A 122,119-nucleotide genomic window follows, 5' to 3' on the forward strand; every position below is an offset into this window, starting at 1 on the left:
TGACAGCTGTCTGTTGGAATGTAACACCTGCTGGGCTGCTTGCAGTTCATCCAGCCCATAAAAACATAAATCACTTAATCTCTGGGCTGCACTTAAAGGAAGTCACTAGTTCAGGCTCATTTTGATTGTCATTTAAACTATTACTCCTGCTTGGAGGAGCAGGCAGCGAAGAGGGAAAGCACGGAAACCCTCTTCTCTCCATGGTTGCTGCTCCACCTCCAACCCTACAAGGGTGACAGATGCATTTAGTACAGCGCAACACTGCTCTGCAAGAGCACAGCACTGCCCAGACACAGCACTGCTAGCTCATAAGGGCAAATTTGCCCTCTTTGAGGGCAGTTCTTGCAGTGCTTGGTATTCTGCTTGCCCGGCAACTTCTGAAATCAAGGTAGCAGAAGTGTACCAGAGGTATTCTGTTTCGTGAGCCCAGCTTTTGTGATCTCAGAGGAAACCTTGTTAGAGAAAAATGCTCCAACTCAAGAATGGAAATGAAGAGAACTCTAAGTTTGCTGTTTAAAGAAATGATTAATTGATACGACTGTCTTTGGGGCGAGAAGTGTAGTGTCACACTTCGTGACTTTGTGTGAGTTGCAGTAATTAAACAGCACACTGTAAGGCTAAGGGCTAGCTGAACTCATCTCTTTCAAACCTCTCTTCTAAATAAAGTCAATATCTCCTATGTGCTTGTTACCTCCTTGTCCAGGAATGGATTCTTATCCCTGACAAAAATATTCATCTTGAATGACCCAACACCTTTTCTTGGATCCATGAAGACACAAATCCTGGGCTTAAGTGGGAAATTTCTTGAATGCAAAACAAGTATTTCATGATCTGATCCTGCAAATGCCCATGAGTCAACAAATCTATGGAAGTTGGTCATGCACATAAGTGTTTGCAGAACGGGGCCCTCAAAAAGGACCTTTTTAAGCAATGATCAGCAAAATCCCTGATGGTTAAGGATCCAATGCAGAGATTTGGATGCTCATTAGACTTACATAAACCTGGATCAGTAACGCTTGGCTGCAAATACAAGGAGTAAGACAGTGGAAAAAACTGTAGCACTTCTACTATTAGTCAGACTCCTGAAGAGCAGAAGAGCATAGCAGAGAAGAAAAAACACTGGAAATGAAATAAACCAAACTTTGCTGAAATGGCAATAAAATCTTGTTGCAGATGGAAAGAATGTGACACACTACCAGCAACGCTAGCCTTTCCAGGTCTGTTCCAGTCAATCTTCAGCAGATTTGTAACTTTCGCCTTCTTGTTTTCTGAAATGCAACATCACCAGTCCAGGCTGGTCTCAGTAATGTTGCTATTGGTGTCCTGCTGGCTGGTGGCACCTGTCCTCCCAGGCCTCCAGGATGCTGTGGGCAGCCTACCTCAAGCTGATGCAGATGTTTCACAGTCAGTACTATGACCATAAGTGCAAATTATGTGAAGAAGGAATCACAGATCTAAACAAGCAGCTCAGCTTGATGAGAGAATACAAACATTTTGGCTCTCACTGACTTCGTAAAGGCAGCATTTCACCACATCTCTGAATTTCCATATCAGTTTCACTTTTTTGTGGATACAGCTCCAGTATCACCAGGAATTCTGTACAGTCAGGCATCTGGGGGCCCCACAGGGCAGCGCTTTCAAGGAAACTTAAAGGGGTGATACAGGTCCCTTAAGCCCCAGCAAACTCATGGCTGGTGTTGTGTCTATTGGTCATATGGGTGTAGGAAAATGGATGAGCAGTTAAAGATTCAGGTCTGAGAGCACCATGGACTGTGGTCTGGTGCTAGGTGGGAGGAGGTGCCTACCCAGCAATGTATGGCTGGGAGCTGGACTTAGCTGTATGGATCAGATAAATAGCAGCTTCCTCTGCTTTCATCCCTTGAAGTTTTAGTAATTAGCAGTTAAAAAATTCATTGGTTTTTGTGGTTCAATGTATTTTAGTTATTTTCTAAATTGATTTCTGTATCTGTCTGTTGCTCTCCTCTTCCATTCGTTATGGGAGACAAAGCTCAAGTACTGAGGCTGAAAGCTGTTTATCTGGTCCAAATTCTGCTCTTAGGTCCACTGGGATACAATTTGTGACTAATTTAAATGTGTCACAGTCCAGACCTCGATGTGAGTGAGGTCTGGACTGTTCTCTCTGCTCTTTCTGTTCAAACACAGCAGCTCCCTGAGCTGCACGAGTAGAAGCCCACCCAGCAGATTAAGGAAAGTGAGTGCTCCTTCTATTCAGCACTTGATAGACCACATCCAGAATACTGTGTCCATTTTTGGGTGCCCCAGTACTAGGAAGACATCAATAAACTGGAGAATTTTCAGCAGAGGGCCAGTGGTATGGTCAGAGCTGGAGCACTTGCCTTGTGAGGAGAGGCTGAAGGAGATGGGCCTGCTCAGCTTGAAGAAGAGATGGTTTCAGTGAGACCTGACAGCAGCCCCTGGTATCTACAGGGAGGGCATCCTCATCGAGGATGGAGCCAGGTTCTTCACAGTGGTACACAGTGGGAGGGTGAGAGACAATGGGCCTAAGGGGAAAAATGATAGCAGAATCTTCTGGTGTAATGCTATTTTGAAGGAGGGCATGGGTGACTAGGTTGGCAGGGAACAGCTATGACCTGTGATGTGATTCTTACGGTCCCCAGCCACGTGACTTCCCTCCATGCTCAGGTCATTACATTACTGGATATCGTTAAGGGACCTGACCTGCCAAATTGCTTGGGCATATTTGGCTCTCAGCAAGGAAGATGCTCCTCACCCTTGCTCTGAAGGAAACATCACATTTCAAAATGCGTTCAGATAGCTCAGTATTTCCCTGTTAGAAGATGCTGCCCTCAGATCATGTCTTTTGTAACCAGTGGATTCCTAGTGAGAATTAACAGAGATGGAAGAGCTGGGGCTTTGCTGGTGGTCGCTGTACTCCACAAAGATCTAAAGGGCTTATTACAGTACCTCAAAGTGCCAAATGGGGTATTTAATGTGGGTCTATGTTTCAATGGCATTCTAGTTTCTGCATTGTATTTGTAAAGTGGAATATTAGCTACAATATTAGAAACTACTTAGTTTAGAAAACTTACCTATGGCTTCCAGGAGGTAAGGGAGACTTGAACCTGGAATAGGATGTCTCAGTCACAAACGGAAGTGATTTGGCTTGAAGAGCACGGGGTTAGAGATGCCCCATACCAGTCTGTGTTGTACTGGCAGGATAGAGGAGACAAACTCATCCTGGCCAGCCATGGTCTGGATGCGAGATGTAGGTGCCTGCCTCAGAAATGTCTTGGCTCTGTTAGGTCTTCAGGCTTTCCACTCTTCTTCTACTTCATTGAAGTAGAAACCCTTTCTCCTACTTTATATGTTTAAGAAGGCTCTTCAGAATGTGGGTGAGGGAGCAGTGCTCTGGCAGTGGCGTTAGCAGGAGCTGTGTGTTTTGGAATGCCTTCTCAGCACAGGCCAAACAGTGAAACCGCTGAAACCCCAAACTGAGCTGATGACTTTTCATTTCTTGAGGGATTTCTGTCCCTGTACCCAACCTCTTGGAAATGGCAGGGCTTAGGAATGTAACATTTTTTTTTCAGTTTAAAATTTCCAGGGAGTTTTGCAGTGTTCCTTAGAAAAAATTGTTCTGACACTTCAGTACTTTGAAAGCTTGATTGGTTGGGGAGGTGAGGGGAGAGAGCAAATATTGGCATACGAATAATGTGTGGATTACAAAAAGGGTAGATATAAAAGAGGTTAAGTATTTTTCTTATCTCCAGCTCACTGTCCTCTTTCCAGCTCAGCAGAACTTTTAGCCAGCTCAGATGTTTCCTCAGAGACCTATAAAAGCTCTACAGCCCAGAGCAAGCCCCATAAAATAAGTAAAACCTCCCAGTGTGAAGTTCTGCCTCCCGCCCACTCAGCAATTAACTCTTCTTCCTCCCGCTTACATACAAATCGGCTTCCCACACATTGAATGCCAAGTTTTCTGCTACTCTTCTTTCACACCAACCTCAAGAGAAGGGAAAGGGATTTTTAACCATTCTGTCCTTGGGCTCTGCTGGGTCCTTCTCATCTCCAGGTCTCTCCTGGGACAGCTCCAGTCTGCTATGAGCCTGTCTCAATTTTCTTGGCCATCAAAGGACATTCAAATCTACTTACTTTCAACTGTTTCTTATATGGGAACATGACTTACGCATATCTATATGCCCTCATCTCTCTTACTACCATCTATGCTACTGACTTAGAAAGAAACAAACACTTTGGCTCCTGAAAGCAAAGCTCTGGTGAAAGTCTTGGCATTTGGCAGCTCTTTTACCTTGCTCCAGGAGTGCAGAGAGGTTACAGTGAAACAAAGCCCCATGTTCTCAGGTAACTAACTCCCACATTTCCCTGTGACATTTTCCGAGCTCACATCCCTCCTTCTCTGTTGATGGCAGAACTGCTAGATTATAATTACTTACTTTCTGAGCCTGTTTGCTCAGAAACTGGACCATTTGCAAGAGCAAAATATCAGATGTTGGTAACCATGCCAATATTTATTATATGGAGTTCCCCCTGTAGCTTGTTCATATGCAGTGTTCAACATACGACATTGAAAAAAGCATGTGACTGACTGACTGACTGTTTTCAGAAACAGCAATCTCTTCTATAGCTGGCTTCCAGCCCCTCTACAACTGTCTAACTCCTGCTAGTTTCATAGGGACAAACTGGATAAACAAATACATGTGTCTAAATGTGGCCTATTTAAGCTCTATATAAAAAGCTGGAAGCTCTGGAAGACAAGTCTAAGCAAGCAAGACATGTTCAGATGGGGACATACCATTCCTTGAGACACTTTTTGGAGTTCAAGAGTGGGTTAAGTTGTCTATGTCAACACAGCTAACAACTGCAGCATCCACACAGCAAGGGAGCCAAATGTAAAACCTGGCACTGCTCTTCTGGCTTGTCTGTGGTTATTCTAGGTATGCCTATTTCCTACCTAAGTGGAAGAATTTCAATTCATCTGGGGTTTGACTGTCTCTGTTGAACCATGTCTGCATGTTCTGGCATGTATTATTTCCCGTTAGATCTACTCAGATCTTGGAGGAGAACCACCTCCCAGTTCAACATCATGAAACACAAAGCAACATGACAGTAGCCAAATAAACATTTCTCATAAAATAGGGAAATAGTATTATAATATGCATATAAAGAAAGCTGCATTTGCCGTGCGACTGGAACAGACTCCTAGAATCAGTCAGGAATGGGGGAAATAAAAAACAAGCCCTTGTATGGCACTGTTCACTCTTTCTAAAATACTAAATTTTCTACAGTGACTTCCAACCCCAAAAGTAATGAGCCTCGTAGGTAGAGGCACAACAGAGACATCTCTGCTAACACACCCTGTGGGTATATTGTCACAGCTGCTCTGCCCTTTTGGCAGCACACAGAGGCAGAAACTGCAATGGGAGCCCAAACACAAGTATTTAGTTTATTGCATCTGTAAACAGTTAGTCATCCAATTTTATATACCAATTCAAATTCAAGACCACTAAATGTTCTTCTCCTGAGGCTGACAACTGATGTGAAACTATCACGTGTCCCCAACCCAGTACTGAGCCAACCAGCTACTGCTAATTAATGCCATTTTTTAATAAGAAACCTCAGCTTTCAGAAGGCAGATTTTGCATTTTCAAGAAGTGAAAAGGTTTTGTACTGCAATCTAGGGAAGGAGGTGGGGATTAATCAGCTGCTCTGGAGCCTCCAGCTCCAGCCTGTTTCCTTGCAGCTGTTAGTAGTTGGCTAATCCATACCTTGGGTATCCAAATGACAGAGGAATCTGTGATTCTGGCTGTTAGCCGAGGCCCTGAAAAAGGACTACAGACCCATGTGTGTGAAAAGCGTGGATCCTGTACCAAAGTGGCTTTTCACAAACCTTTTCAGGCTTAGTGACAACAACAGAAAGAAAAGGTGGTGGAAGACACAAGATTGAAAGCAAGGCCCCATACTGAGGAGCTTTCCCTATAACTGGGCTTCCTAAACAATACACAAGTCTCCCAGGAGCCGTGAAACTTGGAGAAACCCATAGCCAGATTTTGACCCATGCTGAGAAATCCCCAAGATATCTAAGTCCAGCCCTGTGAAGCATCAGGAGTCAGTGGGGATTTCAGAAGGTTCCTTTTATACCTCTGGAATTGCATAAAGCAACATTAAGACAAGGATCGTATTTATCGGGGGATTCTCTTACACAGGAAAACCCGCAGAGATGGTTCTCTTGACACTCTTGCAATCTCCTTTCCTGTTACTCCTTGGCATGGTGAGATCCAAGAGGACCAAAGCAGCCTTCGTTTGGTGTACTGCTATTGAATGAAATGCCAGGTGTTGAACATAAGAAGATCTCAGGTTTAGTTGCATACCAAAGACATAAATTATCATCATAAAGGGACGAATGAGGGAGACATGGCAAAGTCAGCAAAAACTCAGAAGACAATTGGCTATCATAGTGATTCTTGCCTTTTTTTTCTGTTTGGAAAACAAATGTGTTGTGTTTGATGTGGCCTGACAGCAGCTGATAGAAAAATGAACACATACTGCTCAGAAGCACACTCCTCTTCAAAATAACAGAGCCAACAAATAAAGTCTTGAATGGAGAGAGGCGAATTAGACAATCTTGCTTGTTTTACGCAACAGCTATAAAAATCTCAATACTCTATATGCTGCAGAGATTAACCCATATTACAATATTTTAACCTCCCAACAGATATTTTACATGATTATTTCAAGAAAATATTTTTCACAAGCCAGAAGCGCTTCTTTGGGGCTGTGACCTCTCAGGTGCACAGAATGTTTATATAAATGAAAATTTGGATGACCAGAATGGAAAACTGCAATTAGGCACCAAGATGATAGGAATGCCCCTCAGCATGGAGAAACGAGGCACCTGTCTTCAGCAGCTTGTTTTACTGACGACAGAGCAAAGATCCCTGAAGCAAACATGCTTGCATTGGCAGACCATGCTTCAGCCCTCCCTTTTTGCAAAGGAAGCCAAGGCCTGGGAATCTCAGAAGTCTGAAAGATCACAAGAAGTGCATCACATTTGGATCACTCAGCTGAACTGAGCCCAAGCTGTTTGGGATCACTGGCAGTAGCAAGGGACATTGTGCAGCCTCTCGAGAGTGCTGTGGCAGGTGGACCAGCAAAAGACTTCCAAATGATTTCAGAATTTTCCAAGTTCTTGCAACTTGCATGTGGGTTTTACAAGCACTAAGTCGCTCTCCTGCTGTTGACACTGAGCATTTCTTTCCCTTGTTTAAGAAGGATATTTTTCCTCCTGTTGCTGTTCTGCAAAGTCTGCAGAAGTTCCTTGTGGTGGGTCTTCAGCATGACAGCAAGTCTAGGCCCTCACGCTGTCCTCGGACATAAACTCCGTCTTGGGCAAAATGTGTAAGCATCATAACTCTTCTAATATCTACTTAATCCCCTTGTTAGACACATTAGCATATCACTGGGACTCACTAAGAATTTGCTATACAGTACCATGTGTTATACATCTGCTATATTCCATGCCATACATTTTTCTCCTCAGATGCAACCCAAACCGTCCTTACAAAGCTTTTTGTCTCTATATCTTATTGATGGCTCTTTCAAGCAACTCTGTTTTCAATGAAAGTTAACCAAATGTGATGTGATATATTGATTGAGGTATACAATGTTACAATACGCTCCAGATACACACAAGAATTTACTAACTGCATGAATAGATGGCATTTCAGTTACTCTGAGCAACATGGTTTTTCTTGTTTCTGAACCTTTGAACTTTTAAAGAAAAACAGTCCAAGCAAATTTCTCAGCACACAATCCCAGAATAATTTTCAAAAGAAAATTTCAGAAGGAAGAAACCAAAGCAGATTATTCTTTGGAACAAAATATCCCAAAGCATATTTTTAGCAGGAGATCTGAAAATCCAGAAATGTAGTATAATCTTAAAATGTAAAATAAGAGCTGCAGCAGTAGTAAAGGCAACTGCGAAATGGCTGGTCAGTTTTAAGAAGCTCTGACCTAACCTAGACCATTTCTGTGCAAAAAGCAAGGAGGAAAGCTGAGAATCACCAGATTTCCCACCAGAGGAAGATTCCCCACCACCTTGAAAGCCAAGCCAAGTTTGTTGGAAAGATCAGTTTTGAGCCTTTGCAGGCTGAGGACTAGTAGAGTACCTGGCAGGAGAGACGATGGGCTGCTGCATGACCCTGGATGCTCTGTGCAGGAGCCCAGGCTGATATAGTACAGTGGACAAGCTTATCAGCGTGCACTTTTGAAAGGTAAACATTCAGAGCAGGAGAGTGCCCAAAAATGAACAGCAGAGGTAATAGTAACAACCCATAGCGCTACTTGAAATTAACGCATGAGTCCTCATTCTGGTTAGTTACTTTTCTGTTTTGCTTAGGTTACGCTGCCTAAAGCCAGTGATGGCAACACCATTCATTTTGCAGGTCTTGTTTTTTCTCACATTCAGGGAGAGGAAGTGGTAACACACTCACAGCTTGGAACCATTTTCTCTTGTTTGTTCACTGCTGATTAGCAGCATAAACTAAACACAACCCCAGCTGACTTCTATTTACATACTCTGTCTGCTCTTTTAGTAGAGAACACAAAAATACATAGTGTATCTGCTCGTTACAGCCTCTCACTTGTACGCTCATAACTTTAGGCAGCTCCACCTGTATGGGTCACCATGTCACACAGGTTTGAACTCTCACTCTGCCATTCCCTGTGGGATGGGACTCCCAGCATTTGCTCAAAGACGTTTAGCAGGATGAGGGGTGCAGTTCTGCAGATAGCCTCTGCCTTTCTCAAGGCTGTAGGGCAGCCAGGACACTCTGAGGAGCCTTTTGGAGCAAGCCCATCCTTCCTCTCCACAGCTGATCTATGTACACCAGCCTTCCAAGGTTGGCCAAAATGTTCCTCACCACCCAGTGTGACGGCACGCGTGGCCTGGGGGAAGGAGATGACTCACTAGTGCCTGAGTACAGCCCATGAGCTTGCCACAAGCAAGAGACAACGCTATGCCAGCACTCCTGCTCGGTAGGGACACCCATGGGCAGCATAAGAAGGGCTCATACAGGAGAAGTTTTGCAGCCTGAGCCAGGCAGGACAGGGGCCAGCATGAAGACAGAGAGAGTGGGTGAGCTGGAAGAGTGGAGAAGATTTGATCTTTTGTTGCCTCCTTCTCATTCCCTCACGATGCTGCTGACCATAGGGAAGGGAGAAATGTTGCTACTGGGTGTTTTGGGCAGACTCACAGAGTTGTAGTATTAACATCTCCTCTGTTTATGCAGGAGAGAAACGTGTGGGCAAGACCAGTTAAACATCTGCTATAAGATACCAAGTGGGACAAGACAGACCATGCCCACGGATGCCAGGGAGGAAAATCAACAACTGAGTGCTCCGTTGTGAAGCATTTTTCAACATATCTTAGACTGTACTTTCAGGATACTGAAAGTCTCTGTGCTTCACTCAGCTCCAAGAAATAATCTCCAATTATAGAAGGGAAAAGGTCAATGAAGGGAAAAAAAAAGGAAGTTAATGATGGAAAGTCAGTGAAAGCTTATGGGGATTTTATTAACAGTTTAAATAAACACAGCTTCTATTTATAATGGATGAAGAGGACCTGAAGCTCACAGAACAAAAAGACCTTCAGAAGGATGAAGTGTAGAAAGCAATTAGGTGGGCAATACTTACAATTACATTCAAGAAGAGTTTGAAAGCCTCCAGGAAAGAGCCTGTAATGGTTTCACTCCTACTGAAAGATAAACTGGTTCTTGCTGCCCACAGTACTCTGGGGAAACTCACAGTGCCTGCAATTTTAGGAGAAGTATCTCCTGAGAAAGCACAGCAGGAGGACATCGTGTGTTCGCACTTTGTCTGTTTCTACTTACAACCTTCCAAAGCTTTAGACATAACAAATTGCAAGTTTTGCCATGCGAGGGACAGACTCCTTCTTAGACGTTCTCTCTAAGACCTGGGAATGGACTTTGCTGCTCCTGAACCAAAACTGTGCTCTCGTTCAAACAATTTTCTCATGATGTGTGTGCTGAATGTATGTGCCATCTGCACTCCTGCCGCTCAGGCCCTGCTGTAGGGCCCTGCTGCAAGGTTTGGCCAAACAGCATCTCCTGCCATCTAGAGGCTTTTTGCATAAACATGAGGGTATCATCAACCCTCATGTGGGACCTGATCTCCAGACGCAGCTGTGAGCTTGCACCGATCATGTTTGGAAAGCATGTGCAGGAACTACTCGTAGTAAGAAACCAAGGTCAGAAATACTTCACGGGAGTCTATGAGACTATACTCCTTCCCTCTCTTGTCCTCACAGCCTCCCTCACTTCCTCACAAATGGTCATGCTTTCATCTGGGAGTCAGCTTGGAACTTCCATATTTTCATTTAGAGAAAAAAAAACCCAAAACCCACACCTTTTTTTTTTTAATGAAGGTGTTCCTTTCCAAAAAGGTGATCCTTCCCCTTTCTTCAGCACTGATGAGGCCATACCTGGAGTACTCTGTGTTCAGTTCTGTGCTCTCCAGTGCAAAAGAGATATGGACACAATGGAGAGGGTCCAACAAAGGGCCACAAAGATGATGAAGAGACTGGAGCATCTCTGATATAAGTAAAGGCTGAGATTTTTCAGTCTGGAGAAGTGAAGGCTCAGTGGGATATTATCCCTGATGTGGGGAATAAAGCAGATGGAGCCAGACTCTTCTCAGTGGTGTCCAGTGATAGGACAGACGTCAATGGCCACAAACTGAAATACAGGAAATCCCATTTAAACAAGAGAAAAATATTTTTTATTGTGGTTAAACACTGGCCCAGGTTGCTGAGAGAGACTGTTTAGTTTCCATCCTTGGAGATATTTAAAACAAGAGAAGACATGGTCCTGAGTAACCTGCTGTAGCTGACCCTGCTTTCAGCAGAGAGAATTGGACTAGATGATCCTCAGAGGTCACTTCCCACCTAAGCCATTCTGTGAGTCTATGATCATTTTTGTCTAACAAATAAATCCACTGTGAAAATTTCCTGGCATTCCTGCTTTTCTTCTGTGAAATTTGGCTTCTGGTTTTGTCTGGCTGCATGATGCAGTGGTTGATATTATTTATAGACTTATACACTTCTTCAGGTTGGAAGGAACATTTGGGAGTCGGGTTCAACACACTGCTCAAAGCGAGGCCAACATCAAAGCTAGATCAGGTTACCCATGGCCCTCTCCAGGCCAGTTATGAGCGTCTTCAGGGTGGTCACGCACTCCTTGATCCACTCCAGTTTGCCTTGTACTGGAGGGCCAATGGTATTCCATGTACAGGCTCACATGTGCTGAAGAGAGAAGTACATCACTGTGTCCTTGCTAACACAGGTTGGTCTGTGGCTGACCTTTGATTGCTGAAAGTATGTGCTTCCTTGGCATGTGCTGTGTGGAGGTTCCCCCAGCTCTTCTTCTGCTGGTCAGGTTGTGTTTGGAGCTGGGTGACACAATGGGCACTGAGGAACCACACAACTATCACTGAGGAGTTATGGCCACTGTTAGCACAGCCCCCAGGCTGTTGCCTTTGACACTTGGTTTCTCCATGTTGACACCATGACTATCCCACTCAGCTGCCATTCTGGCACTGTTCTGCTCCGGGTGCTCATTCCCACCAGGGCTGTACTTTTCACCGGCTGTAGTGGTGCAGCTGGCACAGTGAGGTGGCACAATTCCTGTGGGAGTGCTGCTGTCCTACGGGACACAGAAGCATGATGAGAAAGGGAGCAGCAATACAAGAGATGGCTTTGTTTTCAAATGTTACCAGCTAAGGGCCCTCAGGCAGTCTGGCAGCACTCTAGGGGTGGGATTTTTTAGTCATCCAGGGATGCCAGCTTTGCCTTGGGAAGCAGAGCTGGGCTGCTGCAGCATTGACCTCATTCCTTTCTGCATTTACCTCATTCTCTTCCACCAGAGGAAGGCAGCTCTTCACATGAATAACATCTCTCTGCCTAGTGAGAAAAAAGGACATGGGTTTTAGGGACAGAAAACCATACAGTTTCTTGTAGGGAGGAACCACAAGGAGCATTTCACATTGTTCAGTGGGTTGGGTTGCCTCCCGCAAAGGCCTTCAATTATCTTTCCAAGTGACGCCCAATGCTTCCTTCATCACCAAAGAGCTCTTCTGTTCGCATCCTGGGTCCACATGCTGGGCTTTGGCTGCCCCCGAGAGCCCTTGGCACTTCTCACATGCTAGTGATTGTTCCTGCTGCCTTTGAGGCAGAAATCCCAGTTCTCAAAAAAATATGGTACAGTGATCACAGATTAGCATCTGGAACTGACCAGGGCCAGACAATGCTTCAAGCAACTTTTTCGCCTGTCTTCTCCTCCCCACCCCTTCACTCGTTGTCTTTTTCTCCCTTTCTTTTCCAGCTCTGTACAATTCTCCACCAGGCAGGGCCCTGGTGTCCTCCACCCTGGAGAGACTTGGACCAGAGGCGATGCAGACACAAGATGTGTGGATTTTCTCTCTGTGGGGATTCTCTCTCTACTCCATCCTGTTCCCTCAAGGATCACTCCAACAAGAAGGCAGAGTTCGTGCAACACCCCTCAGAGCCTCTGAAGGGACACAGCATTCTCCGAGCTGGCGCCAAGGGGTTGGAGACCAGATGCAGACACTGCTTTGCCAGCTAGGGGGTCATGGGAGGAGAGCTGACAGAAGGAAAGACCCATCCCTCTCCCATTAGCACCATCCAGAGCTGTACGATGTCCCCTGGTACGCAGCACAGTCACAAAGCTGTATGGAGAGGGGATATACCTCCATGTGGGAATGCTGCTTCTCCTAGAGTGGCACAGCAGGACCAGTGTGTCATGGGGACAGCAGGGAAGTAGGGAAGGAAAGGGATAGGTGGCTTACTGGTGAAGGGCCTTGGAGAGAAGACCTGCGTGGGAAGTGGCTTTCCTGACCCTCTTTAGTTGCTTCTTCAATCCCACCACCTCTTAGGTAAACAAAGAGCAAAAATAGTACCAACTCCTCAAAAACTACCCACTACCACAATAATATGTTACCCTGCGCACCGGGCAAAGGACGCAAATGTGTCAATCAGATCACAGAGGACTTACCCAGACCTCAGAATGAAGGGAACAGACTGCACACCATTGGATTTCATGTGTTTCCCTTTTATGTCCTACTGCTGACTCTGCCCTGGCTGGTTTAGCCTCAGAGAAGATTTACACAGGAAGGGAACAGTGCACAGTGCCCTCCCCCAGCACCCCTCAGTTCCTCCCCGGCTGAGGCTGCAGATAAAACGATGGCCTCAGCTCTTCACCCATGACAGCATCCCTGAATGGGACCGTCCCACCACAAGGGTATTTCCAACAGGGAATGAAGGAATCACATCTCTTCAGAAGAACAAATCAAAACCTGCCTGTGGTCTCTGAAGGTGAAAATGCAGAATGCATTTGCTATGGAGAGGGAACATCCATCTTTAAGCAGTAGGCCAAATCACAACTGGTGAAACCAGGCCCTGCTCTTTAGAGTCAGTGGCACAAGTCCCACTCACACGTGCTGAAGACTGAGCTCTGGACCAAGGCATGACTTTGAATAGAAGAAAAAAGTACATTTTATTATTGGATGCCTCCTCTAGAATCATAAAAAGTCACTGAATAATTTAGGTTGGAATGGATCTGTCGAGTGCTCACAAGGACTGCCAAGCCCTCTTCTGCAAATCTACTCTCTGGACAGTCACTCCAGCCTGTATTGCTGCAAGGGGCTATTCCATCCCATGTGTGGGACATCTCACTTCCCTTTGCTGAACTGCATGAGGATCCTGACAGCTTTTTTTCTCCAGCCCATAAAAGTCCCTCTGATGAGCAGCTCTGCCCTCCAGCACATCAGCTATTCCCCAGCCCTAATTTAGTATCAGCCACAAGCCTGCTGATGATGCACTTCATCTGTGCACTTTGTCCATGAACTCCTTCCCATTGACCAGGTCATTAGACAGTACTGGCCCCAGTACTGGTCCCTGGGGGTGACACTTGCAATGAGCTGTCATTTGGATTTTGCACTATTTTTGATCACAACCCTTTGAGTCTCATGACACAGCTAATTTTATGTTTATGTTTAAGTTCAACTATCCAAATTATACCCTACCAGTATGGCTACAAGCACACAGTGGGAGATCATGCCAAGCGCCTTATACAAGCCAAAGTCAATGACATCCACCTTTCTTCTCTTGTGCACAGAGTCAGCCACCTCAACAAAGAATATGATCAGGCTGGTCAGGTATGACTTGCCCTTGGTAACTCCACACTAGCTGCTAACCATCTTTGAATGGGAACAGCACACTCACATGCTTCCAGTCCCTTAGAAAAGTTGACACCTACTCCTCCTGCAAGGAAGACTTTTTAAAATCTACTTTGTCAGATTACTTGACACAGATGACCAGAAAGGATGAAATAGAAATTGAACCATGTATCATAGGTTTATTAGGGAAAGAAGTTATACTTCAAGACCATATATTTGGCACTGTACTGAAGCAAAAGTATGTGAGAACAATTAAAATGTTAAACCCCAAATCACCAAGAAAAATAAAATGCTCTTTTAATCACTTTAGTTCCATTTTTGCCCCCATACAATTTACAAGAACTACAGGACGCAACTGAAAGGGTATTAGACGTACACTACATGTAAGCTGGAATGAGAGTGAGAGATGGACCAGAGACCGGATCCGTCCCCCAGGGATGCTGCTCCCCTCTCAGGCTGTCAGAATGGGGGAGTAATACTAACATAAGCAAAGGCTGTTGAGATGTTACCACGAAACTGTAAGACCATGATAGTTACTGAGTAAACAATTAATGCTAGATTGCCCAGAAGGACTACTAAAATCCTATGTTATTGCAAGCTTTAAATGGTTGCTAAAAAAAATCATCATTATACCTTTAATCCATGTCAGCTTTTGCTTTCTGGTCTGGATGGAAGAGATTTCAGTAGTCTATTAAAGGAAGTGTATCTCGATTTATCCCCAGGACGGATCAAAGTCAAATGAGTTTCCTGCTACTTGACTCTTGTATCGGTGACTTGGGCTTCTTTTTGGAGGGCAAATAAGTTAAAAGCAGTTTCTAATTTGCAAGTTACTCATCCCATGCCTCTGCACAGTGAAGTGAAAGATACTGACCAGGAATAAATAACATACCAAGTAAGATGAGAATGGATTGAAGAAAAGTTGCACTAAAACTTTTGAATAGTAAAAGACAGAAAGTTTAACTGATGCTGATAAACTGCTGAATATGTGGGGTTTTTTTGCTGGACTATACAGTGCCACTCTAACATGGATAGAGGGGTAGATTCCCATTGAATGTCCAGTCCAAAGACTGCCAAGGAAGTGGGACACAGGTCTTTGACCAATAATTGAAATGTTAGATTAACAGTACTCACAAGAAGAATAGAGCTCTTTCCTTGGTTAATATATTGTGCATAGCAATCTCGAAGAATTAACAGCACCTTTTACATAAAAATTCCAAACATATTTATCTGGTGAACAAGAAAATCTCAGCATCTCTAAGCAGTACTTCTGCAGATGTACAGTATTGTATTTATATAGATATAGATATACATATATCTCAAAGTGAATTTACACTGTGACCTGGTGATTAGTCCAGCAGTGGGTGAACCCACAGGGTAAGTCTTCAGGAGAATATATAGCCTTTGGTGGGCACAATTGCATAGGGGAGCCCCAGCGGGCAGCAAAGGACAGTTTAGCATCCCATTAAGCAAGCACAGCATGCTTAGGTCGTTCCTGCAAGATATAAGAAACTTCCAAATTTTCATGGCTAATACAGTTCTAGTTTTCACAGGTTGCACACATTGCAACCACCTCTCCGTGCCTTAAAGACCCAGAGGAGGAAGGCAGGACACCAGACTCATATCCCATCCCTGCTTCCAAGCAGAAATCAAGCAGCACCACAGATTTAGGCTGGTAAAGTGAGGACCATGTTGGGCTTCGCGAGGGTTTCTTGAGCAGCTGGTCTTCACTGGTTTGTCTCATTTATCTTTTTTTTTTCTTTTCCAAATCAGTTCCTCACAGTCCTCCGGTAGAAATAATTTGAAAAGCATGGTCTGCCTAAGACAGGAAAGTAGACTGCTACCATTTCCCTGGGATGGGCACGCCGCACTCATACCAGCCCACGTAGTAGTAGGGTGTTGTGTGTCCAATGCGTCCAAATGATACAGGCTCTTGGCGGTACTGGCGGTAATACCCTGTCGGGAGAAAAAAAGCCCATTTGCATTTCAAAACAAAGACACAGTAGTTTAACAAAAGTAACAGATGCAGCAAGAGCCAATCCCACAGCCCCGATGAAAACTTAGAAGCTGTCTGGTAGGGAGTTTTGTCAAAAGAGTTTTTGCTAGCCCTGGTATTTGGCCTAGATCTTTTTTGAACGATTTAACCCTGGTCCTTTAAATTTCTTGTAGTTTTGATTGGTTTTACTGTTCAAAATCTCACGGACTATTGTGTAATGCTGTGGTCTGCCAAAGAGCTTCTGCATTTCCCTCCAAAAAGTGGCTATATTTCACTTGTGTTTATGAAGTTCATAAGTCACTTTAAATACACGAAGGACTCTAGGGGAAAAAAATGCCATCAAATCGTATTATCTCATAGCGCTCAAGAGATTATCAACAAACATCAGCTTTTCACAAAACAAAAAGATACCATTTCACGCAGTAAATATGGAATTAAGCCCTTTCTCCTCCTTTTTCTTCATCTGCAGAAAGAATGTGACTGCTTAAAGCATTAGGAGAGGTGCAGCATTCTTCTCTGCATAGCTCGTGCACTGGAACATCTGAACACTCATGTCTTATGCCAATAATATAATTTCTGTGTGCTCTCTGTCTCTGTCTCCTAGATCTACTAGTACACATCTGGATTAACCATCCCTCTTTTGAACTGAGAAACTTAGTACATCCCAGTGATATATAAATACCAGTGACTATTTCAGTTCCTTCCTGGTAACGCCGCCATGAAAAGAATATCAACAAATAATTTAACATGGAAACCATTAAAGCCAAGTGAATAATTTAGATCAACAGACTTATTGAAAAGATTGGCTGAGCTTCACGATTGGGTTCACTTTGTGAAGCAAGCTGTCATCCTCTTGGCTATGTGAGCTGATGGGTTTACTCAGAGGAACTCCTTCAAGGTGAGAATTTTCACTCAGAGGGAGATAACTACCAGGCGAGAATAAAAGTCCTGCAGTCTGACCTTAAGTCACTAGACATACTCCTATGTGTTTTGCACTGAATGAAGAGGTCAGAAACCATTTGCAAAGGCCATATTTGCAAAGATGTAACTGGTCCTTTGTGTATCTCAATTCAATGAGGCAGGTCTCATAATTAGGAGAAAGGTTTTGTAGACCCATAAATTTTTTTCTTTCCGTCTTTGCATTTTGTTTCTGTAAATTATTTGCATTATATGCCCCTCTCTTTCTGTCCACCTGTCTCTCTCAACACCCACAAGTCCTTCTGGGACTTTCATAACCCGTCCAGCTAGGCCTGAGTACTACATCACCCCATTGCCTGCTGCATCAGCCAGACTCCTCAGAGAGCTGCCAGCAGTCATGGACAAAGAGCTCCACTCTGCACTCTGCTCCCTACCCCTCAGTCCTACAGACAGGACCACAGGCACCCAGCCAGCATCCTGCTCCCCCACTGCCATACCTCGGATGGTGGGCAGGGCTTCAACATAAGACTGAGGTCCCGTTCTTCCATCCAGGTGTGAATCCACAAACTGGCAGTGGTCCTCGCCCCTTCCCCAGCTATCCCCAATGCTGTAGAAGGTGTCTGAAGGGTGACACAGACAGATTATTTGACTCAGCATTACTTTTCTTTGGGATGCTCTTTACTACCAGGAAAACAGATGTGGGAGAAAGCATGAGAAACATTACAGTGACACAGTATTACCAACGAAGTATTACCAATGAACAAACAGTGGCTGGAAAGAGGGAGAATGCTACCTTCACAGTGTGGAAGGAGAAATCATGGAAAAGAGAAACGGGTTACAGCTCAGTAAAGAACAGTCCCCATTTTGCAAGTCCATGGAGACCGCAGCACAGGTGACAGCTGGAGGGAATTTCAATTGGACCGGTCATTTCAACATAGCATGAGAAAGTGAAACGTGTTCTATATGTCAACACCATTAGTTTGATTGCATCTCAAATGAAAACTAAAAACTGTGGAGCTCTCTTTCTCTAACAGATGGTGCGGGTCCTGCTGCTCTTTTTGTTTCTTATTGCATATTCAAACACTGTCTTTAAACTATATCATTGCACTGCAATAAGAATAACATATTAGCATAATCTGAAAAACCACTGAGATGATCCTAGCAACCCAGATCAACAATATGGAAAGTTTTCTTCATTATCTCTCAGCAAATACACCCATATAAGAGCTACTGTTAACTCCTAGGAGTACTGCTCCCCTAGTCACTGCAATACCAGTCTTTCCTTCACTGTTCCCCACTACGATCTGTCCTGGGGATCTTTTGGGATTATCGCTCTGTTTGACCGCATGCAGCTGGGGCTCACCTGCCCACGGAGCAAGCCTGGGACTTCCCAGGGAGATGTGTGGGAAGCAGGACTTTGTTTTCACAGTACAAAGCGCATTGCTTTCTCAAGATACAAACACACACAGGCTTTTCAAGGAAAACCTCCTCCTGTCCTCTGTCTAAAGAGCTCTGCTTGAAAGCTAATCCCAGCAAATGCATGAGCATAACGCAAAAAGCAGGGTAGCTCGGCTATCACATCAGACCTTCGTGAGGACTCCCAGAGAGCCGTCATACAATTCTTTCACAGATTAAGTGAAGAAAGCAAGAAGATGGAGATGATAAGTAATCACATATCAGGAAATTAAGCAAATTAATCTTGGTGCCTACCTTTCAGGTCATCACTGAGGTAAATCTTGTACCTTAAGGAGTTGCAGAGAACCACTCCTACAAACTTGCGGTACCAAGTTCGTTTCACGTACTGCTTGCCACTGCAGTCTGAGTAGGTGGGGTCGTATTTAAAAGTGAATGGGATCCAGATAGGCTCACCACCTTGGAGAAAAAAAAATAAAAATTCAACATTAAGGAGAGACTTTAGCATTTCAGTCTGAGTTTTACTGAGGTTAACATCTGATAATATGTTTTACAAGAGATGTTGCAGCAGATAAATGCATGACTTTTCCATATCCCAAAATACTACTTCAAGAAAAAAATATTATTAAAAAAACTAAAAAGTAAGTGACTTAGTTTGCACGTCCCTTCCAGGCAGTAGACAATGGCAACTATTAAAATGATGACTACTGCAACCACACAAAAATATTTCCTCTTTGTCCTGTCAAAGCAGAATCTACAAGTGTAAAACCCTCCAACAACTCCTTCCCATGAACAGACCCACCAAATAACTGACAGCAAAAAACTTGACGGTGACTGGGGACACGGGAAGGCCACTGCTCTCAGAGGCCTCCCACACAGTCTGCAAAAGACAATATCCGTGCATCATCAGAGACATCTGAGAGGACGTGGAAAAAACAGACTAGCAAGCGTAATAAAACATAGAAGGGAGGGATACACTGGACATTGTTTTCATGAACAATGTAGTCAAAAAGCCCCAGAACCAACCATTTGAACTGCTTAGGAAAGCTGACAGAGTGTAATAACCACGAGGTCTTTTTTTCTGCATCTCTTCTGAGAGCACGTGCTGCCTGTGGTTACCCTCCAGATGTATATGTCAGCATGGCTGGTCCTAGCACCAGGAAATCAGCTCTTCTGACTAGGGGCTGAACTGGCTTATTGCAATTTTGGAAATGCAAAGCAAGCTCAACAGCTTCATGGCATATCATTCTTGTCACTAACAAATCCTTGAATTTTTTTAGTATTTATAAGAGCATGATGACCATAGAATCATAGAATGGTTAGGGTTGGAAGGGACCTTCAAAGGTCATCTAGTCCAACCCCCTTGCAAGGAGCAGGGACATCTCCAACCACATCAGGTTGCTCAGAGCCTCATCCAACCTGGCCTTGAATGTTTCCTGGGATGGGGTATCAACCATGCTCTGGGCAACCTGTGCCATCTACATATAGATGAGCATAACAGCTAGAGATAGAAAAAACCGATCCCACTGGTCAAGCGATGCTCAGGCAACTGAAGGACACAGATACAGAAACAATACAGTTTTGTGCTTATTAATAAACAATTAAAGTTGTTGTACCAGGCAAAAGATGGGACGAAATCAAGTGCCAATTCTAACATATCTTTACAAGATTTCTTTTCAAAGACCAGAATAAGGAATCCTAAGACAAAAAATGTTTTGTGAATCAGCATAATGAATTACTACCTGTTCCTACTTAAAACTGTAACTCAGACTGTGCGTTAATATGCTTCTAATAACTATATTTTAACTGTTTTGCACGGGTTTTATGCACTTCATGGAAGAAACAGCAGAATTAGACTTACCAGGTGGTCTGACAATGAGGAGGGGATTGTCTAGAAGAATGAAACAAATTAAAAAAAATTAATATTTTGTTCTAAACCTTGTTTTATAACAACATATAACATATATGTGTGATATAACATATATGTATGAAACATACAGTGTCACTCAAGAGAATGTCAGTTGCAAAGTAACTGCCTTTAGCTACATTATGAATGTGGGATTTACATGTCTCACCAATTTGCAGAGCTAATCAATGTTTGTTATACCACTGTTTTTCTCAGTTGATGAAACTCGCCACAGGATTGTACATTTATTCTGATACTGTAAAAACTCCACTGAGATTGGTACCAAAGTTCAAAGACAACTCTGAAACAGATTTCCTCTTCTCGGAAGCTCCTCAGAGCAGGAGGACAGTTTCACCGTACACTTCTGAATATAAAGTGTAAGTCACACCTGCAGTCACCTTACCTTCCAAAGGGAAACATAACCTACGGCTTGTATGCAAATATTGGTCTCAGACATCCATCACGTTTAGCACAGCTGTTTAGTGGTACTGACTAATATGTGAAATGCACCATTTTAACTCCGTTATCATAGTGGCAGAATTTTTGCAGGAGTGTCCTGGGCAGTGCAAGGAGCACTGTCCACCACTTCAGGGGCTTCTGCTCACTTGAAATACTCACTTTTTTTAAATAAAGAAGGATGGAATAGGCGTAGAGTAAGGATGAAAAAACAACATGATCTAAGGCATTAGCTTGTCTGTATTTATTGTGGTTTCTATCATCTTTAACTTGCCCTTATTGTATAAAAAATATCTGAAAAAAAAAGCACGGTGCTTATCTACTGATGGAGAGGAAAAAATCCAGGGAGTTTTTAAAGTCTGATGAAAGAGAGCAACAGTTTTCTGTTCTCTTCAGTGTTATGAGGGGTGAGATTGAACATCTTCAGTAAGCTGTTTGATTCTACAATAGCATTCTTTATTGAATATTCCCATCAACTCAAACCTTTCCGTTGCACTCTGAAATAGCAATTTCTATCTCTTCTGACATATTTCATCATTGTAACGATACCATCTGGCTTTACATTTAGCAACTGCTTTTGTACTTTTGCTAGCTGGAAAGCCACCTTTGGCCACATGACAAACGAAAGATCAGTACTGCAAATAAAACTTTAAACTTGGTGGATTTAACCTGTTAAATAAAGCTCAGAAGGTAGTGGATTTTGGATGGGAAAACAAGGCATTCAGGCCCATATACTGGCAGCCAGCTAACCAGCAAAACTCCCTGCAAGATACAGCACAGAATCATAGAATTGTAGAATTATTTAGGTTGGAAAAGACCTTTAAGATCATCAAGTCCAACTGTTAGCCTAACACTGACAACTCCACCACTACACCATGTCCCTAAACACCACATCTACACATCTTTTAAAACCTGCAGGGATGGGGACTCCACCACCTCCCCGGGCAGCCTCTTCCAATGCTTGACAACCCTTTTGGTGAAGAAATTTTTCCTAACATCCAATCTAAACCTCCTCTGACGCAATGAGGCTGTTTCCTCTTGTCCTAGTGCTTGTTACTTGGGAGAAGAGACCAACACCCACCTCACTACAACCTCCTTTCAGGTAGCTGTAGAGAGTAATAAGGTCTCCCCTCAGCCTAAACAGCCCCAGTTCCCTCAGCTGCTCCTCCTACGACTTGTGCTCCAGACCCTTCACCAGCTTCATTACTCTTCTCTGGACAGATTCCAGCACTTCAATGTCTTTCTTGTAGTGAGGGGCCCAAAACTGAACACAGTATTCATGGTGCAGCCTCACCAGTGTCGAGTACAAGGGGATGATCACTTCCCTACTCCTGCTGGCCAAGCTATTTCTGATACAAGCCAGGATGCCGTTGGCCTTCTTGGCCACCTGGGCACAGTGTCATATTTGTCCAATGTTAAATATTATGCTTGGATTTATACTTGAGCTTCTTACTCCTTTAAAAAAAAATTGAATGTGTTATGCGGGACCATTTACTTATCCGGCATTTTTGTCTCCCTTCTGTGAAGGCTTACTTCCATGGTTCTTAATGGAGCTTCTGAAGAGAGCACTACATGATGAAGTCAAATGAGCAATGACTTCATAAACACCACATTGTCAAAATGGCAAAATTTGCAAAAAACAACAGACCTTTCACTCAGTAAAGACTGAAAAATTTGTCCTTTATTATTCAGTGGGGTCACTGGCCTCTGTCTCAATGGAAGAAGAAGAAGTAATGGGTAAAAATAGCTCATTTAACTTACTATTTCTAGAAGGGGGTGTTGCTCTTGAATGCACTATTAGCCCTCTGAAAGAGCAGCATGTCTTGTCAAAAAAAAAGAATGGAGAACTTTGCCCATCTGATGAAACAATTGTTTTCTTCCAGAGAAAACTGCTTCCAACTGTACAGCTGTTCACAGTTAAGAAGCTAATTTACTAAATGTTTGGTCACTCTATCAAAGACATTAAACTTCCTATTGCTTCTGTATTGTTGAACATTAGTAGTCTTTTGTATTTTAAATTCAACTCCCTCTTCCCCTGAAGCTCACTTCAACGTCACTTATATTTTCATAGCGGCATTAGGAGTGCATTTGATTTACTGAAAACAAATAATTAACCTAAAAAAAAAAAAAAAAGAAAATCTCAAAGCAGCAAGTTCAGGATAATCAATATTATTGTTGTGCTGGTTTCAGTCACTGCCCTCCCACATCTGTTATTACGAATTCAGTTCTGAGATGAAAATAAAAAGCAAAGCATACCAGATTCTGTGATAAATGAGACTGAAGAGCTAACAGGTCCATAACCAAAGGGATTCTTTGCTTGGACTTTAAAATAATACCTGAAACAAAAAGAGAGGGAAAAAAAGATTAAATCATTGATTCCACTGCAATGGCTAAATTGTAAATAATACTAAATCAGGGAGAGAATCAAACCAGCAGATTTCCACTGAGTTCAGGTGTCCTTTGTATTTGAGTTGGATATTGAGCCAGGGTACGAGCTGTCTATTACAGACAAATTTGTCCTTTTTGCAATTGCTCCCATGTATATTTTTGGATCATTTATTTATATCATCCCCCTTCCAAAAACCACACACAACTACATCCACTTTACACTAAATGACCAATAGCAATAGACTAAAAGAAGAAGTTGCAAGGAAATTAAATTCTCATTTCAGGAACAGTTTTAAACTAGATTGACTCCTATCAAAGCAGTGATGTAAACTGCAAACGAAAACTGGATCAAATTTATATGAGATCAGAAGCTAAATTTTTGACCTTTCTGTAAAAACTCTAGCAGCATTAAGATCACAATACTTGAGTAATATGAGAAAGCTTCATATGTTGCCTTATTGATCCCCCAAAGTATTTAAATCACATGTTTAACTCAAAGCACATGACTCGCAGCTAGAACGCCATTCCTTGCTCAACAGAAGCAAAATTATCCTCATTCTTAGAGGAAAATACCTGTAAACACATTTTAGTACATTTCAAATACAATTATTTTTTACTTGATGCCTACTCTGACTTTTTTTCCCCTCAGATTAATGTTTTCTTCTTTCCCTTTTATCTTTATATCCAGTCCAGCAGAAAGCAATTAGAATGGAAGATTACTGTGAAAATTTCCAGCACAGCATTTTTCAAGTGCCTGAGTTTAGGTTTTCCTTTCTTGCCTGCTCGCTCAATTTCATTCTTGTAAAGAAGTTAAAAATAATAAAAAATTATTGTGCCTCTGTAATATCCACATAGCACTTGGATCTTGATTTAGCCTCTCATCCAAAAGCAGACATCTCCAAAAGCTCCATCCGTGACCCACATAGCAGGGCAAGTGCTTACTTGCGGTGACAATTGCCACCAAACGCTGGATTGCCTCCCATGGCAATGTCCCATCCGAGCGGCAGGCCTGATGCTCCTTAGCTGGAGAAGGTGAGCCTGGCCATTAAAAACATCAGTCTGCTCTGGGTGGCAAAGTTCTCCCTATCCTGTGGAGAAACCTGCCAGTGCTGCTCTGCGTGCATGGCCCACACTGGGTGGAGATAGCGTGGTTCATAGCGAAGGCGGTCTGACATCCCTGGAAGCTGTTGCCACCTGGCACAGTTTATGCATCAAGCATGGACACCATCCACCTTAAAAACTTCACTCCCCTTTCTTCTTTTCTGTCCACAAGAGATGACAGTAGCCCTTGCAACATAAGAGTGTAACGTGGTTTAATGCCACATAAGATGCTCATGCTTTACAGTCTACCAGGCAGCAGGAAAATTCCACACAATCTTGTTGCAGGAACTTTGCTGGTTTTAGCTTGCCGCTCAATTTTTACCATGTGGGCTTTCCTGTACCATCAAGCGGATCTGTTCCTCAAGGACTTAGCCAGAGAGCAGAGCCTGGAGGTCACTCTCTGACCTAAGCATCAGCTAAGCACAAACGAAACTATTCGCAATGATAAACCAGAGGGGACCCAGTTGAATCAGCCCTTTGTCAAAGGTGAACATCTTTTTTCATTAAAAGGAAATCATGCATAGTGAACTGTTTTGCCTCAAACAACCTGATCTCTATGAAAAGGCTGAAAAGATGTGCAAATAACATCCACTTCTTCAGCAGAAGGGTGGCAAATGTGAACATCAGGTTTTGCCATGAAGCACACCTGTTATCTCCAGGGTACATGCCAGGGCATCTTGTTCACTCTGTAAAAATTATCTCACCCTCTAGGTGGATCAATGTGGAAGTCACAGGAATTGAAATATTCTGGGCTTCATCCACGGCATGAGCTTCACCTCATATCCATGCCAGAACCAGAGCACATGCATGGTCAGGCCATCTGCGGGACACATTCTGCATGTCCCACCCCTGTGCAGGGGACATGCACCCTGTCCCTGCTATGTCCCACAGCCAACACCACAAACCAGCTTCACTCCTGCTTTCTGCAACCAGTTCTGCCTGTAATTAATGACTATATGACACTCACAAATGACTAACAGCTTTCGTTTAAAAGACACACACACTGTGGCAAAAAGACACCATGCTAAATAGCAAAATTTAGCTAGCCTGTGCTTCTTGCTTGTGCCTAACACAATCTTTTTGCTGGCAGAAATATTTCCTAATGGTTTTAACTATTGACCTTTATTTCTTGACCAGAGCTTATGAGTGTTCAGCATGGCTGGAGAAAGAGGAAAGGGGAGGCAGAAAGTCTCCAGTGTGCTCCTCTACTTCTGGCCTCCCGAGCAGAGCATGGCAGCCTGAGCACTGCTTTAATCCCCTGAGCTGCCAATGCTCTCATGGGACACCTGCATCTACCCACACCTCCTTCCCCCGCTCACACCTTCTCCACCTGGACTAGGGCAGAGGCTGGTGGCACAGGCTGACCACAAGGATGGGACACAGGGCAACGCTTCCTCAACGCTGGCTCCTAAAATGGCCGCAACACAGCACCAAGCTGCACTGACTGAGCCGAGTGCTTGGTGTGACTACTTCAGAAGAGTAGGAGAAAAACGTTTTCCAGCCTACATCTTTTCCATAATGCTTCAAAGCATAGTGAAAACATCTGTATGGATGCCTGGCTTCCCAGTGCTTCCAAAGAGGTATAATTAGATACCACCTTCGCAACACAGTGGCACCTCCTGAGCAAGCCTGTCAATGCACTTAATAGGAGTGTATTAGTGCTAGCTTCAAAACATTCCCATGAGATACCTAAGCGTGATGATCCACATCTGAAATAGGAGAGAGCAGCCCAAGAACCTCATGCACCTATTTAGGTGGGGAAAAACATGCCATTTTGTACCTGACGCGTAATCCAGGAACCTATTACCTACACGACCCGGGCAACTGTGCATTCAGGTGTCCTGTGATCTACAGAGAAGCCTGTCTGGGACACATGATTGCTCAAGTTGCCTGCCTGACTGTCTGGAAAAAACAGGGATGAAGTTATGAGTACATTTTTCTTTGCTAAATTGGAAAATTAGTTCCTAAGCCTCTATATACACAAGAAGCCTCTATCTGTGCCAGAAAGAGAGCCAGGTCTCATGACTTGCTGACCTGTGATTTAAACATAGATGATGCTATGATTGCTGTATTAAGAATGTCAATAAAATAATCCAGTCAGGATATAGTTCCTTCTCAGACAAGACAAAAAAAAAAGAAACTACCAAAGCCTTTCTAGGTCCAGGCATCTGACATTTTCATAAGTCAGAATCCTTAAGCTGATGAATTTGCCAGGAAATCTCAAATCGGTATAACTCAACTGTTCTTCATCACATAAATACATGAACAAAATTTGCAATATATAAGTTGATTGTGCTTTGATTACACTTTGCTTAGGTAGAATTGCAATGAATTGTTACCAATAGACACAGAAGAATCACACCTGCCACAGATGCAATACCATTTGCTTTTCATTTTCAATACAGACAAGAAAAAAGCTTTTCCTCCTAAGAATAAAGCTCCTTTGATTTTTTTCTATACCGCTTCTATTGACATTTCAAGAAAGGATATAGGCAACTGTAATGGGGCAATGAATATGTAATATTTTTATTCACTTAGACTATATGGACTTGTGCAAAGCTTTTGACACTGTCCCGCACGACACCCTTCTCTCTAAACTAGAGAGACATGGGTTTGACGGACAGACCACTCGGTGGATAAGGAGTTGGCTGGATGGCCGCACTCAGAGAGTGGTGGTCAACGTCTGAATGTCCACGTGGAGACCGGCCACGAGTGGTGTCCCTCAGGGGTCCGTGTTGGGCCCAGCCCTTTTCAACATCTTTGTCAGCGACATGGACACTGGGATAGAGTGCACCCTCAGCAAGTTCGCCGATGACACCAAGCTGTGTGGTGCCGTCGACACGCTGGAAGGGAGGGATGCCATCCAGAAGGACCTTGACAGGCTGGAGAGGTGGGCCCGTGCCAACCTCATGAAGTTCAACCAGGCCAAGTGCAAGGTCCTGCACCTGGGTCGTGGCAATCCCAGGCACAAATACAGGCTGGGCGGGGAATGGATCAAGGGCAGCCCTGAGGAGAAGGACTTGGGAGTGCTGGTGGACGAGAAGCTCAACATGAGCCGGCAATGCGCCCTTGCGGCCCAGAAGGCCAACCGCATCCTGGGCTGCATCAAGAGAAGCGTAGCCAGCAGGTCAAGGGAGGTGTTTCTGCCCCTCTACTCTGCTCTCGTGAGACCCCACCTGGAGTACTGTGTCCAGTTCTGGAGCCCCCAGCACAAGAAGGACACGGGCCAGTTGGAGAAGGTCCAGAGGAGGGCCACGAAGATGATAAAAGGGCTGGAGCACCTTTCCTATGAGGACAGGCTAAGAGAGTTGGGGCTGTTCAGCCTGGAGAAGAGGAGGCTCTGGGGAGACCTGATAGCAGTCTTCCAGTACCTCAAGGGGGCCCACAAGAAAGATGGGGAGAGGCTGTTCAGTCGGGCCTGTTGTGATAGGACAAGGGGTAATGGTTTTAAAATAGAGGGGGATAGATTTAGATTGGACATTAGGAAAAATTTTTTTACAATGAGGGTTGTAGAACACTGGAACAGGTTGCCCAGAGAGGTGGTGGATGCCCCATCCCTGGAAACGTTCAAGGCCAGGCTGGATGAGGCTCTGAGCAACCTGATCTAGTCGGGGATGTCCCTGCTCCTTGCAGGGGGGTTGGACTAGATGACCTTTAAAAGTCCCTTCCAACTCTAACCATTCTATGATTCCATGATTCTATGATATGACTAATCGTATCACCATACCTGTGAGTTGGAGCAAAATTATTTTATGGCTTAATTCAAGGTGTCTCCCTTCTGTTGGAATTAAATAGCTGGCACTCACAGTCACAAAATGAGATAACCACTCAGCACGCTAATTCAGGAAGCAGCTGTTTTTAAAAAAATTAGTTGGCAGTAAAATCCTTTTTCCAGCCTCTCTGAAGGCACGCATGCATGGACCCCCAGCCCCGCGCTGCGTCCAGTGGCAGGCTGAGACAGCAGGATGCCAGCCAGTGGTGGGACGCACCGCGTGACCGCTGCATGTGCTCCAGGCGGCAGGGCAGGAGCCATAGCATGGTGACTGTATGCCAGACACGGGGATGGTGGGATGGCTGCTGCTGGACCTCGTTCAGCCCTGGGTGAGAGCCGGGGGGATGCGCAGAGGGTACATGCAGAGCACGCAGAGCACACAGCGGCTGCCTGTGGGAGGGGAACTGGTGTGCTTGACCCGGTGTCTGGGATGGAGAGACACTCGCTGCTCAGGAAGGGGAGAGAATGAGTCAACATGAGAGCACTCCACGGACCCACTGCTCAGCAGGATCGGTGGATGAGGGGAAAAAGAGGCGAGGAGCGGGTCAGCAAGGACAGGCAGGCTTCCTCCCACAGGCATGTGGAGAGGGCAGCAGGGGCTGAAACCCTCCTCCTCCAACTGCACCACCCCTCCAGAAGAAAAACATATAAATCAGCTGCCTGCAGGTTCACAGGCTAGTGCAAAGTGTCTCCCTCCATTAAAAATGGCCTACCACTACATCCGTCACGAACATTTACAACAAATATTACAGTAAGACTCTAGAGCAGAGTTGGAAGAGGAGCTTCCTACCCAGCTGGTGTGAGGTAGCTATGTGCCACATGGGTCTACTGCTTGCACAGGACAAGGGTTTCATTAACATCTTACCTCTTTTTTGCTGCTCTGGTGATACACAGCAGCCAGCTGTGGCTGATGCTGCTTGTTGGACATACCGTGTGTGGTTTTGCCTTAATGGAGATACAGAAAGGAAACACATTTTTAAGTGCATCTGGCCTCTAGAGCCAGAAGATCCAGGCTCTGTTTGCAGTTGTGAGCCCTGAGTAAATGTTTGAGAGCCTCTTATGAAACGCTCTGTACAACACTGGAATTGGTAGCCAGCACTGTGGGATCAAAATGTCCCTGGAGGGAACAAAAAACAAGTGGACAGGGAAGAAGATTTGATGAGACATGGAGATATGGTGATAAAGGATGATGTTTTAAATCATGAGACTATCTAGGCACTCCTGTTGGGCACTGATACAGCTTTTCTGCAAAAAGGCAGAAAAAAGCCTAATCATGCTCAAGAAGGAGATTGAAATGTTTATGACGAGGATTATACTGTTTGTGACTGCAGAAGACTGTATTTGGTGATTGAGTGGATGCTGTCCAGCCCTTTGCATCAGTCTTCTGTGATGGCTGAGAATTAAGGTTAGGGAAGGGACATTGTCAAGACTGTTGTTTTTAAGATTTAATAAGGTTTAAAGTCATTTTAGTGTTTACATTCACATGTCACAAGGAAGCAGCTCCTGTGCCCACTGAAGCTGACCAGAGTTTTGCTAATGGAAAAACTTCCACTTCTCAAATGGAGGTTAGACCAGGCCTTGGAAGAAAACTTACGACACGAGCTAAACACAGACTTCCATTTTGTTTGTAAAATCGAAATATCAGGCAGATGTTTTCCAGAATATGTTGACAGCTTCAAATCTTCTCTGGGGCTGACTTCTGCCAAGATACCAACCCGTTTCTGATATGCTGCGAACGCTGCAAGTTTGCACCAGCAATAGTCCCTTATAGGACACCCGACAGTCAACAGCATCTGCATACGGTAAATCTGACTTAATCAGAGATTTCTCACAAAACGCACTAACAATGTAAGCACAAAATTTTTAGACTAACTTCAGATTTCACACCGTATTTTCTTAGGCATAGGGTCTTTCCCCAGTGGTTAGGCAGCTATTTTTAAGACAAAAAATATGCAATCAATTCAGCCTGTGGATTAGGAGAATGTAAATGAGATTGGTCAATACACACAATTTCTCTGCTGTAAGGAACCCTCCTTCTCCACCAGAGACCCCACATAAAGCTTTTATTCCCTCCACAGAGGCCAGTGGATTATACCGTTCTTCAGTAAGACACTGGGGAAATAATATGCTTAAAACAAAAAGCACTTGCTCGAACCTCCCTACTTTGAAACAGAACCTTAATATTCGACCTGGGAATTACTAGGTTGATGGAGATGCATGAACCTATAACCTTGCTGTTGCTATAAAACTTCATTCAAATACAGCCAAATTGTCACCTTCTGAAGCCTGCCTTAACGTACATCTCAGCAGATGTATCGCAGGTTGGCAGCTCGATTCCCACCAATTCCCCTGGGAACAGCAGCTGCAGGGCTCCTAGAGGCTTTCACTGCAACCTCTTTTTCTGGTGATCTGGAGCCCTTGAGATGTTGGGCACCAGAAGCAGAGAGCTATCGCTGGCCTTCAACAGTGTCCTCGGGGCAGCAGGAGAGGGAGACTTGACTGGAAGGCAGCGAAGAGGTGAGGAGCTGTGGCTGGAAAGTGGAAATGGCAGAGAAGCAAGAGATGGAGAAGCCCTGCTAGAGGAAGCTGGGGCATACAGGCAATGCTTCCTCGCCTGCGAGAGGGACAGGGTGAGAGGGGAGGAGTGAAAACTGGTGAAGGGGAAAAGGGTTGGGCATGTACAGCAGTCTGGGACTAGGGGCAGAAGGAAAGAGATTTAGGGAAAGCGTATCTTCGAGTCACAAGGATGTGGATGTACAAATGCAGGAGGGTCTGCACCCGCTTCCCTCACTATCTAGGAACAGAGTTTTGGAGATCTCAGATGTCTTCCATCTTGTTGTAACAGGTGAAACCCATAGATAACCTGTGCCCCACACCTTCCTCCATGTATTTGTAACAATGATATTTTACAACAAGGGCATTAGCAGAGACAGGACATACAATTGCAGCTCTACTGTGCAAGCAATATTGCCTTAACGCACCATGAACCACTCTAAAGGACTTGCACTGAGGTCTAAATTATTAATCTTCACAATAGGTTGCCATGCTCAAACAATTCTCTTTTTCTAGGTTGAGATTCTCAATCACCTGCTTTTAACCTGCAGAACCTTCCCTTCGTCTATAAATCATCTTGGAAAGAAAAGATACTTTAGGTGACACCGTTTCTCTCTTCATTGTTGCCCTGGCACAAACCCTATGTGCCTGTCCTAGGAGTGGATGCTCTATCTGTAGCTCACCATCAAGTGAGTCATGCTAGTTGCAGCCCAAAATCCCAGGGTATCTCCCACGTTGTCAAATACGTGAGCAACATCTGCCACCAGTGTTTAAGAGACTGTAGTCATCAGCACGTGAAGAGCCATCCCTAGCCCAAGGCAGCGTCAAAGGTATTTCAGACTCAGAATTTGAGCGAAAAGAACCTGATCTAGTTTAAGATGTCCCTGCTCCTTGCAGGAGGTTTGGACTAGATGGACTTGAAAGGTCCCTTCCAACCCAAACTATTCTATGATTCTATGACTGTACATATGAGAGACACTGAGAATCTGTCAAAAGTGGTAATTTTAATGTAGTCCTTTTGTGGCCATTTACTTCCCACCCAATCATGATGAATTATTCCACTATTACACAAAGTATGCATTCTTGTTATGCCATTTCAGTGAGATTTTTTGCAAGATAAAGACCTAAAGTTCCTGCCAAACTGACTTCTGAGCAACTGCCATGGCCTCATTATATATCATCAAGCCTTCTCCTCCAGTACCACTTGTGTGAACAGACAGAGAAAACAGACCAGAGAATGGCACCTCTCCTCACCAGCCCTTAGGTATGAAATCTTGGCCACACCAGTATGTGGGAATGGCCACATCACATCACACCAAGGGCATGCTTTAGACTACTCTTCCCCCCAAAATTTGATTCAGTTATACACAAGACTGAAAAATGCATTTTTAAAATAAGATTTTATCTGATACTGATATGTGTTTTTATACACACAAATATATACATGCAGGTACACACAGTCAGCTGCTCCAGGGTTAATAAGGTAAAGATAATTAAAGTAGCTGTGCAGTTTATAAAACAATTTGCTGTCAAACAGAATGAGTAAAATCTAGATCAGATGTAAACATTTATACCAAAGCCAAGAAAAATCTTTGACAATTCTCAAAATTTGTTTTACTTCCCTAACAGAACTGAAAAAGAGTGGATCAAATGCTTACCGTGTGTTGGGTTTCAGGTTCTCAATTGGCAAATGAGTAGCCCCTGCAGTCCTGGTTGACCACTTATTCTTTAAAAAGTCATCATAAGACGCACTGTAAACCAGATAGCCTGTAAACAGGAAAGACAAATAGTTGTGAGGATTCTAAATAAATTTTAAATAAATTATATCCCTAGTCATCGTGGTAGATTTTATGGGTTAAAAGGAGTGGAAGCATCTTTGAATACGAAAGTGATTCAGTGCCTGGAAAATCCCAGGCTACAAGAATTTCCTGTCATTAGCTAATAATGATGGAGCATTGCATCAGCGGATGGTACCCAGGTGTGAATTCTGATTTAAAACACAGTGAAGGCAAAAAGATGACAGAGGTAACCCATTCACTGCTTTAACTGATACACTGACTGTGGAAAAATACCTGGGGTAGGGGCAGAGTTTGAAAAAAAATGAAAAAAAAAAAGTTATGCAAACATCACATAGCCTGTTCAAGTGCCACCTTCTCCCTTTCCAGCCATTACTGCTGCCTCGGCTCCGCCAGCTCCCACCCCTCCGCTGTGGCTGTCAGCCGCAGAGCTGGGCAAGGCTCCTCAAAAACTGGATGTTAGCACCAAAGCAGTGGCCTTTTCCAATGCTTACTTCAGATCTTTTGGGTTCACTGACAAACAGGAGTTGATTAATTTTTAAAATATTTTGGCTATTTACTCTAGTGTTTTTCCAGCAACTTTTGAGATTCATTCTTGAAGTCAGTTAGGCTTCTCTCTGGCTCTCAAAAGGTCTAAAGACATTAAAGGAGATCTAATTTAATACATTTGTTTAGTATATTCCCCATCCCTGAACTTTGTTTCTCAGACTGGTATTTGAGCAAAATTTCAGTAAAACAAGGTAAGCATAGCCTGGGCCAGAGACTCCACTGGAGATAATCAACTCTGATACATTATTTTCCTATAAAAAAAAAGCAGACTAGAAGACCACCAAGCCAGAAGCCCCTCCCCAGGCAGATCGCTCCTGTAGCCACGCTTACAGCCAGACAGGACCCACACTGGGTCCTGCCAAGCAGTCACCTTTGCTCATAGCGGACCAAAGCCGAGTGCGAAAGATGCTCCAGAGGCAGGCTTAGGAGGTGTCTGTGGAGCTGAGGGCACTACCTGGGGGCAGAAGTGCTCAGTCAAAGTGCTATCAGAGCCACCATACAGGCGACAAGCAGTGGCTTCAGAACCACTGGCACAAAATTAGTGCCAAAATCCTGAGATATCTGGACCAACATGAGCTGGTCAGTCTGGCACTGAGGGATGACAGAGGGACCTTTCTCGCGCCTCAGAAAGTAGATCACCTCCCTCAGAAAATTGCAGAGGAAAGAGAACTTCAAGAGCTGTTGGCTCAGTTTAAGATAAAAATGGTCATTTAAGAAAACATTCCCCTTTTCCACTACCCCATCAGGAAAGCAACCCTCAGGAGAGTACCTGTTACCATGTCTCCTTGAGCAGGTTTGTCCCAGTCCACGATGACAAAGGAGTGACAGCCTTCGACTGCCACAACAGTGATGTTGTGAGGGGCTTTCAGGGGACGCAGATCTTTCTCTCTGAGGTCATTAGGGATGATTTCATTGAGGCTTTCCACTTGGAAGTGCTCCAGGGCCTCTGTCAAGGAGCAGGGGGCTGCTGGATCTTTATTGAGATAGGTCACATAAGGAGCTGGAAGAGACAGGGAGGAGTGGCATTTAGTTAGCAGTTTGTAGATAACACAGAGAAGCACACAGGCTGGCAACTTCCTGAAAATAAGGGAGTCAACTTGTCTCATGAGTTCTAAAATTCCTCCTTTTCCAGCCCAGTTCACTGCTGCCAACAAAGCATGGCTTGCACTCAACTTGATGACGAGCAGGAGGAACGGGATGCCAATATTCAGGTCTACCCCCACACTCACAGCTGTACCCAATTATGCAGAGACAGAAGGATCATCTTTGCTACGAGAGGCAGAAGAGAGCGGTCTGACCGCAGGACCCTCCGCACGCTACCTCCAGCTGCTCTGGAAGGTGAAAATGTCACCCAAACTCTCTGCCTTTCCACACGTGGGAACAGATCCCTGCCAGGGCCTTAGATCGTCTAAGTGGCTGGTTCCTACACAAACATCCTGAAGCTGGAGTGAAATAACAGAGGGAACAGGAAGAGTAATTCCAAGGTGAAGTCCAACCAGGTTAAATGAAGGGATTATTACTGTGGTCCCCTGGGTATTAAGGGACCAGGAGTCATGAGTCCCTGCCTTCCAGGCATGTGCTCCCAACCTGTAACTTCTATTTTTAAAAGCTTTATACTGACTGGAATTGCACTTCAGTTCAGGAAAAGATTAAACCATCTTTTTATTGCCTTAAAAGTCATTGTAACATTCAAAGTAAGGACTATAAAACTTGCTTTGGAAATGTTTATTCAGTTGCAATAATACAATTCATTGAAATGGTAATATTATTTCCCTAGTGCCTTGAAATGTTCATAAACCAACATTTCTTGGTTTATCTTATTGGATTTCATGCCCTAAAGGGATTTTTTCCAGATCTTGCAATGGAGTTAATTTTAGCCTCTCCAGCTAAATGAATCAAGCAGCACTGTCAGTGAGAGAGCTGAATAGAAACATCATGAAATTGTTTGGACAGGGAAACTGAAGATGCACTGGAAAAAGTCTTGGCATACATAAAAACAAATCTTTTACTCCAGCAGCAAAGCTCCACTCTAAGCCACATGAAGCTTGTGGATATTGGACGGGAAGGCAAGACATTAGTCAAAGCTGACTCTCCATGCCCTGAACTCCCATCTGAAATGTCAGGTGAGCCAGCAGCTGACCTGACCTCAGTTCAAATGCCTGAGGTCTGCCAAGGGCTAAGAGGGGGTCATCAGTCTGGCTGGAATGCAAGGCCGTACCACCTCCAAATCCCTCTGGTCTGGTCCCTAGCTGCTCCTCTGACAAAGAGGCAGAGCAGCTCTGAAGTCAGGGCTGCAGCACCTACCTACACACTTGAATGGCTCACGTACACAGGAGCCAGTCTCATGGCTCATGTCAATGTATTCGGGGTTCCTTCACCAGGTTCCTTCTACCAATCAAAGATACAAATAGCAAAGTCAAATTTATCTCTATGGGTTTTGGTTTTTGGAAAGTTCATATCCAAAATACCATTCATTCCTTGACTCTGAAGCACACCTTTGGCATACATACTTGTGAAAGGTGGGTGAAATCACTGGGGTTGCACAGGTCAGTGAGGAAGACTCACACCTACATGGAAACTTACAGTGAGTGAACTACTGGTGTGAATTTAAAATGATGTGGCTGAGCTAAACTGAGCACCCACGTAGACACTCTTGCTTTCTTACTGACTTCATCTAAACCAAACATGATGCAGAATACAAAGCAGAGCACTTACGCTGAAAAAGTACAAAGAGGTTTGCAGTGCTTCAACAAAATCAATGTGGGTCCACATGTGGACATGCAAGCATCAAAGCTATGAATAAAGTACTGCTGATTGGGCTTCCCAAGTGGTAGTCCTTACACAGACCACACACTAGTCTGTTGGATGTATGTGCGCAATGGTGTCAGCTTAAGGGCTGACCTTGCTAGAAAAAGAGTTCTTTGCAGCACAAGTAGTAAGCTACATAAACCAAAGGACATCCTTACCAGTGAACCGCTTCTTCCCAGCAATATCATATTCCGACACAGGGCCAGTGCCAACAACGCTAGTCTCCGGATAGACAACTTCTAATTCTGTCGTCGTAGAAGCAGTGGTGGTGGTGACAGTGGTGGTGGTTGGTGGCAAAGTGCTCTCAAAAAACTCGTAGTCTTCAGAGGAAACATAAGACAAAAATGTTAGCTTGCTTCATATTATTTTGGTTTAACTATGAGACAGAAAACATTTCTGCCACCAGTTACAGCCCCAAAGGAGTGCCACACACCCTGCCCTCACTGCCACACACTCCTTGTGGGCGTCTAAGTCAGGGTTGGTCACACCTCAGCCTTGCAAGGGTTTCTACCAAACTGATGGACGGTGAGCACAAAGTCTTTGCCTTAGAATATTAGTGCCATTTCAGATTTAGACCTTGCTCACATAGGTAAAAAAGCATGACAATAAACGAATGTATTCATACAGCAATATCCTGAATGTGCTCCATCTGCCACCTTCCCTCACAACCCTCAAGAGAAGACAGCACAGTAATCAATTCCCTGGCCACAGCCCTAAGATGCAAAAGGAAGAAGATAAGGGAGTGAAAAAATGACTTTTAAAGAAAACTCTATGTTATTATTCTAAAATGCTAGGGCTTATTCATGCTGCTCTTAAACCTTCCTGCAACCTAAGAGGAATAGAGTCTTGTACTTGCCATGGTCCCATTAGGGCCATGAGGGAAGGCAAACTGGCCCACATGAACCTCCTGATATTCAGTTCTGCTTGATATCCAGTGTTATTAAAGACAGTGTTCTTTGAAAAGCTACTGCGCTACCAGATTGACACACAAAATGAAGGTAATTAAGCATCTGGCATCCCTGCTGTGTCCTCATACAGGCTGTGGGACTCAGCTCATGACTTTGAGTGTTTTCTGCTTAAACTGCTAAAGCATTCGCTTTCTTGCAGGTGATCTGCACCTAAAGGAAGTCCTTGCGAAAGACCTTTGCACTGAAGATATTCCTATTTCATGGGGATGTAAGGAACACGGGATGTAGGACTTGTGCAGTTTTTAGTTCATCTTCTCCTCCCCACATTCTAAATGTTGGCTTCAGTATGAAATTATCAGAATAAAAAGCATTAAAGTCTATGGTATTTTCCTCTCAGTTTCTGCTTTCTCTTTTAAAATGTTTTTCTGTTGCTATTGTTGGTTTGACTTAAGATCCCAGCACTGCATCCAAAAAGAAAAAAAACACATTTTTTTTTAATTCTAAAGTCATAAATTCTACTATAAAGCTTTGAGTTTAACAGAGGTCTGTACCTGTCCACTTTAGTATGTGGGGGTAGGAGCAGGAATCTGAGGATTAAAAGGGGCAGAACACCAGAAGTCACTAATGGCAGAAAGTGAATGCTAGTTCCAGTAACTGAGAATTTGCATTCCCTATGCAAAATTATAATTAAATGCTGGGACTTCAGGCTTCCTCTTCAGTTAACTTTTGTGTGTCCTGGATTATAACATCAAGACGTCATGAAAATAACTCTGCAAAAATCTTTCCCTCTTCTCCTTCTATCTGATTTCAAATCTCTTTGATTTGAATTCCACAGGAATTCAGCAGATTAATTATTTTATATGTAGGTGATCTCATTCAGTACAAGCATGTTTTATAATCCAAATGCTGACTACACATCAAAAAAAAAAGACAAGAAATATTCACCATCCTGTAGAGTGCTAAGAACTCACGAAGGTTTTTCAAGTTTCTATGGCTCAGATGTTATTTGGATTTTCTATTTTAGAAAAGTGTATTGACTTCGACTGGGCTGGAGTTAGAAGTCACACCGGAGGAAGTAAATCTAGGATTGAAGAGGTGACTGCATGACCCAGCTCTGAACGCAATTTATTTCCACAATAGGTTCCTGGTAGATTGCAAGACCGATAGAAAGAGACTTTCACATCCAGAAACAGTTGCCTTCACATGTGATGCAGGACTCTGGAAAGCTTTTCCAGCTCACCACTGCTTGTTTAATCTCCCAATCACCAACCTGGCCCCTCGAACCCAATTCCAAAGAAAGAAGACAGGGAAAAAAACAACCCCAAACATGCCATTTGCAATAAACTTTCACAGTTAAACAGTACCATCATCATATATCACATATGCCTCTGGAGTTGCTGTTACATCTGAATCCAGTCCTGAGAATGTATCTGTTGAAGGAGAAAGAAAAAAGTGCTGTAAGAATTCAACGATCTCATTCCTATCCCCCTAATAAAATACTTCCTGCAATAAAGTTTTAAAAAATCTTTAGCCGGTTGATTTGTAAAGAAATAAGATAACCACTTAGTTTTCTAAATATGCTCTGCATATTTAGAGTAACAGATGAGTAGCTAACTGCAGCAGCCAGGAGTTTTGCTGGGGGAAAATGGGTTCAGGGCTGCTGCTCAAAATCAAGAGTAACGCACGTTCCAGGAGCTCTGCCCTGGGCCCCAGCAGCTCTGGCGTGAAGGCAGGCTGCCAGCAACCACATAACACTCAGGTCAGGATTTGACCACACATTATACTCTCAGGAGCAGCAAACATGATAAATTCATACGCAAAAAAACCAATCAAGCAATTAAAATAAACTGAAAACTTGAGCCAGCATCAACCAACATCTATAGTGTATGCACTTACCTTGGACTACATCTAAGTAAACAAGAGACTCAGATATGCAGAAATTTGAAGTCCTTCACAGGCAGATTTCAACTTACTCACATCTATGAGCTAGTCACTCTTTGGCCTACATACATCCAGTAAAACACAAATTTTATTTTCTATTTTTAGAATCATAGAATACTTTGGGTTGGAAGGGACCTTTAAATGCCAACTAGTCCAACCTCCCTGCAAGGAGCAGGGACATCTCCAACCAGATCAGGTTGCTCAGAGCTCCATCCAACCTGGCCTTGAATGTTTCCAGGGATGGGGCATCCACCATCTCTCTGGGCAACCTGTTCCAGTGTTCCACCACCCTCATTGTAATAAATGTGTTACTTCTGTCCACTCTGAATCTGCTTCCTCCTATATTAAAACCATTGCCCCTTGTCCTATCACAATAGGCCCCGCTAAAGAGTTTCTCCTCATCTTTCCTATAAGCTCTCTTTAGGTACTGGAAGACCGCTATAAGGTCTCCCCGGAGCCTCTTCTTCTCCAGGCTGAACAGCCCCAACTCTCTCAGCCTGGCCTCACAGGAGAGGTGCTCCAGCCCTTTTATCATCTGTGGCCCTCCTCTGGACTCACTCCAACAGGTCCATGTTCTTCTTATACTGAGGGCTCCAGAGCTGAAAGCCGTACTCCAGGTGGGGTCTCACGAGAGCAGAGTAGAGGGGCAGAAACACCTCCCTCAACCTGCTGACCATTCTTCTTTTGATGCAGCCCAGGATGCGGCTGGTTTGCTGAGCTGCAAGTGTGCATTGTCACCTCATGTTGAGCTTCTTGTCCAACAGCACACCCAAGTCCTTCTCCTCAGAGCTGCCCTTGATCCATTCTCTGCCCAGTCTGTATTTGTGCTTGGGATTGCCCCAACCCAGGTGCAGGACCTTGCACTTGGCCTTGTTGAACTTCCTGAGATACTCATGGGCCCACCTCTCCGGCCTGTCAAGGTCCCTCTGGATGGCATCCCTCCCCTCCAGCATGTTGACCGCACCACACAGCTTGGTGTTGTCCATGTACTGGCTGAGGGTGCACTCTATTCCACTGTCCATGTCGCCAACAAAGACGTTGAACAGGGCTGGTCCCAACACTGACCCCTGAGGAATTCCACTCATCACTGGTCTCCACTATGACATTGAGTCAATGACCAAAACTCTTTGAGTGTGGCCATTCAGCCAATACCTTATCCACCAAGTGGTCCATCAATTAAATCCACGCCTCTCCAGGTTAGAGAGAAGGACGTTGTGCAAGACAGTGTCAAATGCCTTGCAGAAGTCCAGGTAGATGATGTCTGTTTCTCGTCTCTTGTCCACTGAAGCTGTAATCTCACCATAGAAGGCCACCACGTTGGTCAGGCACGATTCGCGCTCAGTGAAGCCATGCTGGCTGTCACCAATCACCTCCTTATTTCCCATGTGCCTTAGCATGGTTTCCAGGAGAATGTGCTCCATGACCTTGCCAGGTACAGATGTGAGATTGACTAACCTGTAGTTCCCTGTGTCTTCTTTGTTTCTCTTTTTAAAAATGGGATAATGTTACCCCTTTTCCAGTCGGCGGGAACCTCACCAGACTGCAATGACTTCTCAAATATGATGGACAGCGGCTTGGCAACTTCATCTGCCAGTTACTTCAGGACCCTCGGACGCATCTCATCGGGTCCCATGGACTTGTGCAACTTCAGGTTCCTTAGATGGTCCCAAATATGCTCTTCTGCTACAGTGGGCAGTTCTTCACTCTCCCAGTCTCTGCTTTTGCCTTTTGCAACTTGGGTGATGTGGCTAGAGCCCTCACTGGTGAAGACTGAGGCAAAAAAGTCATTGAGAGGTCATTTTTGTACTTGTTCAGCCTCTTCTACTTCGTTGTCTGTGCTTCTTTAGGATTAGCTGTGGCATGGAGACAACAGCGGTACTTCCCAAAAGACCTCTCATTTTGTAATTTTCTGTATATATATATATATCTCAATCAGCTGCAGTTCTCCAGCTTGCTCCATTACTCTTCGCGGCAGCTCTTCAGTGAACCCTGTCTGTACCAAATGAGGCTAATCTTGCTGTGATTGCTTGCCATAGTCTTTTGGCACCTGTAAGGACAGTGGACTGCGCAACCATCGCTTGATTTTATCATACCTAACACGTGGCTAAGACTTTACCATTTTTCTCCTTGTGAGTTCATGAAAAAAGTTTAGCTGATTTCACCAACAAAACATGCTCGTGTGGTCAAACTCCTTCTTGAAAGTTGAAGACTGCTGAATCCAGTGAAATGTTGACAATAAATTCTGCTGGACTGAGCAAAAAATCCTGCCAGAGAGTAAGCAAATTTGCCAAAGCTTAAGTAGAATGTTTGGCAGTGGGTTTTGGCACTTGCAGCCCTCGGCTGTTTGTGAGTAAAGCACTTACTTAGCAACAAATATCAAGCTTTGGCAGAAAAAGTACTTCATCAAACAATCTAGAGTATTTTCCAGACTCAGATTAAAGGGAAAGACAACATAAAAGTATGATTTGGAAATGGTCAAGGGAAAAAGACACTAAATGTTTTGTTAGTTTAAGTAGTAGTTGTTTATCCCTCTTGAAATAGACACTGCACTTGTTAAACAAAATCAGCCATCATTAAATAAATACCACAAAGATGCTTTCTTTTCAAGCGAGTTCCTTTGTGGAACAGGCAGTTTGTTTTCCTGAGTTTGTCAAATGTTGAGGCAGGTCACCAGGATGCAAAAAAAAAAAACAAACACCAAAACAAAACAAAAAACCCTAACTATTACTCTTGAGAAAAACTTTCATAATTGCCAGGTAGGGACTATATAGCTCAGGCTATACAGGAGGTAAGAAGTAGAAATCCAGCATCATCTTCTCCTTTCAGTCTTCCACTGTGATGCATTTGCAGACATACTGTCAAAATGCCAGACAGCTGAGGAGTGACTTAAGGGCCATTCTCACTGAACGTGCAGCCTGTGTAAAAAACTAGTTCAAAACAAAATTCAAGGATTCAGGAAGCCCATCTGGTAGAAGGCATAAACTCCAAGTAGAATGTTTTTAAATGTTCATAAAATCAGATGAAAATTCCCCAGCCTGCAACTCTGCTGAAAATAATACTGCAAAGCTTTTTGTTGTTCAGCTTCTGGAGCCTACACTCAGATTAACTCCAGTCATATTTCATGAACTCTTACTGTTCTTACAATATGTATTCTCAGAAGAGGTCCTTCAGGTATCAAATCAAATACAGGACCTAAGCAACATTTAAGGTAAGCAAAAGAAGCCAATGGGAGTGGGAGGGACTCTAACTCTACTAAAAATCATGGTCCCCTTTAGGCAACTTTGAAAATACCAGAGTGACCATATATAACAATATTTATAACACCTTTGTAAATACAATTAAGAACAACGAAAGCATCAAAGGGAAAACCAAAACTCTTCAGAGAAATATCTAACAATGATTGTCTTTTTTATATGCATATGTTTATGTGTGTACACATCCATGCATATGTACATCTGCAAGCACCCCCATATGTACATCTACAAATACACCCTTCAAACACGGGGCTAATTGTTAAATAAATCACTGTAATTCCACCTGTACAAGGCACTGACATATCTGACTTATTACTTACCCTCAGTAGCCAGTAAGAGAATTTTCAGTCTTCTGCTTCTGAGATCCTTCCCAAAGATGCCATCCTTAGACTCACTGTGAGTTGCTGAAGCCACATCTTTCCATACCTCTGCACTCTTCAAAGCGATAGCTCAGCTTCCTAGGCCACGGTTACACGACCTACTTGTAAATCTACTCTGGCTTCAGAGACATAGGTGAACGGGGGAAATCTAAGGGGGTTTCATTTCCCATTAAAACTGGCTACTGCGGTTGGCAGATATCTGCCTGCCAACCTGTTGTTCAGGTCATGGCCATGCTGCTACTGCCCATTTCTAGACTGAGTTGGGGATTACCTACAAATGGAAAGTACAAGGACTAGCATGGTGCTCCCTGATCTGATTTTGCAAAATAAGCAGCTAACTGGTTTGCAATGCAACATTCAGGTGACGAAAGGGTAAAACGTGGTAGGAACAGGCTCAACGCCCAAAGATTCCAGTGCATTTATATTTGTTTACTTTGGATTTCAGCTTGGCACCACATCCTAAGCTTGTATAACTGCAACAGGGAAATAATGACATGCACCAACATTGTTTTAGATTTTCAGATGAGAAAGAAATTAGTGTACAACTCTCTGCCTTATCTGTGCAGAGCCAGGGCTGTCCTTCACCAGCTTCATCGTGCTGTGCTACATTCCTGCTAGATAATCTCTATCTCTGAGGGCTGGCAAGAGAACAAGAATCTCGTTTTGAAAAAGCTAGTCCCACTATGGCTCAAAAGAGAGACTTTTCAGAATTTATTGTGAGAAATTAACACAAAATAGTCAAAATGTACAGTGCCTTCAGGTCCTATCCTGCCCTGAACTGGAGTGAGGACTTCCTTATATGTGAGTGCTTTGACCCCAAAACTACTGCCTATGCTTGTGCCAAAACTGGATTCAACACAACGTAAGAATTTTGCTGAAATCAACATATTTCCATGAGAAACTTCAGCCTTCAGGAAAGTTGATGTTTTCCAATGAAAACCTTTTAACAGCCAGACCCTTCTTCAGCTGCTCTGATCTCGGCTCCTACCTGATGACAGAGACCAAAATCTTCAGAGGCAGATTCTTTCCCGCTTTACATTTGTGTAACTGCGCTGTACAAACAGCACAACCAAGTAAGCTCAAACAGTAGAAAATTAAGTTACCTTCTGCATTGCACTCTGGCAGGCCATCGAATCCCAACAGCAAGTTGCCCTCGTCATCATACTCCCCATAGGTGCCTGGAGGACAGGTTGGGGGTGGTTTCTCAGTGGGTGGTTCAGTGGTGGTCGGTTCAGGAGTGGTGGTGGTAGTTGTAGCAACAGTTGTTGTAGTGGTTGTAGTTGTTGTTGTGGTAGTTGTTGGGGGCCTTGTTGTAGTAGTAGTAGAGGGAGTGGTTGTTTTCTTAATCATTTCAAGACCAATCAGAGGTTTCCCTCCAAGACTTATTATTGGTTTATCTTGTGCACTTGCTACAGGTTTACTGAATCTGCCGTGTCCAAACAAAGGTAATCCATCAGGACTCACCATTGGGGCACCCTTTTCATCTAGGAGAGAAAAATAAAACAAAAAAATCTCACTATTAATCCATTTCAGGCTTATAGCATGGTATTTATCAACAGTAGACACCACAAGAACATTGAGAGTGTGATTAGAGCCTCCTGTGACTAAGTTGAGAGAGAAGGTGGTTGTTATCTAGCAGTCATGACTAAGGAAACTGGAAAATGGTTCAGAAGAACCTCAGATAACCTACAGTGGTGTTCACTTTTATCAGCTGTCTGATAAACACTTCTTGGGAAGACTGCAGGGAGGTTTCACTTCAGAATCACAACATGGAGACAGTGCCTGCATTTAATCTGTCGGTCTCATAACTGTTGATGAACGGACCATATTCTGCTCCCTAATCTCAAACATGTGCAAGGAAAAACCGGGGTGACCTGGTGAGATGCTGTCACTACGGATAAAATTTTGTGCTAAATTCGGGATATGGCCAATATTAATGGTAACCAGTTTAACAGCAGGCACTGAACTTGCATTCAAGAGATCTATGCAGGTGGGCTGGTATGCAAACAGCAGTGTTTCCACAGACCACACACAGAGTTTTTTGCTATTTGTGGTCAGTTTCAGAAGAAAAAATAAAATAATCACATACATATGGCTGGCACACTGCTAGTGGTGGGGAATAATTATTTCTATGTATACAAAGATATAAACAAGCATCAATCCTTATTCTTGCTCAGTTCTTCAGTCCTTTCTAATGATGATACAAATGAGATGAGCTTGGGTGATTCCTGCTGCCTCATACTCTAGAGTTGCATAGGATGTCCTAAAGCCTCCCTGGGTCCTGCAATGTGCTGACTGTCTGATGGAGACCCAAGGTACAAGCAACTCCAAATGGTTTGCATGGGACTTGAGGATGCCTGAAGCATTCAACAGCTCAAAGACTTGTACCATGTACACAAAAACTACATTTTCCTTTTCTGTAAGAAGGAAGCTGTTACTTACCAACTATTGTACGTCCATCCCCTCCTAATTTCACTCGGAGAGGGTTGCCTTGGGAGTCTTGGAGGTATTTTCCTTCAACATTTAACACTAGCCCTCGGTCAAGATCTACAATCTAAAAGCAACAGATGGACAAGTTTAGCTAACACAAGAGGAAATGAAATGAAATTTCACAGCAACAGAAATCCTGAGGAAATTCAGATGCTAAGTGGGATGTTCAGGAACGGCTACAACAACACCCTCAGACTTTTAAAAGTAAGTTACTGATTGTATAGTAATCACTGAAAAATCACAGCTGAAGAAAGCAAATCCTGAGTAGTGGGGATCCAGAGCTGCACAACAACAATATTGGTGTCACCCACTGTAGCTCTCACGTATAAAGGAGCAACTCCCTTGATGTTCTTGGGCTGCACAACTCCTAAGTTAAATTCCTGTAATATTGAGTATGACCCTGAATCCTTTTCAAGATGGGCTTTCAAAATACGTCTACTAACTTAAAAAAAAAGGAAAAAATAAACTAGTTAATTTAGTTTGAAATGGCAGTGCAAACAAAGTAGCTGCGATTTTAATTGGAGTAGGAGACTGAAGAAAAACCTGTGTCTCATAAAACAAATCTGTCTGAGAGCTTGGATTGAATTCAGGAGGTAACTGCAGTTAAAATCCAGTCCTTGTTGCTATTTCAACCCAAAATATCTGAATTGTATGCTGTTTTAACCTGAGGTAACAGACACTGAGCCACAGAACACAAAAATGCAAAAGATGTTAAGTCCTGGGAGGAAACTGGGAAGAGGACATGAGCAGCATTTCCAGGTTGGCAAGACAGACTTATCTTTGATGCCGGGGAAACGACTGGAACAGGAGGGATAGTAGACCATGAGATCAGTCTCTGAAGCCCTCCAGGCCCCAGATGTTTACATAGATCCTCTTGCTTTACAAGGTGTTTGTCCTGCTTGCAACAATGCCCTCTTCTCACAGTGTAGAGGGAGATGCCCCAAAGCCTCGCAATGACCTTTTTAGTCCACTTTCTGGGATGTATTTAAAGGGCTTTGGGCATGCTTTTCAAAATGCCTCCCTTGACTGTGAAACACTTGATGCACCTTTTTATGTTAGTCTAAAACAAATGGTAACATTGAAGTTGGCCATAACATAGAAGTCTTTATGTGTCATGCCGTGTGTGAGCAGCTCTACTGATGTCAGGGATGTTGGTCACAGTCTCCTCCTGCTCAGCATATGGGCAAGTACACAGGAAACATCAGCTCCTTCCATGCATCCGTTGGTTATAAACTCACTGGAAAGGATTTTAAAAGACAAGGTCTGGGCATGCAGGCTTTCCTATCAATGGCATCTGAGCTCTTCTGGAAATATGTCTGTACGAATGGCAAAATGCTTAAAGATATCTACATATGTGCACTTAAAGCATTGTGACACTTATGGAGTAACTTTACACTTCGATACTCGTGCTCACGAGCTTCTTCCCAGAGGGTGAGTCTGGGAGAAGCATTGCTGAACGCATCTTTCACAGCAGCTATCCCATGCAGTCCCCACTCATGTCACACAGAAGGCAAGCCCTGAGTCACTGGGGAGCATAAGTCCCACTTACTTTGAGGAATAAATATTTCACTAAATTTACAGAGTAACGCTATAGCTGAAAATTCAAGTCATCAGGCTTTAAATCAGACATTTAAAATGTTCACATTATGAAATGCAGAATTTGTCATTAGATTTCAATGGAACAGTAGAAACTAGATCACTAAGTATAACCTCACTTTACACCTTCATTGCTGAGGGCACTGTTCTCCTTTCTTTTCTTAATGAAAATGTAAGTACAATAAAAGTCCAAAGCATCTTGAATTTGGAGAGAAGGTCACCCTACCCACTTTGTTCCTTGAGGGCCATTGATTACTCTCTGTCCACTTGGTTTTCCATTATTACCAGGTATTACTTTTCCATTTCCATTTCCATTTTTTGTTGTAAGATTAGGTTTGCCATTGTAGCCTGAAACAGAGCAGAAAACACACTATTCTGAATAAAGCTGTGCAACCTACAAAACACATTTTAAAATGCAAAGAAATGCATTTTCTGACCACTCTGGACATAAACAAGAGCAGAAAGAGCCCTCACCACATTTGGCAAACCAGGCATTTCATTTCTGCTTGGAGCAACTGTTGTGACAATGTCAGATCCCTGCAGCTGACATAAGTATCTGAAACGGTTTCTTCTGAAGAGGTTAAACACTTATGGTTTGTTTCTACCACATTTATTTGGTCTCTTTATTCTCTCTTGCTTTCTTAAGAAAGCAGGGCAACATTTCTAGATGGCACTACAGCCATTAAATTGTGATCTTTGTAAACATTTGAAGAGCGGAGTGAAGGAAGAAACCACCATTACACACAACCACTTGTTCAATCCTATCCTTATACAAAGCTCTACTGACAAACTGAAACGAGAGGGGATGGGAATTACCTCCATTTTTTTTTTAACCTGTAAAACAAAGGGCTCTCCTCTAATTGAAAAAACACTGCTACTCAGAGGCACACTCAGCTCAGAAGCGGAGAAGCAGTGGCACTGAGCTGCAGGCCCCCAGCTCAGAAATGGCAGTAATTTTCACATCCTAGCTCAGGGACTTGCCTCCAGAAAAATATATATGAAAAAAACCCACATATATTAACCGAAAGAAAAAAAATTATATATAGAAACTGAATGCTCCTTGGCTATTAACTTCCCAATTGCAAGGCTAGCAGTAAGCTGGCCATGCATCTCATCCTCCATTTAAGGTCCACTCCCATCTTAAAGCTCTGCAAGCTGGTGGACCTCTACACAACAGTGAGTCTGACCAAAGTATAGCCCAGCTGCATATGGTCCTCCCTGTATAACAGTGAGGTCACCTGAACAAAACATTGTTATCTACATATAGCATAGAAGGTATTTACTAAAACACTCAGGTCACTCAATACTACTTTGGATGTCCATGTACTGAAGGGAGAAAAAATATTTCTACCTAGCAAAGTCACTGAGATTGTCTGGGATTCTCCATAGGTGACATAAGGAATCAAGAGATGACACACCTTGACGTGTAGTGCATTCTCTGTTCCACTACTCAGGGTCAGTAGATATTCTGCCAGGAGGCAAGCCTCTATCATTTCGGGGTAAACCACAGTCAATAAAAGTATTAGAGGGCCTGATCGTGATGAGAGCAGTCCTCAATAGGAATGTGCAACCCTGAGCTGTCACTTAGAAAAAAGAGGAAAGTGGCTTAAAAATTAATTAACTAGAATGCCAGGACAGCATGAGGAAACACCTCACTGCCTAGGCGTGGGCAAGGTAGCACTATATAACCTACAATAGCCTTTTAGTAATCCATGTGTTGAAGAGCAATACACCTGAGAGGCTGTCATATTCCAAGTACAAATGTGCCTTCAGCAAGCATTCAGTGAAGTCATTGCTCAATAAGAAACACAGACTTTTTTCCAATTTAGTACCCAACTCTGTCATCTCCTCTGTGGACCATTGGATTCTGTGCAGATCAAACCACAGGACTGAAGGCCTGGGGCACCACATTACACCGAATAGGCAATGACCTCAAAAACTGGGCTCACTGAGAACCGCCAAAATAAAAAGTAACATATTATACTAAATAACTGAACCTGCATTCTGGTGGAGGACTTTTCATCTAATGGCTGATCTTAGGAAAAACACAATTCAATGAAATTACTACAGTAAAGACAAGATACCTTGTCTATAAGGAGGTCTAACAAATTGCCGTTGAGAAGGGCTCCGTAGCCTGGAGTTCAATAGCCGCTGGCGAGGGGACAAAGTAGAAGAAGAAACTGTTGGAGAAACAGTGTGTGTGGTGGTAGATGGAGAAGAACGTGGCCAGACAAAGCTTGGTTTAGATGGGGTATGCTTGTTAGAGGACTGAGTAATCCGTGAGGCTATGGCAGAGTTTCCTGGTGATTCAGGAGAAGATATTTTTAATGTTGGAGTTTTTTCCTTCTCTTCCTCTTCAGAGCTTACTTTGTGAGGTAGAAGAGTGTCCATAGATTTCTTTCTATTGTTAGTAGTGTCATCATATATGTTTTTGTTAGCTCTAGAAACAGAAGGAGACCATTTCACTGCCAAAGATGTAGGTTTCTCTTCCACTTCCTTCTGATCATGTTCACTGTAATAATCGTCCTCTTCATTAGAAACTGACTGACGAGATTTAGATGAAGAGGAGGAAGGAACTTTTCGAGGAAGTTCAGCCTTGGACATTTTTGAGGGCAACAGTCCGTACTTTTTCTCTGTTTGGGACACTGTTCTTGCAGTGACTCTTGAGCGAGTAGGTAATGAAGGACGAGTTTGTCTCGAAGAAGTGGATGTCAACCTTGGATTATACTCATTGTCTTTTGCTGTATCACTGGCAGAACTGGAGTCTGGCTGAACAAGTTTTGCTTTGTAGGAAGGTACCTGAGAACCTGGCTGCTGTTGCTTTGATAGAGATGAACTTGAGCTTCCCTGAGACAAAGATGCAGGTAATCCTCTAGAAGAGGACACCTCTTTATGAAATACAGAGTGGCTGCTTGCTCTGTCACTGCCTTCTGTTACATCCTCATCATCATCTTCCTGCAATCCTTCATTACTCTGGGATGAGACGTGAGATGGGAGGCGTCGTCCCCGTGAATGCAGTAAGGAAGGATTGGTGTGCGCCCTCTGTGGAGGCTCTGAGTGGGAGGTCTTCTCTAACGGAAGATCAGAGGGGAATGTCTTTTTAGGCAAAGATACACTTGGTTTTGATCGAGTAAGCATTTCTTTTACCTCTTGACTATCCTGCTCTTCAGGCTTATGTTTGGAAAGAGAAGACTGCAAAAGAGAATGTTTTTCTGGAGCAGACGCTCGACTTTGTTGTTCTGAGTCAGAGTGGGGTGACTTTTCAGTGCGTGCCTCAGAATCAACCTGAGGATTTCTTCTCTTGGAATAGATGATTGCTGAAGAAGAGTGCCTGGAAGAGGGTAGAGAAGGAAATAAGGGGTTTGCATCTTGTGAGTCCTCCCTATAATTCTTATCAACATCCTTTCCATCAGATTTGGCACTCGTGGAAGAGCGAGAGAGAGGTGAAGTGTGACCAGCAACAGGAGACCTTGATGAGACTGCCACTGCAGCTAATTTTGAATCCTTCCACGTGTGAGAATGGGAGCCTGAGGGAAGCCTTGTTTGCTGTGATCTAGAACTGGGCTGTGCTGCTCTGTCCTCTGCTTCTTCACTGTCAAACTCATTATGGCTATCATGAGCCTGGGAATCTGCTGATTTGGAAGAGGGTTGATGTGAACGACCTAGAGAGCCAGACCTACTAGGATGGCTTGGGACAACCTCATGAGAGACAGCAGACTGTCGATTTGATGGCAAAGCCAGGCCACTAGGCTCTGAAGTTTTAGAAGACACTTTCATCAGCATGGGGTCTGGCTTTCCTTCCACACGACCCGCAAGCACATTATTTTTGGCAGGCAGAGGATGAGAAGAAGTTTTAGAAGGCATATTAGTATTGCTTTGCCTCAGCTGCTTTGTTTCATTATCTGTGTATTTAGGAACAGATGAGGCCAAAGAGTGCTGTGCTGATGATGGTAACAGTGCTGGTGGCTCACGTTTCTCTGTGCTCATCTGCTGTGACATCTCTGACGTGTGAGTTCGAACAGAGGTCCTCCCTGAGGCAAGGACAGGGTGGACTGGTCGACTAGGGGACAAGGGTCTAACATTCCTCTTCTGATCCTGGGCTTTTGGTGGCATTGTTGGAGCTTCTTGGGAGGAATCGCTATCATCTGTCTCCTCGGTGGACTGGAGATCAGGTTCCATCCCTTCTGTCTTTCTAGAAGGCAACTGAGACTTACTTAGGACCCCTCGAGTCAATATTTTATTCTTATATTCAGAAAGAAGACTCTTTTTATCACTAACATTAGGTGAACGAGCAGACGACTGCTTAGAGGAAAGCGATGGCTGGACTATTGAAGAAACAGAGGTTTGAGAAGACGAGCCAGCACTCCCAGTTTTCTTAGCTTTTGAATTATCTTGAATATTTGTTTGTTGCTGAGCAACCGAATCTTCATGAGCAGCTGGGGGAAAAAAAAAAGTGTTTATTCACAACAATAGAAGCACAAAAAACTGACAAAGAGAAGAAACCAGCCAGGTAGCAAGAACAAAACAACTTATGAGAATATGAGAAAATAATTATTTCTGTATTAAATAGCCTGTGAAGTCCACTGAGTAGGTTTTCGTTTGTAGGAAGGTACCTATGTGGAATTACTGTAGCTTAGGTCAAACTTAGAGCAATTAAAATCAAATATCTAAAACCAAGGACTGCAACATCCTATCAGTGGAACCAAATCTTCAGCAGAGCTTAGTCATGTTGATGGCATGGTGCTGCACTGTACTGTCACAGGCTGTGGCCCTCATTTTTAGTTAACTCAGCAAATTTTCTGTCCCCACCCCAGCATCTTTTTGGTAAGAAGCAAATCCAAGGAGCAGTATCTGAGTAAGCCACTCTAAGTGACTTTCAAGAGTGAGAGTTGTCAGGAATAATGCAACCAAAGACCCAAAGCATTATATTCTTTGGCCTTTGGATAATAAGAACACATAGTGTTTTCATGCAGGAAACAGAGTATGGTATGCATTTATTTAAGATGTTAAAATGTCCATAAAATGTCCTTTTACATGCTGCAGAGTGACAAACACTTATCTACAAGCATCTCTTTGGACAATATAGTGATGAAAAAAGCTAACAGAAACAGTATTAAGGAAGTAAAATCCCATGGGTTAGATGGAGTGCAAAGGCAGCGAAGTTAGTAAGAATTAACATAACTGGGATCAAGGCAAGGATGGGCGGATCATGCAATCAGTGCATGGCTCGGTGCTTACCTCCTGGGATGGCAACACTGAAGGCTTTAGACTGAGGACCTGGTCCCCTTCTGTTTGCTGCACGAATTTTGAAAATATAGCGCTCCCCGGCCTGCAGACCATCTATTATGGCTGATGTTGTAGCTCCAGAGTAGGTGATGGACTTTGCTCCAAATGGCTTGAGAGCCGGGGCGTATGAAAGAATGTATTCTGAAATGATTTGGCAGACGGTTGGAAGGAGGAAACTGAAAACAGTCCTGTTTCCAGCGGACAGACTGTATGGGTAGGATGAATTAGAACGTGCATTACTAAAATTAATACACTAGCAATGCACGTCAAGTCAACAGCTGGAGTATAAAGACATGAAAGAAAGAGACATACATATATATGTAGGTAAATTGAACATTTGTTCATCTTAACAGACAAAACCAAATCTCATCAACGACCTAGTGACTGAGACAGAAAATGTTAGCTATATCTTTGTAAAAATACATAAGCAACCATGCCCATAAGAGTGAAGTGTCAACAAAAGGAGCCGGAAAACAGCCGTGTACACTTCCAGAGAAGGTGTTGGGGACATAAAAAAGTTACAGCCTCAACTACGGCATGGTTTGGCGTGCTGCGTAAGGAAACCTTCTTTTGTTTCTGCACACCAACTGATAAAGGGAAAAAAATGAGTCCTCTGAAAAAAATTAACTGTCCTAAATCAGAAATAACAGAGGAAACCTACAAAGAGAAAATGTACTGGAAGCAGAAAACAGGTATGAACATTGCCAGAAAAACACACACTGTCCTACTACTTACGGAAATCTAGTCTGAAAGACTGTGCAAATGTTAAGCAGTGAGGATCGCTACGATCAGAATACCTGTGTTGTTACAGCTGATGAACCACAAGCAGATTTCAGACTTCCCAAGAGAAAGAGAAATTTTTAACCTACTTGATTAGCTACTAAGATATCTGCAATCAACAATACACGATCCAGAGAATATTCTTCCAAAACCTAACTTGCTCAAAATGGTGGACAACACACTATTGTGTTGCTGACTATGTCCACAGCAAATCAGAATAATATAAAGTTTTCTTTCCCACAAAAATTATTTGGAAGAAGAAAAAAATGATGTATTCACGTAATTATCGTTCCAGACATCAGTATTAAAATCAGGTGACATTATTCATTACTGTTAATTATTTTATTATCTTACATTTCCAACAGAGCCGTGACACAGCTATAATTGCACTGCACTTTAAAACCCTAGTCACACAAAAGCGGCTCTGGCAGGCCACTGCGGTGAAACTCCACCAACTCCAAAGGCTGTACACTCATTCCCCAGCAGTGCTGAAGCCTGAGGGGCATCCCCTTGACAACTCCAAAGCACTTTCTGTAATCTTGGAATCAATATTACTGCAGTCAAATGTGTTTCCAGCTGCGTCTTTGCTTAGAGGGGTTTTAGCTGTAATGTACAGGCCAGTAGATAAAATTCATGCCTGGACAATTGAGGCTCTTATTCAGAAAATACACTTCTACCAGGAAATAACAGCACTACATATTGCCAAATGCATGCTCGTCCAAAAAAATAAAAATCTGACACACCGTGCTTAACTATAGCCAGGGCCAAACTCCACTGCGGAGAGAGCAAAGCAAGGTCTTGCTGCCACTTAAGAAGCTCACCCTGCTCTCACCTTTCAGTTCAGGATTGCTGCACTACCTGCGCTCTGCATTAGCTTTCTGTACTGAGAGAAATTTCCTTATATCAATTGTTTCCCTATAGGAACAACTGTAGGCATGAAGAGGGGTCTTCCCATTACACTCCCAAGGAGTGCAAGTAAGATCTCAGCCATGTGCAGGCTTCCTTTTTTTTTTTTCCAATCCTCTGTAAAAGGCATGGGCATCAGACCAAAACAGGATTTTGAAAGTAAATTTCAAGGGCTGCCAGTGGTCTCTCCCTACACAAAGAAACACTTGAGGAGTCACAGTGCCGTGATGGGAAAAATCTAAAACATAATAACACCTTTAAAAACAGGAAATTTAATGGTTTTTGTTGAAAATGAGCCCATATTCATTGTGTGAAGAAATAAGCCATGCACAGATCATCAAAATCAAGGAAAAAAATCATCAATATTTTACATGCAAATGCATTTAATGCTCTGTTGGGAGCATTGTATTAGAAGGCATGGAAATCTTTGGATTGTTGGGGTTTTTTTTGGTTTAAGATATACAGGAGCTGCTTTAATTGCAGAGGCACTGGTGTAACTTCTGGTAACACTCAGCTGGCTACTGGAGAGCTTTCTTTTCGCTCTACTTTAATACATGGTAAAAACATATAAAAGGACAGGGTTGAAAAACAGAAGGATCAAAAGACAAAAACTCCTGATTAACATATGCTATAAAAATAACTATGAAGTGCTAATTTAGTGATTTCATTTAGAGAGTATAAATACCATTGTTGTCATTTATTTAATTTTAAAATAAACCTCTTCTGTAATAGGTCACACTCAAGAAAAAATAATTATATATTAGACATGTATAAGAGTTGAGCCCTTGAATATCAGGTATCTTTAAAATTATTGCCTTAGATTAATCATCTAAAGATCAGCAGACAAAAATGGACAAAGGGCTATAGACTGCTCAAAATTAGGAGCAGCTCTGAAATTTCAGATAATGTCCCTGTATGACCCTACTTTAAGAAATAATAATTCTTGGACACAATCGCAGCTCCATTGAAGCAATTGGCAAGACTCCTACTGACTTCAAAGAGGAAGGAATTCCACCACAGCCCTGAAGAACACATAAAGAAGTTGGTCTTGTATGCAGACACGGTACACTTCCCTCCAGGCCAAAGGTTTTTTAAATCCTGAGATGCTACAGCGCTGATAAGGCACCTCCAGAAACTTGCGTAACTCGAGAACACAATCCCATCTACCACTGGAGAACGGGTGTGGCAAAAAAATACGCATGTTCATTTTCAAAGGGAAAAAGGAAAAAAAAACAATCCCAGGCAGCTTTTATTTTTAAATCCTACGCAAGTAAATAGCCATGGACAAATTAGCTTTATGACCATGTACAACAATGCTACAGTACACAAGGCTTACGCATGGTATCTGTTGAAATCACTATTTGCGCTTGCTTCTTAAGCTGCGGCTTTCCTCCTGCAATAAACTGGAAATAAAACACAACATAAACCCACTGATTTTCTTGGTAACTACTCAACTTTTCCTTCTTCACCTAACTGTTACAAATCCTTTGGGAAACTTCCTTCTTGAGCTCTTTTTCGACCTGCTTGTTAATGGAAGAAGAGGTAAATGTGCATGCGTGACAGCCCGGGAAGCTCTGTGATATCCCAGGCATGTGGTGATGATGGCTTCCCAGTGGTGGTGTGGAGATGTGGGGCTGAAAACAGGAAAATCTTGCTCAGGTACAAGCCATTAGCAAGTGAAAAAATCCTGGCACAGTCAGCGGTTCCAGCTTGCTGTGGAGCGGCAGCCTGGCTTCGAGAAGACCAGCTCCTTGAGGGGGTTAAAAATCGACATGATTACTTACCTTTGACTTTTCCTTCACTCTCTGGGAGAGCATCCCAGGATGCCGCTACCGAGGTTGGTTTCCCCTTTAGTGGCCAAACATCCAAATTCTCAGGTGCGCTGGCAGGAGCTGTGAAACAGCCATGCCCAGAAGAGGCAAGTAAGAAAAGTTGACCGTCACAGCACACACCTCTTCCTCCTTCTTCTCACAGCAGAAATTCATATACAGCCATTTCAAAGATAAATATGAAGATCACACATGGCTCAGGTCCACACATGCCTGTATTACATCTCTGTATCAGACTCCTGTTGTGAAATTTTATTCCATACTTTTAGAAACAGGCTGTCTGCACAAGACTGCTACTGTAGCATAGCCGGAATGATGTGGTAATTCGGCTGTTATGGACCACTGCCCTGTAACAAAGAGGCCCCACAGCTTCTCCATGGTGGAGGCAGGATTTAAATCTGCAGCCCACAGAAAGAGACAGCAGCCAGGCCGCTCCTCCCAAAGGAATGGACACTGCAGGGGTCGAAGGTGCTGACCTGTCTCCCAGAAATATCCAAATCATCTCCCCCTGTTCTCGCCTGGTGTGCTCTCCAGGGCATGGCTGCAGGGATGCAGGCAGCAGCACCGAGGCTTTTCCCACCTTCCCAACCCTCTGCTGCCCCAGGCAACCACTTACTCTGGCTTTCTTTCAAGTCAGCCCTATTTCACAGCTCAGACTCTAAGACTTGTGTTACCTCACGGATTTTTTGAACACATACCTGCCTCCGGGGTCCGCTGGTAAACCGACACGCTCCATTTGCCTTCCTTTTCTCCCTCCAAGATCTGGACAGCAAACTCGTACATGGTGTCCGGCACCAGATTCTCCACCAGGGCCCGCCGGTTGGACACCTGCTTGTAATCCCACCTTGCTGATTCCCCCTTTTCCCGATAGCGAATGCTGTATTGCCTGGAATCAGAAATACATGAAAATAAATATTCACATGATGAAACCTAGCATTAGCAGAACCAGAGACGGACAGGGCTGCTTTCCCCTCAGCTAGGGCTAACTGGGGAACCTACCAAAATGCACACACCACCACACGTACCACCACCACGAGACAGCATCTTTTAAGCAAACATTTGTGCCTTCCTCTAACAGTGTCTGATTGCTTTCCCCTCAAGGGATGGACCACTTTTTCGAGTCTTTTACTCAGAACACCTCCTGCCCCAGGTGGGAAGCTGCAGGGCTTTCTGAATCAAGCCATGCGTCCTGGGGGGATTTGCACCATCATCTCACTGTTCCATGGCCATGAGCATGGCCAGACAGCTGGGAGCCCCTTGCTCCCAGAGCAGTGCCAGTGGGTCAGTTCCTACGTGTCTGCCCAGATAACCGCTTCCACAAGGAAACTGAGAACCTCTAAAATTACCACTTCTCCTGCTGTGCCCTTTGGGATGTTTCAGCACTGGGTTGCACAGCCCTTCGGTGTTCGCAGGCTGAGCAACACGATGCAGTGCATTCAGACCTTTGGTAATTTCCAGCCCGTTTCTCCATTTATTTTGGTCTCCAACTGCTGCGACATGCTAGTGCAAATCAAGCTCTCCCGCTCATGGAAGCCCCCAACCTGCACAGCCTCAGCTACAAGGGGTTCCTGGAAGGTCAGTGGATGCAGGAGGCACTGACGGGCATCTTTCCCATTGCAGTGATGCTTCCTTCACCTGCCGTACGGTCATCTCAAAGCTGTAGTCTGTTCTGACAATCCAACTCAACACCTCGCCTCTGTGGGCTGTGTCCTATCCCCCACCCCTTCTTCCCCCTTGCACACATGGGGATTTGCTGACCATGGTGATACACCAGTATTGAACAGCAAAATATCCCCTGACAACATTTCAGAGGGAATCTAAATCCCTGTAGTCCAGCACTTACACAGACCTCTAAAGATGAGAGACCAAGGTGCAGGGAGTCAAGGAGGGTACATCACCCCACATCCACCCACACTCTGAAGCATCCCCAGCAATTGTCATAGGTATGGATATGCAAATTCCTGTGCCCTAAGCTAATTTATTCTCATAACCAAGTGTAATTAAATACATGCAAAAGCAATCAGTAGTGCATTGGTGGCGGTTCACCTTCAGTATGCATTCAGAAAAGAAAACACAGGGCTAACTACCTATTTGCTGCAGTCTTCTGTTTCTCATACAGTGGGTCTGTCCAAGCAACAAGCACAGACTGAGAGGACATAACTCTAACAGTTATGTCTTGTGCCACCTCCACCTCCTCCTCCTCTGAAACAGCAAAACAAAATAGTGTATCAATACAACATTGGAGTTCTCATAAAAAACAGTAACTGTCTTCAACTGATGTTACAGTACGCACTCAGCACAGATGAATAATAAATACAGCGGTAGTGGAAAACCAAGTGTCTTGATTACTAATGGAACCCCATGGAAACAACATTTCTTCTGCTAGTTGTTTGCTTAGAATACCAGAGTACTAATATATTCCACAGTCCGTCAAGATGCTGTCAGTCCCCAAACTGTTACTTACAGCAAATGTCTTTGAACACACTGACATTCATCGTCTCTGGCAAACTCTCTGCCACAGCTGCCTGGAGAGCAGAAATTTTGCCTTCTGAAAAAATTTGAGATTTTAAAATTTGTTTCCATTTTGAAGGGCAATAAAACCATGGACTGTCAGACATTCTTCACAAAGGAGAATTCCTGCATATTTTACATTTTAAAGTGCTTCAAACAGGTTGTTTGAGTTCAGCTTTTCATTTTTATATATATATATATATATATAAGGTAAAAACAAATAATTGAAAGAAAAAACTAAAATCATTAAAGTGGGCTGTTTTGACATATCAGAATATCTTTTCCAAATAATGTATAAAACTTCAAAATTAAGTGAAACTAATTTGATTTTTTTGAGGTTTTTGATGTTGATGAGGCTCCTTTTCTATCTGTCCATCAGAGTTTTTCCAGTCTAATCTACCTACCACCCCATAGAAGATTTATTACTCTTCCTATTAGTGTCACAGCGACTACTCCTGTCTGCCAGAGGCACAGAATGTACAAGGCGTAACTTCTGAGTCCAAGTTTTACAGAAGAATAACACTGGAAAAATACTGATGTCTCAGGAAAAGAAAGGAGCCAGTAAACTAAGGACTATATTTTCATTCTCTAGGAACCTTACTCATGTATGACTGAAGTCCAGGGAAAGACTGCCCTTCTCTTCGGCCAGTGGCACGTTACCCCGAAACCTAGCACTCCCGCATAGAAGATAGACAGCAAGGAATAATATTTCACTTATTCCAATAAGGCTTTTAATGCAGAGGGTTCTCATACAATTCCAGTTTTTCCAAGCCAAACAGCTACTACACAAAAGCGCCTGAGAGGACCATCTACTACTCACAAGAGGCTTCAGGGACCTACTCACTAAGTTTTGCGATGGGAGCACATGAAGAGAGAAAGTGAGCATGAGAAGTGGATGGCATCACCTCCCCAGAAAAGGTGTGAGGTGGGATTTTAATATACCAACCAGATCAGGTTGCTCAGAGCCCCGTCCAACCTGGCCTTGAATGTTTCCAGGGATGGGGCATCCACTACCTCTCTGGGCAACCTGTTCCTAATGTCTAATCTGAATCTACCTCCTTTTATTTAAAAAAGAAAAATTATCCTTCATCCTATCACAACAGACCCTGCTGAAGAGTTTCTCCCCATCTTTCTTGTAGGCCCCCTTGAGGTACTGGAAGACCGCTATAAGGTCTTCCTGGAGCCTCCTCTTCTCCAGGCTGAACAGCCCCAACTCTCTCAGTCTGTCCTCACAGGAGAGGTGCTCCAGCCCTCTGATCCTCTTTGTGTCCCTCCTCTGGACTCGGTCTAACAGGTCCATGTCCTTCTTATGTTGAGGCCTCCAGAGCTGAACACAGTACTCCAGGTGGGGTCTCACAAGAGCGGAGTAGAGGGGCATAATCCCCTCCCTCGACCTGCTGGCCATGCTTTTTAATGCAGCCCAGGATGCAGTTGGCTTTAATCAAGTCTTCTCATGCAGTTATTGCAGTGCATAACAGTTGCCAATAGCTAAAGAGGAGGAGATTAAAAAAAAACAAACAAAAACCCCAACAACAGAAACCCAACCAAGCATGTTTCAGAGTTGTATCATTTTATTAATCCTGCTTGAATTTGAAAAGCAATCCAAGACATCCATCAAGCTCTTTAACACACACAGAAAAACCTAGCAGTTTGAGCTTCAAAAGACTTGCAGTCTAAAAATCACAAAGCTAGCTCATTGGATTCAAATGTCTCCATGAATTGACAGCAGATGTGAAAGAAACATACCTGTGACTTTTCTTTTAGTTAAAGATGACCTATAGACAGGTTGACTCCGTCCTTGCGAGTTCCTCGATGGCAGCGAAACCACATGAACTGACTCAGAGGCTGCACATGCAGGGAGAAAAGAGGCTTTTCTGTAACTTTTTTTCATTGAAAAACTCTGAGATTTTTGTATTTTTCCTTTAAGACCATTTTACAATATGCAATTACAGCAAGCATTTTCATTTATAGGAATAAGTCATTTTGATGGCTACAACACCACCTGACCTGTGATCACCCAGCAGCCACAGGGGATGACAGAAGTGTGCTAGCTCAGCTAGATGCTGTCAGGGAACTCTGACTCACCTAGTTTTCTTGCTTCCTGGTTTTGTCGCTCTTGCAGCAGCGGAGCATAGCTCATCCTTCGGTTGCTCTCCCCGAACCCACGGAGGTAACCTTGAGATCTGCTGCGTGGACCCCTGAAGCCTGCTCCATAGGGTGGCTTCCACCGAAAAGATAACTTGCCATCTGGAGACTGAGCGCGCACTCTCAGAGGTCTGTTTGGCATGTCCTTCTCTTCAAAAAACAAACAAACACACCAACCAGTTATTACGAAGTACATGATGTATAGTAGTCCATACGTCTGTTGCAAGCACATGAATTAAATTACATCAGAATAAAGGGCACAATTTCATAGTTTTTGAATTTTGCTATAAAACCCAACTGCAGTAACAAGTGTTCCAAGAGGGATGTAATATAGTCAGTCTTTTCCCAGGCTCTTCAGACAGACTGGTGCAAGACAAGGAAAGTGAAAACATATCGTAATACAAGGACTCCTGCCAGAAGCTGGAGATGTCTTGTAGCTTTCCTGTTTAATCTTTTCCTTTTTTTAAAAAATCCCTAGTTCAGGCACATCAATATATTATTTTTTGGCAAGTGCTACAGGTCAGCGTAAAATGAAGCACAGAACTGTTTCACGATTTTTAAACTTTCTTTTAGAAAATAATCTACGTTAAAAGCAGGTTCTCTTCTCCTAAACCCACCACTAATAGCTCTGCTCTCTGACAGCCTCATATTTAACAGGTCTGCACATGCTTCAACTCTTGACTTCCCAGACTCCCATTATATGATCCCTTGAGCATCCAGCACTGTAACAGGTACGTTATGCGAGTCATTTATTTTTACACTTGCTGGCAAGTTAGCAGCACTCTTTGAAGAAATGACATTGATGCAAGGATTACTTGAGCAACCAGTATGGTTGCTCTGAATGGCATCTCCAGTTTTGGCGGTGTTCTCCATTATATATGACCTGCACCACGCTACTGCACAGGCTGCAAGCAGAGCAGCCAGAAACAGCAAGAAGAAGGGTGCTGGCAGCACCAGCCGGGACTGAGGTCTCCAACACCTGCAGCAATTTTTTGCCTCTTATCTTTTACATCTCACACTCAAAGCAGGACTCTCTCAGTCTCTTCTCGCAATGCCATTCCACCAAGAGCAAGGTTGCGTGAGCCTGCCAGCACAGAGGTTACACACCGTATTCAAGGTTTCATGAGGCTCCTTGACCGCTTTTCAAGGAATATTCTCAGTCATGCACTCTACTAAAGAAAACATCTGCTCCCAGTTTCTTGTCTGTTTTGCTTTCCTGAGCAGTCACTCAACACAGATTTCCAAAGCCCATTAGTCACTGATCATGTAGGCACAGAGGCTTCATTCACAGCACCACCCTGGAGAGCTGAAAGAGGGCAAAATTCAAGTTGGAAGGGATCCCTGGAGGTTTCTTGTCAACCTCTTGACCAAAGACAAACTACCCCCAACACTGTGACGCCAGCCCTGGTTTTCCCTATCTCAGTCTTCAAAATCTCCCAGGATGGAGATGGCACAGCCTCCCTGTGGACTTGCTCCAGTGCTGCACTAGTTGCCTAGGGTGAAAGCTTTTACCATAGAATCATAGACTTGTTTAGGTTGGAAAAGACCTTTAAGATCATCAAGTCTAACTGTTAACCTAACACTGCCAACTCCACCACTACACCACATCCCTAAGCATTACGTCTACACATCTTTTAAATACCTCCAGGGATGGTGACTCCACCACGTCCCTGCGCAGCCTGTTCCAATGCTTGACAACCCTTTTGCTGAAGAAATTTTTCCTAATATCCAATCTAAACCTCCCCTGACACAACTTGAGGCTGTTTCCTCTTGTCCTACTGCTTTTTACTCAGGAGAAGAGATCAACACTCACCTCCCTACAACCCCTACTACCTTTCAGGTAGTTGTAGAGAGCCTCCTTTTCTCCAGGCTGAACAACTCTAGTTCCCTCAGATGCTCCTCATAAGACTTGTGCTCTAGATCCTTCATTGCTCTTCTTTGGGTGTGCTCCAGCACCTTAATGTCTTTCTTGTAATGAGGGGCCCAAAACATAACACAGTATTTCAGATGCAGCCTCACCAATGCCAGGTACAGGAAGAGAAACACTTCCCCACTCCTGCTGGCCACACTATTTCTGATACATTTTCCTAATGTCCAACCTGAACCCCCCAAACAGCAACTTGTGTCTGCTGCCCAGCATTACAAAATTAGATGTGGCCTGCCACCACCAAGAAGTGGCTTCCTCACAGCCCCCAGTCAAGGAGCAGTTGGCTGATGTGGGATGTCATCCTGTCCTCCTGTTTGTTTTCTGGGCCAGTCCCGCTTCCACGGTGCCTCCTTGTAGGCCATGTGCCCTAGGCAACTACCACCTCCCCAGATTTCTACATCTCTCCTGAGCAGCCCAGCCCTGCCAGAGAGGAGTAACACCTCTGCTCAACCAGCCATGCTCTCCTGAGCACGTGAGGCTTGCTCTGCTGCAGTACAAGCATACTGTTTGGGTTTCCTCTTGGTGGCCCCATATGTCATGGAGCGCCAAAAGCCCGCTGGCCGAGGGTGGCCAGGAGGGACACTGCAGCCCATCAGCTCTGCTCCTCTAGTCAAAGCCGCTGCTTCCAATTGGAACTAAAATAAAGAGTTGTAAGGGACAAAGGATACAAAAGGAACTAACCCAGCTGGAGAGCCATATGGAAAGTATTCAATCTAAAACAAATGAGGCTTTAGGCAAAGAGAAGTTTATCGACCCTAATGCTGAATGCAGGATATCAGCTGAGATTTTAATACCAGGCCTTGATTACTTTCCTCATGGTACCACTACACTTTACTGCCCATTGTTCCCATTTCACTAGTTAGCTCCAGTTTTTATATATCTTTCCTCATCACATTTTGACAGGCAGGAATCAGAAGGCATCTAAGATGGAGCTCTGAGCTCTCAGAGAATGGTTTAAATGGCTTTGCTTGTAACTGCTGATCCATCAAAACCAGTATTTTTGTGTGAAAAACTTGCATTTTCTGTGCCAGGCTTGACAAGAAAGGGATTTCTCATTAAAAACAAAGAGCAGCCCACTCTGCTGTAGACCACAGTCCAGGCCTGGGATAAGGCTGGAGGCCCTGACTTCAGCCACACAGAGGAAGAAGATGAAGCTGATCTCACGCCACCTCGTATGAGCACCTGCAGGGCTGCTGCCTCACCGAGCTCAGCTGTGGCATACGGCCAGCACTCCTGAATCAGGACACTTCCCACTTCTTAAGTCCTCCATGGGACAGCAAGTCACTGCCTCCTGCTGTCACAGCCCCTGCACCCGAGCACTGTCCTGTCCTGGTCTCCTCTTCTTGTCTTGGCTCCAGGAAATAGCCTGGATTTCCACGGGGAGGATAACCCTGGGACTGTGGAGGGTGAGCAACAAAAAAAGCTCACTGAGACCTAAGGACCAGAGTTTGGTCCTGCTGGCGAGGTTCATCAATCTTAAAAAAAAAAAAAAATCAACAAGAAAACAAAAAACGTTGTCCTAAACAAGCTACACCCATTAGAGAAAGAGTGGGAGGAGGAGGAAATAAATCCCATGCATGGTTTAAGTCATTCAGTTCCAAAAGTAGCCCCTTCCTGTGGGGACACTGACACTGAAATCCCCAGGAACAATAGTCTTGAACATCTCACAGCTAACGAAAAAATAATTAGATGATGCTGTCACCACAGGTCAAGCACTATGAGGACACATCCCATCACCTTCCTGCATCACTAGGATCCCATTCACTACATATCTAGGTGCTGGATGTGAACCTGGAGATGGCAAAATCTGAACTTGCTCAAGAGACTACGCAGTGGATTTTTTTGCCATGCTGGGCTAAAGAAAGCAAAACCTCTTGAAAAATCAAGATATCATTTCAATCCTAGACCAAGTGAGACAAGAATAGGTTCAAGAAAAAGGGGTGTGGAGAGGAGGAGTTGAAACAAGGGAGCTCAAAGTCAGTGAATGAACTACTATAATAAGGTTAATGGTGACATGGAAAAACGAACACGCATGGAAATCTGACACAGACAGGGAAGAAACGTAGTGCTGAAACTGAGAAAAGGCTAAGAGTGAAGCAGCATGGGCGGAAATAAGGGAAGGACTAGACAGAGCTGTAGCCACTGGGTGCTGGACCTTCAACAGAACCTTGCAGAAATCCTCCAGCTTCCTCTGAACAGATTAATGTGACAATAAAAATTGCCTCACTTAAGGACAAATATCCACTAAGTATACAAGTACACCAATCTCAGCAACAGTGGTGTGGAGATCTGTAAATAAAATCTCATCCTCCCAAAGGGAGAAAAGACACATCACATTATACCCAGGAGTTCACACTCCCAGTGACGCAGGAAGTGGCAGATTTACCAACAGGAGGACCAAGCACAAACAGAAGCCTCAATGTCTTGCTCATTACCTGGCGTAACACTTCCCCATGTCACAGGACGGGCACATTGCACTGCTGCTCACTCCCAGCATCAATATCACGGCTCCATCCAGGCCAGCTGAGTCCAACCCAGACAAATGGGCATCCAGAAATGGCCCAGGACACCGGACACTCTTAGTGCCCCTGAGCAGCGGGGAACATTTCCACCACACGCCTGGGCTGCAGGTTGATCCTGCCAGGCATCTCTTCCTGTCTTTTGTAATGGTCTAAACTTGGGCAGGTTGTTTGAACCCTCAGCAGAAGATGGTCCTAACAGGTCCCAAGACAAGATTTTGGATCAGCATGAAAGTTGCACAGCTGACAGCTACCACAGTGCCTGTGGTTTCTCCTGTGAAAGACAGTAGATATGACCTTTATGAGAGCATACAGGACTGCGGCTGCCTGTTCCACATTTTACACTTACTCTGGCACACCAGGAACTCAATCAGATTTCAGCAAACTCTGGATCAAAATCACTAGCAATGAAAAAGCTAAGTCTTCAGATGCATTCACTCCCATTTCCTTTTTTTTTCTAACAAATTTTGAGAATGGCTACCAAGTACTTGATTGAGCTGAGGGTTGATTCTTCCCCATCTCCCCACTATTTGGCCCTGTAAATATCACTAGGGTTTCTTTCACTTTTGGTTCCAAAACTGATTTAACAGTTTTCTGGACCTCTGCTCTGGTCAAACTAAATCAACTGGTAAACATCTTCAAATCTCATCTAAAGAGCAACCTGCAATTAAAATAAAATCAAATCCTTTTATATGTTCTGGAAAATGAGAAAGAGTCACTCCCTTGTGTAGAACTTCAGTGTAGAACTCCAACATTACCTATAGCTCTACTCCTTCAGTGTAGAACTCCAACATTACCTATAGCTGCAGGAATTTGTGTATAGTATCTTGGCCCCAAAAATGCAGGGCTGATTAATGCCTTGGTATTGACTTTTCGCAGTTGGAACGTCCACTAGGATTGCCAAAGTTTCTGTGCATGTCAGGACTGTGGGAGAACATTTTACAAATGATGTAAGCCCAGAGCATGAGGTCTAAGCTGAGGGTAAAACATCCTCTGAACAACCACACAAGGAGGAAGCCTGCACTTGCCAAATCACACAGATTCTTCAGAGGGCCTCATCAATTATCTAGCAAAGGAAAACACAAAATAGTTCCAGAAGGAAAGGGAAGTACTGACCCCTAGTAATCAATCTGTGACTATGGGGAAAAATATCCCAACCAACTCAAACCTATTAAGATATAAGTGCAAAAAAGTAGTTGAAATATGATGTCACAAAAAAATTAGGCACTTCAATTTACCACCACAAGTCTAGGTACAAAATGTTTGCTTTTGCCTTCCCTAGTCAGCTAAAACTTTTCTACATTTTCCTTCTATGTGTCATTACTTCAGGACTGGAAAACTGGACCTATAAAATGTGATCTGCTGCAGCGAGGACACATATTTGGCACAGTCAGTAAACAACACTCATATAGCCGATAAACATCTACCAACCTCTCTTTTCACTTCAGGCAGAAGTTTGGGAAGCTAAGCACAATGACCCACCTATGGGCAATGTGACAGCTTGAAGAGAGAAGTTGTAGCTGCTTAGAGATAACAAACTCATCAGAAAGTGATCAAATGTCTTCATTAGGAAAGGCAAAAAATGCCACCTGGCACATGAAATCCTATCACGGGCACCTTGACCAAAAATCATCATAGTCTACATTGCAATAGCAAACTGGTGGGATTTTTTTCTTATTTTGTTTGGGGGGGTGGGCAGGGGGTGGGCAGGGGGTGTTGTGTTATTTATTATTACTTTTATGATTAAAATTAAGTTCTAAGTATCAAATGAGGCTGGTTGACTTTGTACCCTGGATTTGAGACTACTGCTACTTCACCAAACAAAACAGTATGGAAGATGAAATAAAATGTGTCAAACTGCTCAGTTTCTTCACCTTCCTCAAAGAGTAGATCCCTGTCTGCAGAAGTCCTTAACAGCTCCCTAAGCACAACCAATCATCCTCTGAGGTAATGACCTTGCACCACTGCCAATCTGCAAGAACAATCCCGGTTCAGAGCTGAGCAACTCAGTTTATGAATGCCCTGCAGTCTCCCACCACCAGGCCTAGAAATGTACCTCTGCCAGCTGCGGTTCCTAGATCTCTGAGCTATTTATTTGGCATATAACACTACTGTATACCGTGCACTCTCATGTCTAATTCCTACCACCATCAAGATATCAGCTGTACTTGTAGCAAAAACTGATAGTGAACAAGTGAACAGAAAGAAAGAGGCACTACATTTTGATTCTTCAGCTGGCAACTCTAAAATTAATTCAATTTAGAATCATAGGATCATAGAATAGTTTGGGTTGGAAGGGACCTTTAAAGGTCATCTAGTCCAACCCCCCTGCAATGAGCAGGGACATCTCCAACCAGATCAGGTTACTCAGAGCCCCATCCAGCCTGGCCTTGAATGTTTCCAGGGATGGGGCATCCACCACCTCTCTGGGCAACCTGTGCCAGTGCTCCACTATCCTCATTGTAAAAACTTTTTTCCTTATGTCAAGTCTGAATCTGCTTCCTTCTATTTTAAAATCATTACCCCTTGTCCTATTACAACAGGCCCTGCTGAAGAGTTTCTCCCCAGGTAAAACCCTTTGTATAACATCCACACTCCTAAAACCTATTGTGTCGCCTCTCTGACATGCAACTGCTTGAGTGGTGATCCTCAAGTTCATAGCACACATGGCAAACACATCCTAGGGCACCTCTGCAATTGCTCTTGTTTGGCAACTTGTGAAACCAAGACAGACATCTGCCCAGGGGTTCAGAAAGACTGAGGGACGTCAGCCCCGCAAGAGGCACCAAGGAAGCCAGAGGGGGAAAGCCCTGTGCTCAGGTGGCAGTGTACATGCACCAAGGGCTGTATCATGGCCAGCCCTTCACCAGGAAAAAAAGAGTTTGTTCTTTTCAAAAATACTTTGCATCATGATCACCCATCCCTTCTTCATGCCCACAATGGGTGTTGTTTTCCACATGGTGCTCTACCATCTACCAGCAGGTAAATCACTTTGTGCATTGATTTAAGGTTGTGAAAATTCCAATACAGCATTTTATTGTTTCACCTGATTTGAAATAGATTATGAAACAGAGTGTATTTGAAAAAGGAGAAAGTAGAGCTTTACTAGCAGAGCCAGGTGTCTAAAGTTCTGTAGTCCTTTGTGCAACTCAAGGCTTTCAATTCAGTTGTTATTCATGATCAGGAAAAGAAAAATGGCATTTTACCATCACTGAGAGGTACAAAGGAAAGACAATATCCCCCCTTTTTCATGCAATAATCCTAACAGGAGCAGCTGCTTTTCTCCTTGCCTTCATATATTCTCACTGTTACCTATCTTCATACAGCTATCCCAAAGCCACATCAGCAGGAAAGGAAAGAAGAAAGAGGACAGACAAAATATCACAGGAAGATACTTGTTTCCACCCAAAAATTAATCCACTGTGTCACTTTGGCAAAGTATTACTGGATTTGGGTTTTTTTTAAGTTGATGGTTTGATCCAAGCTCTGTTGAGAAAATGGGAGCGATTCCACCAGCTTCAATGAGGGCTGGACTGGGGCCATCCTGAGAAGAGTTCACTCCTCAAAGATATTTCCTGCAGTCAGTGAGCCAGCTCAAACAGTGCTGATGTGGCCCGCTGAACCGAGATGGGCTGACTGCTCTAAGTCCAGAAGGCTCTGGGCTCAATGATTTACTTCAGACCAGCCATGGCATTGAGCATACCACTAGGTCTAATGGGGCTCTTTGGAACATTGCAGCAGTTAACACATGTAAAAGCACAAGTATGTTATCAGAGAAAGTAGGACTGAAATGGGAGAACAAATCCAGCCTCAGACTCACTAGGTTGGTAGGTCTCCTAGCATTTCAAAACACACTGTCAAACTTGTCCCTCTGTAGGCTCACCAACTTTTCTAATGCCACTAATTTATACACTCAGCATCAGATCACCTCCTGGAAATAAGACAATCAGTTAAAGCAGTGGAGACAAGTGACACATAAATCCTTCGTTTCTCACAAAAAAAAAAAAAAAAAAAATGCTCAGCACATTTCCACACACTCCTGCTTGGCGCAGAAAGCAGAGACTGGAACGCTTTAGTTCCTGCAAAGCACAATGGAAAATGTGCCATAATTCACCGGGCTCTGGCCAGGAGTTTTAGGCAGAGGACCAGTATCCAACGGTAATGTCTGACTTAAGCAAAGCGATTCATTATACATCTGTGGAGAAGTTACCTGGCATCCGGAGGACATTCTTTAAATTGACAGCATCAATAGAAGTTTCCAGTGCTCCCTTTGAAGAGCCCTCTGAATGCTAAGTATAGTAGGACTAGGGCATTTTCCAAACTCAACAACGTATTTCTACACGTTTCACGCATGTATTTTGACTTAAGAACAACCGACAGGGAGTTATTGCAGGCTTCACGTTCTCCTGCTGACATGCAGGAGTTTCCTTCTGTGTCAGTGCCCTCTGAAGGAAGCTCATCAGGCCTGGGCTACCTGCCTCTCTCACACCCTCTGCCTTTGGACGCGTCTCATCTGGGCTTCTCCAGTGACCAAGCCATTGTGGTGGTAAAAATCCCCAGCAACCCTGAAGGGGCTATGATAGCACACCACAGCGGTGGCCCTGGTCTGCAAGTGTCCAGTTGGGTTGTCGTCCAACACGTGCCTCCACATGGATATATAACTCGCTGATATAATTTAGAACAGACAACACACATTTGAAAAACAAAAAAAAGACACCACAAAGAAGTAAACATTAAATGGATAATGTCATGCAAAGCAACAGTATTCAAGAAAAGGATCTAGTGGTTGTAGTTGTTCACAGATTAACCAAAATAACAATGTAGTGTCATCCAAAAAAAAAATCAATGCAATTCTGGCTGGACCAGCTGGAGATTATTCTCACTGCTGTAAGAACTGTGTCCCATAGCCAGTCACCATGTTTTAAGAAATATACAGGCCCACTGAGGAAAGCAAAGAGGAGAGTTAAAACACGGTAAGAGATCTAGAAAACATGACTTCAGAGCTAGAAGAAAGGATGGATGCCAGAGTTACCACAAGGAGTACTGGCAAAATCTCTGCAAAGGGCACTTCCTGTTGAATCCAAGTAGAGTTATCAGCAGTCTTCTGCTCTCTACAACACACCCTATTCCTTAGATCTTCTAGGAATAAATCTGCAATGTATTCAAGAAGTTACAAAAACACCTTTCCTTTTCAACTGTTTGTGTTTCAATTCCATATTCTCTACTGCCAAGAAGTTCCACAGATACCCTATGTGTTGTATAAAACCCTAAGCCTTCTCACGGGTTCCAGAAACACAGTTTTCCACTTAAAGAGTGGGTCCTCTCCTTTGTGTTGTACAGAGGCAGTTAAATACAATTATCTACTCATGTCCCTTACAATATCTGCTATTGCTGACTCTAAGCCTCTTAATTTCTTTCCTTGGCAAGTTTTTGGGAGATTTGCCCTTTTTCCTCTGCAAATTCTCTGCTTAAAGATTATAGCTTTCCAAGCTTACTGAAGATGTTCTGTATCTCCAGTTGAACACATTTATCTCATGATAAACTTCTAGCGCCTCTCTGAGCTAGCAGAACCAAGTTGGATCCTAAGCGAGAAGGTTTTTCATAGTAGGTATGCTTTTTCATACTAGGCCCCACAGGGACCTGCAACTGACTTATACATGGTGACAGAGAAACCACTCCTTTCCACTGATTGATTGGGTTTTAATTGTCTCTCTGTTCTCCCTGAAGCCTATGCCCTTGGTATCTTGCTCCCAATCATGATGTTGCTCACCTAATTCTGCTAGTATATTTAGACAGCCAAAAACTTTCATTTGCAAGAAGAAACCAGTCAGCAGGTTGGTACAGGCACTACAGAGAACACCAGCATCAAAACAACGAAGTGTACAGTCACTGCAATCACACGTGAGGCAGAGAGGACAGGTGTCTGGTTTGCAGAATCCTTGGCAGGACACCCTCCTCTTGTCAGTCGCCGTTGGGTCAGAGCTGCTCTCTAAACCTGCTGTCTTGTTGGTCTGACTGGTTGGCTTGAATTGTCATCGCAGGAGATGGGCAAGCTTCATTTGTATCAGTACGATCATCCAGAGCATACCCCGTGGGAAGGGCTCATCAGCCAAGACTGCCAGACAAGAACAGCAATGTACCAAGCGCAGAAACATAGGGATGGATTAAAGGCCACTTCCAGTTACCTGCAGAATGACAACTACCAAAGATATTCATAACGTCTCACAAACAGCCAGTGTGACAAGGGAATAAAAACATGAAGTCAGCAGGGGAGAACTTAGTAAGTTGTGCTTTGCTGCATGCATAAACCAAGCAACAAAAAATTCATGGAAACAGTTCCTCCAACTGGGCCCAGAGCAGTAACAGCAGAAGCCATCCATTCTAGGTCCTACAGCTCCAATATTCACCACTGTTATAATTTAAAAAAAAAAAAGGAAAGATTGTTTTTTCCATCTTTCCCTTTCCACACTCTTCTCAAGAGATGCTATGCCTTAAGAAAAGCCCCTTAGTTTTATTTTACACAATTGTGTCACTACAGCATGTATTTTTCATTTATGATTGTCATTTGGAGACTGATGTTTGCCTCATGAGCACTTAAAAACATCCCTCACCACATGCATTTGAGTTCTTTCATTCAAGACTTCATCCAAAGCTCTTCAGTGCACTACCAGTTGAAACTTTGGTAGCACCCTCTGTCTCCAGCTTACTTTGAAACCTACTCCCATTCTGGAGCGAGAGGAGCACATCATTGCTCCATCGAGACGACAAAAAACCCACCCTGACAGTCCAGAAGAATTGAGCATGAGGGTTGCGAGCCCTCCTGGCCGTTTGGCTCTGGCCCTCGGGGCTCCCTGCTGCCACTCACACAAAGCGCACGGCCCGGGCGCCAAAACACATGGTTTACATCAAGCCACTGTTTCAGTTCCTGGAGAACTACAGCCCACTGTTCGACCCAGCAGCCACTTCTGGGAGAATAAAATGTGAAACTTGTTCCAGCACCAGGCCTCCTGAAAACTTCCAAGCATAAGGCAGTAAGATGGGGATGGATGAATATAGCATAGACTGTAAAATCAGGTATGGTATCTAGAGCTGTAACCCTTTACAATAAAATCTTCAATTGCTAAGAGAAAATGGAGTGACATTTAGTAAGAATGTCATAAAAAATTTAATTATTCTCCACGCTGTAATAAACAAAAAAAATGGAAAAAGTCAAACATTTGGCAGACCCATTTCAGAAGTGTTTTTAAAACTGCTTACTTTAAAATCAGCATTGGAAAGTGGCTTTTAAACCTGCCACTCGAACAATCCCTTTATCTAGATAGATCTCCTCCACCTGGCTGTCTAACTCACGTTGGTATTTTTCTATGTTTTTCTTGCTAGAACTCCTCTTTCTAACTTTGCTTCAGGATTCTCTTCAACACATCTTTCAAGGCCCTAGTATTATTAGCTTGCTTACATTTGAAGTATTTGAAGTTCTTCATCTGGCAAAAACCATGTCATTTCTGGTGTACTGTTCTCTTTGACATGGCTCAACCGTATCAGCCAGAGGTACTGCCAGGATGACTGACAATGTAAAGATTTGGCTTCCCATGCAGGACAGAGCCACAGCTCTGACTCCAGCCGTTTCTGGAGTGTCCGGCGAATGGTCACAGGATGAGAGCACAGCTGGATGAGGTGGCACCATCAGCAGAATTAGGCTTACAGCCTTTAAGCTTTTGATAACAAATATATGTCAAATCTATAGTACTTGAGTGAGACTCAAATGTATATGCAAGTATCCTTTCAATCTTTGTTTGCTGACTTTAAGTCTAACCTTTTCTGGTCTTAAAAATGGAATGGGTAAGGAGGGACTGGACCTCTGTGGTACTCCAGGTTTGACACAAAGGTCCCTGGCTTCAGTGGGAACTTCTTCTTTATCATGTCAGTCACTGGAAATTTGGTTTGCAAGAAGCAGGACTCACTGATTTAACAGAAAAACAAGTTTACAGTAAAGCTAACTTATTTATTTTACACCGTCCACACAACAAAGAGGAATAGCATGAGCTGTCAACTGGCCTGATAAAGCCATTGATCCCAACCAACTCCTCCATGTACATCCCTTCAGTCCCTCGTCCTCAGGAAGGAGGGAATATTAGTGCTTCTCCCCTGAGATGCATCTGAGGTTTCCCAGTGCTGACACTGCATCTTTCCGCAGGACTCCTGGCTGTATCAGCTGGCAGCTCCTGTGACACTCAGACACTTCCTAGTGGGCAAGAAACTTACATTCCTTGGCTTCGGTGGATATTCAATTGCAGAAATAGCACAAATATCAACTTACAACATCTTAAGCCCTATTTCGGAGATAGATCAGAGCCTAAGGGCACTTTAAGTGATGAAGTCTGAATTTAATCTGACTGCAATCAAAAACACCACAGGATAAAGTTAAGCTTTATTGAGCTTGTTTTCCTCAAGATAACCTTTGTATAGGTTGCTCTCTAGTCAGAAGTTCAGTGATAGGAAGGAAACCTGCCAGAGAAAATCAGAACATGAACCTACACCAAGCAACTCACGCCGTGGTAAGACATTGTCTGGAACAAAATGCACCCCTTCAAAGCCTGTGTCTTTCCCTGCTGTGTTCACAACTGTAGTTTCCACATTATTTTCACCTCCAATTTGTTCTTGTTTTCTTAGCTGCATTCTTTATTTACTCAAAAGTGAGGTAACTTCTGTGTTTCTGACAGTCTAAAATGAAGCATATAAGTACCTCAAAACTCTGTCAGGAAAGTAAGCACCAAACACAACATTGCCACAAAGCTAACAGACCTACAATTTTGGTGAGTCTCCTCTTTAAAATCAGGGTCACCTGACTCATACTGCTTTTTTAATGCATCTTTTGCTGTCAAATCAGGCATTGAAAATACACTTCCCACTAAGGAGAAGAGGTAGACACCACAGAAGAGAAATCCGCCAAGCAGTGATGAATACCTGGAAGCCACGTCTCTCCTGAGACGCCTCTGTCTTCCCCCCTCATGCAAGGACCATCCTTACGCGCTACTCACAGACGCCTCTACAAAGCCTAGGATCTTTAACTGCACTGGCCCTGCGTGCATGGCTTACTTGATGTTAAAGCATCATGTCGGTATCACAAGAGGTAACGCTTTCCTGAGTGGAGAGAAAGTGGCTTTAAGCCCACTTTGCATTTCTCTCTCTGAATGCAGGAAAAGGTAGGAGAAGAAGCGACCTGAGAGGCTCTGAGGGCAGTTGGATCCCCCTGAGCGACTTCTTGGGGCAGACCCAAAGGCACACACACATCAGCACATTTGCCTGCCTGGGCAGGATCCATCCATCACTGGTGCCCAGGGCAAACCTGCGGGTTTCAACGGGCCCTTCCACTGCAGGCTGCTGGAAAGCAGGGCTCCCCTTTGCCCTCCACTGCCCCAGTCCTCTGCTTGTCCCCCAAACAGTTAAAAGGTTGTCAGGGCATGGGGCTACTGGGAGCCCCTTGGAGCCCAGGCAGGACTTTGGCTGCACAACCTGTGATGAGCAGCAACACCCTAATTCTCCTTCAACAACCCAGCAGTTTTGTCCACAACAACAGGAAAAGAAGGCATGAGGACAACGCAAAGCTTGCACCAGGATGGATTTTATCCCTCTTGTAAAACAGACTGACCCTCATGCTGAGAGCTGCTGCTTCGGAGCCATAATCTCTCCATGTGTTTCTATGGGAAAGAACTGACCCCTGGTACAAATGCACATGGTGAAATCCACCACAGCAGCAGGAAGAAATTACATCATCTGCTAGCCCTGCTCTGTTTATCTGAAATTTCTGATGGTTTAATCTTGAAAACATGAAATAAAACAAATAATTTGCTCAGACTGACTTAATCTCAGTGACTTTCTCACATTCTGTGAAATGGCCACCATGGAAAAGCTTTCTTTAGAGATTTCCACACAAGGGAACATATGCAGCACTTTCTTTAAGTTGAAGATGAAAATGGCACTTCTCCATCCACAGCTGATACACACACAGGTCCAGCTAGATGGGAAAGGTGACCCAGGTCTGTACAGGACCACAAGCCCATGGATGCTCTTCTCTCTACCATTGACACCAGCACGGAGCTTGCATGATGCCACTCTGCTGAGTCGAGAAACAGGACCTGGGTCTGGGAGTCACTGCATTGCGGCCTACCCACATTTATCCTCACCCTCGTATGGAGGGCTTGCAGGTGAGCCAGCCTGTTCCCCTCTAGGCGGGCCTCAAACGATGTCCATGGGCGAGGTAGCAAAAAAGAGAGAGCATTGTTTCTAGGCTGTCATGCATCCCCTCCACCTCCGCTCCCACTCCCCGCGTCCCAGCGGCCTAAGCTAGCTTTGAAGTGGGCTGGCAGAGGACAGAAGTTGGAGTTAAGACCACACGCTCCTGTGAGCCAACCTCTGTCCCCCTCCCTGCAAGCACAGCCATAGATCTCCGGGGAGGAAAACTCACCTACTAAAATTGCACTGCTCATTAGGAGGCTAACTAAACCGTGGCAGCATCTTTATGCTACACACCTGGATTACTTCTTATGAACCTAAATCTTCACTCCATTGCTCTGCTTTCATCTGAGTGAAATCTCGTTAAAATCAATGGCACGTTACAGAGGCAGTCAAGTGAAGAATGAGGCCCTGCGTCTTTCAAAGGCTGAGGAAAACATTGTGCGTAATTATCCTGATGGGAGATATGGACTACGCTTATGGAAAGTCACAGCAGGCAGCACAGTTCTGTATCTGCAGCGGCTTTCACTCCAACGTCATCAAGCAGTGGTTACCCACATCCATAAAGCACAAAGCTTTATATGCTTAGTTCATATTATTCACTTTATATGCTTAGGTTTCATTTAATGAAATACTCCTATTCAAACACCCAATTTCCTTCCAAACCTCACTCACCTCTTGGCTGCTGGGATGTTTTATGGCAGATCCTCAAAGCAGGAGAGAAATGCTAACCTTCTCTGTATGGGTCTGGGGTGGTGGGTTGTGGAGGGGAACTGGCAATTATCAGTCACTCTCACCTTTCCTTCCCCACTCTACAGAGCCTCTGAAAAACATCTTAGGCACTATAACATCCACCAAATGGATCACATCAGCCATTTGTAGAAATAACAAGTGCTAACCAAGCCATAACTAGCCAAAAACTCGTGGCTTCAACTGTTGTTTAGATACCCGGGATTTTGAAAAGGAAAAAAAAAAACCCTGATGTTCATACACACACCAAAAAAAAAAAAAAAAAAAGAGTCAGCAAGACATTTCTGAAGCAAAGATTAGCTTTGGATCCAAAGTGTTGGGAAGTTGGATGGTGTAGCTCTGCATTTCACGGACTTCATCAAATCATCTTCCCTAAGGCCTCTGGATTACTTGCATGTGGGGGGTTGGTTTACACCTCTCTCTAAAACTACCTCAATATATCTAAACCTGCTCCCTTACCCTGTAAAGTAGCACAGATTTTTTAGTCTAGTGGAGATTCACGTGTTTACATCAAGTCTTTCCATTCTATCTCTAGCTGAAGTGCACGTTGAACTTTCCACTAGAAACTGCCAAAAATGCCTCAGACTCACAAAGTCAGGGAGCAGGAATTCAAGCTTCATCATGCATTGGAGGAAAACAAAACCTAAAACTCTCAATTTTTATTTCACATTGCAAAACTTTTATAAACCAGAAAAGTTTGAGAGTTTCTCAAGGTACAGGTATGCGAAGAACAAAACACTGGCTCAATGTCAGCCTCTGCTCTTTCATTAGCAGCTCTCAGAGATTAAGTTTCTTAACAGGGATTGGGAAAAGCACATCCTAAAATAACACAGTCTTTGCTTTTTCCTCGTCATAAAAAAAAATTAAATGAAGAGCACTAAAATATTATTTATCTACCTGTAATAGATACCTGTTCACAATTCATGTCTTGGAATAACATCATCCCTGATTCTTCTAAATAACTTTATTCCACACTATTTATTGTAAAAGATTTTTCAAAAAGTACATACGTAGCTTTGTACCATGGGAAGGGAAGCTGGCAGCACACACTTCAGGCCTCCCAAAGTGCAACACTTTTAGATACTGGAAAAAATCCATGCCGAGAAAACGGCCAAAAGAGTATTATCACTCTTCTTTGAAGCTCTGCACTCAGCTGGGCTCAGATAAGAAATGGATAGGCACAGATCTTCATTACTGATAAACGACCTGCTTATTTAATTTCATTTTCGGAAAGCAAACCCTGGCAGTCATAGTCAGAGCAATGTCTTCGTGCAAAGCCCTGGGCTGTATTACACATCATTACTTTATATCTGGTCCTATCATAGATAAGCAACAGCCACTTGCAATCAACACATCAGTTTACACTTCAAGGTCTGTTAGCTACTAGCTGGGATGGTCAGCAAAGATTTTACCCAATTAACACCCTTGAAAAGCAGCTGAACATATTAAAAAGATGCAGTCACAGCTCTGCAGGTTTGTAAAAGACTATTTGTGCCCTCTTCCTTGGTTTATCCCAGGGATATCTAGAACTGTGAATACAAATATCTACAAAGCAACTGATGGTTTGGCCTCCAACGTTGAGGTGCCAAACTTATGGCCTCTCCCCATGCAGCACAGAGCACTCCTGACCAGTGTGATAATCAGCAAGAGGGACATCTAGGGAAATAAAACAACCCTTCAAGTCAACAAAGCCTCTGCAAAAATCAGGAGAGTAAGTCTCAGGAAAGACCATGGTAGACTTCCTGAGTCTTTAACATGCCAGAGCTAGCAGCCTGCCGGAGCCATACCTTACCAATGGGCATGGACTCCTGCTTCGTGTTATTCGTGTATCCTTGTCTGAACAGCCAAAGTGGGAGACTTGGAAGGAGGGGTGGAGTGAAAGGACGCACTGATACAGTACGCTCTCTGACTGCTGCTAGGTGATCCTCCGGAGCTGAGCTGGCACTGGTGCAGTTCGGAGGCAACAACGCTTTCAAATACCAAAACACTCATCTGGCATTGTCCACTTTGCTTGTGAGCTCTGAACATCCAGTCACCAACACTGGCCAGTCCCGACAATGAGGTCCTCCTGAAAACCAATCCTTATTTCTACATCAGTAATATCTTCTACCGTCACAGGGCTTCAACTAGGCCTGCGTGGTACGCAGGGAGATGTTACTCAACAGAGTTATAAGCAGCCTGGATATGCATGTTCTGCATGGCCAACGCTGGGAAACAGCCCTACAGTGACGGCAGAGACAATGTCCTAGCTTGGATCCCTCAAACCAAGGCTGGCTGCTACTAGCAAGACAAAGAAATTCGTACCGCTTTACAAGTAGCTTAAGTGATTTGCTACCGTCTTCTGGGTTGGCCATCTCCTACCGCTCAGTAGCACAAACATTTCATTAAAGCAGCAAAGCTCCCTGAAACACAGTGATTCCCCTCCACACAAAGGGGCCCCAAATTACTCAAAAGCTCCTGCAGGCATTTCAAAGCTTCACTATTTGCCTTCTCAGTTTTTACACGGACTGCTTGCAGCCATAATAAAAGTTTTAAAAAAAATTATACAGCACAAGCAGCTTAAAATATATGTTTGCAAGGGGCTCCTCTTGCTGCAAAAGCCAAACGGCTCCTTTCTCATTGCCAAAAGTCTTGAAAACCCTGTGGCTAATTTTATGGAGGCTCTTATGTTTGGATTCATACAGGCTCTTTCTGCCACCCTTACTGCAATTATTGGCAGCTTGTAAGGCTCTGGTCTTAAGAAAAAACTTGCTTGTCCCCAAGAAAAGCAGCAGGTAGAATGGCGGCAACAGGCTAAAAAGAATCTCTGCTCTCTTTTTAGGCACACCTTCTTCTTTCAGAAACATCCATACTAACTTATCAGCTACTCTGATGCTTGCCCCCACCCTGGGGCCCATCAGTTATCTGAGCTCTTGCTTCAGCTCTCTCCACTGCGCTGACATCCTTGCCCTCTCCCCGCTGCTGCTACAGAAAAACTCCTTTCCTCTTTCATTTCCTCCTGCTCTTTGACAGATACATGGATGGTTCCTTCCCTCCATTGCTAATGGGGACTTTGGAAACCATTCCCTCCCAGACCCGCTCCCACTGCACAGCAGTGTCCACAACAGCCTTCCCGCATAGCTACGACTGCCCTGTGCTAGCACAACGTGGGGCAGCCAGCTTGTCACCACTGCAAGGGACGACCTGCGCTAATACAGAGACACTTCTCTTTGAACCTCACTAAAGTGCTGCTCTGAAATCTATTTCCACACCTCCAAGGTTTCACACCCATTCCCATTCCCACGTCACGTCATCAGCTGCAGGTTTCCAGCCTGCAGCTGGAACCAAACACAAGCAGAACCCCACAATGTCTCATACCACTCATCATCTTTCCCCGAGAGTAATTTAAACAGCTGCTTTTTCAGAGGAAAGTGAGCATGCTCGCAGAGGTGTCTGGCCCTCAGCAACTGGCACGTCTAAGGGCACGGCATGTTCTACGCTGGGGACTGAACTCCTGAGTGTGGCTGAGGAGCACGTATGGCCTGAGACATCTCGTGGCAATGAGCAGGTATTACCTTGCATTCAGCAACTGAAACCCAGCAGCTCTGATCCTGACTGCCAAGGGATTTCATGAAGATGACACGATGCCTGCTGAGCGGTCCCCTGACACTGACCAAAGGATCAGGGGATCGCAGAGGGCCAGCTTGCCTTATGGGTAGCCATAAAGAGAACTCAGTGCTCTGACATAGCAATAATTGCATTGCAAACAAAAAAGTACATTAATACACACACCTAGCAAGAAAATTTGGCTTGCTAATATTGCTGTTTAAGATTTAGACTTTTCAGGTTTTTAATACCGTAGCTGTGCTGTCACAGAAGAGCTTCTTTTTCTGTTTTATTTCATTTTCTTTTGGTTTTGGTTTTTCAGGAAGAGAGCAATTTCTTCTGTGTCTGCAAGCACCAGACCCTTCAAGGTGTGGATGCCATTCAGTACTTTCTTGGTGGGTCATCATGGTGGTAAAAGATATTTGGGTCTTTACAACCACACATTCCAAGCACAGCTCTTCCCCTCTCCTCTGTGTACATACAGCTTTGGACCCAAGATGCAGGAGAAGGGCTCCAGCATCATCAAATCTGCTCTAAGAGCCTACAACAGAGCAAGTACCTAGACTGATGGTAAATCACTTCACTCACAAAGCTAAGGGCACAGGAGTCAACAAAAAGCAGGAATTAAACATAACTTTTTAAATGATCCCAAGTAGACTCCGAAGTTTATTGACTGGAATAAATGGAAAGCTGGGATACTTTACATTTGCAGGCTCTCCAAGCCTGTACTCACGGCCTCTTTCACCAGAGAACCACGACCTGACCACTGAGGTGAATTTATCCTCAAGCACCTCTCTGTGGTACAGCTGAATGAACACCTCCAGACTGGAGAGGCAGACACCAAGCCACACCAGTTTGCAGGGACAATCCAGCAAAATAATACGCATGTCCTTCTTTCAGCTGTGTCCAGTGATTTCAGGGAGTGCCACTGCACGATGCAGGTAAGAATGTGTGTCAGTGTATCACAAATCACAGCACGATACACAACGGATAAGAGGGGGTCTGCAGCAGGGCCCTGTGTCCTGAGTCGCAGAGGGGAACCCAAGCCCCTGTACCACTCTGCTTGATAGGACAAGAGGAAAAGGCCTCAAGTTGTGGCAGGGGAGGTTTAGATTAGATATTAGGAAAAACGTCTTTACTGAAAGAGTGGTCAGGCACTGGAACAGGCTGCCCAAGGAAGTGGTGGAATCACCATCCCTGGAGGTGTTCAAAGAATGTGTAGATGTGGCACTCCAGGATATGGTTTAGTGGACATGGTGGTGTTAGGTTGATGGTTGGACTTGATGATCTTGGAGGTCTTTTTCAACCTTAAAGATTCTATCATTCTATGACCTCAGAGGACAGTCAGCTCACTGCTTTGCAGGGATGCCATGCGCGAAGACAGCACAAAACCAGCAGACTCTTACTGAGTTTTGATAAAACCCTGTAGAGACACTACTGAGCATCTCACAAAAGATTTCAGTCATTACTTCTTGTCTGGAAAATTTCAAGTGGAAGAGAACAGTGGCTTAGGTTGAGCAGTTCTCTGGCACCACAGCATAGAAAAAGCATTCAACTCATTTTTAAATTGGGGCCAGTGGAAACTAGGAAAGGTGACAGGTCACTTTGAAAGTTTGTCTCAGGCCGATGAATGAAACCAAGTCTTCTGGCCCCCAGACCACCGTCAGCTTCATGTTCCTACAGCCTCTCCGTGCATGAGCTGTGGGACCATCTGCAGAAGCTCCAGCACTAAAGACCACACAGTTATGTCACCGAACTCAGCGTGGCTTCAAGAGGTGATGAAAGGGAAAGACAATCAGATTATGTCAAAGTGCAGCTCGATCGCTCACGCACGGCTGGATTCTGACACCGTTAGGTATTTCAGCAGGGCTGCCATGTGAAGCAAGACACTATCTGGCAGGAATAATGGCATCGAAATCCAGCCCTCCACCTATCTGGCTGCAATCTGCGTGCTGTGATGCTCTCAGAGCTGGCCCAAGGACCTCAGTAGCACAGGCAAAACTAAACACTGGCTTCCTGAGGCTGAAAACGTGAGGCCTGGCTACTTCCCAGGCTGCCGGTGGGGTGGCAGGAGTGGGCACAGGGTGCTGCTCCCATCCTCCCTTCCCTCGGCAGCAGGAGCATCCAGGGGCTCTGCGAGGGCTGGGCAGGTGGGTGACAGGGCTTGGGCGCTGGGCACGGTGCATCGCCAGCTATGGCAGCATCACGTGCCAATCACATCTGCTGCTTTCTGTTGCAGGTGTTTTAAGGTAAACTCAGTAGCTGTTCCCTGTTACCAGCTAAACCCACCCCAAGGATGCCACTCTGAGAGGAGGGATAAAGCACTTCATTACAGAATACCAACATTTTTGTCTTCTTTTTAGAGATAAGGAAAAACTAACATTTCAGCTCCAGCAGTTCTGCATTTTTTAAAAAAAAAAAAGTTTCAGCCAAAATATTGCAGCCAGCTATGGAGTAAACATGATGACAAATAACCGTTGGAGGAGTTGCCTCCCATTTTACAGCTGATGTATATATTAAGAATGACCGACTCCTCCAGCGGAAAAATAATCAGTTTAACACCAGAAGAATACAACAGTCGGAAAGATTTGCTGGAACTGGGACCGTTGCAAGATGCCCAAGAGGACTTGATGACTGAGTAACAGTGAAATAGCTGTGCAGGAACAATGAAATACGAACACGCTCCACAGTCCTCAAAGGGTAATTTGCTCTGCTTAATGAAGAGCTGATTTGATGATCAAGTTACTCACTGAAGAGGGGTGATTTAAAACACACACTTCTCCAGACTGCTTTCTAATATGTATAGTTAAATTTGGATGTACCTTTTAGGTTTTCTTCCAGGGCGAGGAGAAGCTTGGACTGATTTCCTCACAACAGGATTTCAGCATTTCAGCTGATTTAACTAACAATATTCCCTTTGTTTTGGAAAAGCTCTCCATTTAGAGTACACAATTCCTACATGGCTTGGGTCTTTCTTCCACCTTCCCTGGTTTTTCCACTCCTTGGGGCTGTCTCCTTTACATACAGACCAACTCTGCCAAAGGCAAGCCGTTACACCGAAATGGAGCCACACACAGAGACCGATTTCAGAGGCACTGCAGCCCATTCAGCTCTCGCTGCTGCACGGGTGTGTGACGCAGCCCAGGTGCACACCCCGAGCGGGCAGGCAGGAAGAGCTCCTGCGTCCCATGGAGCAGATGTAACTTATGAAGAGCTAACAGCAGGCCAGAGATTAGGAGTTTGATGGGAGTGATGTACAGTGAATGCTGTTTGGGAGACTTACTTCCTGGGCTGCATCAAAAGCAGCATGGCCAGCAGGTCAAGGGAGGTGATTCAGCCCCTCTACTCTGCTCTAGTGAGACCCCACCTGGAGTACTGCATCCAGCTCTGGAGCCCCCAGCATAAGAAGGATGTGGACCTGTTGGAGCGAGTCCAGAGGAGAAGAGGGCTGGAGCACCTCTCCTATGAGGACAGGCTGAGAGAGTTGGGGCTGTTCAGCCTGGAGAAGAGGAGGCTCCGCGGAGACCTTAGAGCGGCCTTCCAAAGGGGGCCTACAGGAAAGATGGGGAGAAACTCTTTAGCAGGGCCTATTGTGATAGGACAAGGGGTACTGGTTTTAAAACAGAGGGAAACAGATTTAGATTTGATATAAGGAAAACAGTTTTTACAGTGAGGGTGGTGGAACACTGGCACAGGTTGTCCAGAGAGATGGTAGATGCCCCATCCCTGGAAACATTCAAGGCCAGGTTGGACGGGGCTCTGAGCAACCTCATCTGGTTGGAGATGTCCCTGCTCCTTGCAGGGGGGTTGGACTAGATGACCTTTAAAAGTCCCTTCCAACACCAGCTATCCTATGATTCTATGATACAATCTACACAGATTTTAACCATCCTGTAAATGGTGTGAACGGCATAAAGCACGCTGAAGCTTGAACACACATTTGTAGAAACTCTGAGGGGTGGAGAAGGAGGAGAGAAGACCTTACGTTACATCCTAGAGACCAGTCTCGGGGAACCAGGGAGGAGGAATCAGTGTCTGCAGAGCTACATGCATCAGAAACCCTAAGCCACATGCCTTAGGAGGGTAGGACACGGAACAAGAGGTCTGGAGAGAGGCAAGTACTGGGATCCCCTCTAGGACGAAGGAGGCGGAGGGAGCTCAGCCACCCGTACAGGTCTTGCTGGGGACCAGAGGCACATGACCTATCCACACAACCCCCCATCTGCTCAGGCAAGCCAAGACTGTGCAACGAAGGAGCTACCATGTAAACACTGTTTGATTTTGGTCTTGTTCACTCTGCTACCAGCATGGCAGTTAAGCACCTAACCGTGTGGTCCACCATAGAAAAAACTCCTTTCCATCACAAGCTTGTCTAAAGTTTAAAGAGGAACCAAGGAAACCTGACACTTTCCAGGTGCTTGTACGTCCTCAAAGGAAATGAATCCAGCTAAGGAGGTGCTGCAGGCAAATGCTGCTGGTGCCTACAAGTAAGAATGAACGCGAGAGGTGGGATCAGAGCGTCAGGAGTCCATCTAGCCAGGTACAGAGCCAGGGCAAAATCCCCTCACTGGTCTAAGTGCCCCTTTAGTAAGAGACAGGCAGTAGGAGACGCAGACTAAAACATGCTGTCCCTCTAAAAATCCCAGGCATCCAGGGTGTGGAGGAAAGCTTAGAAACGTGTGTCCCGGAGACTCAGAGAACAGACAGCAAAGCAAAATATCTCAGCAGTTCTTGTTTTTAACTCCTGTTCTTTTTAAGCCACTGTCTTGATCTTGGCAGTGCTTATTTTGGCACGGGAGTTTGTGAACATTCAACACAGACTGGAGGTTTTGCAGCCAACAGCGCAGCAGAATAAGCGGCAGTATAGCAAAGGCATATAAGAAAATATAAATCTGAGTTCAAAGGCTTTACGCCTCCCATTTCTTCAAGAGACCCATCACACCTCTACTGCCCTGAAGACATAAGCCATACCTCTCCTTAGAAGCTACGATGTCAGTGCAAAAATAGCGAAAATACGGGTTCTCAGCCCACATGGAAGCAAAACTCGGGCTCATTATGAACCACAGGGAAAGGATCTCCCCAGCTTCAAGACGTGCTGCTCCCCTCTGGATCTCGCTGCCTCACACCCAGGCAGTCATCCCCATCTCCTGTGCTGGGCCAGGGCACGGGGCGGTACAGGCTGCAGAGGTGAAGTGATCCCTCTTCTTGGGGAATAATGAAAACACAGTTCCAAGCAAATAAAAGTTTAACTGCCCTCAGAGAAATAAAAAGCAATCCTGCAGCGCAACACACCAGCAAAATCACTGCTGCTTTACGGGGCTGTGAAGCAGAAAAGGCACGTGGCAATTTGCGAGGGAGAAGAGCGCAACAGCGAGTGCCCTCTCAAGGCTGCGCAGGAGTGCAGTACGCCTGCAGTGGAGGGAAGAAAACTAAAAAAAAAAAAAAAAAAACAGTGCTGCAGGTTTTTGACTATTTGGCATCACACTCAAGCTACCAAACACAAGCTTGCTCTAGAGGTCTTTGGTCAGGAAAAGGTTCCAGTCCTGGTGACACCTGAACCGCAGCAGTGTAAAGTCAAGAAACCCAGTGCCTGACAGCAGCACATCCCGACACCACCTTAGCCACCCTCCTGAGCGCTTCCCCAGCGATGAAGAGAGCTGGGTGACACAGTGACGCAGCTGCCAGCTGGAGAAACCACAGCTCCTAGACACGCACCAGAAACCGAGCCTGGTGACAATGCTCTTTGCTTCATCAATCTGAAGACAACGGACCACTTTGCATATGGCAGACAGCTCCACGCAACCTGGAGCGGACATGAAGTCCAGCCTCAGTTATCCTGAGACTCAGAAGCCACATTTACCATTTCAGTGTCCTGTGTGAGAAATATCAATGTCACTTGAGCACTGAATGTGTCTGGAGGGGGGAGCTATATTTTTTGGAGCACATGAATGCTCACTCAATGCACTGGATCATACAGACAAGATCCCATTCCCTCCACAGGCACAGAAAACGCATGCCACATCTTTATTTTTCTCCATGATCTACTTGGCCCTGCTCTGTTTTCTTTCTGTATAGCTTAGCTTCTGAAAGCGTCTTTTCAAGCACACATCCAGCCAGCCTTGGTCCATGTGCTGTCGGAAGAGCTGGAATTACAGACTTGGACAGCACAGGGGCTTTCATACCTCTGACACACCCAGAGGCTGGTACAGAGCTATACAGTTAAGACCATTAGAGCATTGTCCCAAATAACTGAGAAGATACATTCCTCAGAGCTAAACGAAGTGGAAAATTCCCTTGGAGACCCTTCTGCTTTCTCTGTTTATGTCACACAGTCTAGACAAGAAGGAGGGAAAAAGAGAGTTAGTGCTACTGTCAGCAAGGCTCTCGCCCTGAGCTCAGCCCCTTCTTAAAGTTCCTCCCAAACCTCTCCCACCGGCTGCAGGTGGTACTTGAATATTGTCTGGTGAACGGCAATCAAGGAGGGCTTCTGCGGGAGGATGGCTTTCCACCGCCAATATGTGCTCTACACCCTCGCACGCATGGGATGCAGCAGCAAGCAACGAAAACCTCTCCTGGCAATACACAGACGGGATCTGCCCCTGAACTGGCTCCAGCACAACACCCTCTCTTATGCCTTTTACCCCTTGAGAAAGGATTCCAGCACCCACCAGCCCTCCTGCCTGACACTGCACTTGTTCAGGGTACTGTCCGGGTTTAGTGCCTTATAAACCACTCTCTAGACTGGAGAAAGAAAGTGGTGCCTACTCAGTGTGGCCAGCACATCACCAAGGACAAGGAGCACGCGTGCAGCCCGCATCCAGTCCTGTACAGCCCCTCTGGGGGTTAACAGCGTGGTGTTCCCATCCCAGCAGGTTCTGGTGTCCTCCAGAGGTCCGAAGCTGGGAAGCACGCAGCGCTCTGTGCGGTGCTCTGCCAAGACATTTGGGTTTGTTCAGAAATTGGCTTGCTTTTACAGCACATTGGTGTGGGACAGCAAATGAAGAAAGACTGTATGGATGTTACATCCAAAATTTTCAGAGAAGTTTCAGACTCCCCTAGAATCACTTTAGACATTACACAGCCGGAGAAGCAAAAGCCTGCCTGTGTTCAACAGTGAATGCTTTTCCTCAGAGACTATGACATTTCCCGTGGATGTCACCAAACCATCAGCACACGAACTCCCCGGCTCCCTTCCCTCCTTCTCCTCCCGCTTGCCAGCAGGCAGCCCCAGGGACGGGGCAGACCCACTTCCCCCTCCATTCCCCTCCGCCACAAAGCAGCGCTACTGCAAACCCACTTCTAGCAGGGCGATCCCAGGCTTAACCCAGACAGGCACAGCACAGAAAGAGAGACACCAGTGGGTTCGTGGGCACCTGCCAGCGAAGCTGCTCGCGCCCAGCCTCCTGCAAACGCGCTCTGCTGCTGCCCTAAGACTGTGCACCCGGCGACTGTGTGCCCAGTGACTGTGCACCCTATGACAATTGTGCATGACAATTGTGCACCCTGTGACTGTGTGCCCAACGATTGTGTGCCCTACAATCGTGCGCCCTATGACTGCACACCCTACAATTGCATGCCCTAGGACTGTGCACCCTATGATCGTTGTGCACCCTATGACTGTGTGCCCTGTGACTGTGCGCCCTCTCAGCCACACACCGTCAGCGGCCCACAAAGAGAGGGCTGCGCAGGGTCTTCCAACCGGGCTGGAAGATCTTGTCCCTGCCCCGTGTTCAGCCGATCTCTCCACCCTGTTCAGCCGCGCACCAGACTGGTGACACTAGGTCCTGCCTAGCCCTGAGCTGCCGGGCGGGCTGAGATACTCCCCTCCTCGACCGGTCGCTCCGTAGCTGCGGCACCGGGCAGGGGATGGAGCAGCCACCGCACCCGCAGCCGTGGTGCAGGTGTCCCCGCACCGCCCCGGCAACCCCAGCCGTTAAAACCCGGTGCTGAAACGCCTCCACACGTCCCTCCATCCCGCGCTCCGGTGCAGCTTAAAGCAGAAGCCGAGAGCCCGGGGAACCCCAGCTGATCCAGGCTGCGATCCACCGGGCTCCGGCGGCGGGGATGAAGGAAAAGCGGGGTCTAGCCTGGCTTTCCCGGGGGTCCCCCAGACCCTCGGTGCCGGGTTCGCCCCGGCTCTGCAAACATCTCCCCACCTCCCCGCCCCGTCGGGTCCTCCTGCCCAGCCTGCGGGAGGGCAGCGCTGCAGCGACCGGTCCCCGCACCGGCACCGGCGGAGACACCGGTACGAAGAGGGGGTAGGGACAGGTGCCGCCGCGTTGCCCCGGAGCAGCCCCCTCAACCCCTTTCCCCGCAACCCACGGAGGCGAGCCGGGCACGCGGGGCGCAGGAGGGGGCAGCGACGACACGCGTGGGCTAGCGGGCGCTCACCCACTCGCGGAGAGGAGCGGAGGCAGCTCCGGGCGGGCGCTGCCTACCTGGAGCGGCGGCGGGCAGGAGGGCGGCCAGGAGAAGGAGGGCGGCCCAGGGCCGCGACGGGGCGCGGGGGGCGGCGGGCCCCGCCATGGGGCCGGGGGTCGCGGGGTGCGGCGGGAGTGGCGGGGCGCGGAGCTGCCGCCCGCCCGGCGTCCGTCTCGGCGGGGCTGCCCCGCTGCTTCTTGCGCGCCCCGCCGTCTCCTCCTCCCGGGCGGCCGGCTGACTGCAGCGGGGCGGCCCCACGGAGGCGGGACCCGGCCCTCCGCCCCCCTTCCCCTCCGCCCCCCACCCCCCGGGTGCATCCCAGGTCCCCGCAGCATCCCCCCGCCCTTGCGTGCGCTCACCTGGCTCCCGCGAAAAACGCCTTCCTCGGCACCCAGGGCGGGGGGTTTCAGCTGGCCCACGCGTGTTACGGACGCGCCGCGCTCCATTTTTGTCTCGTCCCCTGTGGGCTGCGCCCTCCCCACCCGGGTGCGTGCTCGGCTCTGAGTGGGCACAGGGCTCGCCCCTACGAACGGCCGCACAGAGCTTTCTATGGGAAGTCATCTTTCCTCCTTCCTCTCATTTTTTGGTCTTTCTCAACTTCCACCCCACATCTGGCCAGGGGTTTCTGCTTCACTCGTCTTGCACTGGAGAGATGCACTCACTATTAGAGCTACAAGGCACTTCTCACCCAGACTTAACTGATTCTTCCCCCCCTCAGCCCCCATCTACCTTTTGCTGCATCACTGAAGGACACCTATATTTTTGTAACAATTAATAATAGGTCATCTGCTGTGGAAACTAAGAAAAAAAAAAACTAAAAAATGGGCAATTTTGCCCAGTTCTTGCCTGCTATGGAAAGAGAGGTAAGATATAAGAGTTCCTGTAGGCACTGGGAAAAATAAACACCACATTTTCTGAGAAAAACAAAGCAAAGCAAAACAAAACAAAAAGAAAAACCCACCAGGCCAAACAAGCAAAAGCACAATTCAAAGAAAGGCAAATAACAGGGGCAGGCTTTGCATGGGAATTTGGCAGGTGCCAGCCCCGCACCTGCTTCTGCCCAGACACCTGTCCTGGCCTGCTGCTGCCCAGCCCAGTGGCTGAGTGCCTGGGGGAGCAGCACAGAGCTGACTCAAAAATCTCAGGCTTCTGGACATAACTCTGCTGCTGGACATGCCTGCTCCAGGGACTCCCACCCCACTCACTGCTCCCAGCTCCTCAGACCCCCCCACCCACGGCAGTTCCCTTGGGCTCTGGGTGTTACATGCATATGTTTTCATCAGTTTGTGGCATCCAAAACGAGAGGATAATAGTGTTAACTGAGTACGAACTTGCAGAACTGCTCCTGGGTTTTGTTTCGGAGCACGGTGCTCACTGCACCCCAGGCAGGAGCCCGGGAGTGGGCTGATTTAAGCAGCTATGCGCGAGGTGGGGACCGTAGCCCAGAAGTGAAGTGGGGAGCCAAGGGACGCAGTGGCATAGGCACACCATGACAAGCAAAGGGAGCCGGTCCCAGCCCTCAGCTATGGAGGTCTCCAGAAGACTGTCTTTCACCACTCCTGGAATATTTCCTCCCAGAACCTGACTGCTACAGACTGGAAGAGGCTTTTAAAAACAAAGCATCATATTAAAAATAAGGAGTCTTTAGATGACCGGGTTTCAGACAGCTCCAGGTAAGGCACATCTGTAACACTGCACGTTCCGTACATTGCTGCCTGTTGCAGCCTGTTGGCTCCGTGCTGGACCAAGCAACATTGGCAACTTTCTCCTCACTTTTCACTGCTCCTCTCATTGCTCTGGATGCTGCCCCTGTTGCTTGAGCACCACTGCTTCATTATCCCCCTTCGGCTTCCATCCTCCCCTTCCTGAGGGGCCTCCTCGACGATGGGGCTTGCAGTGCAATCCCAGAATCATAGAATAAAATCTTAAGGTTGGAAGAAACCTCCAAGATCACTAAGTCCAACCATCAACCTAACACCACCATGCCTACTAAACCATGTCCTGAAGTGCCACATCTACACGTTCTTTGAACACCTCCAGGGATGGTGACTCCACCACTTCCTTGGGCAGCCTGTTCCTGTGCCTGACAGCGGCAATCATGTAGTGGGATATTGAGCGTGGCTAACCTTGTACCTTAAATGCCGCCTGTGCCCCGAGTGCAACTTTTAAAGGCTTTTTCTAGATTATGAATCAAGGGCTGACTTGAACACTGACTAGATAGCTACATGTGCAATTCTCAGGCAGGGAAGCAGCTACTCCCGAGAGGAGGTGAACTCCACTAGCAAGGCGTGACAGCTAGGGGGAAAAAAAAGAAAAACAAACACCCAAACGGAGAGATCTGAGTATTTGGGTCAAAGTTTTAGCAAATAGAACTGGGTAAAGATCTCAGCATCACAGAAATCCAAATCTTGCCAAAGATCTGTAGCAAGAGCACGTCTCTGTGGGGAAGGTATTGTTGAACATGCTGCCATTTGGAAATTGCAGTGGATGTAGAAACTGGACAATGCAGCTGTGCCAGTACTCCCTGACAGGGACATCTGAGCTTGCTCTCAGGAGCAAACAATAGTTGGCAAAGTGGGAGGCACAGCCTCAACACACCTCTCCAGCACCCATGTGCCCCCCCATCTCCCCTAGGCTGGCCACAGGTGGCAGAGGCAATGCAGGGGACCCTCCACGGGAGCTGGCATCGCTCAGCAGGCTCAAACCCACTCGCTGCTTTTTAAATAGTAGCTCTGAAAAGGGCAAAACACTGCAACTTCCTGGAGGGAAAATGGTATGCAGATATATCGGAAAGGGTGAATCTTCGCAGAGTTCACAATCTGAAAAGTTTCGTGTTTCCCTCAGTTGTTTCTTCACAGCTCACCTGGTGCAAGGCAGAGGATTGAACACGCAGGAGTGCAGCCACCCGCAGGAGTGCAGCTACCCACCCTGCTCACCTGCACGTGCTCTGCAGCCTGAGAGGTTTTCCATTTAAAAGGCAGAATTCCATCAAGAATGTGAATACCTCAGGAATCAAGCAAGATGCCATGTTTCAATGAGTATGGACTTGTTCCTGTGGAAATGCGGAATTTGGATTTTTTTCAGGAAAAGCATTTTCTATAATTAGCCCAGCTGACATTAGTGTAACATCTAAGATTAAATTATAGCCCAAACCAAGACAAGGCATATTTGGAACTGCTGATACTTTTTCTCTTGTTTAAGCAAATGCTTCTCTTGCAAGCCATATGAGGCCAGGCAAATACTCACTGTAGGCTGCAGAGCCCTCGAGGAGAGAAGATGCAGCACAGCAGCAGCTTCACTTCTGGGTTTCTAAAAAACTCATTGGAGCAGGTACTCACCTGGCACAGTCTAGCAGAGCTTCTTGCCTCATCTTCATCCTCTTTTGAGCCCTGCTAATTACACCAGATAACAAAACAGCTCTTTTGCACTTGGCAAACAAACTTACTCACTCTTGACTTCTAGAATGCTTGTCATTAACTCAAAGGAAAGCTAGTGGCAGCCTCTGGTGTAGAAACGGTAATCCTGCCAGTCTGTAAAGGCAGGACTATAAACAGAAGAGACAGAGAGAGGCATGCAAAAGAAGAATTTTAGTAAGCCAACTTCCAGATATTTATAGGCAGTCTCAAGGGCTCTATGCAGAGGGTCTCTCTTCTCTGCAATACGGATTGCATAAGCAAGCAGGCTTTGGCCCCAGCACCAGTACGGGTGTGGATGCAGCAGCCTGGGCTACCATACTGGTGTGATTCAGCACCCAGCAGCTAAAGCCGCATCTGCTGCAACGCGTGTCTAAGAGAGCTGGCTTCCACACAAGCTGCAATCCCAGCTTTGGACCCAAGTGAAGACACAGCAGCCTTTCACTAAATTCCGGTGACATTTGCTTTATTTATGCCCAAGAAAGCAGGAATGCTGCACTAAACACTGCTAAGGGAGTTTCTGACCGCTTATTCTAATGGCGATCGTTGCTCAGCACAACTTTGTTTAAATTATTTGACATCCTTGTCCTGTAAACATTTTGCATTTGTTTGAACATTAAACCTGCACAAAGTGCAAGGAATATTTATATGCATAAGCATCTATTTTACTTCAAGGCAAACAGAAACAGTTTTAAGCACGTTAATCACGCAATGCTTTTGAGTTGAAGTGTACAATTCTGTTGAAGGCCACTAAGAAAGAAAAAGAGGCTGAGAGCCAGGAAATGCCTTCCAGCCATGTAAAACTCCTACCAGCACCTGGTAACCACCCCTCTTCCTTGTAGGTTGTCCTGTTTCAATGTGAGCACACGCAGAGGTTGGAAGAAGCACAGATCGCTCCATCACATAAAATAAATGCTCATTTTTTAAAAAGAAGACAACTTGTTATGGGCAAATCACTAGTAGCCAATAATTTATTTGCTGAATTCTGCCTCTTCTTCTAGTGATCACTTGCCTGCAAACAGTTTCTTTAATGTCTTTGTTAATTACTTCCTTTCATATGCTTTGATAAGCCTCCCACTGAAACCAAAGGGAAGATTTCTATTGTTTTAACAGTAAAATGGTTCAGGCCCACGCTCTTGCAGCTATTTGGGATATTTACCCAATTCAGCTTTTAGATAAAGGTTCAAAAAAAAAAAAACCTGCCAGAAGAAAATGAAAAGTTGTTTAAGTGAAATTAAATTACCAGATGAATGCCAATGCAGTCTGAACTCTCGTGTGCCCATCTGGTAGATTCATTTAAACAAAAAATTAAAAAGAGGAGATTATAGAATCATAGAATGGTTAGGGTTGGAAGGGACCTTCAAAGGTCATCTAGTTCAACCCCCTGCAAGGAAGAGGGACATCTCCAACCAGATCACGTTGCTCAGAGCCTCATCCACCCTGGCCTTGAATGTTTCCAGGGATGGGGCATCCACCACCTCTCTGGGCAACCCGTGCCAGTGTTCTAACACCCTAATTGTAAAAAAAGGTGTCATTAAAGAATGCCTGCACACAGAAAAGGATCGGCTAAGGTTTTTCAGCTGTAAGCAAGCGCTCCTTGCTCCTTGAGCTGTTTCTGTCTGAAACCGTATCTTTTCCATGCTGTTCTCCTCACAGAAATGCCTGTGTTTTGACTTTGGTTGGACTTGATGATCTTAAGAGTCTTTTGCAAACTAAATGCTTCTATGATTCTATGACTTTTAGGGGCAAAATGAGCCACAACATGAGCTGTAACTTTCTCCCCTGAGCAGACCCTGCTCTGCCTGCATGCCCCGTGCAAGCGCACCTTGGCCCATGGAAATTGCTGTTGTGATGGCTGTGCAGGCCACTCAGCCGGGAGGGCTTTGGTGAAGGCTGAGCCAACTGCATGAAGTAGAGCAGCACAAGCAGAGCAGCTGGGAAGCACCGTGGCTTCATTCAGGCCAACGGTTTCACGGTGAGAGTGCGCTGGGAGCTGGGGGTCTGCAGGGTTGCACCCTGAAGTGCCACCTCCAGAAGTTAGTTACATTGGTCTACTTATTCTAAAATTCTTTCCTGTGGTCATTTTTCTTGCTTTTTTTATCCTCCTGCATCAGGAGGAGCGTCTCAGTTACTGCTACGATGGTAACACATGCCTCTAAATCCTGATTCTCCATCTTCTCTTTCCAGTACCCCGCCAATATAGACACGAATTACCTGACATGGTGAGAGTGAGTGGCAGTAAGAGATTGTCGCTCCTCTCCATTAAATGGCTTCAGCTTCTAGAGCGAATGAATATTTTCCTTTGAGTGTTTATGGATATGGAGATTGCACTGTGTTACTCCACAATGTGATTTTTTTCAGAACAGTGAGTGCAAGAATACAATGGCATGACTCCTCGTTCCTCCCCTCTTAGTGAGGCTGAGTTGATGTAATTCACCCACACAGAATCGTGGTCTTTGCTGCTTCACTAGACACCTTTCAACACTGCAACTAGTCAGCAACAAAACAGCAGAATACAAGTGCTGCTTCTGAAAGTCTTTTTTGCAAAATTTGCATTTAAAGCCTCAAGAACAAGTTCCCTGTGCTCTGGCATGGTGTCACAAAACTTCAGCCCAGCTCTGGGACTGACAACTCAATGAAATGCAAGGTGGGTAAACGAAGCAAGCCCTGAAGCTTGACAAACCTGAGTGCTGTTGACTACCTGCGGCAGACAGTCTCCAGAGGTACGGGATCTCTGCCAGCATGATGCCTGGACATGAACGTTCACACCCTGTGAACAGTCAGGAGGAAGGCTAATTGACATGAACTTTGATGATGGGTACCATGAGAGAAGCAACCTTGGCTGACCAGGTTCAAGACCATTTCAACTGCTACAGCTCACAGTCAGCACAAGGAAGTATTGAGTCCTGAAAGCTGTGTCTTGGCAAGCAGCCGTCTAACAAAAGGTGTGTCAGCTTGGCCACTCTTACCATGGGTTCTTCCAGATTAAACATGATTGTGGCTGCTGCTAGAACAGGAAAAAAAGGCTCATCCCTCTGCACTGAGCCCCCTCACAGTGGAAGATCATCGAAGTGGAAAGGCATGTAGAGTTTCAAAGCTGCAGTTCTTGCGTGGCTCTCGTGCATCCATATTGCAGCTGGTGGTAACATCCAGACACAGCACTGGAAAAAGCCTCAAGTGAAGACAGAGGTTGGGGCTCTGCACAAACCCTGACCTATGCCACTTTGACAAATTAAATGGATTTTCATCACAGCTCCAAGGGGTAGAGGGCATCTGAGTCGTGTGGACGAGCCCCGCAGCACAGCCTGGCTAGGTGATGGAGAGTTTAGGACTTCCAGACTCCCATTTTCACCCTGCTCCCCTTAACTCCTACAGCAGGAGCTACAGCACTCTGCCAGAAATTAGGAGCGTTGAGGACACAGGAGGGGCTGCCCTTACTCATTGCTCCTCCTTGGCTGGTGACACCATGATCAGCAGCTCAAAGCAGCGATTTGCAGGGACATTCCGATGCTGCTGGTCCAGGGATGTTGACTGAGATAGGGATGGGGATGGGGACAGGGAGCTCTGGTCCTGTGAGGAAAGGGCTCCTGCCAGGCTTGGCACTCACAGGCATTGTGAGAGGATCAGGCGTGTTTCATGAAGATGAGAGCCTCAGAGCATTCATCGCTCGACTCTAATAAATGTCTGCTGGACCCATATAAACTCCGCTGATTTAGAGATTTGTCCAAGCTTGTTTTCCTAACGCTCCCCCTGCTCCCTCTCCAGGGAGCCAGACATAGCCCACTCCTGACAGGCACCTCCAGGAAACGAATGTTCCTGGAAACTCGGGAGTGAGAAGACAACTCTGTTTTTTACAGCGGTAGAGCATGTCTGAGGGTCTTCTCTTAAAAGAGCAGGCTATTGTTATGTCTCTAATTGGCAAGAAAAAATCTAAGATGGATCAATGTCTTGGGGTTACTTTTTCCTTAATGACAGCGACTGTTTTGCTCTCAGAATGTTTTTTTTTAGGGATATTGTTTACTGCAGCTTCAGCCCTGCTCAGAACACTTGGAATCCAAATAAACTGCATTACATTGCATTTTCTGGCAGGCACCCAGTGCAATGAATTTCAAACCAGTGTTTGATTTTGTCAGCTACAAGGCAGAGAGGCATCTCACCAGTCAAGATCAATTCTTCCAGTTGCTGCACAGCACGACTCCATGAATTTGCTGCCAGTCACATCGCTGAGGCCACATTATCCCTCAGTAACAGTACCCCCCAAAACATGATAAAGTGCAGACGGTGATCTGCAGAGTGAGGAGACTTTGAACCTGTGGTATTTAATACCTGGAATTAGCTGTGGGTGTATCTACTGACACTTGGAAGAAAGATAAAAGATTTTCAACCTTTAGGATGATTCACAAAGACTTAAAGTATTTGGAGTTATTTGTCCTGCAGATCTTAAACAGATAATTGAAAAAGTGTTGACCAGACATGACTTTTCATTAATTAGACAGACAAGAAGAACAAATGAACCTTTTTGAGGTCAAGAGATCTTCCCAAAATTACAAGTCCCCCCACTCCCCCTCCCCTAAAATGATGTTATGTATATTTTCAAGTCAAAGTTTCCCAAAGAGATTTACAACACGCTACATGATGAATATGAAGACAAAGTATCACTCAGATCTGTTAAACACTGTGACCCACGCACAGCACGGGCTATTAAACGCTGGGAGATCCTGGCCTCCTCCCTCCCACTCATTTTGCATAAGGGAATTACCCAGAGCCCTCCCGGTTCCTCACACACTTTAAGCAAGTCTCTGGCAGTACTGAGATGTTCGCACTTCCCCTTCCTCCTCAGAAACAGCCCTCCTGCCAGGCAATCCGATTGCCTCAGTCTTCATGTCAGCCTGGAGACTGGAAACAATACCGCTGTTGCACAAGCCGACCCCCAAAACATTGAAGGGGTGTGCCTGATTTCTTCATGAATGGTCTTCCTGTCACCAGGGACATGAGGAAGGCCAGATCCCCACCCCAAGCCCTGGTTGCCACCCTACAAGAGCCGGATATTTCTGCTACAGTGCTCTCACTGCTGATATTTGGCTCTTATGACTCATCGCCTGAAGAAGGTTTCCCTGAACGTGCAGTTACCATCTGCATCAGACCTGTGGGCTCAGATGGATGGCCCCAGAGCAGCATGGCATTTCCCGGCTGATCTCATGGTGAGGGCAGCTCAGAGGGCAGCATGCTCCCCAGGCACAGCTGGGGCTGCCAGATGGGGCTGGAGGATGCTACCAACATGCTCCGGCTCTGCCTGCGACCAAGGAGGACAACAAGGAGGATGCTTCACTGAACAAGAGACCACCTGTGCTGTGAGAGGCACAACTCTGCAGCTGCTGCCTCAGGAGAAACGCATGATGACTCTCCATACTTGAAGCACCAGTTTGGAAACACAGCATAGGGCCACCCTGGCAAAGCTCTTCAGCGGCATTTGTGTCATTTGGGGTGTTTTATCCTCCAGCTTTGCATTGATGAAGTTCTTTCTCTGCTTCAAGGACAAGGTACTTTTACCTGAAACACCTGGCCTGGGACTGTGGATTGTGGGACTGTTGAGATCCAGGTGTCACAAAGGGAAATGGAGCTCAGCCTGGCAGAAGAGCCAGTGATGATTTGAGCATGCTGCAGCTGCAGGAGGCACCTCTGAGTCTCAGGGACCTGCATTTCCCTCCCTTTCTGTCAGAAATTGCAAGCAGCCTGGAGTCCAAGTAGCATTTTTAAAAGGTCTTCTCCAACTGCACCCACCTCCCTGTCCTCCCCAGCACTGTTGCTTTGTCCTCCCTCAGTTTTCCTTTGCCTAGTCCTATTTCCTCCCTTTTTGCCTTTCATCCCTCATCCCCAGATAGCATATCACCATTTCTTCATCCTTATGGTCCTCTTACACTCCTTCCTTTTCTCTTCCACACTTTTCTTAGCAACTGGGTCCCATCCTCTATTCCAGGAAGAGGAAGATGAGGGAAGCTGCTGGGCTTTTCTTCTCATTATTATTAATTACAGCACCTCCCTGCTTTTACTCACCCTCTTCCCATCATCACCACTTCCTCCAGCTCTTCTTCCTGCCCCATCCTGGCATTACTGTTCCATCATAACACTTGGATGACCTCCCTTGGACCTTAGCTTCCCCTTGCATCATCACCTCCCAGCCACACCCTCACCAACTCTCACCTCCCCTTGATTTGTCCTGCAGCTGTGGTCTGTGTTTCATACTCACTGAAATGGATCTTGCCTTTGCCATGGACTGCTCCCTTGTCGGTCTGCTTGACTGCAATGTCAATATCTGCTTTAGCACTGTTCTCTGTGTCTAAGAGGTCAATATCAGCTTCCTCTAAGTCCCCTTGGTCCTTTTCCTGGATACCATCTTTCGCTTGCTCTCTCCTCTGGATATGATTGTTTCTATGTTTCAGTTTCTTTGTCTTCCACAGTCTCTCTAAAATCTGTCATTTCTTTTTGCATCATTTCGCAGTCCTCCTCTTTCCAATTTTGTCTGCTCTTGCACATGTCTTCCCTCAGAGCATTGCTCTCAATCATTTTCCTAACTCTCTATTTTTGCCCTCTTGCTTCCTAGCACCCACTAGCTCCACCTCATCAAAGGCTTCTCTTTTCACCTTTCAGACCTCCCCTAGGTGACCTTTCTCAGCCTCCATCATCCTTCAGCCTTTGACATTGCCTTGCTTTCTCCTCTATAGACTTTCTGCATGTGACAAATCACTGTGAAGGGCTGGTCTCTGCACAAGTCTCATCCCTTTAACAAGGCACTCAGCTCTCTCATGTCTGACCCTGTCTAAGCAGAATGAATCCCCTTCCTTCCATCCTTCCTTCCTCTAGCCCCAGCTTGGAAAAGGGAGTTGTACCATGGCCTGTCCACATTGGGACACTCATAAAAATTCACTGGAATTCATGAAAATTGTGAGGTGAAACTGGCTTAACAATATCAACCGAGTCATCTTCAGTTTGAATGAGAATGTCCATGCAGACAGGTGGAGATGAGATTTATACTTCCAGGTAATCTAGATTACCTCCGCAGGCACCCACCTTTGAAAAACCCTCACCTCATCGTGGTTATATCTCAGCATCAGTTATTTCTCTGGTGCCTGGCTGCTGGATGTCTTTCTTTTTTCTGCCTGTAGGCCCTTCTTGGCAGGGTTCATCTCTTGTCTCCTTGTTCTTCTGCTGTATAACACCCAGAAGAACAAGACCTCAGCCTCTGTCAGGCTCTGGTGGCACCAGAATTAACAAGGTCTATAGCTGCAGTGCCTCAGAGTCGGGGCTGCACTGGGTGGCAGTGCCCCATCCAAACCGTACTGCAAGGGGAACCGGCATCAGTTTTTCTGGCAGGAGAAGAGGTGGCCTGAAGGAAAACCGCTGCTGCAAGTAGGATGCAGAACTCCATATTTCCTCATACTTGGGATTCTTGGCACAGAGGTTATGAAAATAAAGGACAATCAACTCTTTTCTGGGGAAGTGGGTACTAAGATAATTTGGATGCTAATTCTTTTCAAAAGCCAATTATCCCCATGAGAATGCTGGCATTTAAGTGCATTTTAAGGGATAAGAAAAATGTTTAATTTGTTCTCTTTGCCAGGCAGGAACACTGTGTTTCAGATTTGTCTCAAGAACTTCCTGAGCAAGTTGGTTTGCCATGTTAACCTCACTCTTAGTTGTGGTTAACTTCTGCTAAGTGCCAGTATTGCTATGAATCTATTGATTTCTTTTCCGGATGCGAAAGAGAGGAGTGTTTCGAATATGCAGTGGGGCTTATCTTCATTGTTAATAAAACACCTAGAAATAGAAATAGAAGACAGGACTATTGTTTTGAAATAAAATTTGCAGAAAATTATTTCTCATTTCTTTTTCATGAGAGGACACTGAAACACTCATTCTGATTCAATAGGTCGAATTTTTGGCCACTTCTCTTGGGTTTTGCTGTCTTGAGCAAATGGTTTGGTACCACTCATTGGAATGGTGTAAAACTGAAAGAACTGGATCTTCACTAATCAATGTTGCCAGCACCTAGATGGCTAACCAAAGGAATCTGCTGCATTCAAACTGAAGTGATTTTCAATGGGTCCACTGTACCTAAACATTTTTCAAAGTGTCTCTAAATTGAGGCTGTGGGAAGTTAGCCTTAGGACAAACAGGGGCTAGAACTGCCCATTGCCAAAGACATGACACTGATCTAGGTGAAACTTTGGTGTGACCCCAAAAAAGATATTTCTGTGGCTGTGATGTGAGTTGCTACTACAGAGAGCAGCTGCTCTGGTCACCCAATTTCAGTAGAAAGTTCACACATGGGGAAGGTGTCAACACCTCATCCACCCACATCCTTCAGGAAAAGGAACTTGCATCAAAGACACCTGAACCCACACTGCATCTTTCTGGCCCATAAAAGAGGACCATGAACAAGGGCCATTCTGAGCCAAACACTCCCTGCATCCTGCAGAGAAAGCAGCTATCCTTCCTCCCAAACTACAGCTGAGGAAAGCTGAGGGAGATGCTATGCTTTCAGTCAAGTACTGTTCAGTATGACATCTTAGTCCTGAGCACATCCACAAAGCAGCTAGCCAAAGCTAGCCAGCTTCCAGTTATCTACCTAAACATGACCTAGCATGACCCAGAGTGGACTTAAGCAACATTGTGTGTCTAAACAGAAAGCTCCTTTTTGTGTGGCCCATTACTGTGCAACATCCTAGTAACACGGGTCACTGCAGACACCCTCACCCATCCTTGCTGCTCTGTCATGGCCTCACAAAGAACTGATTCAATATCTGAGACACTTGTCCCTCAGGCACTGTGGGGTTTGGGTCCATGCTATCCAAAGGCTACTGCAGCACAACAATTGCAGTTGATGAGTTTAACACCTCAGTACAGGAGCACTTTCCACTGCAAGGCAGCAGTGGTTTGGGTGCCAGAAAGAGCCTCCTTAAGGACTCGCGTGGGCCCAAGATTGCCATGAGGCGCACAAAGCACAGCATCGCAACCCACTATGCAGGACTCAAGCTGACCAGCTTCTGGCCCGCAGCTACGCAGGGACCTCTCTTGGTGTCTGCTGGGGCAGAAACATGACGTGAACACTCCTCTCTCTCCCACTCATTAGTTTCCCAGTAACCCCAAAGAAAGTCAGCAGCATCTCCAGGGACACGATGATTCTCACCCTCAGTACAAGGATTCTGGACTTTGATGTGTCTTAGGTGATGATATTTTGGCTTAATTAGATTGTGCTGGGATCAGACAGGCTGTGACCACTACGCCTCCTGAGTTTGAGGTTTTATGGCCTGGGGAGCTGTCATGCTCATCCAGAAGGATTTCCTCTGCGAAACAGCGGGGAGAGAAGACACATTTCAAGCCCTCCAATCCAAAGGACTTCGTAAAAATTCTTTCACCTCTAGTTCACTTACAAGACATTAAGCCCCACCTTCTGGTTCATGGCTAAATTGCAGCAAGAGATAATGCTTTTGGTCAACTGAAAACGGTGAAAAGTTTTCAAGACAATACTATTCAAGTAGAAAAATGCCTTAACTACGCTTGAAATATTTCAGGAGAATGCACTGATCTTCATCAAAGTGTCAAAAAATAGTTTTAAAAGGCATCTTAGCGTTTTATTTCAAGTGGTTTTATTATGTTGGATTCCATTTTCTTCACTTGGTGTAAACTGTCATACCATAAAATAAAATTTATGTTTAAACTATCCCTAACCAAAACAGTTTGGAATACCTTGTTGCAAAAAAAATCTTTCCATATTTTGTTTTTTCATTTCATCGAAGTGAACAAAAATACATGTTGAAATGTTAAAGTTTCTCTGAGGACAGGGGATGCTCCCTAGGCAACACTCCGGAGCCTTCAATTTTTCTGTCACTGATGGTCAACCACTTCTTCTCTTTTCTACACGCTGGAGCAGATGGAGACACCAGCAGATATTGCTGGCATGGTGGTCCCCGGCTTGTTGGCAAAGTCTGCGTCACTGACCTACTCCCTTAAATGCTGTTCAGCAAAGACATAAGACAATTGAACCTTGGAGGGCAAACCAAAGCACCAGATATGGATGGCACAGAGATAGGGGAAACAGGATGAAGCGCTCAAACAGATGGCTGAACATCTCAATCTCGACCATCAACCTGGGCCTGTCCTCTCTTGCGCTCCTCCCCACGCCTCCTCCTGCCACCTGGCCCAGCCCTGGCTGCTGTGAGTACCTGGACCAGTCTACACCCATCCTGCAGCTGGGGAACCCTGGCTGACTCTTCTTCCAGCCACAGCTTCCCCTTCCTGGGGTGTGCCAGCAGCCAGGAGAGAGGGTCAAGGGCCACTGGGTCTGAACCCTCCTGCACCCCACTCACTTTGGAAGGTAAGGGCATGGGGGAAGGGTGTGTGCTGCTGTTCAGCGCAGCCTCCCCTTGCCACCTTGCTCACCCAAAACTGCACCGCTGACTTAGAGCCCAGCTGTTTTCAGGGCAAGGAGCTGGAAACATTAGTGAACTAACATTATTCTGCACATCTCAGAAAGGGCTTGTGTACATGTACGGGGAAGAAAAGTGTGAAAGGAGGGAAAGAGTGAGAATCGTGAGCGGGGCAGCCCTCTTTTCAGGTAGCAGAGGGTGCAGATCCTGGTGCAGAGGAGAGATCAGTGGCTACAGGCCAGCTGGCTGAGGGGATGGGTCAGCCCCACAGCAGCGAAGTGGTGGCAGCGGTGGAGGGGGCAAAAGGAGGCTTCCTTCACAGGAAGATCAAAGAAATTGCTTTGACATGTTTCAGGGTCAATATGATTAAAAAAGGAGGATGAAGAGCAGGAAAAGGATGAGGAGGAGAAGAAGAATGAGCAGATGAAATAAGAAGAAGAGGAAGGAAAAGGAGAAAAGAAGGAAGAGGATAAGGATGAAGATGAGGATGAGGAGGAGAAGGAGGATGAGAAGGAGGAGAAAGAAGGGGAAGGAGAGGAGGAGGATGGAAGATGAAGAGGAAGGGAAAGAGAAGGAGGAGAGAAAAGAAGAAAGAAAAGCAGGGGACACCTTTTTTATTGCTGTCTTTGAGTGGAACACACTATTTAGAAAACTGATTTCCACAAGAGAAGAAGAGTGTCTTAATGCACTCAGGTATTACCTTGGGAGAGCCAACAAAAGACCTGTTATGACACATTACATGTTGCCAGGGCCATAGCACCAACACCTTCTACACCCAGCTACGTTGTCAGCTTTCCATTAATAGCACAGAGCCTGAATTCAGCCACGGTATGTGCACAGGTAGCTTGGCAGTGGAGAAGACTCCTGGCTGCCTGTTAGCCCATGGAGAAGCCCAAAATGGGAGCAGGGTAGAGGTTTTGTGCCACCCATCCAGGGCACAGCAGAAGCCAGTGGATGCACAGGGATGAGCAGCTCAGGAGATGCCTGGTGTCTGGTTTGGGCCCCACTGCTGGCAGGGTGGGCGCTGGCAGGCCAGCAGCTGTGGGAGCCCCCTCCATGTGCGTGTCCAGCCCCACCATCTGAGGGTTGTCACCCTGCTCCTGCAGTGGGGACCAGGGCTTCCAGCTACCAAGGGTATGCAACTCATTTGGCAACATCATTGCAAACAGCAATCACACCTTTGTGCATTAAAACCTGCCCTGCCAGTAAATGAGTTCCTGAGCAACTGGGTGGTACAAAGCAACTAGGTGGTATATTTCAATGAGGAAAGACGCACAAAAAGCACTGTTGGATCAACAGCTCAAAGCCCATCTAACCAACCACCCAAAGAAAACAAAGCAGATCCAAAACCATCAGCATGGAATGGGCATGGAATATCTCTAGAGAGATATGGAAGAGCATGAAGAAATGTGGAGATAGCCCAATAGGTGGCCGTCTTACTCAGGATTTAATCACTGTCAAGTCTCTTGGAAGTACTATAAAAATCAAAAGATTTAAGGAGGGATTTGAAGCTGAAAATAAGCAGATGTGAGTGTTACAGAGTCCTCCCCCAGGTACACACGAGTCCTCCTCCCAGGTACACAACAAAGGAGGAATCACAATGGTGAGTGGCCTTCACAGTAGGTACAACAATCACATTATGTTAAATCAACTAGTTTGAAAAGCAGGGCAAAAACAGAAGGACAAGATCTGCTGTTGCTTCAGAGTGCTCGAGCTCTTGTGTTGTCCGTGGTGCAGACTCCTGCCCTTTTCAATTTTTTTTTTTTTTTCCTGGCACATACTTGTTTCCGGCATATCTGACAAGTGGCTGTAGTGTTCTTACAAGAAGGTGAAGGGTTTGTTTGTAGGCTCTGCACATCCACAACACTTCTATGCAATGTGAAACGACAAACAAAGCATCATCCTTGAGAAGAGTATGTTTTCATAAGCCACAACTTTAAAGTGTCTAGCAAACAGATTTTCAAGATGAATCAGTCTTCCTTTGGTTTGCAAGTGAAGATAGATATCTGGAGTGTGCCAAGATGATACTTGGAAGGAGTAGCACTTAAAAATACATTATCCGACTGCTGAACCACTCTGTGTATAATACACACACACACACGCATGGAATGTCAGTTCATCGTCAGATTTTTTTTTGCCACTGCTGCTCCTAAAAGCCCTGAGGTTTTCTGTTCCTGTGCCATGAGAGAGAAAATAACAGTATCAAGACAGTTTTCAGGAGCAATTTGGATGAGTTTTTTGGAAGGCAGGAGAAGGGCTGTATCAAGCCACCCCATGCAGCCCGTCCTCCATTACACCACGGGGACTGCCATCTGCACCGCCTGGTGCCCAGGGCTAAAAAGAGCTTTATGCTCACCACATCCTCTCCTTCTCTTAGTGCTCCCTCTTCCTGTCCCAGGAAATCCATGCTGGGGTCAAAAAACTTCCTTTCAGCTAATCAGCTTCAGTGATGTCCACACTGATACCTTCTGATTGTCTGGCCCAGAAACAGGCCATCTTTCCCATGCAGTGCGTGGGGAAGGAGGTGATGCTCTGTAAAACCACACATCCCTTGTTGCAAAAGCTGGAAGATGTGGGGAAACAAGTCAGGGCACCGTAGGGAGCTGAAGGATGCTCGTGTGGCCCAGGAAATGATACTCAGCCCCGTGGGATTGGCCTACATGCAAGCAAATGCTGCATGATGCTATAGATACTGGTATGGAGTATGACCTGTGCTCCTGAGGCCTGACTGCAGGATTTGGGATGATCTGCAGGGGCAGCAGAAAAAGCAAGTAGAGCTGTACATCATCCATCCAGCTAAGTCCCCCAGAAGAAGACAGCCCTTTGCATTGCAGCATGGGCACCCACAGCTGGCAAAGCTCCTGGTCTTCCTCTCATTGCAGCTGCGCTCCCCGTCAGCGAGGTAGCCACCAGCTGCCCAGTGCGGCGAGAGAGGCAAGTCCTGGTGGGATGCGAGGCATCAGCAGGTGCCTACAGGCTCCAGCACATCATGCTGGACACAACTTTGCAATGGGTGCATGTGGGTTTAACACCACCTGGAACGGAACAGACCCTGGCACCACAGAAAAGCTGCTGGGAGTTACTGCTCCCCGTCTAGACTGCTTTTATAAACTCCATGGATGGCATTTGGCTGGGGGGAGAATTCAGTCCTGGAAAGTCTCCAGTCCTCCAGGATTTGTATCTCAAAATGTATACATATAGAATTAATCTGGAGCTCCAGTCTTCCCCAAATTATTCCTCTGGGCAGTTGACACAAGCCAGTTGCTCACTGACAGCCCAAAGCAGAGCAATTAGTCATAGGCTAATTGGCTTTGCCAAAGTAAGATTGCTTTTTTTTCTCCTCAAACATAATTAAAAAAAAAGGAAATTGAGGTATCAACGCCAGGAAGAAGTGTTGCATGGCTGGGAGGTCAAGCAGTAGCAAAACAGTGCCATAGCTGTGGGTGGTGTGTCACGGCATAACTGGCTGCTTACAGGGGAAAAAAGGGATGGGAAGGGCAAGCAAGAAGACTGAGCAAGAAGGGGGATGTGGTGGTCTGCACTGAGGCTACACCAAGGACAACAGCCAGGCTCAGCGTTGACCTCTTGCTCAGAGATCCGTTGACATCAGGGAGACAGTGAAGGACGTGGTATGTGAAGGAAGCCACAGAGAGGCCTGGAATTCCTTAGTTCCCCAGCTTGCGGGAAAATAGCAACACTTTGGCTCTGCTCCCTGGGAATTCAGCCGCAATGCTGTCTCCTTTACTGCAGCAGCAACAGTCCCTTTTCTCTGATCCCCTAGACGGGACCCAAATACCTCTGATTAAATCCCAGCAGGTAACAAAAGAAACCCTGCAAGCGGAGCTGCGGGATTACATGGGGGTAGTCTCCAAACCAAGCAGAAAACTGGAGAGAACCCAGTCACTCCTTCCATTCACCCTATGCACCCCGTGGTAGCTCAGCAGAGGCAAGTCAGAGAGGGCTCGAGCGGCGGGGAAAGGCAACGAGCCACCAAAGGCTGTAGCTGCCCTCTGACGTGTGAAACCCTTCCCAATGACAGAAAAGATTTACTGGGTCGACCACTGGGTTTCAGGTGCCCCAAACGGGTGCCCGGGGCCTGGTGGGGTAAGCCGAGTGCTGGCGGGGTGCGTGGGAGCGGCAGGGGTGCAGCGTGCCCTTGGAAATGCCCCACAGCACCCCTGCCCCATCCTGCAGAGCCAAGGGCAGCCACAGATCCACCTCAGCTGGCAAAACCAGCACATTTTGGTTGTGACCAGCAGCTACTGCTTTTCTAAGAAAAACTCTTTATATGACCCACCCAACACCCCTAAACACAACCAGATGAAGCTGCAAAATATATGAAGTATTCTTTCATGGGTATGCAACCCCGGGTCCCTTGAGCCATCTTCTCACCCACCCACTACCAAGAAATTGGAGATGCCTGTAAGCAACGACTGCCCCGCTGTCTTAGCTGTCATCCTCTACATCTTCAGGACCCAGTCACAAGGCCCTGGTAAGTTAGCTGCAACCCTTTGCTCACGGGTCTGCCGAGGCACTCTTATCCTTCAGCAGGAGGGACTTATCCTGAATTATCGCAGCTGGTTTCCTAAATGGCACACCAAATACAGTCGAGGGAAATCAGGGCTTGAACTTGCAGCACATTGTAGATTACTAATTTGTGGCAGCTGCCTGAAAGGATTTTCTCCTGGTTTTCTTGTTTTGTTTTGTTTTGTTTTTCCTGCTGTGCCCCAGTGATGCAAGGAAAGTGCCTCCAAAGAAAGAGGCAGAAGACATTTTGTTTGACACTGAAGTAAGGATATGCACTGGGCACTACCTAAAGAGCAGCTGATGTGTCCTCACAGTTATTTTACCGCACGTAACTGGTTCCTGAGTCCTTATCTTCAGTTTAAGATATCTTTATTGCAGGAAAAGAGCATCCCCACGGAGTGATAGCCAGGAAAAGGCATTTTACTCTGCATTCACATCCTCCCTTATTATCTTTGTGTAGACAAGTCGAGAAGTCCTCCACTCAGCTTTGCCAAGAAAAACGCTCTGTTCCTGGTTCACAATGTTCGCTTTTCTGGTGGCATCCTTGGAGAAGTGGTGGGGGGAGATAAGCTTTCAGCAAAAGGCTTAGAGCTAACTGCCATATGGGCAGCATGAGAGATTAAATCTTTCCCTCTCAGAATTATTAAGCACTGTAATTCCTTAACCCTACTGCCCCACACCTCCTCATTTCCTAGTAAACATGTATTATGCCCAAAAGATAGTGTCTCAACATGGTTCTCATGCATCGCTGACTCCAGCCCACTTTCTCCCTGCTGGTGCTTGCAGTCTCACTGGGGAGGGGCATGTGTTGGGAAGTGATGCTTCAATTCATTTTCAGAGTTTTAAATTTGGCTTTTCTTTGTCTCATCTGCACTGTGCACCGTATCTGAGAAGGAAAGAGCAGCTTGGAGTGATATCTTTGGCAGGACAAGGCTCATGTTCTGGAGCTCTCAGCCATAAGATTTTGGTATGAATTCCGTGCAGCTGCAAAGAGATGTCCCTGGCCCTTATTCCATCAGCTTTCCTAGGGGACCTTCTTTTCTGCTGGATTTCACATATGTTGGTATCCTGAGTGCTCAGCTGGGCTCTCCAGAAGTTCTGAATAGATTGTAAGCCCTTTGGGGGCTTCTCCCTTGCTTGCAAAGCACCTAGACAGGGACGGTGCACAGACGGCGGCGTGTAAGAGTGAAAGCAGAGAAGAGATTGCCCCTAATCTGGACCAGTTTCACAGGGGAGGGAACATTTTACCTCTAACATGAGTTCTTCAGTGTGCCAAACTGTGAAAGCCTGGAGTGCTTCATCTCTGCTTACTGACCAAAACAGTCCCTGTGGTCCATAAGGTACTGTGAGATGTGAGCACTTGAAGCTCTCTCTGCGTTTCAACAGGAAGCTCCAGCTAAGATGGCAAAAGCTGGGTAAGATCCAGGTCTGGATGACAAATAGACTGAATACTCAACAGCCCTGCTCAGATTGGTAAATCCTTGCTTAAGAGTGAGCAAAGCCCTGTGCCCCTGCACTGCCCCAAGTCTTGGCTTTCCACCAAGACAGTCGTCCTACGCTCTGCTGAGATCCCACAGGCCTAGCTGCTTTCCGCAGCTTGCTTGATGAGCATATGGATCATCTCCCTTAAAGCCTCATCATAAACAAGCAGTCAAAATACTGGGGGAACAAAATCACGAAGCAGAGCACTGGGGGAGCTGTCTGCCAAGGCGCTTGCTCACTCCCAGGGCTTCCCAGGGTCACCCCAGGACAGCAGCAGTGAGCTCCGTGGCACAAGAAGTCAAATTGCTTGCAGATTTGTCTGCAAATCCCTGCTTCAGGACAAATGTCTTAGAAGGAAGACATTTTAAGAAGCAATGAAAAGCAGTGTATAGCTCTTTAAACACCACTTGTACGAAGGTCTGTTGCAGCTCCTTGGCAAAGTCCCAAAGCCCTGGCACAGGCACAAGCCACTTTCCCAGTCCGTGGCTGGGTCTGTCACTCTCCAGACAGCCCGTGGAGACCCTGCTAACTCCTCCTAACCAGGTCCTAGTCATGACATTGGAAGTTCACTGCTTGTTCTTGACAAACTACATTTAACAAAAACATTCCACCTCCTCTAAGTGTCTTTTGTCTTCTCCATTAATTCTGTAGTTCAGACAGTACGTAAAATACTAAATCTTTAGTATTCAATGCATACTAAAAATGTGAGGATCAAGTGTAGTTGCTGATACATGATGGGAAAATTGCTAGGCTGGGAAATATTAGGATTAATTACAATTCTAATTTCACACGAATCACCTCCAAATTGATTTTTTTTTTAACTTACATGGAATTTGAACTGTCATTCATCCATAACCAGAAGAGTATCAGTTCTTTGGACTAAATTTGTTTTTCACAAAACTCAAGGAGTTTGATTAGATAAGTGAGATGGACGATTTCAGCTCTTTGAGGTGGGTTTCAAAATAAATTCCAGTTATGAACTATTTGTAGCAGAGACTGTTCTGGTACAGGCTAATGAGGTGAGGAAGAGAAGTCCAGCATATTTTGTGTGCTACTGCAATAAAAAGTAATTATCGAGCTGGCATGAAAATGAGAAAGCGAAAGGTTACAGTTCTGAACCCAAGAAAAATGTTATTACAGTTGTATTTTTGAGCAGTTGGAACCATTCAGGTACGTTAGCATCCTGATACGTTTCTTCATGATAGCAGAGAATGATGGCTCAGCTCCAAAGGGCACCACAGAATATCCTGCACTGTATTACATTCGCAGGGTTTTTGTCAGATCAAATCTGATTGAAATGCAGAAAAAGAGGAATACAGAAGGAGAATGGCAAATAGACAAGAAATAAGGGAACATTAATGGAATTTTCAAAAAAGGATGACTAACTTCCTGACGTGTGCCACGTTTGACCCATTTTAAATGCATTCAAGTTCTTTTTGGGCCTCAGGGCAGTGGAAAACGTGCATTTTTAGTAAGTAACGAGAGCATAGATTTAGGAATGTATTACAATAATAGTACTAAAATGAAATATTGCATGGTTAAATTTTAACGATGTAGAAGAAATGAAAAAAGTTGTAAACGCACATTTAAGACCCTTTTGTGTACTATGAAACCAAATAGGTCCTTTGGCTTTTTTTTTTTTTTTCATTTTGCTTTAGAAAATCTGTGAAATCAGTGGTGAAACAGAACCAAACCAACAGAGCTCTGACTGACAAGGATTCATAAACCAGTGATGCTTAAACTAACTCAGCTTTAAAAAGGAATTATCTGATGTGCTGAAGTAAAATCGTGATGCAAAACCAGACTATGAACGTTACAAGCCATGAATATTTAACATATGCAAATAATCCTAAAACCAACTAAGTTTTATGCTGACTATGACTACAGTGAAAGAAGTGGCCCAAATTTTACAGTTTGCAGAAAATAAGTCACTACTACAATTGTTTCACTGTGCAAATGTTAACTAATGTGCTGCTATCATCCTGATAAATCAGAAAATTAAAAAATGAAGGTATTAAGAACTATAGAGCTATGGTATTGTGTTAGGGCTCCCATGCTGCTCTATTCACCCATGGTGAATAAAAAAGTATCATGTATGTTTTGAACCTTAGAACTATCCCATTGGAAAAAGCTAAAATTTCTGCCTCTTGGAAAGTTTTAGCAATTTTTTTTTTAAGTATCAATCTATTTTTTCAAAGGAATTTTGCAAGATAGCATGCAATTCTATTAGTTACCTATGCCTTCAGTTGAATAGCAGCATAATTTGCTGCCCTCTGCTGTAGCAAAAAAAAAAAAAAATCACTTATAATGAAAAGTAACTGGAATATAGAAACTTGAGTAAACTGCCAAGATTTGTTAATTTATAAAATGATTATTAATCCTCACAGTTATGCTACCTGGTGTAACAAGAGAGACACATTATCAAGAGAATGGTAACAAACATAATTAAAAATGATGGTGGCAGTGCACTTCTACGATAATATTTTCTGGATTAAGTATATCCCATTTATAAGCAAAATAAACTGTTGTAGCATGAAGCTTTGCATGCTCTTTCTGTAAGGGTCAAGCTTGGTTCATCTTCTCTTGAATCATCTATAAGTAAGGCACCAGAAGCAAACCTTTCTCCTTTCACCTGCCATCCTCTTACTTCTCACTGTATTCATAAATCCTAGATAACATCGTTCCAGTATTCTATTTTTAGCTAAACAGCAATTAATTACTACATATAATATCTATTAGATTTTTTTTTTAAATTAAAAGTGCATATATGTTCTACTCTACAGAGAATTTACAAAGATATGTGCACTAGTGTAACAAAAACAGGTCAAATTCCTTCTTACCAAATACACTGCACATCACCTTGGGAACAGTTTTGTTTTTCACACTTCACACTATGTGAAACTGAGCCACAGAAACTCGGGAAAATGAGCCAGAAATCTCAGTGGGAAGCCCAGTTAAAGCCATACTGCTTGGATGTAACAAGAACACAACGCAAGCATCAAGCCAATTTATAAACAAACAGTGCCTTTCAGCTTTCATTAAGGACAGGGGTGAAAAAGCAGATGCAGCCCAGCGGGGTGGGTAACTAACTCTACTCTTAGGATGCTTTTACACTTTCCAATACTAAAATGTAAAAGAGCTCACTCCCTGCATTGGTTTTAAAAATGCTTTGGGATTTAGGAAAAATACTATAGACACTCTTCAGTGTCTCCCAATTCTCTTTGCCTTGAATTCTTAGGAATTCTAACTTCCCTTTGTTTTTCTCTATTTCTTAAGAAAGCGTTCATAATGTTTCACAATCGTTACTTCGTACGGACACTCTAAAAACCTTTTCCAACCACAATAAACCAGAGGCATGTGCTTAACTGGGATTTGAGCGAGTACATCAGCAGAACCAGCAAGTTCACTCATCACCTGTCTTGTTCCCGAAGGCTCTCTGACCTTTACAGAGAAGAGCTGGCCTGCAAGGCGGGCATTAATCTTTACTTCTGTGTCATGTATTTGTTGCTCACATTTTAAAATGTATTGAGACAGCACTGAGAATATCCATGGACAGAGCTCACTGGTAGCAGTTTATACTCAAAGAAATTTTCCTTGAAAAGTTTTTTTAAGTTATACTTCATGCAGGAGTGGATTGAGTTGCACAGTTTCTGTTTTTTCTTCCATGGGAAACAGATTTGTCTTCACAAAATATTGCAAGTTCACTTTCCAATCCATTACAAAAGCCTCTGCATTCTCACTCCAGCTTTTCCACTCCTAAGCCCTAGGAGAGGCTGAAGCCCCTTTGCCATCAGTGAATTCACCACGGCGTCGCTGTCTGCTGCACCCATCAACTGCATGTTGGCTGCCAGCAGACAAAACACCTTACAGAACCACTCGAGGGGGAATGCAATGAAGTAATTTACGCTTCCGATCTTTTTTTTTTCTCTCTGGACAAGAGTAGCTATGGTTTATGCAAGGCAAGAGAAATAGGAACAGCAGCTTTCCCCATGGGACGCTCCCATGTCACCTTTTTTCACTGAGCACATTGCCTGTTTGTACAGGTAAAAGGTAAGTTTCTATGATTTAGTCACAGAATACAGTTTTATTAAGAGTAACAGTAACAGGAAACTTGCTTAAGTACAAATTTTGCTCAATTTCCGCAAGACTGCATTGCATGTCTACTAAGAAGTGCCTGCAGTCAAGTTAAGGAAAACCTTTCAGCCATGTTCCTCAGTATGTGAGAAACAGACGCTCTTTAGATGACCTGCACCAGCTTGCACGACAATCAAAAACCTGGAGTTTTCTACAAGTCCCCCTCATTTACTGGAAATGGCAGTAGTTCCTCACAAAACTTGCAGGTAAAAATCTATTTAGGACCACTTCACCTGTGCCTTCATCTCAGTATGTGCAACAGAACTAGAAAAACACCATCTTTAAATTATTCAGAAGGTGGATGTACTGACTTGAACATAGGCTCAGGAGCTTGAACGCTTTTTCTCACTTTATTACATTTCTACAAATAGCTTAGTTTTGTAAGACCCAATAAAGAGTGTGAGAAGTTTATCACTCAAAACTTTGGAGATGCTAATTTAAGAAAAAAAAAAAAAATCAGTGGTAAGCTTGCATACAGTATTAATAGGCTCAGAAAACACTAAACTTGCCTCTCCAATGTAAAACCAAAAAACCTACACCAAATAAAAAAAAAATAACATCACCCATAGTTACAGTGTTCCATGTCAGAAAAGAGAGACCTAATTTCTCCAAGCAGCCTATCTCTATCTTTTACTCTAAGGCCTTCCCAGTCATGAGAACTCAACATTTATTTTTACTGTGACAAGTGAATAGAAAGTCTATTTTAAAGTGATAAATCACGATCAACATCAGTTCTGTTTGCAGTCTGATTTGTGTCACCTTCATGCATTTTACTTCAAAATAGCAGCAAGTAACCCTTATGTTCCTCTTGGAAAGGAAAATTTGGAGAAGTCATCTAGCAAGTCAGTTCAGCTTTTCCCAAGCCCCTGCAGCACCTGTTCCATATTAACAGTGTCTAATTCTACATTAATACACTTGTTTAGAGTGTAATATAGAAAAAAAAATTTAAGCACTAGATGACTGGAAAGCATTAGTGAAAAAAAAAAAAATCTATGTTGGATCAGAAACAATCAAGGTTTGGAATTCAAAGTACAGAGAGAAAGATAAGGCAAGAAACTTAAAGAAAAGTTTTAAAGCGCTAGAGCCATTGACTTATGCTGTACCACAAATGACTCCACACAATAAAGGCTATTCACAAATCAAACCCTTGGAGTGTCAGCAAGCTTCCTCTCTCCTCCAAACATAGTTTTGATAAGCAAGCACTGATCAGCCCAGCTGGGAAAATGCTATCTATAAAGTACCTGAGACTCACAGCTTGGACGGTTGTATCAAAACGCTTAATCTGAGTAATCAGCACTCCTTTTAGGACAAAGGGCTCTTATTAGCAGATTACCAAACAAAACATGCAAAATTCCCAGTAAGTTTTATTATTTTCCATTTTTAAAAAATCCAAACGATTGTACAGTTAACAGCTGCAGCTGTCCAGAAGCAGGCATTTTACAAGACGGAGTCCTTCGAGGGGAAAACACAGGGAAAAAAGTGGAGGGCGCACGCGTGCGGAGGGCCGCAGACGCCAAGGCTCCCCGTGATGACTGGGGCAGCCCCTTGGACCTTCCCGCGGGCGCAGGGGCAGCCCAGCGCTGCAGGGCTCAGTCTCAGTCTCGGCTGGCAGGCGGGCGGCCTCAGCTGAGCCCAGCCGGGCCACCGCTGGCTCCGGCCAGCCCGCCCCGACGGCACACCGCCCCGGGGCCGGGGCCGGGACCCGGCTAGGACTCGTCGGGCTTGTCGGCGGGCGGCCCGCAGGGCTGCAGCATCTTCTCCATGAGGTTGAAGCGGACGCGCGCCTTGCTCTCGTTCTCGGCGATGGCGAAGTAGTTGAGCAGGTCGAAGTGGCCCATGTAGGAGCAGTACGAGTCCCGGTGCTGGTTCACCAGCCACTCCCACTTGGTGGTGTCGGCGTGGCCCGTCCCGATGTACTTGGACTGCAGGTGCTCCAGCTGGCTGTGGATGGTGTAGCGGTCTGTCATGGTGGCGGCGGTACGCAGCGCTGTCAGCAGCCTCCACAGAAATGGCGAGCGGAAGTGACGTCGCTTCGCGCCAGGCACCTTTTCCGCCGGGGCGCAGCAGCTATTTTCCCCGCCTGGCCGTTGGTGGGACAGAGTGCGCATGCGCGTCCGGAAGGGCATGACGGGAGTTGTAGTCTTCATCCCGCCCCGCCCCGGCTCTGAGGCCTTGCGTGTAAAGAGAAACCCTGAGGCAGGTGCTTGAGGGCGCCGCTTGTCCCCGCTCCTGACGCTGTCTCTATATCAATTGCGTCTCATTTTTGCTTCCTGCACAGGTGACACAGGAAGTCTGGCTCTGAAGAAAGACAAAGCTGCCAGAAAAACAGCCAGGAGCTGCCAAGCGCAATCCCAAGCACTCCTTGTCCTCAGCCCTTCGCTTGGGTAGAGAGCCACACAGTGCTTCCCGTGGCAGCCCTCCTACAAGAAGTCCGTATAGAGAAAGGCTAAAAAAGTGCACAGCATTTGAGGGTCCTCCCAAAATTGTAAGGTTAGTTCTGTTGCACGCTGTTGAGGACAAGTACTGCAGGTCTCATCCCAGGTTCCTGTGTAAGGTGGGGAGCTCTTAGTTACTTTTCCCCAGGCGGAGTCAAGGGATTTAAGCCTAAATTAAGTGTCACTGTTGAAAAAGACTTTTTGACAGTGCAGGTAGTATTTTACATGAATATTAAACTCACAAGCAGATATAAAAGCCACAGAAACTATAAATTGCATTGCCCATCTTCTTTGGTCAAAGTGGAGCTTGAAATAAATTTTATCATCCAGAAAATAACTTGTCCTTCTTCTCCAGCTCTCTTCAAGAGCTTACATAATGTTAAGTTTAAAATGCATGAAATGATTCATGCTTTCATGTGATAGTACTGTTTTTAATTACTTGTTTTAAAATAGGAAAGACACATTGCCAGAAATTTTCCAATAGGACACTGAGATATTTCTTCCTGTCCTTGTAAACACCTTGTAGTCAAAAGAAAACCACAGAAATATTCTGTGAAAACCGAGATGATTCTAAGCCCCTTGTTTAAAAGCAAGTGTCTTATAAAACCTAGGCCACAGAAAGCAATGTCAAAACAATGTCCTGAAGTGTCTTTACCCATTAGTGCAAAAAAACCTAAATGAGGACTCTGATTTTTTTAGTAGTATTATTATTATGAGGTTCTGTTGACTTATTGCTATCAAGGCTTACTTAGGAGGAAGCGGGTTACACAGCTGGATACAGCAATTGCATTCTGTGGTTTCTTCCAGAGAGACCAAGAGAGAAGAACCAACCAACCAAACACCACTCCTCAGGACTTCCTATATATGCTAAAGAAAGACGTAGTCTGAACATGGGAAAGCTGTAATTTCTTTTTAAAATGGTATCTTTCTAAAGAGCGGGATGTTATGAAGGATGCTAACTTTTAATAGATGTTCAGTGCCAACCCAGTGACACACAGGACAGATCTCAGAGTTGCTTTCAAGTTATCATCTTGGAAACTCTTAAGCCAGGAGGTGCATTGATTAAAATAATAAATCAGTGTTCGAAACAGAAAAGATGCCCAGAAGCTTATCCATGTCTTGCAGCTATTGAAGGAGTTTCTAGGAGTAATAGTTGCATTAAACCAAACAGACATTATGGTTCTAGTTCAAAAAAATACCCTTAAAGGGAAGTGTAAACCTGAAATTTTCAGCAAGCTTGATAGTGGGCAAGATTAAACCACTGAATTCAGGTATCCAGAGCTCTGGGAAAATATGTACCAAAACGTCACTATATATTGGCTTTCATCAAGAAAACCTTTGAGAGTACAAGTTTACCAATATTAGTAAGAAAAAATAGATAGTAAAGTGAGCAAGTAACAAATAATTACTGAACTTCAAGTTTCACCTGAAAAATACAAAGTTTCGGCAGATAACTTTGAATTATATTCCCTTAATCTCCATTTCTTCTTCCATGCAAAAATAAAATCTGGTTTTGAGCTTTGTTTTTCTAGTTAGGTCTGTCCAAATTGGATGCCTGCACTTTGCCACTTTCATTTCAAGTTTAGGAACAGTAAGTTACTGTGGGGAGGGAGAGGATGTAAGTAGGCATGTGTGCACAAGTGTACATTTTATACAGAGAGAATTATCACTGAGTGGTAATTTGCTTGTGCAATTAGAATTCCTGAATAATTTTTCATTCTAGGATATTTCAAGGTTTTTGTACTGAAGACCATTAAATATAAATATAAAAATATTTTATATTTGTCTTGGTCTCTGAAGTCATGTTGATAAATAATTAGTGTCTGAAACAACCGATGTTTACTTATGGAAACCACATAAATGTGTTGATTTAAGTGTTGAAATAATCTATTTGGAGATTAAAGCTGCATCACTTCAAGCAAAGTTTCAAGTGGTCCGGGAGCGTGCCATGAACCACAGTGGCCACTGGATGTCAGGGTTGGACCCGAATAAACTCTTCTTCCACAAAACGGGAGTTGATTTCTCCTCCAAAATGAAGAGAAAGACGGTAGAGGAAGCAGCTGGACCAACTTGGACGACTTACATTGGCTATCCACTGCAAGATAAAACCGAATTTTAAAACTTCCTACTGACTCTTTGAGTAGAAGAGTGAAGAAATAAATATCCCTCAAGCAAGGGTGTGCAACAGTTTTAATAGATAAATCCAACACACACCCAGAAAGATGCTAAAATGGGGAGGAGGGGTGTGCAATTTTTTTTTTTCAGAAATTCCTCTGTTCTTCACTGTATTCATTTATCCTAAAAATACAATTTCAGAGCAAAGCAATGAAAAAAAAAGTCTGAGATTGCATTAGCCTGGAAAAAATGGTGCTAGAAATTAAAAAAAAAAAAAAAAGAAAGAAAGAAATTAATGTCTTTATGTGTGAAATGGCCCTTTTCGTTAAAAGTATGCATTTTTTTTTTAAATATGTTGCTTCTGCTGCAACAGGATTCTTAAGCCATTATTTGCAGAGGTCACATTACCACTTAGCTTTTTTAGGCCACAAAAATTAGCTTTCTTTAATTACATGGTCTTTTTTTTTTTTTTTTTCAGATTTCCTGTGTCATCACATATGCTGTGAAAGCCTTTTTGTAACATATGCAGTTTCTCAGATGCATTAACAGCCTCAGCAAGCCCTTACTTTGGCCCTGTAGCAGGTAAAACATCTTTTTACTGCTTTTCTCAGAGGTCTTGTGAAAAGCATTTTTCATAAGCAAGTATCTTTCTCCAGCTTGTTTTGTGTAAGCTCCTCAAATTTATTTTCCCTACAGTCAGAATTGGGATTTTGCTCCAGTGTAGGAATATACCTTAATACTGCAACTACCTGCAGCCTTTGGGGCTGCTTCTGAGGTGGAGGAAATGCACTCCCTGCAAGCATGGTCAGGTTGTAAACTTTCTTCTCTAGAATAGCTACAAACTGTGTTTTGCTATTGCTTTGATTTTATGGTGTGTAAATACCCAGATACCTGAAAGCTTCTTTTATGATTGTGCCACTGATTCTTCACCAAAGCCTGAATAAGAAACAATACGTACCATTGAAAGCATACACTTCAAGCTGCTGTGTATCAATGTTCCTATCTGGAAAAGGGAATCATATTCTTTTAAATCACGCTGCAATTGGAGAAATTCACTGCTGAAAAATTATCTTGGCCTGAGGTTCAGGACAGGCATCATTTGGTACTGGGCAGTGCCATGCTTAGGCTTTAATATGTTATAGTGTATCAAAACTCAGGACAGGAGGCTGTTGTACTCACTGATTTGCAGCTTGTGGGAAATGTTGGGTTGAAAATCAACTCTTTTTAATGTCAGTTTCAATGTTTTGGGGAGATTTTTTGTTTTAGTTTTGTTGCATCATATGCCACCAGAGTTATGCACTAAGCTTTATTAAAACTCCCTAAAGCATTTCTAAAATGATGTATTCTGTAGGACACTATTGTTGCATAATAGCAGAGTGAAAACACAAAGGTCCTGATCGGGTTAATTGACCCTGTGTTAGACTCTATCAAACTGAGTAGATCTGTGACCTGTGCTAATGGTCCCTTGCCTAGGAGCAGCTTACGGAGCGCAAAGACTTGGTCTAGTAGCTTCGCACTCCATCGCCTGCCTGTGAATATTGCCATGATGCACTCACGACTCCTTCTTCTGCATGCGTTTGAATAACAGCTGTGTGCCTTAGGTGTGCACCACAGTTTAATTAGCTTAATTTAGATGCCATTGAGAATTTCCTAGCGGGGTGTAGGAGCACCCTAGAAGTAGAGCCACAGTAGGGGACACTAGCACAGTGCTTAGAAATGAGAGTCTGAAATAATGTAGCGAGCTGAGAAATGCGGTGCAGAGGGAGAAACACCTCAACCAAGAGCACCGCGGAGGTCTGGGAGAGCCACCTCTCACTTGCTCTTTAGAGGGAAGTTCTCTACTCCAAAGCCATCACTTTGAAAATAAAAGCCCCTCCACTAACGTGATTCGTTACCATTTCAGGCTAAAAATAGAGCTAATAACAGTCTGCCAGGTGAATTGAAATTGCTTGTGTCCACATGCATTTTTGTAATGGGAAAGGTTTGTTCTTTTCCTGCATTTTGAAATAAAATGAAGTAATAATAGTAAACACAACAAAACTAGGGAAGACTACAGGACTACCCAAGATGCAGCTGTATTCTGCCCACACTTTTCTTGGGGTGTCTTTCCTTCATTCACCCCAGATAAAGTGGCACAGCTAATACAGTATTAATTGTGTTCAATAAGGTATACGAAAGTAGCAGTGAGAAAAGATACATCTTTAAATAGGCCCTAGAGAAGATATCAGAAGTGTACACAAGCTTAAATTAGAAGAAATTGATTTCACCATGGAGTAGCTCTGTATATCATATCGCTGTCTTTTTCAATGTTCAGAGAAGAGTAAGGACAGAGAAAGTGACTTTTCTTTTTTTAAGTCTGACTCTTGAAGCTGCTTAATGCAGCTGTTTGGTTTTTTTCTATCTGCCACGTAAGTTTCATGTTTTTTAAATACTTATTTCTTCAGAACAGTACTTAAAAATGTTCTGTACATGGAAGCCTATCTGGAACCAACCTTTTCCCTCTCCAGCTTCCCCTCTACACACACGTGCACAAGTATTCATCATTTCACCTCCGGCTCTGCAGTAAGCATGGAGGACTTTGGTGCCGTCATCCTATCTCAACAAAAATCTATCTATCGTCTGTATTCTGCACAAGGGCAAAACTCAGCTGTTAATGCACAGCGAGTCAGTTCATAAAAGTAAAAAATAATGCCAGGAGAAGCATGGAGCCATTGACATCAGGGAATCATTGACTGGTCTACTTGGGGTGTGTTGTAGTAATTAATGTTATGAAATTTCAGGCTGTGGATTGCTCATGGGGCAGACAGCAAAGGGGAGAGTGGGCAGCAATGGATATTTGGAAATTAGCATCATTACAGAAGGAAGAATATAACTGTTCCTTCCGTGCATCTCTAGAAAAAGGCAAACCAGTAACTGCCAGTTAACTGCTCATCTCTCAACTTGAGTGGGGAACTTCCTCATTTGAAATAAGAAATGTACATAAGCCTCTTGCATTTACTGTAACTGTAAAGCTTTCACGAATAAGGCTATGCAATGTATCCCACTTTCAGCTTTATCAAAGTGTTATTGTTTATTACATTTAAGGCAGATAGAACATGATTTTCCACAACATCAAGCACCATATAGGAATTTATATATTTAAAGCTAAGTTCTTGATAACTCAAGAGAAACCTGTTCTTGCTTGCTGGTTTCATTCTTGGGAATGTCTTGTTTGTTACAAGCTGAAAATTATAGAATTCACCAGATCCTCAGGATGAAAAAGTAAACACAGAGTGTTGAGACTTAGCAAGGAATAAGCCACTGGAAGCAAGGTATTTATGGTCAGAATTGGGCAATGTTAGTAACGTATAATGATAACTTTCACCTATGCATATTGGCCTGTGATTTGAGAGCTTAAAAGAGAATTGTTGATTTTGAAAGCAAACATATGCAAGGAGTACAGCAGCAAGATTTTATCTGTTTTAGATTGTAATATTTCTCCCCACCTCCTCAGCACCATGCAGATTGAGAACCCTTGAACTGGACAAAATCCAGAAAACTGCTGTCAAACCCACGCACTCAGAAATTACCTGAACCTGGAAATTTTTAAGTGGCTTTTAAAATTGTGATTTTTTTTCTGTTGTTTTTAAGTATCATATATTGTTTGCTTTCATTTTTTTTCTTTTTGCATTTTGAGATTCTGTGTTTCACTTAGTTTGTACTTACATTTCTCCATAAATGTTTGAAAGTATTTATTTATACAATGTTTGAAAGTACTTCTTTTTAGAAAATTAAAGCTGAAATGTTCACATGCTCAAATAGTTGCAAGGACAGAGGTTTTCACAGAGGCACCAGTCATTGTGAAAACTGTCGGCGCTGGGGTTGTGATCTGGAGCCCCAACAGGATGTGCGTAGATTGCGTAGGAGACGGTTGATGCATCTCTCAGAATAGCTGTTGTGAAGAACAGACTATTCAGTATTCACATACAGCTGTTTATTGAAACCGATTTTTGACATTTTGGAAAAGCCTTCAGTATGAGATTAAAACATTTGCAAACCATAACTCTCTGTTCCCTTTTCCCTATCTTTTTCAGCCTCGTGTAACCTAATGAGGTTCACTTCTGAGCATGGGCGTAAAGATACCTGGTTCTGGACAAGAGCAATGGGATATATTTCTCATAGGGACAGAGAGGGAAGTGCAATCTATCCAGAAGGTTTTTAACTTTCAGCTCCGAATGCAGCCTAGAAATTCTGTCCCTAGGCGTTGAGGGTTAGGTATTTCAAGTGCTAAGACCAATGGCAACAGTCATTCATACTTGGCACCTCGAAAGGATAAAGCCTGAAGGGTAAGAAAAGATAAGTGTTGGTTCCAGGTGTGCCAGCAAAAAAGTCAGCATTCCAGGAACAGGCTGGGCAGAGGTTCCCATGCCAATGTGTGCATGTGTCTGTGACTGCCTGTAACTGGCATGACACCTGCACCCTTGTCACACTCTAAAATGTCAGAAATTATTTGCAACCCCCTTGAAAAAAAAAGTCAAAGACAATGAAAAAAATTAATTCTTAACTACAATTGCAATTACAGCAATTTGCTGGATGATTTTTATAAACAAGGAATGAACACACAACAGCAGCAATAGAAAGCGCTGACAGAAAGAAAAGTTAATCTCTTTTAGTTAAAGGACCATGAACACCAATCAGTGTAATCCCATGACAGCTTTTCTCTCCCCCATTTAATTAGTTTCCTGCGTGAAGATGAGCTGAAGATTATTCTCCTTTAAAATGTATTTATCTCACATAGGTAACTGCACACAGAATAAAGGCTCCATAGTCTTCTCCATACCGTGGCTGCCTGCTGAATTTATCACTGTGAAAAGGGCTGCTCTGACTGACTCAGCTGCAGAACTGATTTGTCTTGTCAGTGGACAACAGACTCATGTAGATGCTGAGTCACAAACTTGCTTGCATAATCAGAAGGGTAAAACAAGCTTGTCTAGTGAGTCAGTTTGCAATTTGATACTCATCTCATTCCCAAATGCACATGCACCTGTGTTTTAGGATAGCAGGGGTAGTTAATTACAGTTTGAATCATTTCAGTGTTACCCATGGAATGTCTCCCCCTGAAACGCTCTGCTTTTCAGTTCTCACTCCCATAACCCCTGGGATCTGGCCACGTGTTTCTTTCTTCACAGAAGGGAAAAAAAAAAAAAATGGTGTTTTCCTTCTACTAAAAACAGTCACAATTACTATCCGGACAGCTTCTCGCAGGAGCTTAAGGAAAGAACAGATTCCCATAGGAGCTTAAGGAAAAAACCCAGTATCAGTGCTTTTCACCTTTTTAAGGGACTGTTATTACCCTATTTAAAGGACTTAGCAATAAATTATTTTCAATGGTAAGTTAGGGTTAGAAAGGAAGGTGAATCTTTTGTGTATGTGTAGTATTCCAAAACAGTGACATAGACATCATAAGCCAAAGTCTTCCTGCAGATGTAGGCATATTGTTTTGACTGTTGTTTGCGGGAGAAAAAAAAAATTGGCCTTTCAGCTCAGAAGATCTGATGCTCAAGAGGAATTAGGAAAAAAATTGGATTGAGAGAGAGTAGTTTGTCCGATGCTCTATCAGCCAAAGAAACAGAAACATGTAACTGTGCTTTAAGCTAGTCATAAATCTAGAGAATAAATAGCGTTGAGGGCAGTCATCTACTTCATGTATGTCATTGTTTCCTTTACAAAACATATTAGGAAGTGCAATAGTCTTTCATCTGAGAACTCTAGTATCCTACGAGCACAGCCATGCTAAGGAAGGAGAAGACTAGCCTTATTGAATAGATGAGGATGTTGACACAAGTGGCAATGAAATCCGTTGCCAGAAGCCCCACGCTGAACTGGTGGCAGGGCAGGCTCCTTGCTGGTGCCGCACTGTGCTGATTGTCCAGCTGTGCCTCCAGCTCTCCCTGAAGACTTTTCACTGACTCAGCTCAGCACATCATCTCTAGGTGAGACTTGTTTATGACCGAAATGGTTTGCTTTGGGTACATTAGCCCTCTGGAAAATTTTACTGTTAGTTAAGTTTCTGTTTCCTCCTACATTCTTGAGCAGAGTCTGAGCTGAGCCCACACTCACGCTAACACATTTCTCACCCTTGTCACACTGTACGCTGTGGAGCTCCTCTGAGAGCTGCATTTTGATTTTTATACAGAGATAATCATATGTTTAAGTCCAATGAGT

The 122,119-nt window shown here is 44.7% G+C and overlaps 2 protein-coding genes across 2 annotated transcripts; both read right to left on the reverse strand.

Moving 5' to 3' along the window:
• Positions 1 to 14,427: 14,427 nt before the first annotated feature.
• Positions 14,428 to 87,479, reverse strand: FNDC1 (fibronectin type III domain containing 1). Its single transcript, XM_086745517.1, has 20 exons — positions 87,400 to 87,479; positions 59,888 to 60,097; positions 59,549 to 59,647; positions 57,379 to 57,493; positions 55,990 to 56,177; positions 55,247 to 55,354; positions 51,729 to 51,917; positions 48,575 to 50,926; positions 46,717 to 46,838; positions 44,847 to 44,958; positions 43,508 to 43,888; positions 38,194 to 38,259; positions 36,080 to 36,241; positions 33,883 to 34,113; positions 32,427 to 32,535; positions 23,211 to 23,290; positions 20,454 to 20,483; positions 18,890 to 19,051; positions 17,677 to 17,799; positions 14,428 to 16,221 (listed from the first exon to the last, which is right to left on the reverse strand). Exons 2-20 carry the CDS (start codon positions 60,087 to 60,089, stop codon positions 16,106 to 16,108), a joined length of 4,947 nt encoding a protein of 1,648 aa, XP_086601643.1. The 5' UTR covers positions 60,090 to 60,097; positions 87,400 to 87,479; the 3' UTR covers positions 14,428 to 16,105.
• A 25,232-nt stretch (positions 87,480 to 112,711) lies between these two features.
• Positions 112,712 to 113,396, reverse strand: SF3B5 (splicing factor 3b subunit 5). The gene has a single exon (XM_010119065.2). The coding sequence runs from the start codon at positions 113,330 to 113,332 to the stop codon at positions 113,072 to 113,074; it is 261 nt and encodes an 86-aa protein (XP_010117367.2). The 5' UTR covers positions 113,333 to 113,396; the 3' UTR covers positions 112,712 to 113,071.
• Between the last annotated feature and the right edge of the window lie 8,723 nt (positions 113,397 to 122,119).

This window comes from Chlamydotis macqueenii, chromosome 3, assembly GCF_036417535.1.
Source record: "Chlamydotis macqueenii isolate bChlMac1 chromosome 3, bChlMac1.mat, whole genome shotgun sequence".
Classification (NCBI taxonomy): domain Eukaryota; kingdom Metazoa; phylum Chordata; class Aves; order Otidiformes; family Otididae; genus Chlamydotis; species Chlamydotis macqueenii.

Coding starts and splice junctions, on each gene's coding strand:
- FNDC1 (XM_086745517.1), bottom strand. CDS start 60,089: ATGCCAAACAGACCTCTGAGAGTGCGCGCTCAGTCTCCAGATGGCAAG. Junction 56,178..57,378: donor CAGAAGACTGCAGCAAATAG/GTAGTTAGCCCT, acceptor TTCTGATTCCAG/GCAATACAGCATTCGCTATC. Junction 17,800..18,889: donor CCTCAGTGATGACCTGAAAG/GTAGGCACCAAG, acceptor GTCACCCTTCAG/ACACCTTCTACAGCATTGGG.
- SF3B5 (XM_010119065.2), bottom strand. CDS start 113,332: ATGACAGACCGCTACACCATCCACAGCCAGCTGGAGCACCTGCAGTCC.